Here is a 140,269-nt window from a genome sequence, read left to right as displayed (position 1 = left end):
CATGACCACACGACCTCTCCCATCACCGTCTCTCACCAGTCACCACAGCCCATAGTAGCTAGCAACACGCCACCTCATGACGTCGCAGTCCACCTCTACCCTTCTAGCCCTCTGAGCTAATTCATTGCCCTCCTTCAACCTGTCGCCAATGAGCCTCCCTACCCTTGTTCTACGTACCCAACTGTTGCCTCCATCAACCAATGGTCGACAGTGCTCTGCTGTCTCATGCCCCACACCCATCCACCATCAACTAGCTACTACCAGGCCCGCCTGTCACTGGGATCTTGGGTTGGAGGAAGAAGACGCCCCTAAGGTGGGTCTGTTTGGATGTCTATATATGTATTTAGCTCAATCTACATGTATTGAAGTGAATTGGAGTAATTCAATCTACATGTATTGAAGTGAATTGGAGTAAAAATTAAATCCACCTCAATTCCCTCAAACATATGTTGTTTGAGGTGCATACTTGTGCGTCTAAAGTTCTAAACTAGGCCTAAGTTTCTGAACCTTTTGCGAAGGTGGCGCGACAGATGGTGTTGGCATGGGGTCACACACGTGTCGTGGCCTACAGTTTGCGTTCAAATTATTCAAGTCTTTGCAATTATATTATTGCACATATAAGCTTAGAAATACAGATGTACTCCAAGCTGCAGAATAAGGTAAAATATACATAGAACGATTATAAGAATTAATGGGAAGGGAAATATTTTTGTAAGAAAACATAAAGAAAGGAAATGGTTTTATGATATACTATGCATGATCTCAAAGGATCAAATATAATTGAAGTGATTACTTGTGTCATATGTGTTGTCGTTGGTACTATCCAGATGTGCGTGCGCATCAATGATATACGCGTGTGTGGATTAGCTTGATTGGTTTGGTTTAACATGCATGGTCTGCGAGTAGAGACGAAACGGGAAGGGAGTTTTTTTGTAGTTGCGGTCGTGCACACCTGGAGACCTGTGATGGGCTGTGTGGTTCCGTCGTTCTCCGTGCATGGCTAAGCTTTGACGAATGTGACAGCGAATCTTTTGAATTTATATTTCAGAGGAATCGCTTGTATTGTATCCTTGACCATCTAATTTCTATTCTATGTACTATGGCTTCTATTCTATGTAGTATGCCCGTGTCTCTTAGCTATTAAACTAGGGTTATCTATGGAGTGTTTTGTACTTTGGGACATCAGATGTGGTTGTATTGTATAGGCTAGCTTGCTATGGAGGCGCGCGGCCATCCAATTTATTTTTTTCACAACTCCTGATTGAAATGTTAGTGCATTCAATTTTGTGTATATATATTATATATTTTTGAGAATATATATATATATATATATATACTATAAATGATCGTCAAATGAAACACGAAGCAAGTTAATACGAAAGTTGCAGTAAACTTTTTTTCGGCGAAGAATAGAAGGGAGTGAGATACATAGCTCCCATTTCAATGCTTGTTCTATGATATTATTGACACTAATTATAAATTTTGGTACACGTTGTGACTAAAAGTTTTTGACACGCATTTTATTCACTGGAAACATATATAGAAAGTCTCTTTTTTATCTAATTTGGTGAATCCGTGAAATATTTCTACGGTTCAGAGAAGTACATGAGCTCATGAGCTCATGGTTCTGGTAGTCTTGTTTTTCTCATGTTTTTTATCTTTATAATATGTCTTCACTTTATGCCACATTAATTTTATGAAATCATCTATAGTTACTGTTTAAATTTTAGCATCACCAAATATTTTCCACTTTTACATTTTCTCTAAGTTTGTCATGGAACAATTAAGTATCATCTCTCAATTCTTTGACCCTTAGATCTGAAATAGAGGACCCATATCGAATCTCCCTCTCTCTATCTTATATTCTTTCCCTTCTTCCTCCAACGGTACCATCCTAACCCCATCCTGTTGAGTCACTCGCCCCCGCCTTCCCGCCCACACTCTCCACCACAGCCCACAGCCCAATGCAAAAATTTATCTGGTGTCCCTCTTTGTCATCGTCTTATTCATCTACAGCCAAACTTCCCCACGCCACTACGTCTCGCTCGGCTCCATTGGTGCCTTGCTATGCCTCCACCACCGTCAGACTAACCTGGCTTTCTCGGGCTATCACCATGTACGACGTCCTTGCCGTTGCCTCACCTAGCTAGCCTCCTTGCCCAACTGCTCAGCCAGCAACAACCGCCACCACCGCTATAGGCAAGCGCGCGGCCTCCCTTAGCGATCTCTCTAGAGTCTATTCGCTTGTGTTCGTTGATTTATTGTGAGAGAAAAACATTGTTGAATTGCTGGCGGATTCAACAGATAACTTCAAGCGAACAGAGCTAAGGGAGAACCCTGGACCCTAACTCTACACACTTCTTGCTGGCATTTGGGAAGAAGGGCATCCTGGCATACTTAGGTTGGTCACAAAATTCGAGTGAGAGGAAGCTTTGAATAAATGGAGTTAAGTTTTAAAAGTACCTTTTCTCGCTATGCCCTGCCCTGGAAGTCAGAGATGTCTTCAACTACCAATTCTCCCCAGCAGAAGGCTACACAATTATTCCTATGTATTATAATGTATCATCCTCAAACATCAAAGTTGACACGTAAACAGTCCCTCTCTGATGATCGATATCGGTGGTGTTCACATATCCAGCTTTTGGCCCACTGGCCTATATATGCACGCCCTCCTTCACAGCTTATTTTGCTCACTGCTAGCTATAGGGACATGCAAAACCTTTGTACACCACTGTCTAGCAGTAGCCTGATCCAAGTGCAGTGTGTGCACGGTAAGTGATCTCGAGCCGCCAAAGGTAACAATGGCAGAACAGCACAAAAACCCAACAAACAGGGCAGCCTCCGATGGCCTCCCAGACGGTGTTGCGCCGCCGCGGAAGAAGACCAACGTCCGGTTCGCCTTCGCCTGCGCCATCTTGGCCTCCATGACCTCCATCCTCCTCGGCTACGGTACATATATATATATATATTCTTCATCTGATATAATTATAGATGCATGCTAGATACTTAGATGTTTCCTCTCGCCGTCAATAATTCAAAGTCATGTAGTAGTAAAATTGCTGGTGAAGTACGTGCATGATGATGGTTTAATTTAGCTAGTGACTGTCTTCATCATGTCATCTTATTATACGTGTGTGTGCATTCTAGACATCGGGGTGATGAGCGGCGCGGCGCTGTTCATCAAGGAGGACCTCAAGATCTCAGACGTGGAGGTGGAGGTCCTGCTCGGCATCCTCAACCTCTACTCGCTCTTGGGCTCCTTCGCGGCAGGGCGCACCTCCGACTGGATCGGACGCCGGCTCACCATCATCCTCGCCGCCGTCATCTTCTTCGTCGGGGCCTTCATGATGGGCTTCTCGGTGAACTACCCCATGCTCATGGCTGGCAGGTTCGTGGCGGGCATCGGCGTCGGCTACGCGCTCATGATCGCGCCCGTCTACACGGCCGAGGTCTCGCCGGCGTCGTCACGCGGGTTCCTCACCTCCTTCCCCGAGGTGTTCATCAACATCGGCATCCTGCTCGGCTACGTCTCCAACTACGCCTTCTCCCACCTTAGCCTCAAGGTCGGCTGGCGCCTCATGCTCGGCATCGGCGCCGCGCCTTCCGTCGTCCTCGCGCTCATGGTGCTCGGCATGCCGGAGTCCCCGCGGTGGCTCGTCATGAAGGGCCGTCTCGCCGACGCGAAAGTCGTGCTCGGCAAGACCTCCGACACGCCCGAGGAGGCCGCCATGCGCCTCGCGGACATCAAGGAGGCGGCCGGCATCCCCGCCGACCTCGACGGCGACGTCGTCGCCGTGCCCAAACGGACCGGCGGCGAGGAGCGCGTGTGGAAAGAGCTGATCCTGTCCCCGACGCCGGCCGTCCGGCGCGTGCTCTTGTCGGCGATCGGAATCCACTTCTTCCAGCAGTCGTCGGGCATCGACTCGGTGGTGCTCTACAGCCCGCGCGTGTTCCAGAGCGCCGGCATCGCCGACAAGAACAAGCTGCTGGGCACCACGTGCGCCGTCGGCGTGACCAAGACGGTCTTCATCCTGGTGGCCACGTTCACGCTGGACCGCTTCGGCCGTCGGCCACTCCTGCTGACGAGCACGGGGGGCATGGTCGTCAGCCTCGTCGGCCTCGGGTTCGGGCTCACCGTCATCGGCCACCACCCGGAGGGCACCACCATCCCCTGGGCCATCGGCGTCTGCATCGCCTCCATCCTCGGGGTGGTGGCCTTCTTCTCCATCGGGCTCGGCCCCATCACGTGGGTGTACAGCTCCGAGATCTTCCCGCTTCACCTGCGCGCGCTCGGCTGCGCGCTCGGCGTCGGCGTGAACCGCGTCACCAGCGGGGTCATCTCCATGACCTTCCTGTCGCTGTCCAAGGGCATCACCATCGGGGGCAGCTTCTTCCTCTACGCGGGCGTCGCCACGCTCGCCTGGGTCTTCTTCTTCACCTACCTCCCAGAGACGCGAGGCCGCACGCTCGAGCAGATGGGCGACCTCTTCGGCATCCCTAACATGGCCGGCGACAGCGACCAGCAGTCACCGGAGAAGGAGAAGACGACCTTGAGCAACGTCGAGATGTCATCGACGGCAACTAGTAGTGATATCAGAAATGAGTGATGATGAAATTACGGGGCATGCAGTCATGCACTGAGAAGGTTATGTGATCAACTCTGAAGGCGCGCGAGAGAATGCGGGGCGGTGGCATCACGCATGTAGTCAAAGACTTCCTTTTTTTTTTCTTGTGTGTTGCAAGAGGGATAACTTTCTGGTTTGGCCTTTTTGGCCTCTTGTCTGTACGGATAGGTAGGAAATTAGTGCACTTTGCAGGAGTACGTGTGTGTTGACGTGTACAGTGTATGGCTGCGGAGTCAAAGCACCAGAGTACAATATGCATGCATGATGTTGGTCTATTTGGCTCAGGAGGAATGATATTGTTTTTCAAAAGAAAAAATGTATTTCTTCTGTGCAGGTTATATATTTGGTTACCCACTGGCTACGTACTTGGGCTATTCTGCAGAAGCTGTATTTGTAGGATACAGTTATAGCGGTATCACAATAGTTGATGCAGGTGGCCAAGGATTTTTCTCCCAGGTACATAGGTGGCGGTCTAGTTTACGAATTGATAGTCACTAGATTGTACTAGGTTTCTTCTCTTTCTTTGGTTGTGTGCTTCATGTTAAGTAGAGGCCGGAAGTTGTCTTCTTTGGCTTTGTATCAACTCGATGTATTGCTTCTGAGGTTTTAATAAAAGCTTCCTTTATCAAAAAAAAGTCAACCAAACTTTGATTACAGAAATTTTGAGCTTGAATGCTTTGGAAACACCATTTGAGCACAAACTCACTTGATGGTTTGCAAATGTAGAAGAAGAAAGCTTAAAGCAGTTGATCAAAATTAAATGAGTATCCACCTTTCTTTGCTAGTATATAGCTCATTTAATTTCATGGTTCACAAAATAAGAAATTTATAGTAGTTGATGAAATGAGTATAGAGAGTTGTAGCTAGATGGTGACTACTTCTAGGTCCTCAGCCTCGCATGGAGTTCCTAAGCGACTGAGGTTAGACCTCCCTCTTATTGTGTGCGGCAAGTGTGGGCAAAAGACTGTGTTGGAGTACAGGGTGAAGAAGGGTCCCAACCAAGGGTGCATCTTCTACATGTGTCTGGATTGCAATGTGAGTTATTTTCTTGACACGTTTTTATGGTTTGCAGCCATTTTTCATGATGATTTTGATTAAAATTCTTGGTTTGGTGTTATAGTTTCAATGGGATGGCACTGGATCATGTAACGGTTGGTACTGAGAGGAAAAGTATGTTGAGCACATCCAAAAATCTCTTGCAGAGGTGGTTGATGAGAGTACACCTATGTATCATGAGGCAATGAACCAGCAGAAGAATGATCTGTCTATTTGTTGGAATTGGTCGCAAAATCTTTATGTTGAAGTGTGCATTGTAGGTTTAGTTTGTTTAGTGCTATTTGGGATTATCTATATTATATCAAGGCTTTAATAAATGAATATTCAAGACTAGTGAAACAGGTATGTGGTATAGGATATTAATTAATCATGTTGAGTGATGTTTATTTTTTGGATTTTTAGCATGTTGTGTAATATGGGTTATTAAAAGTTTCTGATCGTATACGTCATGTCATGCAGATGAACCGGCAATGGATGTACAACACTGAACATTACTTCCAAGAGCTCATTAAAGGTGCATGATTTCTTATGTGTCCAAGGCAAACACACTGAATGGTTTCATGTGCTGCCCATATGTACTATGTAAGGATGTGAAGGATTATGCTTCCTCAAGGACACTTTACGAACACCTATTTACGTTGAGTTTTATGTCAAACTATATTTGTTGGACTAAGCACGGAGAAAGTAGGATTATAATGGACATTGCATTGATATATTCAAGACCTATAAGTATGGCAGGAGTCTTATCATCCTTAAGTCTTAGTCATCACTGGGTACACTAATATATTTGTTAAACTACTAGATGTGTGTGAGAAGCGCGAGCAATTGCTTCTTCCTAGAGTTAAACTAGAGCATTATTTCGATGGCTATGACATGCATTATACATATTGAGTTCAATGAATTACACCAACTATTAAACCGGGAGGCTCTCGACCAATCTCTCTTCAGCTGCCGGTGTCTGTAAGTTATTCTCTTTACAATTAAAGTAACCTGCATGTAACTTGCATATGTAGTTATACTCACATTATATATATTCTTTTATACTATATATATGAAGATATGAGATACTAAAAGGGATTACTGATGTTGGTTTTATGGATCCGTATTGCATATTCAAGGACCCAGTTACTCCATATGCTCAATGGCGACCTCAAATGGCAAAGAATATGTTGAGGTTCTTAGATAACCAACATGATAGGACAATGATACTCTTGCCTTACAACTTCAAGTGAGTGTTAATGTCTTGTGCACATTTTATTTTGCTTACTCCATGTTGACTTTAATTAATGACTTATGCATGCGTATAACACATGTAGCTTTCACTGATTACCCAAAATTTGATTTTCAAATAATAGGATTTAATTTGATTTATTTAAGTATTACCGTGAGCATTTAATTTAGTGAATAAGTAATTTTTGGTGGAAAATAAAATTTATCATAAGTTTAGAAACTTGAATTTTGCATTTCATGCTGGAGCATATTTAATTCTGTGTTGTTGTCCTTTTTGTTTGAATTTATTTGATTCAAATTTCATTTGGAAAATGCTTTAGAAAGAGGAATAAAAAAAAGAAAAGGGGAAGGACCCCAGCCGAACCCCACTTTCCCCCCTCCTGCGCGTGGCCCGAAACCACCTCTCCCGGCCCAGCAGACCCCGCGGCCCGCTTCCCTTTTCCCCAGCTCAGCCTGCTCTCTCCCTCAAACGCGAACTGGCCCAGCTCTGGCCCAAGACCCCGCGCGCACTCCCTCTCAGACTCTGGTGGCTGGGCCCCGCCCCTTCTCCCACCGACAGCACGGCCCCACCCGACAGCCGACTTCTTCTCCCCCTTCCTTTCTTCTCCACCGTGACTGAACAGGAGACTTCACCGAGCCCGATTCCCCGGGATCTCCTTGTTATTTTCGTGCGCCAAGCTCCTATAAAGCCCCTACGACACCACCGCGACCCTCTTTGCTGTTTTTCTTGCGCACGGGAGCCCTAGCCGACGTTTCGGCCGGAGTCTGGATCTCGCCGAAGACCGTACTCCTTTCCCCGTCGCGACGCGAGCTTCTCACCGCCTCTCGGCCCGACCAAAGGCGCTAGGTGAGTTCGCGGGCTGCTCCTCCTTCTTCCCGTGCCCGCGGCTTGGCTTTTGGTGCACAGAATCACGAGAACGCGGTTCGCCGGCGAGCTTGGCAGCGGCAGCCATGGCGCGCCGCCGTAAAGGGCGCTGTTCTGGCCGGCCCGCCGCCTGCTGCCCCCTGGAAGAGTTTTGGACCGTCGGATTTGAGATCAAGGGCCGAGAATCAAAGATACCCTTTCAGGAAACATTTTGCTAAAGAGTCCCTAGAATTTTCCAGGAATCAACCCGCGGTCCATGGCGTAATTTCAGCTTTACGCTTTTTAGTTTGGAAAACGTATTTTCGTCGGTTTGAATCAAATTGCGCTTTCCAGAAATTACAGTTTTGCCATTGAACTTATTTTGCTCATAAAATATTCATTTTAACTCCGTTTTTGTCCATTCAAATTTCGTTAGATTCGTATTTACATTCTCTACATGTTAGAAATATTAGTTTACTGTTTTGAAACTTTTTATTTTCCTGGTACTATTTAATTAAATATTTCTCTATAGAAAATCTTAGAAAATTCATAACTTCTACGTTTTAATTCCGATTTTCGTGAACTTTACGTTTGTGTGATCGTAGCGCTGCGTAGAATATTTTCATAAACTTTTATCTTTGATTTCTCACTGTTGGTGTAATGTTCTAATTATAGCTTGTTTGCTTTGTGTATGATTGTCTACATTGGATTGCGTGTTGTTGATTGATGTTTGGGAATAGACGGTGAGCCGTACGTTGGTGATCAAGACCAAGCCTTTGAGGAACAGCAGGCTCAGGAGAGCTTTGATCAAGGCAAGTATAACTTGGGATCATCCTTGTTACCTATTCACTTATAACTACACATATATATATCATATGCATGCTATCACCTTGACGACCTTAGCAAAATCATAGATGATTGTTACTTGTATTCCTTGCTACCTACTTGATATGTATTTGGTGTAGATGTGCTAGTGCTTGATATAATCCATGATCTTGTAAGATGATTAATAGCTATACAATGAACATAAAAGGATGACAAATAACTGTATGAGATCTTGTCTGTAAGTGATCACCGGGACAACAGTGCAACCATGAGGGCTATAATGGTTCTGGCTTTAGCTCAGTATGAAGCCCTTTGTAGCTTGTTAGAGGTTACCCGAAAGGGCGGAGGGGCTGAACTGTTTTGGGTATAGTGTGGCCTCTGTCTGTATGTGTATAGGCTGCGAGTCATTGTGCCATCGGAAGGGGGGCTCTATATCTGCGCGCAAAGGAAACCTTGCAGCCCTAACATGTTAGACGAACTTTTGAAAGGCTTCATAGTGATCCCTGCCGACCTCCTGTTGGTGCAAAATCTGGTCTACAAACACAAAGGGCTAATACCCGATTCAAACGTTAAGGCGTGCCAGCCGATTTGACCTTACTATCGGCAAAGGTGGTAACTCGAATACTTTAGTCCTGACAACAGCGATGCGCCCGGATGTCACGGCTAAGAGGTACTCACGCGGAACTTGAGAACACGTCGAACTTAAGTCGACGAATTTCTAAGAACTCGTAATGAAAAGGAAAAGGTATGACGAAGTCGTCGAAAAAGTAGATGCTAGAATATGAGTAAAAACGTGTGTTTGATTGATTGATAGATATCTCATTACAAGGCCCTAGGGTCTATATTTATACCCTGCTCAAAGAGCTACAACCAGACACGACTAGAACTCGAATTCCAAACTACACAGAATCCGTATACAAAACAATTTAAACAACTAAGGAAAATATAAAACTACCCCCGTGACAGACTAGAACACCTTCACGAACCCGTCGGCAGCTTCCAGACTCTCCCTCCGTATCATCAGCGGACTCCCTTGTCGTGGTCATCGGCAGATTCCCTTGCCGCAGCCATCGGCACGGACGCATCATCATCTATGGACTTAATCACATCCAACCCCTTCTTCATCGGCAACCATCCTCATCGGCAAGTCATCCTGTATATTAAACACCGCTGGCTTACCTTGCTGGCCCGTACTTTACCAAACATGGACACGTGCCCAAAAACGGTGTCAACACATGCCCCCCAATTTCGGAGTATGAGATCATTAATGCTCCGAAATTCTCTGCAGTAATGATGCCCTTTTCCGCGATTAATACTCCTAATCTGGCAACCGACAGCCTTAATCCAAACAACTCTGATCCTATTCTTCCGCAGATCCCTCGAAATTTCAATCCCCCTTTCCAAACGGCTATACCCACATTTCTTTTCCTATCGGCAATATGACCGTTACCAGGCTCTGCCGATGGACCGACCAGGAGATCCCGCACAGTAAAATATCTCTGGATAACGACCGCTTCCTGTCAAATCACCTGCACAATCCCTTGATTACCGTGCGAACAGTTACCATATCTACCTGAGTTTCCTCGGGTCTTACGGATGCGGCAGAGAGATAAGTCAGATTTGCCCTTGCCCGTTTTATCCTATAAATAGTTCCTTCTCGGGTACTCCTTCCCCATCACATCATTCCATAACCCCAACTTCACTTTCCCGGCGGCGGCGTCAACCAAAAGCTCCAAGATCTCCAACGAAGCCCCTCCTTCACCAACTCCGAAGCTCTCAAGCACTTCCTTCGTGGTAAAATGGCCGTCAACTTCATCATCCCTGAGGTCAGTCCTTCGCACCATCTCTGATACTTTTTCTCGCACCCCTGTTCATTCGCGATCCATTTTACTGAACATTTTCTTTCCTCCCTTTTTTCTGTATCTTTCTTTTCCACCTCCAAAACCATCAGGAATCGGCTAACAAAATTGTCATCCCCACTGATCGACCACACCTCCAATGCCTTTGCCCACTAGGGGATCCAGATCCAACCAACCTTATAAACGCAGAAACCAACATGATCCCTTTTAGAGCAGAGAATTTTTCTTTGGATCTGTGGAAGGATACTTTTCGTTCCTGGCCTAGCCCTACTGTGGGGTGGACAGATTGGTTTTTGAGGGTCAGCAATCCAAATGAAGTCCTATGGGGTGAAAGAAATCTAGCCCAATGCATTAGGTTGTCCATTGCCGATATGCATAGGAACGAGTCACTGCTGATAGCTGCATCATACTTCTGGTCAGACACGCTCAACGCCTTTGTCTTTGGCCATGGCCCTGCTTCCCCCACTCTTGCCGATGTGGCTATGCTCACCGGATTAGATATTTCTTCTGCCGATAGCACCCACTTCTTTGATACCAAACCCAGTGCTAAGGTAGAAACCCGCTCCATCGGCGGCTGGTCAGGGTATATTCAAAAATACTGCAAAACAGGCCCTGTTGACATAAAGGAGCAGACCTGCTTTTTGAACATGTGGCTAGACAAATTCGTGTTCTGCGGTCGATCGGCAGGACCAACTTCCGTTCATCTAGCAGCAGCAGAAAACCTGGCCAATGGTGGCCGATTTCCTCTCGGCCGATACCTGCTTGGAGCGGCCTATCACCTCCTCCACCAAGTAACTAAGAAGCTCTTGCTTGGCCAGTCTATCGGCAACCTGGGAGGCCCCTGGTGGTTTATCAATATGTGGCTCAATCTGCATCTGCACAAACGCCTTGAATTTAACCTATTCACACAGCGTTTCCCATGGGACATAACTGAAAATTATGTGTTGGGTGAAGAGGAATCGGCAACACATGCTCCCTTAAACTTCGGCGAAGCTGTCATAGTTCTGCCTGGTTCAGGGGGTAATCCAGATCAGGTCAGCCGATTCTTCCAAACTCTGTATGAGGGCTTGGCCAGAGATGAGCGAGCATGGTTGGCCTATGATGACCCAGACAGTATGCTTCCCCTGGTTTTCAACCCATTTGATGAAGCTCTTGACCGGGATAATGAAGTGATGATGGCAATGGTGACTCCCAGAGCCATACCAGTAAATTTCTTTGGAAGTGGGAAAACCTCCCCCCAGACTTATGAATTTTACAACCCATCGGCACTAGCCCGTCAGTTAGCTTTCGGCCAGCTGCCGATCGCACTCTGCTACGCCGATGTGATAAAGCCCAGGGAAACCATCAACAGTCTCCTTGAATGGATCCGAATAGCCCAACTGCCATCAAGTGCCGATACAGACGTAGATTTGTCGGAGTGGGTTCCAGCCGCCTTCATAACTCAGGCATACAAGCAGTGGTGGGCAGAATGGAAGGAGCATCTGTTCTGCAAATCGGCCCTCACGTACCGCGACATGATTGACCCTGAGTACGAAGTTCCCAATGATACCATAAGTGTTTTCAAACCGATGTTTCAATTCTTTCAATTCTGTTTCTATCGGCAATTTACTTCTGTACTTTTCTGCAGGTTGATGATACTCCTCCATCGGTCAGCAAAAGTGGCAAGCCGATTGATCTATTTGCATCAGGCCCAATCTCTTCAATCAGCCACAACGCCCCTACCTTGGCTGCCATCGTGCATCGAGGTATACGCTTGAGGAAGGTCACCACCAGGAGGACCCAGACTCCACCATCGGTAGCTGCTTCCACTCTAGCACAAGCTTTTAAGGTAGTTGTTAAACCTCTTCGTTTGATCCTACCTTTACATCGGCTACAATTGTATTCACAAATCCCTCTCTGTTGTTACAGCAAACCAGTGCATCGGCAAAAACCAAGAGCCAAGGTGCCGATGCCCCCCAGTCCAGCCAGCAGAAGAGGAAGGGTGCCAAGAGTACCAGGGCAGAAACAAAGCGCCAGAAAGTGGCAACTCCTCCTCCTCCTCCTCCGGTATCTCCCATTCTGGTGGAATCTTCCGCTTCTTCTCCAGACACAGAGACTCAGCAAGCACCATCTTCCCCTCCAACGCAAGAAGCACCACAGGTAGAAGAAACTCAACTGGAAGAACCCCAACAAGAAGTACCTCAGCCAGAAGACACATCGGCTGATGTTCATGAACCAACCATCGATCCAGCAGGTTCCATTATAGCATCGGTGGTTTCCTCCGTTCAGACAAGTGTCGTCCTTCCTCAAGGTAACATATTTACAAAGTTAATACCGATGAACCCATCTTTTCATCTCATAATGACTTTTATTAATTTTCAGCTGACGTCATTCCATCGGCAAACCTGGCCGATCAATCTGCAGCGCCATCGGTGTCTCTGGCCGATCAGCCCGCGGCTCCATCGGCATCTTCCAGTCAAAGGCAAGAGATTGCCTTGAAGCAAGTAAGTTATCCAGCCCCTCATCAACATTTTTACCGGCATTCTGATCATGGAATGACTCACTTTATTTTCCTTTTCAAGAGCAGGACTCTCCTGACAGTCTATTCTCCTTCGCCATTGATATTTATGATGACGAAGGCGAGGAAGCGAGCTCCTCCCGGGCAGTTGGGATCGTATCAGCAGAGATCAGAGCCAAGCTGGAAGAATTATCGGCCCTCCTTCATCAGGATACGGCACAATTGGTTGATGACTCTGACCTAGCCAAGGTTCTGTTCAGGACTCTCAGAGGCCAAATTTCAGCCGATGTCGAAGAAATCCTCTTCCAAGCTGCACATCTGGAGAGTCGTCAGCTGCAGTACCAGAGAGCTTCTCGGCGCCTTGCCGACAGAGCTGCTCAGACTCAGCTTTCTGAAGAAATGATGAAAGAGAAACTCCTGACCGATGAGAAGCACAAGAGCATCGGCATCCTGAGATCTTCAGGAGATGCACTGAAGCAGAAGATTTCTAACCTATCGGCAAAAAGGGAAGCCCTGCTGGCAGAACTCAAACGAGTGGAAGACGCTTTATCTCAAGCCCAACAGGAAGAGAGCCAACTGCCAGAGACCATCAGGCTCCTCGAGCAAGAACGAAACATCCACGGTCGCAAGGCATTGCAGTTGAAGAAGAAGCTGAAGCCGATAGAAGGTTCTGCCGATGACGATATCAAAGAGATAGAAACAGCCAACCAAATCCGGCTGCGCGCGATATCGGCGATCCAGGCGCTGCTGAACATATGAAGCTCTCATCGGCGACACGTCTTTACTTCCCTGCACTTCCAGCTTTCTTGCCGTTTTAATCTAGCCGATAGGATTGTTATCGGCAACTTTTGAAACACTAAGTCCGACCCCAGATACACTTTAATCCAGCCGATAGGAGTGTTATCGGCACTTAAATCTTTATGCATCGACCCATATACTGGGGTGGTACTTCTTTAAATATTTGCCATTTAATGCTCTGGGAAATTCAACTCCTTCAAGGGTTTCTATAAGCATTACCAGGAGCTGATCGATTTATTCGATAAGGACCCTCCGAATTGGGAGACCATTTTCCAAACTTGGAACTTTTAGTCCCGATCGGTAAGATTAATTTCCATACCAAGTCTCCATCGGTAAATTCCTTGGCCTTCACCTTCTTATCGTACCATCTAGCAACCCTTCTCTTATTCTCTTCTATATTCATTAAAGCCCTTAGCCGATGTCCTGCTAGATCATCCAACTCGTCCGTCATCAAAGTAGTATAATCATCGGCAGCCAATTGATCTTGAAAAGATAGTCGCCTAGATCCAGTCTTAACTTCCCAAGGCAGTACTGCATCATGTCCATACACCAACTGATAAGGTGCAACCTTAATTGATCCATGACAAGCCATCCGATAGGACCACAAAGCTTCACTTAACAATGTGTGCCACCTTCTAGGATTCTCTTCAATTTTCTGTTTAATAAGTTTAATGATTCCTTTGTTAGACGCTTCGGCCTGCCCATTAGCCTGAGCATAGTAAGGAGAGAAATTCAACACTTTAATCCCCATACCGATTGCAAATTCATCAAACTCCCCTGATGTGAACATAGTGGCTTGATCGGTAGTAATCGTCTGAGGAATCCCGAATCGGTAAATAATGTGTTCCTTCACAAAATCAATCATATTGGCAGACATAATTTTCTTCAAAGGAATAGCTTCAACCCATTTAGTAAAATAATCAGTGGCAACCAGAATAAACTTATGCCCCTTGCTAGATGGTGGATAAATCTGACCGATTAGATCAATAGCCCATCCCCGAAACGGCCAAGGCTGGATAATAGGATTCATAGCCGACGCGGGTGCTCTTTGAATGTTACCAAACTTTTGACAACCTTGACATCCCTTGAAATACTTAAATCAATCCTCAAGTATGGTTGGCCAAAAATATTCATTCCTCCTAATCATCCACTTCATCTTGAAAGCCGACTGATGTGCTCCACATACTCCTTCATGGATTTCTCCCATCAAACTTTTAGCTTCATCATCACTCAAGCATCGAAGAAGAATTCCATCAATAGTTCGGTAGTACAATTCACCTTCAAGGAGCACATACTTGGTGGCTTGAAACCGAACTCGTCTCTCAACTTTCTTGGACGGATCTTCCAAGTAATCAATGATCTCTTTTCTCCAATCATCGGCATCAATTGCCGATATTGTATCAATCATAGGCTGATATCCCGAGGCATGCTGAGCCAACCGATTGGCCTCCTCATTATGCAATCGAGGAACATACTCTAATCGGAAATCCTTGAATTCTTTCAGTAATTGCATGCCCCGCTCGTAATAGGTTATGAGAACTTCACTTCGGCATTCATAGCTTCCAGCCAACTGATTTATAACCAGCATAGAATCCCCGAAGACTTCGACAGCATCAGCACGAACTTCCCTTAACAACTCTAGTCCTTTTATCAAAGCCTGGTATTCAGCCTGATTATTTGTTGACGTAGCAATAATCGGCAAGGAAAACTCATACTTCTTTCCTAGAGGGGAAACTAACACTATGCCGATTCCTGCCCCCCTGTCACATGTGGATCCATCAAAGAAGAGTGTCCAAGGCACAATTTCCAAAGCTTCCACTGTGCCGCAATGCTGAGTTACGAAATCGGCCATAATCTGCCCTTTAACTGCCTTAGCCGATTCATAACGCAAATCAAATTCCGACAGTGCCAAAATCCATTTACCGATCCTGCCACTCATATAACATGTACCGGATCACATCATCCTTGCAAATAACAGTGCATTCGGCCGATAACAAGTAGTGCCTTAACTTGATACAAGAGAAATATAAACACAAGCACAATTTCTCAATAGCCGAATACCTGGTCTCAGCATCAATCAACCTCCTGCTTAAGTAATAAATTACACACTCCTTCCCTTCAAACTCTTGAATTAAAGCCGAACCGATGACCATCCCATCGGTAGACAAATACAATCTGAAGGGCTTCCCTTGCTGAGGTGGAATCAAAACTAGAGGATTTATTAAATACTTTTTGATTTCATCCAGAGCCAACTGTTGTTCCTCCCCCCAAACAAACTCTTGATCGGCCTTTAACTTAAGAAGAGGGCTGAAAGCACGAATTTTACCAGACAAGTTAGAAATGAACCTTCTGATAAAATTCACCTTGCCGATCAAGGATTGGAGTTCGGTTTTGTTGGTAGGGGCTACTATCTTATTGATGGCATCAATAGATCTTCGACTGATTTCAATTCCCCTCTGGTGTACCATGAAACCAAGAAATTGCCCTGCTGATACACCAAATGCACACTTATTGGGATTCATCTTCAATCCATGCTTCCTTGTGCACTCCAATACCTTTCATAGATCGGCAAGATGCTTTGCGAAGTCCCTAGACTTGACCACCACATCATCAATATAAATCTCTACCAGTTTGCTGATGAACTCATGAAATATAAAATTCATGGCCCTTTGATATGTAGCACCAGCATTCTTTAGGCCAAAGGTCATGACTATCCATTCAAACAATCCGACATGACCAGGACATCTAAATGCGGTCTTTGGAATATCCTCTTCTGCCATGAATATCTGATTGTATCCTGCATTGCCATCCATAAAGCTAATGATTCGATGCCCAGCCGCGGCGTCAACTAGCAGATCGGCAACAGGCATTGGGTATCCATCCATCGGCGTAGCTTTATTGAGATTCCTGAAATCAATGCATACCCGAAGCTTCCCGTTCTTCTTGTAGACCGGAAAAACATTGGAAATCCATTCGGCATACCGACACTACCGAATAAACTTAGCTTCAATAAGTTTGGTGATTTCGGCCTTAATATCAGGGAGGATGTTAGGATTACATCGGCGAGCTGGCTGTTGATGTGGCCGAAATCCAGACTTGATGGGCAACCAATGTTCAACAATTGATCGGTCCAAACCAGGCATCTCAGTATAATCCCAAGCGAAGCAATCTTTATATTCCTTTAACAAATCAGTTAACTGTTGCTTACACTCAGAATCTAACTTAGCACTAATAAAAGTGGGTCTAGGCTTATCACCACTACCTATATCTACTTCTACTAGATCATCGGCCGATGTGAATCCCTGGCCTAATTTTCCATCATCTGCAAACCTATCCATTAAAAACCTTCATCAGAACCGACTGCTTGGATCGGTGGAATTTCGTAATCGGCAACCTTGAGAAAATCCTTCTCCCAAACTTCTCCTGAAATGCACCTAGTCCTCTCATAGGTGTCCGCCTCTGCCGACGCAATAACAAAAGAAGAATCTCCCGGGACAATATCAATTTTGTCACCTACCCACTGAACCAAACATTGGTGCATTGTGGACGGGATGCAACAATTAGCATGAATCCAATCTCTTCCCAATAGCAAGTTGTAAGCACCCTTTCCACTGATCACAAAGAAGGTTGTCGGCAAGGTTTTGCTGTCGATGGTCAACTCTACACATATTGCCCCCTTGACTGGAGACACGTTCCCTTCAAAGTCTTTAAGCATCATATCGGTCTTGGTCAAATCCTGATCCCCTCTTCCAAGCTTCTGATACACTGCATACGGCATGATGTTGATAGCAGCCCCACCATCAACTAGAGTCTTGGTCATCGGCTGCCCATCAACCCTTCCTTTGACAAACAGAGCCTTGAGATGTTGTCTTTCGTCATCGGCAGGTTTCTCGAAGATAGCTGTCATCGGATCCACAGCCAATTGAGCTATTTGATCGGATAATTCCAACTCATCATCACTGGATGGCGCAAGAAACTCCATCGGCAACATAAAGACCATGTTGACATCTGCCGATGGACCCTCCCTCTTGGGATCCAATTGCTGCTGACCTTCAGACTGACCAGAGTTTTCGCCCTTGCTTAGTCCTTCTTGCCTTTCGCGCTGCAATCTCCTTTTCTGTGTCTTGGTCAATCCCTCTGGACACCATGGAGGAAGCGGCTTCTGCCTTGCTGCTGGGCGTCGATTTTCCCTTGATTCCATCCGATGCGTATTAGCGTCCCTACAAAATATGAATTCGTCGGGAACTCGTGCATTAGCCATCTCCTTGAGCTCTTCCTGGTTCCTGGGAAAATATTAGACGCGATCACCAAGCCTGTCGTGCACACTGAGTCTGCCCCCCAACCGATCATGGACGGATGCTCTCCCTCTAATCGGCCCATTGAAGCGCCGATCATTATCACGATAGTTCCGACCGGACCTGTCGTACCGATCATAACCGTTGCACTCAGGGCAATCTCTGACAGTAGGAAGCTTGATGTTCTCTTCCCAGCAATGGATGAAGAACGGACAATTCCAGTGATCTCTATGCCGATTCCACTCCTGTCGGCGTCTTTCTTCTTCCCGACGATAATCTTCTCGCTGGCGCCGATACCGATCTTCTCGTTGCTGCCAAGTTTCCCGAGGCCTTCTGTGAGTTATTACAATCCCAGATCGGGGAGGCCTTCCTAAGCTGGTTCCTTCCTGGACCAAGCTTCTTCCTCTCGCATCGGCAGTAGTGACTTGATGCTGAGGATCCACCGATGCACTTCTTTCGGCTGCTTCTGAAGTTAAGACCTTGGCTTTTCCCTTAGCATCCAACATGTTCGTTGGGAAAGGATGTTGGTCAATCTTCATCGGCTTCTGGGTCTTGGAGCCGTCAAATTTGATCCTCCCAGATTCTATAGCCGATTGCAGTTGCTGTCTGAAAACCTTGCACTCATTGGTATCATGAGAAGTTGCATTATGCCACTTGCAATATTTCATCCTTCTTAACTCCTCAGTCGATGGGATCACATGATTAGGAGACAACTTGATCTGACCTTCCTGAAGTAGAAAGTCAAATATCCTATCGGCCTTAGCGGTGTTAAAAGCGAACTTCTCTGGTTCCTTCTACCCAAAAGGGCAAGACATCGGCTTCTTATTTTTCACCCACTCTGCCAAGCCGATGACTGGTTCCTCATCAGAATCTGAGCTTGTTGCTTCATCAACGAACGACACCTTTTTGTTCCATGCTCTCTTGGGTTCAAACGGCTTGATGTCTTGATCAGAGATTCTTTGCACCAGATGACTTAAGCTTTCAAACTCCTGAGATGCATATTTGTCCCTGATGTGTGGCAATAAACCCTGGAAAGCCAAATCGGCTAGCTGCCGATCGTCCAGAACCAGACTATAGCACTTGTTCTTGACTTCCCGTATCCTCTGTACAAAACCTTCAACCGATTCATCATTACGCTGTCTCAATTTGACCAAATCAGTGATCTTCTTCTCATGAACCCCAGAAAAGAAGTATTTGTGGAATTGTTTCTCCAGATCGGCCCAAGTAATCACTGAGTTGGGAGGTAGTGATATGAACCAGGTGAAGGCCGATCCAGACAACGATGATGAAAATAGACGAACCCTTAACTCGTCCCTGTTACCAGCTTCTCCGCATTGAATAATGAACCTATTGACGTGCTCCATGGTCGACGTGTCATCCTGTCTAGAAAACTTAGTAAAGTCTGGTACCTTGTACCGATGCAGAAGCGGGATCAAATCATATGCGGGAGGATACGGTGTCCGATAAGAGTAAGTGTTGACTTTGGGTTTTATCCCAAATTGATCCCTCATTACTTCAGCGATCTTATCGGCCCAGTACGCATCGGCATCTTGCCGATGGGGTGGTTGTGGATCCGGCACCTGCTGGTAAGCCTCCACGTGTCTGTTCGGTGCACGATCTGCACGGAACATTGGGTTGATCATCTGGCCTCCCACCTGTGGGCCACCAAGCTGTTGCCCGCCAATCTGTTGTCCGCCGACCTGTTGCCCGAAATTCATTGGCTGATTAGGGATCCCCTGATTCTGGAACCAGGGGTAGATCTGTCCTTGCTGGAACCCTATAGCCTGGTGACTCTGTTGGGGCGATTGCGGAAAGACTTGCTGCCCAAGCCATCCATTATTAGCGTTCATCGGCATAGGCCCTGCCGATGACTGGTAATTGGGCATCATCGTTGAATTGACATACCCTGATTGAGCCATAGACCTCTGTTGCATCAGCATCGAGTCTGCTGATGCGTTGGGTATCTGGAACATTGGAGCTTGAGAATTCCCAGTGTAAGGTCTTGTAGTAGTAGTTGTAGTAGTATACTGGGGACTCTGATTCATCGGCATATTGGGAGGTGCCGATGTCATAGGGGTCTTGCCTCTCATGTTAGTCGTCTGCGATGTACCCGGCGTTAACTCTGGAGGCATGCCATAACCCCACCAGTTGGGAGGAGGAGTTAACCCTGTCATTGCCGATGCTAACAGATCTGTGGCAAGTTTAATCTGCCCATCTGAAGTCTGTGGATTAGCTGTCATCGGCATAGATTGTCCATTGGTGACTCCCAACGTGCTTGGCGGGACAGGAATCTCCATACCCGCGGCGGCCGTAGCAGCCGATGGAGCTGTGACCACTGGTGACTTTGGCTGGTGATAAGTGGGGCCCACATAATCTGGTGGCAATTGTCCCTCCTTGAAAGTTCTTGCCACGGCATTGAAAACCGTATTAGACAGTACACCAGCTTGGTTGATCAAAGCACGGTTGATAGCGCTGTCAACCATCTCTTGAAGTTTGCCAGGATTGGACTCAAAAGTAACCTGCCGAGGTGCCGGCAGTGCATCCTTCTGAATCACCTCACCGCTCCTGTTCATGCTGAAGGACCTCAGGCATTGCTGCTTGTAATCCTCCATAGCTTTAGCAATAGCTTGCTTCTGCTCATCCTTGAGATTGGCTTCCGTCACGGGGATGACGTTCTCTTGATCAAACTCAGAAGTCGACATGTTGATCTTGATCTTGGATCTGTCCCACCAGGCATGCCAAAAGATGTGTTGGTGCAAAATCTGGTCTGCAAACACAAAGGGCTAATACCCGATTCAAACGTTAAGGCGTGCCAGCCGATTTGACCTTACTATCGGCAAAGGTGGTAACTCGAATACTTTAGTCCTGACAACAGCGATGCGCCCGGATGTCACGGCTAAGAGGTACTCACGCGGAACTTGAGAACACGCCGAACTTAAGTCGACGAATTCCTAAGAACTCGTAATGAAAAGGAAAAGGTATGACGAAGTCGTCGAAAAAGTAGATGCTAGAATATGAGTAAAAACGTGTGTTTGATTGATTGATAGATATCTCATTACAAGGCCCTAGGGTCTATATTTATACCCTGCTCAAAGAGCTACAACCAGACACGACTAGAACTCGAATTCCCAACTACACAGAATCCGTATACAAAACAATTTAAACAACTAAGGAAAACATAAAACTACCCCCTGGACAGACTAGAACACCTTCACGAACCCGTCGGCAGCTTCCAGACTCTCCCTCCGTATCATCGGCGGACTCCCTTTGTCGTGGTCATCGGCAGATTCCCTTGCCGCAGGCTCGCAGCCATCGGCACGGACGCATCATCATCTATGGACTTAATCACATCCAACCCCTTCTTCATCGGCAACCATCCTCATCGACAAGTCATCCTGTATATTAAACACTGCTGGCTTACCTTGTTGGCCCGTACTTTACCAAACATGGACACGTGCCCAAAAACGGTGTCAACACCTCCCTAGGAAGGGGGTTAAGAGATTAGCTACCTCGGGCGAAAGGGTAAATCATGACTCATGGGTAAAGATGTACAACCTCTGCAGAGTGTAAAACTGGTATACTAGCCGTGCTCACGGTTATGAGCGGCCTTGGGGGTTCTTGCTACGCCGACGATGAGCTTATTAAGTTGTTATGTTCATTTGATTATCGTTTATGCTAAGAATTAATTATGCTTACACTTGATCATGTGATTAATGGATTATTTATGCTACCTTGACATTTACCATCTAATTATGAATATGCTACCCACTATTAAAAGCTAAATGCAGTCAAACCAGTGTCAGCTATTTGAGCCTCATGAACCCCTGGTTATACTTGTTGAGTACGATATGTGCTCACTCTTGCAATTTCACAACACCCCAGGTTATGCTTATGATGATGATTGGAATGAGGACTACCGTTATGAGTACTAGGTTTGAAGTCAACCAGTCAACAGTGTCCCTGTGTGGAGCTTCCGTCGAGAGCGTTGTTTATCTCATATTATTATTGTATGAGACTATGTGATATTTTATATTCCGCTATGTAATAAACACTGCAATGGTACATTTAAGATTTGTCTACTTATGTGTGCGACTATTCCTGGGGCACATATGAGTCTTTTATGCATCCTATTTTGTTCTTAAAATATGGGTGTGACATATGCCCAGGTGTTGTATAAAAATCTTTGACTCATTAAGAAAACCCCAAGAAAATTACCAAGATATGATAGATATTCTCCAATGGTAATTTTGGCCTTGCAAATTGTATATTCTCTTATGCCATTTTATTGATATCATGGGAAATAACTCCATTGATTTATTTTCTTGGGCAGTGCTTATTAAATGTTCGCTAAGAAATACCTTGGCGATTGGATCGTGCCTCTAGATATTGTCACATACCCAGTAAGTACTAGGTCACCACATCTTTATTTAGTTCAATTCTTTATTACCATGCTTTATTGGTTGATAATGAATCATTTTCTCGTAAACTGGTATCTGCAGCGGGAACCGGGGAACAACTTATGTGGATACTACGTTTGCGAGTTCCTCATGCAATACTCAATGAAAACAAGTGAAGATATCCTCACAGTATGTAAAAATTATACACAATTTATTTATTACCATTGTGTTGATATTATATAATCATATATATTTATACTTTTTCTTTCATTCGAATTGAAGGTTGAATGGATGCAGCAAAAGGTCATGTGAAATGACCAGACCAAAGCAATTCAAGAGTCATTATCAAGATTTCTTACGGAACATCATAGATCCCAATGGCAAGCACTACTATGACAAAAGCATTATTACCTAGTAGCCATACTGAAGATTAGGATTGAATGAAATTCCAAGGACATGAATATAAACTTTTGTAACTTATGTACATTATCGATGCATGTACAAACTTTTAAAATATTTTTATATATAGTTTCATATATTTTAGTGTGTTATTTATGTATAATGCTCAAACAAAACCTTATACATATGGGCGTACATTAGCAGCATAGAATTTGTATACGAAAAGCTAGTTGAAACAAAAAGAACTGAATTGAAAAAACATAAAAGGAAACAAATACACCTTTAGTACCAAATAGAAACACCAACCTAGACTAAATGTGCTGGCCCCAGGGCAAGGTCTGAGGTACCATTTAGTCCCGGTCGGTGACAGAAACCTTTCAGTCCTGATTCCCAGAACCAGGACTAAAGGGGAGCCTTTAGTCTCGGATTCATAATCCCGGTTGAAAAACTAGGACTAAAGGTGTTTTCTAATTAGGACTAATAGCTAGTCCTGCACTACTTATCTTTTGTTCAAAACTTGACAACAATCATTATGGACAAGAAAACCAATAAACCATGTGTCTAGCAAGAGACTAATAATGTGAATATGTGTGTTGCATAACTCGTGTTAGTCACAACAACTTGTGTTCGTCAATCATCAAAAACTCAAGACGAAAATTGGGGGCTAGATGCATTGAGAGTTCTACAATATTGTTATGAAATTTGTCCCAATCCAAGTTGACATAAATATGTTTATTAATTGATATGCACAACCTCTATTTTTAGATGTTACAGTAGCTTCTAAAAATGCATTTCTAGAAGCAATGAACTTAAGCGACCGTATTTGAAAAAAAAAACGCATTTCTAAATGTGGTCACTTAAGATGGCCACCACTAGAAATACTTCTATTTGAATATCTTTTTTAAAGAGGGTCGTTGGCCATGGGGCCCTGGCTTAATGCGCTGGTAGACACCATCATCTTTTACCATATACTTCCTCCTTTGTCCCAAAATAAGTGCACATCTTGTGTATAGAAGAGTCAAACTTTTCTAAGTTTGACTAAATATATAAAAAATATTAATACTTATGATTTGTAATAAATATTATTAGATTGGCCATGGAATATACTTTTACACTAAACTTATTTAGAGATATAAATATAAATATTATTTTCTATATAATTATTAGTTAAATTTAAAAGTTTAACTCCTCGATAAGCGAGAGATACACGTATTTTGGGACAGAGAAAGTATTCATTAAAAATGGATGCATTAGCGAAAACCTGTTTTGTTGTATAGTTTCATTTCTTTGAAAACACTATGCAAATAAAAAGGTACTCGATCACTTTTCAGCACAGGACTATATTAGAGTTGACATGCATAAAAGTATGCTTTAAAGAGGGTGCATGGTCATATGCTTCCAACTTCCAAGAGGGTTCATGGTCTTATTAGGGATATGCCTTGGTCTACCTTAGGATACGTCCAAATAAATGTTCTATATCTTCTTATAGCTAAGAAATTTTTTATAATTATTAAAAAGGGTACAAATTAATTTAGTTGACCAAGTATTCTAAACAACTCATATATCTTTAGGGTGATATCTAATCTTCTCCTCATAGGATGATATCTAATCTTCTCGAGAGAGAAGATTATGAGTTGTTTAGAATATTTGGGCAACTAAATTAATACATGAATCATATAATATATACTAAAATAACTATTTATTTCATTGTTTAATATATGCAAAACTTGTGAATTTTAAAGAAGTAGAAAATATTTTATGAGTTTCTTATAACATATGATGAGTTGTGTAGAACCTCCATATTTCATTAGCTTTGCCACGCACACATTTATTGCATGCAGAAAAAGGAGGTCCATGTATACCACAATATTTAATTACTGTTGTATAGATGGACAGCCAAAATATTCATTTCACTAATTTAATATACTAGCTAGTTTGGTACAGCTAGTTCTCCCTCTATTAAAGAAGTAATACATATCGACAATATTTCCTATCTGTCAATACGTTACTATGCTCAACAAAAAGTTAAAAGTAGTAGGAAAAATCAAATTGACTAGCTAGTTTCGAGGTCTCACCCACGTTTTTCCTGGCTCTCTGTAATACATAATAAGTCCCCCATTTCCCCTTGCCTGGCTAGTGTGTTCTCCCTAGCCCTCTTCAGTCTCCAGCCTCGCTCACCCTCCCCTACCTCCGTCTTCCAAGATAGAAATCATCAGATTTTTCCCAGGTATGTGCATACACTTCTTGCCAAACTAGTATCACAATCTGAGTTTTGCATTGTTGGCTCTTTTCCTCTAGGAATTCTCAGAATTTTGTTGGAGCTGCAGCTGTGTGTGCATGCAAAACTATGGTTCTTCACTCTATTTTGATACTTTTTTGTTGGAATGAGTTCTTTTTTGGGTGGGGTGCGTGAGGAAGGAAGCAGGGATGGTTTGATTTGGTGGTTGTGCCTAGATCGCTGGGGATCAGATTTCTACGGCTATGGCCATTGTAAATTAATTTCCAGCATGTCTCAGATTGCAGATTAAGTTGCATGACATACGAGATACATGCTCGCAGCTTAAGGAATTCGATTGATGTCAGATTTCAAAACATTTTGCGTAAATCTGATGGCTTAGTACGTACTAGCATAAGTCAGATCGAGGGTCGATAGATCTTGTAGATGATTAAGAACTACTGTTGTTTCTTCTGATCCGCTGGCATTTCCTCCCGTGGCCTTTTCGTGTTTTTTTTTAACTAGCAGTCTAGCTCTCCTCCATGTGTGCGTGTGTGTCCTGGTGTGATGCTGAGTACTGTCCCTATATATAGGGTCTGCAGATATGCCGCCAGGAGAAGGTAGTACCCCTGGAAACGTTGTTGATGGGGATGTACCACCAAGGAGACCTCGCTGCCGCATACCCAGGCGTTCTATAGAGAAGACGAACCCGGGCAATTTAGAGTTTGTATGTGCAAACCTTGGGATATATAATAGGGTTTATATATGTTACATAGACATGCATATGGTCTTTTCTTGTATAGCTTATTTGTTTTTGTTTTATTGGGATGTTGCAGAATCGTCAAATAGCAGAATTAGAAGCCAAACAGCAGGAGGTACAACAACGACGACAGAACCAGATGTACGGTTATATTCTTTTCTACATTATTTACTAGTCCTTTTCATGATAAATTAAGTTGCATAACCTATAAAAATTGTTTTCAGCTACCAGCATTGTGCTCGCATGGTTTATATATATTACAGACTATGTTGTTTAGAGTTATCCACGTTCAGGAAACAAAAGAAAACATAATTTCTCTTATCTAACAGAAAATCTATTGTAGTTTGTCAACACAGCAAATCAGTTTAATGTTATTAATTAATTCAATGATGTGTAATGTGATTTCATTCAACCATAGATGGAGTAAATAGATTTTGTCATTATGTTCAATGAATAGAGTGTAATTGATTCCTTCTGTCAAAAGCATGCCAATTTTCTGGTCAAAATAAAATGATCTACCTTATGTTATTCTCTAGAATGCTTTTATAGTCGAGCTTAGAGCATTGACCACTAAGATATGCATATTTATCAAAATACTCAGTACACCGTGCTTGAATATAATATATATTTAAACTGACTTCTACTTAGCATGGCACATATGGTACATGCATTACAGAAAAAATAACACTTCCACAAAACATTGATATTGGTCACTATGAAACAAACTAACATAATTAAGTGATTTTAGGACAGAAAGGCAACAAGCTACATCTATCTATGGTACTGTTTGGGATAGAAAGGCAACATTTTATACAAACCTGAGCCCAATATATAAGTAATAATTTAGAAATGAGATGATTTTTAAATAATGGAAAAAAGGAAAAGAAATAAAGTTTGGTTCAATTAAATGGGAAAGTGATACAAAGTTCATTAATTCGAACTATACCTGGCTGTAGCAAGACCACACAAAATATTTCTATTACACTTTTCCGGAGATGGAATGATTCTCTCCTTGTATGAGCTCTCTCTCGTCTTAGATATTACAGCGATATATAGTTAAAAATTACTTAGGACAAATTTGGATGGACTATTATATTTAATTTACAACCAGAGGAAACACTAATTTGCGGAATTGTTGTAGGATGCCTCTTTGCAACAGCACATTTTTTGAGTGGTCATCTGATCATACCATATAGAGATATCTTCCAAATTATATTTATTAATATAATATGACAAAAGCCCCATGTCAGCTAGGTCCCCAGAAACATTCAATTAATCTGCACAAGTAGGAGCACCTGATGAACTTGTTTACTTTTTCTTTAAATTTTACATATATATGAACATAAAATACCCACATCATAGAACAGAATTTAGATTGAAGGGCCAATGGGTCTTACAAGTGCAAGGCCCCATATATGTCCCCCCCCCCCCCACCCCACACACACACCAGTTGCCACCGCTGCACACACCATCTAAGCAGAATGCACAAAAATTGGTTAGAGACATGTGAGCCAAGCTAGATTTGTAAGCTAACAAAAGCCATGACTGATATCTTTTCTAATATTCTAGGAAGGACACAAAAGGCTAGGGTGGTCATGGGAGAGGGGGTATACATTTGTGATAGTTGACCATCAGGGATAGCATATGAGGTAGCGCTATATACACATTTGTTGTAGAAAAATTTTAATGTACAATATTTTGATGAAAAACATGTATATAATGTCACTCTGACATAAGTATGGATATTTTATCTATGTTACTGATCAAATATTTTATTTTATACCAATTTTATTTGAACATGGAGTCAACCACCAATAAATCAAAATAGTGGTTTTGAAAGTTTTGAGGTTTGGATAGTGATAATGTGCAAGCTAGCTTTAATCTCTTGAAACCAAGATAAGACATTGGTTTGTTTGAACAGGTACAATGATGCTCTAATATCAGCATATATTAAAAAAGGCATGCTTCCTATTCGTTTAGATAAACAAATTCAAATTCAGCGCTTTAGTTGTTTTATTGTGTCATGTGCTTGCTATTATTTGGCTCTTCTCTCTTGTTTCAGTTCATTACTTGACGACTTTTCTTTACTACCTCTCCAGGTCTGCTATTTTGGGATCAGTTTGTCACAGAGCAGGTGTACCTTATTGGAACATTTTGTCAGGCCGTGTGGAGGATGGAGAAAGCCCAGTCCCATGGAAAGATGTCTTTGAGCTTCCTGGCCCGTCAGCGCCGCTGTTACTTGAAGCTGGCACTCAGCAGGGTGAAGGACTTCTAAAAGATTCAGCAAAGCCACCTGATGATACAACAGATTCAGCAAATTCAGCAAAGCCATCTGATCATGATGATACAGATTTCTTGGAAGGTACTAATTTTAACAAGATAAATTCAGATAAACAAAAAGCTACAAGAAATAAGAAGAACAGCAAGAAAAAAGGCAAGGGCAAAAGTAGAAAGCAGTCGCATGCTTCAGAAATAAAGGAGCCATCACCCACCAAACCTTCTACCACATGCGCTGATGCCGCTGGTGGTGAAGCCCTGGTGTCCTCGTCCAGCCATGTTGCCGTTGGCATACCACTGTCGGAGTACAACACATCCTCCAGCTCTCTGGTGACAGAACTACTTGTTACTCCTGCTGTCAACAGTACATCTAATTCTGCTAATGAGAAGGAACTATCTTCTAGCAGCAATGACCACTTCAAGAGTTTTGACAGCCGCACTACTTCATATTCCACAGCTGCTGCTAGTTCATCTGCCAATGACTATTATACTGGTGGTAATAATGCATGGAATAACACCATGGGTGATTATGCTGGCAGCTTGTCCAATGCGAGAAGTGAGCGGTCATTGTCTTCATCAGAATGCATAACTTCACGAGGTTTTATGAATAAGACGAGTGGTGAAGGAAATGATCATCGTCAAAGCCTCAGTTTAGCAATCGGTCCTAGTGGTAGCCAAGAAGGCTCGCCTTGCAGAGATTATGCTAGTAATGGTGACGACGATTTTCAGAAAGTAATCTCCAGGAAAGAAGCACAGAAAATCAAAAGGATGCAACGTTTGGAAAGTCCGACCATGGCTGCTTCAAGACCTACGCGTGCACTTGTCCCAACAGTTCCACGCCGTGAGGTTATTACAGTAGGACATTACATACAAGATGATTGCATCAATGACAGAAAACCAAACCACAAACTAAAGGGTAAAAACCAGAATGGGCCCAGTTTGAGCAACGTGTCAAAAACTGGTTACACCGATGGAGAGAATGTTCCTGGTAGCAGCAGAATGCCTCTTATAACAGCTGCTGGCGCCAGGCAGAGGGCACTGAGTTCAACTTTTCGTCATCATGTCACCTGCCTAGAGGATATCGAGGAAACTAGTTCTCCAGGATGTCTTTCCATAGAAGGAGAGCTGAAAGCTCCTGTTGGCGGTGACACCGAACGCACAGATTCTACAGCACCATCTTCTGTTAAAACTTCGTCACTAGGTAATCTGGCAAATTCTTCATGTGTTGATAGGGAAGAACAGGAAAAGGGTATGGCTTTAGTTGCAGCAGTTGGTGGTGACACCGAAGGCACAGATTCTACAGCAACATCTTCTGAAAATACTTCGTCACAGCTGGGTCATCTGGCTAATTCTTCATGTGTTGATAGGGAAGAACAGAAAAAAGATATGGCTCCAGTTGGTGGTGACACCAAAGACACAGATTATACAGCACCATCGCCTTCTGATAAAACTTCGTCACTGGCTGATCATCTGGCTAATTCTTCATGTGTTGATAGGGAAGAACAGAAGAAAGCAATAATGGCTCCGGTTAGTGGTGACAGTGACACCAAAGACACAGATTCCATAGCACCATCTTCTGATAAAACTTCGTCGTCACTGGGTCATCCGTCTAATAATTCTTTATGTGTTAAAAGGGAAGAACAGAAGAAAGAAGAGAATGGACAAGCATTTAGTACTCATGCATCATCTGAGTTGGATAAGATTATTAAGGCCGCTAACAATGCATATAAAATTCAAGTTGCATCTGGTGCGTACATGATCTATGGTGTCCATGCTGACATTGAAACCTTTTTACATTCGGCCACCCCAGTCATTGCACAGAAATCTTGCACAACAAATAACATCAGCTTTCAAGACCAGTGTTTGTGGAGCATTTGGAGATGGTACGAAAAACCCGAATGCTGTGGGATCGAGGTAGAGATGCAGGGAAGCATGAACTCTAGTTGGAACACTTCTACATATTTTGTACCTTCACTATCTGCGGTTCAGTTGTTTGGACAGTCAAGCAATAGGTTTAGCACACCAGGGGAACCTTGCTTGCTTTCACAAAATCATGGTGGACTCTTGTTTGAGTACTTCGAATCAGAAATGCCTTTTTTACGACCTCCACTTTTTACCAAGTATGTTATGCCTACTTATTCTTATTTACTTTGCATTTTCTCATACTTTTTTTATAATTTGTTCTACACATAGAGGCGGGTTCCAGGGCACTGTTTCTGAGTCTTTTCCATCCTACTTGAACTTGCTGCCATGCAATATAGGATTAAACAGCTTCTGAATGGTGTGAACCTGGCTGGTACTACAATATTTGGTGACCCTAAGCAACTTAAAAGCGTTAAGCTATCTGATCTTCATCCTGCTTCCTGGTATGTCGACCCTGATATTGGCTATATCTGATCTGCCTAGAGTTTTCCAATTTATAACAAGATTTTTTTTTCTGTTTAAGTGCGCTAACTATTTGTTCCGGTTTTAGGTTCTGCGTTTCCTGGTACCCTATTTGTCAGATACCTTCAGCTTCAAGAAGCCACCAAGCTGCATTCCTTACATACCACTCACTAGGCAAATTGGTTCCACAAACTTGCCCTACATATATGGCTGATGGGCTTCATCGTATAATTTGTCCAGTTGTCGGACTGCTTGGTTACAGAGATCAGGTAGTATATAGTTCAACTGGTACTTTTTAGTACTACTCTCTTCATTTCGTATTGTAAGTTGTTATGGCTTTTCTAGATACATAGTTTTTACTATTTATATAGATATAATGTATATCTAGGTGTGTGTAGCAAAACTATGCACACAGGGAAAAAATTAACCAGAATGACTTGCAAGTTGAAATGGAGGGAGCAGTAGATAGAAATATGTGTGATTTTATTTCTCTAAGAAAAGGAACTTTGTGTTCCTTACAAATATTAACTTTTGTAGAAGTTGTTTTGATTCTAGACTTATAGTGATCGGGTTATATTATCAAAAAAATCTTGTTTACAGGGAGAGAATTGGTATCAACTGGGAGAACAAACAAGGTACAAGCCAACACCAAATGGATCCTGGAAAACCCACCCTGCTGATGAACTCCTGAATAAGAAGATGAGGGCACTGAGGCACTGCGCATCAATCATGTCGAAGGCAGTGGTGCCCAGGGCATCTGGAGAAGCCATGGACGACGACTATCATCCAGATTACAAGTTCTTCTGGTCATGGTGGTCCCAGAAGTAAGCATGCGCATTCTGCATGTATGCGGCGTTTGAATGAACTCTGACGATCCATTCAGTATACCTGCAGTATCTCCATAATAATCTCCTCTTGCATGATAGACTTAAGTTTCGCATCAGGGCTGACGCGAAACTGCTTCAAACAAGTTGACGAGTTTTTTTATATTAAGATCGAACAAGTTGGATGTTTTATATCTTCCTATTCGCTTGAGCTTATCTGCGGCTAGGTTCAAAACCCTTGGTATATGTCACTGTTATTTACGAAAACCTGAGGTGCATTCGCTTTGATCTGTGTTTGCTTGTTTGGCACTTCCATGTTTCAACATGCAGTAAGTTTTAGTTTTGTCTAAAGTCAACGTTCTTGAACTTTAATTAGTTTTAGGAAGAAGCACCTGTGCCACAAAATATGTCTTGATATTGTACATATTAATATACTTTTTATAAACTTATTAGTCAAAGTTAGCATGGAGGACATATACAACATGTCCTCTCGGTCTATCTTCGTTTTCATTTTCATTTTTGCAAAAAGAAAAAAAAAACACCTTGGCTTGTCATGGAGACCGTCGTCTCGTCACCTCGCGAGACGAAGGCCGCCCATGTTCTGAGGACCAAGCGCCACAAGGAACAGGTCATATCACATATGGCTAGTCTTCTAGTCTCAACGGCGCATGCGGATCCTGCATGGGTGCTCATGGATGGCTTTCCTTCTTCAGCGGATAGGAAGGACAAGGGCATGTCACCACCGGCGGTTGCGGCGGCGGCGGCGGCGGCCCAAGCCAATGATCACGGAAGCGGCTCGTGGCAGCGGCCCGCGCGCTCCCTCGGTCATCGTAGCGGCGGCTTGGCGTTGGGTTCGGAAGCGGCGGCCACACCCTTGGTAATGGAATCGGATCGTTGATGGCAGCAGCCTGCCCCATTGTTCGCGGCATGGACGCCGTTACGGCAGCATACATCACCAAGAACCTAACCCTAGCATGGGACATGCTGGAGGACGTACGTGCCCGGCGGGGATGCAGACGACCTCTGGCTGATGCAGCCACATAGAGGAGGATCCCAGCACTGGCCGGGCCTGGTGGCGCCACGTTCTCCACAAAGAAAATCATAAGAATTACTCAAAAGCTTCTAGCCATAAACAAAGTTGGGGACAGTTCTGTTCGTTTAATTTGCACGTAGTATAACTCTTGCAAATTCCTATCTGAAAACTATTTTGCACCTTTGTAGTGACACTGGTTGTTGCTTAAAGATCAAATCATTGTGGACTGTCCAGATTGCCCAAGTCATGCAAATCATAACTTCCATGAAGAAGAGGGAACCGCTAGCTGATTTAAAACTTTATAGTTAAAAGTTTTTTCATTTTAGTTCATTTAGTAGCCCAAATACCCAATATAAGAGTACGAAATATTGATATAAAAAGATAGCATATTATATACACAAATGATTGTGTGATATAAAAAGATAGCGTATTATATATATACACAAATGATTGTGTGGTGTGGTAGAGGGCATTAGTGTTGAGTGAGAGGTTCTAAGTTTGATTCTTCAAAGTCGAGACGGGCATTTTAAGGCAACCGCCATGGTTAATATGTATTTACCATGGTGGTTGCCTTATGTTGCCCGCCATGGTAAATAGATTAACCAAGGCGGTTCTAAAAACCGCCTCGGTTAAGCCACGATTAACCGTGACCTTGGTAAATACAAAAGGCCCGCCTTTTGTAGTAGTGAATCTGAAGGTAAACTACATCCCAACAACCCCTGGTGGCAAACGGACATGACAAAAAGAGATTTTTTTTTCAAAGTTTTATTAATTTCAAGAAGTTACACCAAGGTGATACAACATCTTGAAATCCTATCGGCCTCTGCCTGAAAGGCACACAGCCTAAAAAAGGAAAACAAAAAAAAACATCGCTAGGGCACCTAGACTATCAAACCGTAGACTAGACCGTCATACATGTTGTGCCCGGGTAAAAAAAATCCTAGGTCACCTGCGCCAAAAAATGAGAAGCCACTACAACCCACCTCCTGGGAAGTAGGCTTCTACAGGATGGACCACGTACGGAACCAATGCGTAATTGAGTAAATGACCTACAAAAAGGAACATTGTTTGTTTTCGAATATAATTGCATTTCTATATAGCCACAAGGACCAGCACAAAGCTATCACTCCCATTAGAACCAACGGTTTTAGATCTTTTCGAAGCCCATCTAGCTAGCTCCTGAACATAGTGGACACATTTTGAGGTCTAGGGTGTAACACCTCTGTTGTTAAGCCAACTAAAACTAGCCATGTCATCATATGCATTGCAAAGTATCCATGTTTAGTCAACCTTGATGTGCATCAACTAAAACAAGTTTACATTCATAGATTGTTTGACCTTTTGTGTTGGTTTGTGACTTGAACCAAAAACCCTAATTTTGAATGCCATCGCAAATACTTGGTTTATGCCCTATGTAATTTGAGGTGTAAAGTTGTACTTTACACTAGTGTTAAGTGTAGGGGATAAATTCAAGTGCAACATTTAAAAATGAGCTCCAATTTGGATTTGAATTTGGGTTCCAAAACTTGTCCCAAGTTTTCCAATTCAAATTTGAATTCAAATTGGGAGATTTATTAAAATAAATTTTATAATTAAATTTAGTTCAATCAAATGTGGCATTGAGTGAATCATATGTGGTTTGACTCAATAGTACATTTGGATGATAGTTGTGATCACTAATTAATCACCAATTAAGTAGGAAGAGGGGTCAGCTAGGCGATGTGGTTGGGGCTAGAGCAGGATGGTGGTGCTGGCTTATGGGAACAGGAGCTGCGGTGGAGGTAGAGAAGGAGTGGTGGTGGCTGGAGGCACAAGGGAAAGGGGAAGGATGAAATCAGAGCGGGATGTGCAGGGTTCCACTTCTTGTATAGGAATTTTACTGTAATTAATACCCTTGATTTGAATACATGAAAGACTTGTTATATAGTGGACAGAAGTGGCAATTGGTCCAAAAAAGATGGCAGGGGAGGGAGAGGCTGGCGGGATTCGTTGGCGGGGAGGTAGAGGGACAATTTTATTGTTGGCGAGGAGCAAATTTTTTTGGCTGGTGGCCATTTTTGCACCAATCATTGGCGGGAGACCATTTGCATCTTTTCTAAGCAATATTAGGATGTAATTTATCATTAAAGTAGAGAGAAGTAAGTATTTAATAATGATATGATAGAATTGAGAAGTAAGTATTTAATAATGATATGATAGAATTATGGGTTCAAATAAGTGAGAAATTAACATTGCAAAGGACTTTTGTGATATGCTAAATTATGTGAGAACAATCTAACTATCAATTTTTTTTATTCAACAAATAACTATGACGCATGAGCATTTGTCATATTAATTTGTCATAACCATGATGCCAAAATAGGTAATGGCGATTTTGATTTGGACTTAGTGACAGGTAATTTATTTTGTCATTAACTAAGGTTAGCCCTTGAAAATCGTCATTATCTGAATAATTTAGTGACAGTGTCATCATATAATCGTCATAGAAGGTCACATCTCTTGTAGTGACTTTTCTAATTTTGCAGCGAAGCTCTTGGAGTGAGGCTCTCACTCACTTGAGTTCTATTTCAACATCTTGCCATTCTAGCTATTTTGTGATGTGTTTGGGACTAAACATTATGGCTGAAAGGTTCATGTTTAATTTATGCAGACTTGAGAACCAAATGGCTTGCGCACACTGTTATGGCTTTCAACACCCATTCGTTGCACCATGTTACTGTTGCACAGGAGGAATAGTAGCCTTAGTTAGATAGTTGTTTTTTTGAACTAAAACCGTGGGGCAGCAAACCCCCACCCCCCCACCCCCCCCCCCCACCCCCCCACCCCCCCTTGGCTTAAATGAGAGAGAGAGAGAGAGAGAGAGAGTCTTACATGAAGAAACTTACACACGGGCCTAACCAGCAGTTAGCCACGAGAGGAGGAACAAGCTAACTAGCAAAAGACAAACTAACTAACTAACGGAGAGACTAGCTGTACAGAAGACAAGAAGAAGAGGGGAAAAAACAACTCCAAAAGAACTAGTTACAGATCATCTAGCCACAACCGAATAGACTGATGGAGACTTTGCTTGATCCTGATGAGGTGTGCAACTAGTTCTTCCTTGAATGCAGACTTCCAGGAAGTAAGATTTGGAGCTCTTTCATTGACCCAGGCCCCAATCATGAAGATCTCCTTGAAGAAAGGATGCATGAAACCATACTTGGCAATATATATCTTCTCATGTATATTTACATTTTCTTCCCAGATGATCCCTAAGACAAACCACCTGCTAGTGGTTGTGGGACAGTCAAAGAATAGATGCTCAATGGTTTCTTCCATGCTATTCTGACAGAGAACACAGTTATACCCTTCTTCAAGAAATTTATTTCTTCTTCTAAGCATATTTCTGGTGTTCATTCAACAATAACCAGGCAAAGAATTTAATTTTTGGGGCACACTTGGTTTTCCAAATCCACAAGACTGATCTGTGAGGCTGCAATGAGGTGAACAGATACTGATAGTATTTGCTCGAGGAGTATTTCTGATGGCCCCAAATATAACTCCAACAGTCATTAACATCTTGTAGGATAGGCTACAGCTGAGATAACTGAGTCTGTAATTCTAGAAATTCATTATAAGCCTGTATGACATGGGAATTCTGAAACAGTCAAGGAGCTGTTCTGCACTTCTTAGCTTCCAGAGGGAGATACATGTGTCTTTTGCAAATCTTTATTAGGAATGCAGATGGCTACTCCTCTGAATTGGATATGTAATCTCAAAATATCTTTCCACTATTGAGCCTTTTTCTCTTGCAAGATGAGGAACCCCAGCACGATAATTTTTGTCCCATATAAGATAGACCCATTGAATATTTTCGTTTCTATAGTTATTGACTTTGTTACTGTTAGAAACATATTATTAACACTTTTCTAGGTAGAATAATAGTTCTATAATACTCTAGTTAAGTTGATTCTACATTAGTTACTATTTTTGTTTTAATTTGGCTGTATGAGCATATGTATTTTCTAAAAAAACATGAACATGTATAGAGTGTTCAGAAATTTAGTTCATGTTACTTTCTCTTTTTTTTGCGAGTATGTTACTTTCTATTTGATTCGGAAAATGAATGTTGATATTGTAGTACTATAGAAAAATTAGCATGTTGTGATGTATCGATATGATAGTAGCATGTTGTGAGATGAGCTTAATTTTCGTTGTGCATGTATTTTTGTAATTTTCATTGTGCCTGCATTTCTATGACTACGGTGCTGCTGTCAGCAAGTTGGAGTATGTTGCTGTTCGTAGTGTGATCTGAGCATGTTGCAGTGATCTGAAGAGCTAATCGAGCTCGTCTATGAGGCTTTAGTTAAGTGCTAGCTGCTAGCTATATGTATCATTTATATTGATGATTGTTCTAAAAAATATTATAATTATGTTTATCTTACGTATGCTTGGTATGACTTGTATTAAATAGCAATACAATGGTATATACTGGAATTGTATTTATGATTGAGCAAAGGCTACCTGCAAACATTAAACAACTTGTAGACAGTTAAATAGACAACCTAATGTACGAGCTGTCGGTGTGTCAAATTTCAAAACTTACAAAGCCTCTTGTATGTGGGTTGGCAGAACAAAATAAATGAGTAGGATTTAGTAGTGCATGCTGGAAGGCTTTCAACTAGAATTGACACGACAAACATGGGCTACTAAAGACAGTCCTAGCCTTAATAGGGTGTTTAGTTGGAGGAATGAGTTAGTTGATCATCTACTAACTTATTGCTTTTCTTGTTTGGTTTGTGGAATAGAATGGGATGATCCGTCTAATTCCTCGTAAATTAAGTCATTCTACCAAATTTGAGGACTAAGCTCATAATGCACCATGTCATCTAAAATGGAGTAATTTCTCAAATCAAATACTATATAAAGTAGGAAATCATTTCTATGGTTAAATGGTGTGCCAACTAAGTAAAAAAGTGATATGGCAACCCAATTGATAAAGAAAAAGGAAAAATTAGAGAAAATGGTTTCTCAATCGAGAAGAGAAACAAATCAGTCCAGTGTCTGTCTCAATTACACATCTCAATTATAGTAAAAATGGCTTTTTGTGGTTTACTCCGGCATGCTCAGGCCTCTACCATGATGTCGCACTTCTAAAAGCAACCACAATGTATATGTGTATGATGTAGATAGTCCATATATATGCAATTCACCAAATCAGTCCATAACTATTATTTCTTCCACAATGTTTAGCCAACAAGTAATCTATAAGAATCTTGGTCTATCAAGAAAGAACGGAGCACTTCACAACCACTGCCGCGACCGCCCTTCTCTAGGCCACCACTCGATCCCTTTCTCCTTCGTAGTTCTTGGTTAGGTCTATGGATCCTTGTTGATCTAGGTTGTGATTTCTGGTGTTGTCCAAGTGGTGGTGACAATGATACTTTGGAATAATATCTCTTTGGTCTCTCCATACCTCGACGATATCCAATCGATGAAGGGCTAGTGAGAGTTTAGTCTATCAGATCTATTGTTCTTCTTCTGATCTTGGCTTTTGGTGTGTTTACCAGAGAAAGCAATTAGTTGGCTTTCAATGTGGTAATCTTGAACTCTTATTTTGGTATGTTCTACTGCAAAGTCTGAGATCTTCAACACGTTGTTCTTATGGTGAAGGATTGTAAGCCTGCGTCCTTTGGAGGTTTCCTTCAGTCGATGGGTACTAGATCTCATCAGCGATGAGTGGCTTCTTCGGTCTTCAAAGCCTTTTTGGGAAGGGTGTAAGGTGTCCCTTTTCTTTGCTATCTTCACAGCGGTGATCTTCAAACTCTGACAAGTAACGGCGATCTTCACTGTCTATTATCGTCTTTGATGTACTCTTATTTTTTAGAGGTGATTTTATGTCTTATTGTCTATCTTTTATACCAGCCTTTGTTTTCCTTGAGATATATCATATATGACACTCGATTGAGTGTTTTATCAAAAAAACAAGTAATCTATAAGGTAGGTCTTAGCCGAGACAAAAAAAATCTCAATCTCTAAAATCATGTGCAAAATCAAAAAAAAAGAGAGTGAGGAGTAAGAAAAGGTGGCATTTGTTTCTCTATGGTAGTCCATAAGTCTATAGGTAATGGGTATCTTTTATTATGGATTACTCTATAGACTAGTCTGACCTCACAGTGTTTCATCTAGCTGATGGGTGTTATTTTAATCACTACGGATTGCTATCAATAAGAGCAATTCATAGAACTAAAATATTATCTACCATACACACAAACTTATAGATTACCCATAAGCAATAAAAATTTATTATTGTTTTCACTCCTCACTCCCTGCCTCTTTTTGGCCGGAATGGTGGAAGAGGATTTTTTTTATTTCTAGTCGAACCTTTCTTATAGACTACTTGTTGATTGAACACTGTGAGAAAATAATAGTGATTATAGACTAGTCATGTGGATCTCATGTATATAAACTACTTAGTTCATATACATTATGGTTGCCCTAAAGGGAGCCAAGCCGTGTGGATGCATGTCACCCATGGATAGCCCCATGGCGTATCCACTCTTATGGACAAATTATGCTACCACTCGTTCGACTGGCGGTTTATGAAAGAAGTTGGGAGAGATGGAATGGATAGGAAGAAAATATGACAAAGAGAAAAGGACATTAAAACTTAATGCGAGCCCATCTAAAGAAACTAGTGATCTGAGAATGTAGTTTCCTAATCAACTAGCTGACACCGAGAAAAGAAGCAGTGTTACATTCCACTTGTTTCCTTTGCGGAAGAAAGCAAACTAAGTGGCAAGACCATCTTCGAATTGAGAAAGAAATTACCATCTAGAAAAAGTTAATTGCTCATTTTCTCAGAAAATATTTTAGAAAGGTCCAAAAAGGTAAAAAAAAGTTTCAGAGAACTTTTTAACATAAAAATTTTTCTACCACTTTGTTTTAGAAACTTTTTAGATAAAATAAAAAAAACTTGGAAACATAAAAAATTGTTGAAAAGAACATGAAGAGAGAAGGGGCTCAAAGACTAATTTCATAGGGTAGATGCATTTTGCAGTATCTTTTGCAATGGATCACAAAGGGCTAGACGTCGGAGGGTGGGAGAGGGGATAGTGAATGAAAGGACGGGCGGTAGTGGTAAGCTACTCAAGGGTTGCCAGTTTGCCACTAATTTCACTCAGATCCAGATCTACACTACATAAGAGGGAGACCTCCCACAATTATCCCATCCGATCACTACCCCACGAAAATGTGACTATAGCTTGGCTTTTAAGGCAGGTGGTTTCAATAAAATATGAATTCAAGCTCCAAGTAACCACGAGCTTTTTGGTTGAGCCAAACTATGCTTCCTTTCATCCTTTGATCTGCAATCTATAATGTTTTGAAAAAAGATAGGTACACATACATAGAATTAACAGCGGCTGCCCATGAATTTAAGTGCTACCTATAGTTCCCTAGATAAAGCACTTTAGGGCAACAGGATACCAATAATTTTATTACATAGGCTAATTCTAGGTTACAAATTTGCGCTCAAAAATTCTGAATTACAAATTACTTGTGGCCTCAGCAAACATTGTAAAATTTGTCGCTTTACATGGACTCTTGAGCTCAACATACAAGGATAATACCTGAGTTGCCACAACAATGTCATCAATCAATTTACAGTAAAATACATACTGTGAGTTCAACACAGCATTATCTGTTTTCTACAGTGAATGGAAGCATTCTCATTATTTTGGTTCAACTGAGCGGCTTGTTTGATTCTATTCTATTGTCAAAAGGTTGTTTTTCTGATCAAATTTCATGACAACCTGCTTAGTATGTCTATAAATCACTCTGGCATTCGGAAAGAAGAGAGGCTTGTCCATCCTTAAAAACCTTAACATGGCAGAGCATTCCTCCAGCTTCATCTGCAAACGTTATTTTTCTTTGTTTCCTTGGTGCTTCAGGATGTGAAACATCATTCTTCTTTGCTAGGCTCTGCAATTGAAATTTTAATACAGACATGACAAAAATATCAGTTCAGGGTCATTTTCTTCACTACAAAAATTAGTACGATCTTCAAAATGGATAGATACAAACCAATATTTTACAAAAGCGACTGCAGTCTTTGTTCATTATCGACAGCCATTTCCTCGTAGTCCTCTCCACTTCTAATGCATCCTCAGAGGCTGCTCTGATCTGTCCATAGAAACATTGCACCACATTAATCAAATATAAACATCATTCGAGTTGCTTTGCTTTGCATACGTAAACATAAACTGGATGTTTTCTGAAATAAATTTAAAATTGAAAGAAAAAACATATAAGTGTTCAAATCCTGTGTTATGTACTTTGTTTTTCAGTGAAATAAAGATTTCAATCAGAGCATGTGGAATCCATGCTTAGACCCACATTTACTGGTCAGCTGGTATTTAACCTCAAACAGTTCCAACAGTACTAGAGGCAATTCATTGCAGTTGTCCTAATTGGTGGATATTACTTCTTAGTCTCCCAGTTGTCCTAATTGGTAGATATTACTTCCTAGTCTCCTAGAGGAAACACTTTCAACACTGCACTAACAGGTATGCTAATGGTACAAAAGAGTGCAAGTATGTAAACACGACCAGCAAAAACTTTTTCTGCCAACAATTGACTTGCATGAGAAACAGACAGATTAATCAAATATTTTAGTCATGGAAAACGACACTGGGCTCAAAGTCAACGTGTTTTTTCTATACAAGGATATTAGCATGTACTGATCTTAGCATCTACTCCCTCTGCTCTAGAATTATAGGACATTTTGGCTTTTCTAGATATATTGCTTTTACTATGCATTTAGACAGTGTATATCTGAGTGAGCAAAAGCTATGAATCTATAAAAGCCAAAACGTCTTATAGTTTGGAACAGATGGAGTAGTAATCAATTAAGCACTAACAAAAGAAGCATTGCCTGGTATTGTTAAACAATGCTAACTAAAAAGACAACACAGAAATGAAGACAACCAGGCTTCAAGGTTAAAGGAGTAATCAGATTGTAATCGGATTGTTCTTTTATCTATCTTTAATAAAATGACATGCAGCTCTCCTGCGTGTTTGAGAGAAAAAAAAACTAGGACATGGCTTTAAGGTTAGAGTCATATCATATAAGTAACAATCTTGAGAATAATTAACCTCTCTTATCGTGTTACTGGAATCACATTATTTTGAGTAGCAGTTTCAAAACATGGTGTAACTTCAACAAACAGAAGTGCTTATCTATTTATTGTGAGAGCAGCAACTTTACTAGAATTTAGAATGAGAAGTGCATATTCCATTTCATGTCTCACCTCGGCAATGTTAAAGTTAGGAAGTAAAGAATATGCTTCTGTTGACAAACTTTCGTCCACTATACTTTTCATGTGCTTCAAGCTCCTGATAAGCTTTGCAGCTATATTTTCCATATCATGCATCTGCCTTTGTGAAAACTCAACAGCTTTCTCAGTGTCTAAGACCACTGGTGAACTTCTCATGCAAGAACAAGTTATCTGTTGATGGGGTGGGGATCCTGTTGACTTCAGAACTCCTTTGCTTGTAGGAGAGACAGAAGTCCTGCCCTTAAGTCTCCTGTCTGTGCGGAACATTGATCTGTCTTGCATGTGTGCTGGCTGAGGCAATGATATTGGAGTTTTGCCACGATCTTCAATAATGATTTTGCTCTCTGCAACAAGAAAGAGTATGATTATAATGATCTTGTAAAAATATTAGAAACGGACAGCATATATTGCTTACTCGATCTTTGGACTCCATCACACAAATCAATACCAGTCAGAGCACTACAAAGCTTCTCCTGAGACATCGGTGACATAATCTGAAGAAAAAAAAAGGAAAACAAAAGATGTTAGTATGGATATCTTGCTAATGCATATGCAATGAAACATTGTTGAAGGGATGGTTCAGACCTTTCTCTTGGACAGTAATACTTTTGGAGCATGTTCTTCAATTGATTCTTCATCCACAAAAAATTCTGGCTTTTGGATTTGCACATCAGTTTCCAGAGAGATAGCAGAAGAATTTTGATCTCCAGCAGATAACTTTTTTGATTCTTCAGCATTAGAGATCTCTGGCATGACACTGCTAAGGTTGAACTTATCACTACACGACTGGTATAACTGATCTTGAGGCACTAATTCTTCTGATCCCTCATCATTATTAATAGATCTACAAATGTCATAGTCTACTGTAGAATTTAACTTATAAGGCCAGTCCACATTATTGGGAGGTGAAATTTTATCATCTGAAGCCTTTTTGTCTTCAGGACAGTTGTCAGTGAAGTCGATAAGTGAGCTCTGAATCACAGTTGTATCTGGGAGTCCAACAGAAGATTTATTTTTAGAGGCCATCCTTTGTGCATTATTATTCAAAACATCATATACTATACTTTCTAGCCTTCCATCCTGTGCAACAAAATTGGCAGGATGAGCCAAGTCAATAGTCTTGTCAAAGGTGAATGTACCAGTGGCATCTCCAATTTCCATATCTAGTAACATATGCTTTGGTCTTACACCACAGCAGACTATTGAATCCAATTGGCCCTCAGCCTGCATCCGCGCAACCCCCTCAAGTGAAGTGCAGTTCATTTCTGTGCTTCCACATAAATCAGATTGAGTATTTGTGCTAGAGTCATCGATAGGAGACAACTCTTCCAAAATCTTTACAGGTTCATTCCCATGAACAAATAAATTCCAGTCCTCATCATTATCTATAAGATCATGGCAGGACTGACTGAAAGAACAAGCCTTAAGTCCATTTGCAGTAGAAGACTTATCCATATCTGGATTAGTTATATTTTCAGATGTTTTCTGATGATTGCTCACTTCATCAATGAGATCCAATGAAGAAACAACCTCAGTTGCCTTTGCAGCTGTAATGTCATCAAAATTGTTTTCTTTGAAATTGCAGGTTTCTTCGCAGGAATGATCAGAAACATCAGCTAATTGAGCTGGTTGGGTCATGAAACAAGATTGAGGCACAGAGTCATCACCCTCCATCAGCTCAAAGGATGAATGCTCAGGATTCTTTATGGAACAAATAGAAGTTCCAAATTCAGAGTAATTTGTATCTTCAGTTTTTATTTCACAAAGTACATCAGGTTTTGCACAGCACGCTAGAGCTCCAGCTGTATTGTTCACTTCAGCACAACACATTTGCTCCCCAACTATTTCTTCAGTACAATCTGAAAGTGCAGTATAGAAAAAAAACATTTAGCCACATAATTGAAAAGGGGTATGTTTATTTCAAGAAAAAGTATCTGCAGAAACAAGAAAAAAAAACTCTACACATTCATCTAACACATCTAGACGATAATAGACAGTGATATAAGAACTGGACTTCATATGAACAGGCTAGTGACTCACCAATAACAACTTTAGACTGCTCCAGTTCTGCAACTCTCCTTCCAAGCTTCTCTAATACTGGGTCTTGCATTGTTGCTTTGAGCAGGGAGCTCTGTGCAGAACTAAGAATCTCATCACTCTGTGATGTTGTATCTTCCTCTTTCGCAGCAAATGGAGAAGATCTTAGTGCATCCATCTTTATATTTGCTTTAGCAGGAGATGTTTTTGGTCTCTTCTGTTTCAATGCAATAAGAGGCTTATCAAGATCAATGTCATCTTCTGTTTTAGCCTGATTCTTAATGCCACATCCTTCCAGTGTGATTTTTGAAGTCTTCCGATTCTTAGCTTTACACTGAGTTCTGAGATCCTTGAGAGATACATCATGACAATCTTGTTCACTATCCTTGTCACTGACAGAACCAACACTTAGTTCAGAATCAATGACTTCAGTTTTGATCCTCTTAAAGGTAGCAGGATCCCTGTCAGAATCTTCATCATAAATTGTGTGAATATTCTTGAACCTTGTAGATCTTCTAAGACAACCAAAATTAAGATTTGTGCAAGCAGAAGCAGGCATTGTGGCTTTTGAAAGCAACGGTACAGATTGGAAAATATTTCCTGTAGAAATGCAGAAAATCAAGTGTTATGATCAGGTGCATGCTCCATAGATGCATGAATATGGATGTTTTAAAAAGCGATAGGAGCAAACGGTCAGGCTCTGCCTAGCACCTAGGCAGTTGTATTTTTTGCAAGCAAGAGTAAGCCTTGTTAAACACAGAAGATATGCCATATATATTAAAAGAAAGACTTTGACATTATCACAGTTCAATGACCATTATTTATCTTCCTCCATCTCCATTTGTCCCATTTTCCTTCACATATAAGTCCTAACCCACTGTAAGTGAAAAATGCCTAGACTTAACAACTAAGTCTAGGCGAGGCAATGATGCTCTGCCTAGTGCCCAGCGCCTAGGTGCCGCCTAGCACTGCTTTTTGAAACAGAGATGAATATCACCTCTCAAAAATGTAAGCGCATATCCAATGAGAGCATCAAACTTTCCAGTAAAAAGAAAAGAAGGGAATCAACTTAATGTAATAAGCAAAAACGATGTTGACGAAGAATCATATGGTTTTTTTTTTTTTTTTTGCAATCACGCCCGTCCCCTAGGGCATGTATTTCATTAAGCAGAAAAGAGTCCAACCCTAAACACAGCAGCTTATGGTAATTTGCCCTTGAATTCTTCGAGATACAGAAAAACAAAGACGTGATCTTATCGAAACAGCATAGAAATAATGCATAAATGTGCATACGTGATCTTCAACTAATAAGCAATTGTATGTATGTGTTGAACAGGAATGATCCATAAACCACACTAGAAATAAGACACGAGACACTGCTATACATCAAGGACCAGACTTCCATTACCCAGCACAGAGATTAAAAAAAAGGAACAGAGAAATGGACAATCTTGCACGCATATTTCATTCTAAAGAATGCATTTTCACATTTGCTCGTCTCGTCAAGAAACCCCCAGTGGCATTCACCTCGAGAAACTGTGTGGCAATACTGAATCCCTGAAACGAACACTTTTGCCCGAGAGGAGCATTTCTTCGCCTAATCCCAGTGGCCAGTGCCACCAACCACACCCCTCAAATCAATCAATACCAACGGAAACAACAGAAACTGTCCTAGCCACGGCTCATTCGAGCAGATCGACTAACAGATCTGCAACTTTCGGTAGGGAAATGCCAAGATAAATAAAGATCTTTTTCCAACAAAAAAGATAAACATAGATCTACTACGGCCCGCAGACCAGAGAGGGCCGTCGCCGGCCGCAGCGGCGGGCGGGCGTGAAAAGCTGGAGATGCTGACCTTGTATGACGGATAAACGCGGCTGGCGAGCGGAGGGGGAGACGGCACCCGCAAGCCGGCTTCTTGGCAACGCCGGAATGGGGAAGGAGCTCTGGCGTCCGTGAGGAGTGGAGGAGAGAAGGAAGCGGAGGGGAGGGAGACTAGGAACCTCGGCTTACTGTGGATAGTATAATTGCTGGGATGCGGGGACGGAGCGCGCGAAGTAGCTGGGCAAATTTCGCGCCCTTGTGCGAGCGGGCGGGAAACTGCAGCCGCCAGCCCCGCTTCTTGGAGCTTTGTGTTTTGGGAAGACGAGGTGGCGGGGAGACGGGCAACAGGGAGTGGCGCCGTGGGCCGTGGGCCGTGGCGGCGGCAGTGTGAAAGCAACCCTAAACAGCCATTTGGAGCTAATTTCCAATAGTACCCCTAACTAGATAAGGTCGACCTGAATGCATAGAGGGGTAATTTTGAAAAAACTCAAAACCTCACCGGTCCGCATAAAACTGCCCGGTCCACCGGTTTGACGAAAAACCTGTTGGTTCAACCGGTTTATAGCGGTTCGATTGCATAGACGGTCTTCTAAGTGAATTAAACCGTTGTAGGCTCTGGTTCGGTCTTTTAGCGATCGAACCGGTGGTCTGATCCAATCCGAATAACTAGGTGTCAAACTGTGAATCGACCGCTCTTCAGTTAGCGCAGCTCCAACGGTCTTATAAAAAAAGCAAGCAACTCATATAATCTTTTATTTAGTTAATAAAAAAGAAAGAAAAATAAAGTAGTTCTTCATAAAGAGCTAAACTCACACAGTCTCTTATGATTGACATAGGCTTTTTGCTTGATGTATTGCTCATGCTAGTTGCATTTGGTGTTTCTGCATGTAAAAGGTTTCTTAGAATGTTTAGCAATGAGTACTTTCTCCAAGGAATTTTGAGTACCATGTTCCAGAAAAATTCTAGTTTTTTTTGTAATTTAATTATTTTCTCTTAGCCAAATATATTTTTTGAAGCATCCAACAATATTTTTTAAGAACCAAATACTTTATTTGGATTTGTCATATCATAATCTGTTTTAGAGATTATCCCCATAAAATATCTTAGACCTTATTTTTTTTCTTGGTTTAAATATTAATTTAGAATTTACCAGGAATTGTTTCTAAACTAGGAATAAACTTCAAAAACAATAAAAAATCATAACCCCGTGATGGAAAAAATTATAACCCAAATCGAGTGGCTAACTATGGGTGTGCATCCAACGATTATTAAAGGGCCACTAAATAAAGCACTATTGGTTGATCCGTCGGGCTTCAACAAGGAGCACCGGGTCATAAGGTGCCTCTTTGTACACTATTCCTTAAATGGTTACATCAAAATATTCCTTTACCTTACTAGATGATATACGTCAAGCTCCGCTAAGACCACGAGGGCATAAGGTGCCTCTATGTACACTATCCCTCGAACGGTCACACCAAAATATTCAACCACTTAGGTACCTAGTGGATTATAGAAGTAAGCATATCCAACTTTGAATTAGCCATTGCGCTATGTCACGGGGTCACCAAGCCATTTGCAGGAGCAAAGCCAACCATAGCGCCTCCTCCTACTCTTGCTTACAAATCCCAATACCTATGGGGGCGCTCTGGCGATGTTTCTAGTGGAGGAGGTGCATCACACCGTTGTGGATGGACTCCAAGCTTGACTCCTAGCGGGACTCGGTGGAGGTTGCTCCCAATGCTTGGAAAAGGATTTGGGAGGTAGACAGACTCCCAACTACCAACTAAGTTGCAAAGGCAGTGTTGGAGCCTTGCAGGTATCGTAATGGATAGACTCGGTGAGACAAGGTAGGTATGAAATTGCAAGCAAGAGCAGGAGGTGGAGGCATCATGGAGAGAGGAGGGTGAACCATGAAAAGATAAAGTGATAGAGGGAGAGAGAGAGGGGAGGAGACAAAGGAGAGAGAGGAAAAGATGGGTGGATGAGAGAGATCAAGTCAAGAGATAAGTCTTCCACAATGTCACAAACAATGCCTAAAAATCATTGAGTTCCACCTGTGAATTATGGCGCCACACTTGATAGCTCACAGCGGTGGATAACACGAAACATCACTTGGGCTAGCGAATTTTTTAACTACATAGTTGTACGGTGCATCTCTTTCTAGGGTATGTTGAAAATTGAGCTTAAGGTGCACTCCAAAACATCAACTATGGTTAGAAATACCTCTATTGGTACAAATGGGCCAAACCACGAATCACGGTTACAAACCGATTTTAGAAACTATGGTTAGTTGTCTCTCAAATGGCATTTTCTAGAGGATGTTTTTTGATCCAACCGTTAATAGAAAAAGTAAAGCGCCTCAAAATCCTTTACGTTGTGGTGTGTTAGGGCACTCACAATGTAGACTCTATCATAGAGTCTAAAGTTATTTATTACCTCGAACAATGTGGATTTGGAGTCTAAGGGCACTCACAATGCAGACTCTATCATATAGTCTAAAGTTATTTATTACCTCGAACAATGTGGACTTAGAGTCTAAATAAGACTTGGAGTCTTATTTTTTTCTACCTTAGGGCACTCACAATGCAAGACTCTATCATAGAGTCCAAGACAATTAATTACATATTATTTATGATATTTTGCTGATGTGGCAGCATATTTATTGAAGAAAGAGGTAGAAAAAATAAGACTCCAAGTCTTATTTAGACTCTAAGTCCACATTGTTTGAGGTAATAAATAACTTTCGACTATATGATAGAGTCTGCATTGTGAGTGCCCTAAATAAGACTTGGAGTCTTATTTTTTCTACCTCTTTCTTCAATAAATATGCTGCCACATCAGCAAAATATCATAATTAATCTGTAATTAAGTGTCTTGGACTCTGTGATAGAGTCTTGCATTATGAATGCCCTTATATGTACTTCCTTTCCTCTGGTCTAGTTTAGTTTATAAGATAATTCAAGTACATCAAGACTTAAACTTTATAGAGAATTTTATTATGGCTGGAGAAACGAGGATTGTTGCCGGGGAGAAATCAGGTGGCTAGAAAACAGAGGTACTAAGGGGAAAAGTATCAGAAGGTGCCAGGTGCATAGTAAATTGGTGAGACCATATTTTTAGATTTTTTTTTTGTGTAACAAGGATAGAATAATAAATTCCTATTAAAAGCATGTCAGATAACTGATGACTCTCTCATCTATCCAAGTCACCGGAGACACTGAAGCTGAAGGACAAGGTCGGGGACCATGTTAAACAATATAAGTTCATAATTATAACAATAATACAAAAATGTTATAATCATAAACAATATAATATAAAAATAAATGATCAAAGTGTATTTTTAGAGACCATGTTATGTCAAACTATGCATTATAAAGTAGACCGGTGGGAGTATTTTGCATCCTCTCCACCCTTTGCATTATAAATACTCCCTCTCCTTGAAAGCTTCAACTTATAGAGTCGTCATATGTCAAACTTTTAAACTTTGACCGAATTTCTAAAAAACATATTAAGATTTATAGTACCAAATTAATAACATTAAATTTATCATAGAATATACTTTCATAAGATACTTAGGCCTTGTTTAGTTCCCAAAAAATTTTGTAAAATTTTTCAGATTCCCCATCACATCGAATCTTTAGACGCATGCATGAAGTATTAAATGTAGACAAAAATAAAAACTAATTGCACAGTTTGATCGGAATTGATAAGACGAATCTTTTGAGCCTAGTTAGTCCATGATTGGACAATTTTTGTCAAATACAAACGAAGGTGCTACAGTGTCGATTTCTTAAATTTTTTTGGAACTAAACAAGACCTTATTTTATGTCATAGATATTGATGCTCTTTTCTATATAGTTAGTTAAATTTAAAAAGTTTGGCTGACACGAATTCTAAGAAAAGCTTTCAAGGACATCTAAGAGTTAAAGCAGGGACATAGAGAGAGTACATGTACTCACTTTCCCCGGTCTGCAAGTTTTTACTCCGATTTTGCATTCTCTTTACCATCTGCACACCGTATCTATTAATAGTTTTAATCACTTTTCCTGTACCTTCGTATTAGGAGAGAAAAAACGGCCCCGTACAAAGATCACCACTCTCCGGGCCAAGCCGTGAGGCGTGAGAAAAACAAGTTAGGAGACTAACTAGAAGGAGAGAAAAAAAATACTCTGAGCCTAGACAAAAAAAAAGGACAAGCGAGGGTAATCTAACCAAGCTCGTCACCGTGACAAAAAAAATCATATATAATTTAACTCCCTCTGATGGCATCAGTTCTTTTTAAGTGGTATAAAATGGAGGTCGCAAGAAGTGACAACTGCATTACCCATGCTTTTCTTTATCTCCACCAGATAGCAAATATCAAAACAAAAAAAAACTTCACAGCAAGGAAATCAGAAAGAATTCTACCACTTGAGAGCATGTGCTAGTGAATGTAGACAAGAATAAAGAGGGTTGGATCACCCTGTTGACGAACTGCATTCCCCTGTGGTTTGGTGCATATGCACTACAAACACTTTATGAGTTTATGTAGAAAAAATATGCATGAAAGATTGCTTGCGTTAGAAAACCAAAATGATGGGCAATAGCCCAACGTATACGACATCAGTCATGTACAAAGGCAAATAACCATCTCGTGTTGTCATCATTTGGTGCAAATCCAATACGAGCACACCCATGAGTACACACGAACGGACGAACAATACCACCACTTGGATAAACATCTGCTTTCTAGGGAACAATATAAAAATGGCCCAGTTTGCAAACTACCACAGCCGAAATATCACCTCATAGGCAGCACCCATAAATTGAAATATTTTTTGGAGTTTGTTTTTCCTAGAAGTTTAGGGTGGAGTTTGCCCCCAGCTCACTGTATTTCAAACTCAAATAGTCAAATGTAAGAATAATCTCTACACATTCTCTATACAGATGTTCAAGCACAGCTGGATCCAACGCCCAAGTATGCAAAACACCTTACCAATACCTTTTTATCCTTCTCTGAAGACTGTTGTAGAACAGATTGATGAAAAAAAAATTGATCCTTGTGCTTCATTTGCTAAATATGATAATACAAGGTACCTCAATTGTCAGCTCTTCTTCAATCGGGTAGAATTTGACTGTTTGGCATCCCAAGAAGTGCCTTTCGTGGGGGAACGTAGGGAGAGCGAAGATGTTGAGAAATGTCTTTGGCATAGAGAGATTGAAGAGAAGCAACTGAAGGAACCTGTCAGCATTTTTCTCTCACTATCTTCAGCTTGACAACCTGGGTCATGACGGGCTGCACTGATCTTCAGGGGCACTGGTAGAATGCAGTTGCAAACAGCACCTACACATAAAAGGTTGTGAATCTCAGTGACTGCCATTGACAAAAGCTGTTACAGAAGTTAGAAAAAGATACCCATTATATGAGCTCAAACGTAGTTGATCCAAGCACACTGAATCGTGCAGTTTCCTTTGAACAGCCAAGCTGTCTCACTTTGGATAAATTGCTAAGTTTTCTAGGTAATTACACATAAAATCAATTCTATTGAACGTCGTTGCAGATTTTCCACATACTTTCACATAAAACCACTTCCAGAGAACGTTTTTGCAGAAAACACATGATCCACTCAAAGTGGCCATAATAGACGTAGTCCATACAGCAGCCAAATCAGTTAATGTGCTAGTAGGTGTATTTATTGTATTGAACATTCCCAAAACAACTTTGCCTAACATTACAACCATCAGATATGTCCCATTAGTGGATGTAAAATATCAGTACCTTCACACAGGTGCCATAAGGTCAGGCGTGCAAAAAAAAAGGGAACTAAGATAAATATCTGGGGGAATTATAGTGAGTTGGACCACGTGACACATGAGAAGCACTGGTGTTTACTAAGGCCTTGTTTAGTTACCAAAAAATTTTGCAAAATTTTTCAGATTCCCCGTCACATCGAATCTTTAGACGCATGCATGGAGTATTAAATACAGACGAAAATAAAAACTAATTAGACAGTTTGGTCGGAATTGATGAGACGAATCTTTTAAGCCTAGTTAGTCCATGAATGGACAATATTGGTCAAATACAAATGAAAGTGCTACAGTGTCGATTTCCCAAAACTTTTTGGAACTAAACAATTGAAAAACGAAATTCTACCTTTGAACCTTTAACTCTGACAGCAAACAGATAGTTATAGTAATAATTGAGGAAAGAATAGATACATATACGAACTTTGCAGCAACTCTTAGATAGCAATATAAACGGCTGAGAAAGCACATGTGTCAAGAATTCATACCCATTCTAGCAAGTCGATTAACCCATTTTGGAATCAAATTTCCTGTCAACCTTTTGCAGATATCCTCACAGAAATGGTTGCAGTTTTTACTTATCAAATGGTAGGTATCCCCATTGTAATTTACTGACTGAATCTCCATGAACTCTCTGATTTGGAGAGGATCCAGGCAGGTAGTTCCCATGCATATTGATCTCCTAAATTTGAAACCAGGACACTGCCGAGGTTCCACCTCAAAAACTCCACTAATCGAATAGTCATGTGCTCCAAATGCATACTCCACACCATGAACTGTAAAGAAACAAGGTAGAGAATACCATAAGCCACAACCTACAGTCTTATGCCCAACAGCTAATTAAACAATAAGTACAAATCATATCAAGAAGAAGAATAACAAAAACAATGGGTTTCGATAACCTTGAAGCATTTCATTGAGAAAACAAAACGAAATGGAATCAGCTTTCTGATTTCAGAGGCGCAATACAATCAGTCAAAATGAGTCCTCGATGCCAAGGGTTGTTAATGTAGCAAACAAATAATTTCTCCTATGTTTTCAATCTCTCAATCCCTCTACATCTCACAATCAGTCAAAATGAGTCCTCGATGCCAAGGGTTGTTAATGTAGCAAACAAATAATTTCTCCTATGTTTTCAATCTCTCAATCCCTCTACATCTCTAATTCCACTGTATGTCTGTCGCTCCATTTTAATATCCTATTCTCCTTCAAACCACACAATCTGAACAAATATAGCACATCATCTAATCAATGCAAACCAACACTCACAACAAAAGATGAATGCTGAAAGTTCACGGCTTCAAACACGATTTAACCTTTGCTACTTTTGGTTCCTCCAATATGAAGTCATGATGTATATCTAAAGTTGTACACTGTACAAGCCAGAAATAGCTGGCCAAAAGATGGTCATTCTAATATGAAATAATCAGCATTCATCACAAGTAACTGCTAATAAAGTAACTTAGGCTTGTGCGAGGAAAGATTACTTTTCTAGCATGTTATGGGATCGCATTTGTTAAATATCACTTATTCTCCTTTATCAGAATACTTGAATAGTTGAATAACCCATACAATTATCTGTAGTGAAGAACTTGGGTTAGACAAGGGCAAGAACACAATTTTCCCAACAAAAAAAATATTATGGAGCTAATATTCCCTGATAAGGAAATTACAAATTTATATTTCAGGCCACATGAAATCCTGTAAGATGCATTTTTGTGATAAAAGAACTAAAATTGATTCTAGGAATCTTTACTTTCAATGAAATGTTTTGTACAATCTCCGACAGACGATTCGCTGAAATTCTAAGGCTAGATGGCAGTGGCACAAGAAAACTAGAGGTCATGGCTTGGGCTTTACCTCTCTCCCATCGCGTTTCTGGACAGCGACTTTCCCTGTATGCTGATGATGTCGCTTTATTTATCAAGCTGGTTGAAGAGGAGTTGCAGGTTTCTAAGGAAATTCTTAACATCTTCGGTTCTGCATCTGGTTTGCAGACTAACCTCCACAAGAGCAGTATCATCCCTATCCGCTGCGAGGAGGCTTCAGTGGCAGCAATCATGGATAATCTCCCATGTAATATTTCTGAATTTCCATGAACTTATTTGGGGCTGCCTCTATCTCACGAGAAACTGAGGAAATCTGATTTCATGCCGTGGATTGAAAAAAATGCGGATATGCTACCAGGTTGGAAAGCAGCGTTAATGAATAGGGCTGGACGTGCCACTCTGGTCCGTTTTGTCCTATCAGCTATGCCGATTTATTTGCTGATCGCTATCAACGTCCCAAGTGGTTCATTAAGGCAATTGACAAAATCAGGAAAGGATTTCTTTGGAAAGGGAAAGAGCAAGCAAATGGGGGATGCTGTTTAGTTGCCTGGGAGAAGGTCATGCGGCCCTTGGACCTTGGTGGTCTGGGTATCCCCAATCTAGAGATTAGGACTTGGGCTTTGCAGACAAGATGGCAGTCGCACAAGAAAACTCGAGCTGATCGCCCATGGACAGACCTCGAACTCCCCTCTCACCCTAATTCTCTTGCCCTGTTTGCTATTGCTATCAACACAGAAATGGGAAATGGGCGAAATACTCCTTTTTGGTCGGATAGATGGCTTCACGGTTGCACCATTGTGAGCCTTGCACCTTTGGTAGTTGATTGTGTGCCTCCCCAAATTCGTAAAAAGCGAACAGTGGCTGAAGCCCTTGAAGATGATAGGTGGGTTTCTGATATTCAGGGGGGACTCTCTGGGGTTGGAATCTGTGAATTTCTTCAACTCTGGGATTGTATCAGGGAGTTTGATTTGAATGACCAAGAGGATCGTCACATATGGAAGCTAGATGCAAGTGGCAGTTATTCCTCCAAATCAGCCTACAGAGCATATTTATTCGGTTGTGTAACTTTTGAACCTTGGAGACGGCTGTGGAAATCTTGGGCCCCAAACAAGTGCAAAATTTTTCTGTGGTTGGCAATCCGTAATAGGTGTTGGACTGACAGCAGATAGATTGGCTAAAAGGGGGCTGCCCCATCCAGATAAGTGTCCCCTTTGCGATCAAGAAGAAGAGACGATACGACACCTTCTAACTTCATGTGTTGTAGCAAGGCAAGTTTGGTTCAACCTGTTTGCTCCATTGAACCTTTCTGGGTCGGTTCCGCGTCAGCATGAATCTAGCTTCGCTGAATGGTGGCGCAGGACTATTAAAAAAGTGAAGAAAGAGGACAGAAAGGGGGTTAATTCCCTTGTCATTTTGGGGGCTTGGATGATCTGCAAACATAGGAATGCTTGTGTTTTTTAGGGTGCCTCTCCTTCAGTTAACTCAATCTTGAGTTTGCTTAAGGATGAACAGAGTCTTTGGTGTTTAGCAGGAGCTAAGAAACTGCAAGGTCTAGACCTTGGAAGGGTCGCCTAATTCCTTAGGCGTGGTCAAGTCTTGGTGTGTTCTGTTTTCTTTAAGGCCTTTTTTTTAGTTTGGTTCCCTGACTCTCATATCTGGTCCCCGTATGCGAGGAAGGATTTGTATGGGGACCCTCCTTTTTTTCTCTCTAATGCAATGAAACACAGTTCTCCTGAGTTTTCAAAAAGATTAGATAGAAGAAATGAATGACGAAAAGGAATATAAAATAGCACTAAAATTATTTCACCGAATAACCCGTTGCAAGATTCTTTTTCCATTTTATAGGTTGGCTTCCATCATAAGTTTTGCCAGCAACAATCACACTATTTGATGGTTTAAAAGCAGTGGCTTGGTTAATTGACAAGACCAAAGATTGTATTCCAATGTTGATCGTCCCTAAAACATGGAATCAGTGTATTCAAACAAGGGAAGGCCTATGCACAAAAGATTTTTACAAAGCTGAACACAACATAAAATTTTATAGCAAATTAGTGCCAAGTGCTATGCAGATGTAAATAGACAAACTAAATATCATCATTCTTGAAGTATAATACGAGCTGAATCTTTTACAGGAAGAAAAATAATGCTGACCTTGTGAAAACATAAAAAATAATCAAGGAAACTTGTAGGACATCATACCTTCAATGCCAGAATGAAATACCCCTAGACCAGCCCAGTAAACATAGCCGTTTACTGGTGTCAAATCATACACATTCAGATAAACCAGCGTATTCCCTGGTGGTGGGCTGGCAGATTGGACTTTTGAAAACAAACAAAATTTACCAGAAGATTTCTGGCCTGATTGAAAGCGCATGCTGAGATTCCTTTCCTTCTTTGAGCCTGGTATCATGACTAATACATGCAAGGAAAAAATGGAAGTAGGATAAAAAAATCCATTATGCACCAGATAATATTCAAACAGAAGGGGGGAAAGCTAACACACCTGACATTCTATGCTAGTACAACTGTAGGAAAGGGTGACCATAGTGATTTGAAAAGTAGGATTGGACCAAGTCTTTTTGATCAATTATACACTTCCTAAATAAACTACTGCCACAAAACAAACAGACAAAAGGAGGAAAAGTAAGGCTAGCATCAGGTCAACAAGTAACATAAAAAACCACAGGCTAGATAATTCAGTATTCAGAAATGAGGCATGAAGGTCTTCCTAAGAAATTGTTGCAGGAAATGCCAAAGGCATTTTCAAGATACCATACAGATATAGCACAACAGAGTCATCTCATAGATAGTTTGGTCAAGACTTTAATATCACTGTCTTTAATATTTTCTTATCATACCATTCCCCCAGTGTAGAAAATATGCAGACTAATTCAGTTTGAAAACATGTTTTGGGTTTTCACTGGAACTTTTCCATTAAATGGCCACATATAAATTACTTACTGGTACCAGTAGGGTTAAGCTATGCCAAAAACTAGAAGACAAATGCTCTCTTGTCTCACGGGTATTGACCTAAAACAAAAAATGAATAAGGTCAGAGGGAGCACCTGTATTTTACTTTTTAGGATACATAGCTATCCATGGTTTGTCTTGTAGTAATTTATTTGTAGAAGTATCTGCTACAGGCAAAGCCAACCAATAACGAAAGGGACTAAAACTCCACAAAAAGCAAGGGCTTGTTTGGTTGAGAGTTGAGACCCTGATGAAAATTTGCCCGGGTTGGAGGGAGCCTGGAACCTGCCTCTAACCAGTGCCTGGCTAATAAAACATGGGTGTCTAGGCATAATCATGATGCTTTCAAACGTGTTACTCGCCACTAGGGTGGTATTTCATTTTATTTATTTTTCTGTTCATTTGGATGGCTTGTAAAAAGGTCGTGTAACTATAAATAATTTGGTTTGCCCTTACCTTCATTAATTTATATTGGATAGCTTGCGCAACATATTCAGTGCTACATGTTTTTAGGAAATCCTTTCTCTATCATATTTAATTAAATAATATGGGAGTTTCATTTAAACTTTTATATTGTTAATAGCTTAATTCGCTGAAAAAAATATATAAACCACTTAGTCGGATAGCCCATATTATGATAGTGCTATTAATAAGTCATGCAATTAAACAAGTACTTACGATGTGCCAATTTCATTATTAGTGTTCTCATACACAGGCTTCCAACCAAACAGAAATTCTTCACACTTGCCTGACCATGCACAAAACATCAACTTGTCAGGCTACTCCTAGGAAGCTCTTTTTGCCAGGCAGAATGCCTAGGCCTCCAACCAAGCAGACTCAAACTCAGCCTCACTGAAGACCTGGGAGAATAGGCCATAATAACCATATGCACCTCTATGTGCTTCAAGGATCCATATCCAGAAGGCTCTAAAACCCTGCATCCTAAAGGTGTGGAGGGTTTGCCACATGATGTATCCAAAATTCATATTTGGGGACCCTCATAAAGCATCACAAAGAACCCTGAAAACTTGCGAATGAGAACTCACTTTTCAGAAGACCCTCAAGACATGTGCTTCGAGAGGTCTGGGCTGGACCCTAAGGAATTACATCATTGGCCCAAGGGCATGATTGTCATTATGCAACCCATGATCGTGGCCTACAAATACCTAATGAACGAAGGAACTCATAAATTCACTGAAGCTCATAAGCTGACATATTTGGCTCTCTAAGTCAGTCATGCGAAAGATTCTACTTGTGCTAGTTTACATAAAAAAAAGTCATAGCACTCTATAAGCCTAGTTATATTTTGTTCTCCTGGTAGAACATTTGTAATATAAGGTACACAGTTGTTAACAACTGAGATGAATTCTAATTCAGACAAAAAAAAAAGCCCTCAGTTGTTTTTATGTAATACATACAAAACAAGGAAAGCGACGCTGCTGTGCACACCTCATATATGTAAAGCTGAAAGCGATGCATTACAGTACAGAGACACAGCACAGGTGGGTATAAATGCATGACACATATCAAGAACAAGAAACAGTAAACATACTTTTCTAGGATTCCATCAGGAAAACAAAAACATTTTAACTCAACAACTACAGGCAGCTTATCTCAGCTAAGTCAAACATTGTGAACCTAGTAGTACTTTCAAGAGTTGGTAAACAGAATAAGGCCAAAATGAAATGTCAGATTTGTACTCTATTTAAAGTTGGTGGTATGTCAACACACAGCAGATAATCATAGACACTAAGTACTAACTTGCTCTAGGATCCGTAAAGAATTCCATACGCCGCCGAAACAACTTATAGACTAATAAAGTAATAAAAATTCGCGCCATGACACCCTCAGAACTTATTAGCAGCATTTTCTAATAAAAATTCGCACTATGACATCCAAGAAACCAAGAAATCGGCACCCGGCAAGCGGAAGGCGCGTCTCCCGTAAGATCTGCCACAGGAGGTGCGAATCTCCGCCATGGATCGGAAGGAAAGTGCCGCACCGCATTTCCCAAAAAAGTGCTATGCAATTGGGCAGGAAAAGGGCTAGGAGGAGTACAGAAACAGGAGGGGCAGCAGTTACCAAATCAGGGAACCCACAGGCGGCGGCAACGCAGAGCACGGCAGGGGAGGACGAGGTGTGGGCGGGGGAAGGCTCCGAGCGACGACCGGAGGAAGTGCAAGGAAGTTGGCGTGGCGTCTCCCTCCTCGGGCTTCTCTCGTTTGATGTTTTTCTCTTTTGGATTTGGAATTTTTCTTGCACCTGCTTTGTGTTCGTAAAGAGGGTTTTTTTTTTTTGAAAATGTAAAGAGGCACATTCAATTAGAAGACGACGCGGTTTGGAATGATTTTGTCTTGAAAACCTCACTGAGAGCGGAGGAAAAGGCATTATTAATTATTAACAGTATTATTAGGTGAGGTGTGACGTGTGAATAGCACATGCACTCAACTGAGTGTTGACTTTTCTTTAAAATTTCTTATTACTCCCTTGAAATTGAAAAGCTTTTTTTTATTAGAACCTTGCTTTGACCAACAATTATTCTGTTACTCCTATATTGCAGCACAAATTATATCTGTATTTAAAAATACATATTTATGATCATATTTTTTCTACATCTGACATGTTAGTGGAGTAATTGTTGGTCAAAACATTATTATCTATCAAAATGAAGTAAGCCATGTGAGTAAAATCGTACCACAATTTGTGATATTGCTGTTAGCCACCGCTGAATGCCATGCACTTGTTGCATGATCGAGTTTTGTGATGAACTGAAGTCATTTGGTCGGCTACAATTCCAAAATGTGTCGAAGTCAATAAGATAGCCATTTGAATTCTCGTTTGTAGACATTCTTTGGTTCGTAATTGACTTAAATAAATTATATAAATCTATAGAGAAGACGAAGTGACCACGCATAGGTCATACAAGAAGGACTTATGTTTTTTTAACCAAACTTCCTCTATTTCAGATTCTAGTTATTTTAATTTTTCATCATAAATAAAACTTCTCTAAGTTGAGTTAAATTTCTAAAAACAAATGCACCAACATATTTAGGCATTGTTTACTTCCACCCAAAAATCCAAAAATTTTCAAGATTCTCCGTCACATCGAATCTTCAAACGCATGCATTTAGTATTAAATATAGACGAAAATAAAAACTAATTGTACAGTTTAGTCGAAATTGACGAGACGAATCTTTTGAGCCTAGTTAGTCCATGATTAGACAATAATTATCACAAACAAACGAAATTGCTACAGTGTCGCGAAATTTTTTCCTTCGAAAACTAAACAAGGCCTTAGTCCACTAAATTACACATGGAACAAACTTTGATAGTGCATTTATTGCAACAAGAAAATATAATACAACGATAACACATTTATTAACGTATTTTTTATACTGTTGCTAAAAAACATACATACTGCAGTCGTGATCTCTGGAACTGGAACATCTATATTGCATGAGTCTTCATGAAGGATGATAATAAAAATATAACTCTAAGTTTGATGCAAAATTGAAATAATCAAATTCATATTATAAGAATCTATGCGAAACTGAAACAATCAAGTTCATATTGTAAGAACCTAGTTATTGTCTACAGTATGCCAAAGATAAGTTTACACTTCTTTTGGAATTCAATTTTTTCTACAATTTTCTTTGTATGCCACTAGCTCGAACACAAAGTCATTTCATATCCTTCGGCCACCCTATGCAAAGTCAAATATAAAATCAAGTACAATCAGTAGCCTTGTACCTTCTGGGCATCAGTGATGACATAGATCTTTTGAGTTTATTATGAAATATTATGATTTCAGAATCACCGGAGGGAAGTCTTTTTTTTCTTCAGTTGTATCCACCCGATCAGTTAATTGGGCTTATTTATCATGCATCGTATCAATGCTAATGTGCTAGTCACCCGATAGAATTCCACAACTAACTTGTATATGCAGGTCTTTTCCATCCATTCAGAATCATTCAAAGGTTCACTTGGAACCTGACATCATAAATGGTGCACGTCGTGTGTCTTTGTTCTAGTAACATGTTAAACCTCTTGGTCTCTTAGCCACGCTACTAATTTGCAACTAGGGGCAGAGCCAGGAAGTTGGTTCTCTGAATGTTAGGGGGGGCAACGGTGTTGAATTTAAAAAATAGTTGAAAAATTATATTATTCATAAGGAGGCATGTGCCCCTACCCACCCCCTTTGTCTTTGCCTGTTTGCAACCCTAAAATTATATAATATTACCATCTAGAAAAAACTATTACCTAACATAGCTCTATTATTCTTGAGTCTCATCTCATCATAGTATCCATGAGGATGAAGCACTAAGAGTCTTGATGGAACTGGAAACTTTGCTTCAATTCTCAACACTTTCATCCCCATGGATATTTGGTGAGACTTAAGAATAACATTTACGTAAGGTAATAAAGTTTCACTCACAAACTAAGTCCTTGTTTAGTTCCAAATTTTTTTGGAAAATGAGCACTATAGCACTTTCGTTTGTATGTGATAAATATTGTTCAATCATAGACTAATTAGGCTCAAAAGATTTGTCTTTCAAATTACAGATAAACTGTGTAATTAGTTTTTGTTTTCGTTTATATTTAATGCTTCATGTATATGTTCAAAGATTCGATGTGACAGAGAATCTTGAAAAATTTTGGATTTTAGTGAGGAACTAAACAAGGCCTAACATAGATGGTAATCTCTCACAACTAAAAAAAGCGAACGTGGACATCTCATCGTGTGACATTCGTCTTTGGTCTGCCGGCCGCGAGCCCATGTGATCCCACTCGGTGCCGGCAGGTGGGCCTCCTCCATGGTCCGTGCAATCCCGATCCGTGCCGGTAGGTGGGACCAAATACGTTGATCGCGGCTTTTCTATGGCATGCCATCTGTGGCTCCAGCGGTCTCGCTCTCTAGCACCGCCCTTGCGGGACCTCGCCCTCTCCCTTGCGAGCACCGCCGCCTCCTGCTCATGCCTCCTTGTCCTCGCGCCGCCGACGCACCAATTCACGGAGTTGCTCCGTCGCCCCAACGTTGCCAGATGCCGGCCACCACCTCCATGATCACCTGCCGCCACTACAACACGCCGCCAACTACACGATCTTCGCCGTGCTAACGCTACGGCCGCATGCCATCCTGGGAGGAAGCGGCGGCCACAGGGGAGCCACATGCCGGGGAGTGTGTGGCTACCACGGTGATCTTGATGCTTGGGAGAGGACGATGCTGGACATATGCCGCTGACCACAATGAGCTAGGCGGCCACTTACCTTAGAAGACCTTTGATTCAGGTATTGTCGATCTTCTGCGTTGCCTCACAGGGCCTGTCGATCTCCAACAAGCATGCCATTGACTAACTCGATCTTTCCCTTTGATTCAAGTACCTAGATAGCTTGTTTTCAAATCTTATTACTGGTGGTCGCCACCATTGATTGCAAAAACTCTGAGGTCAATCACGGTCCTTCTTTCCTGAGGGCACTAGTTATCTATGTTCATGCACATTGAAGTAGTGGATGATGTCAGTCCGATATACTGCAGTGCAAGGAAACAAAGTTCAGGTGATGTTTAGTATTTTAAGTTTTTGTTTTGCCAAGTCAAACCGACAGATCATGACGCTATTCATTTCAGGTTTTCAGTTCATCGAGTCAAATGGATGGACAGATCGTGAAGCAGCTACCATACGGTTTTTCAAGTTTTTGAATGTTCAGGTGACGTTTAGTTTTGCTATTGTTTAAAGCTTAGGAAATTTTACACATTGAGGTGGTCGAAAATGGGACCAAATACGGAGTGTCAGTCTATGTGCCCGTCAATCTCGTATGTGGCTGTCGCACATCATAAGTTGAGGTGGTCGAAAATGAAATGTGGTCATTGCTCATCCCGTGCTAAGGTGGTAGTACAGTCGTGTTGTGTAAAAGGAGGGTTCACGTGTGTTGGAGGGCCGACAGGATTTGTCGGAGACACATGAAAGAGTTTGGACGAAAGATAACTCATACAAAATCTTTATAAAGACCTATGAAAATATTCTAAACATCCCGATTGCAGTAGTTTTTTAGATAACACTATAAAAGTATAAAACACGCTCGTACATATGTTATTGTATTATTGTGTTTTTACGTTACAATGCACGACCATTTAAGGGTCTTTTGGATTAAATATCACTTTAGTGTCGATTTTTTTAAAGTATTGTTATCTTATCATACAATACGTATTGTAAAAAAATTAGTTGTCTTGTAGCAACGTACGAATATACTACCTAATATTATATAATTTTAAGGTTGCAAATTAGCTGCGGTCGTGAGTAGCTCAAAGACCAAAAGGTTCAACATGTTACTAGAACATGGACACGACTAGACCATTTATGATGTCGGGTGCCAAGTGAACCTTTGAATGATTCTGAATAGATGGAAAAAAGGCGCATATATAGAAGTTAGTCATGGAGTTCTATTGGGTGACCAGAGCTTTAGCATTCATACGACACATGTCCAATTCTAAGAGTAACTCAAATAAATATGGTATCTATGTTGTCTAGGCTATTTTTACATTTTTAAAATAAGAATTAAAGTCCAATAGGTGTGCTATCTGGTTTGCTAAAATAGTAAGTTTGCTATTTCTAAACTTTCGCTTGTCATATATAGCATGTCGTCCTCACTAGCTATCCTATACAAAGGCTGTTGTGGAACTCTATGTTTTGAGTGAGTTTTTTATTTTACACAATGACTAAATCTTGTAGTTTAGAATATAATTTTATCTAGTCTCTTAGAGATGCTCTAAGAGGGTGTTTAGTTTCCATTTTTTTCCAAAATTTTTTAGATTTTGGTCTATTATTTTGCAAAATGGAACTAAACACCATGCAGAATTTTTGGCAAAGGTAGTTATTATCCATTTTGGATTTTGGTCTCAAGGGGTAAAAAAATCCCAAAATGAGCCTCAAGAGGCTTCATGAGGACAATAAATTTTGCATTTTGAATGAAACTAAACATTACCCTAAAAATTTTGGTACTTTATATTTCATCACTCTAAAGTAGTTGGCATTTTACATTTTAGATTCTACGAGGAACTAAACGCCCTGGTACTAGTTTCGTTGTTGCACTTGCATGCAAGATTGGCTCACACGGCATGCAATTTTTTTGCATATAATGGAAGGGGCAGAGGGGGGGGGGGGATCACAACGCACGTGGTAGAAAAGGAAGGAAGATTGAATTCAATCTCCGTAATTGCGAAGCACAGTGATCATGGGCGATCTTCTGCTCATGAAAATAATTTCCTTTTTTACAATATTTGATGATTGATTGATTGCTTGATCTAATTATCAGTTGACTCTGTAAGATTATTTGATTCATCGCGAAGGGCGGCTTCCTATTCGGCCGAGGAGGAACGTGAGATTATTGTTTTCACGAGCGTTGATATGCCGGATGGACGCCTGTTTTTCATCCCTTCCTATTCAGCCGGGGAAGTCTAGGTCTTGTTTACTTCCACCCAAAAACTCAAAAATTTTCAAGATTCTCTGTCACATCGAATCTTTAGACGCATGCATGGAGTATTAAATATAGACGAAAATAAAAACTAATTACATAGTTTCAATTAGATAATAATTACCATAAACAAACGAAAGTACTATATTGTCGCGAAATTTTTTCCTTCATGAACTAAACAAGACCTAGCCTGGTGGCCTATCATGAGACGTGACGTAATATGGTTGGCCTGGGACATTTTGGTCCTCCTTCGAAATTACTGATATGGTCAAACAAGTTAACTACATGGGCTACTGATATGGTCAAACAGATTAACTAACAGATGTATGGAATGGTCAAACAGGTTAACTAACAGATGTATGGAATGGTCAAACAGGTCAACTAACAGATGTATGGAAAAAATGGACGCTAGTGCCATTTAGGAAATCAAACTTCATCATACTTTGGCTAACATAATCAGGCGAGGCCAGTGACGGAACCAGCGAATTGAGAAAGGGGGGGCCACCAGTGCGGCCAGGCAAAGAGCAAGGACCGGCAAAGTGTGTGTGTATATATATATATATATATATATCGCAATAAAAACTATAATTATATATATATATATAATCATAGTTTTTATTGTGACAACACATAAAAATAAATCTTTTCTAAAAGAGGATAAAAGATCCATACTTTTGTTTCATTTAAACCTCACTTTGCACGTCTTCATAGTTGAGAAGTCAAAAGAGGCTGAGCTAGGCCGTCATCGCTGACGGGGGGTTCTAAAATTTTTTGCGGCATAGGGGGGCCATGGCCCCTCCCTGGTTCCGTCTCTGGGCGAGGCTTGTTACCGTACTTGCGTCTAAAAACCTTGCCTGTTAACTTGCGGCGTGGCAATGATACCTAATCAGGCCACGCTTGTTACTGTACTTGCGTCTAAAAACCTTGCCTGTCAACTTGCAGCGTGGCAATGATACCAACAGGCCTGACTGTTTGCTGCAACAACCCAGCTCTTGAGCTTATCTGCCACAGATGTATGGAATGGTCAAACAGGTCAACTAAGAGCATCTCCAAGGGCTTTGCAAACAAACTTTGCATTGCCCTATTTGCAAAAAAGAGTAGAAAATACCCCTCCAATGGTTTTGCAAATAAGGTTTGCAATTTGGTTAACTTTGCAAATAGAGGTTGAGGCTTTGTATATATGCAAACCTTCTCACCACTTTGCATCTACAATTTCGGCCTTCCACGTCGGACTCCGTCCCCCCGGCCACGTCTGGACGACGTACGCGGCCACGGCGCGGGAACGGAGGTGGACCTTCATTCACGGGGACCTTCCCTCGGAGGAGGACGGAGGTGGATGGAGCCGAACTGACGCGAACGACGACGGCGACGAACGACGAACGCGGCCTGGGCTGGGCGGCGACTGGCGCGAAGGCCTGGGATGGGCGGCAACTGGTGGCGACTTGGCCTGGGCGGCGACTAGCACGCACGACGTACGTCAAAATGGCGCGAAGGGAAAAAAAAACACGCGGGCGCGATCGGTGAAAAAAAATTCAGAGGTGGGGTCCACACTTTGGGTTTGCCAAGTCTAAATGCAAAATCCCTTGGAGTTGGACTATTTTTAGACTTTGCAAATGAGTTTGGAACTTTGCAAACAACACCAAATGCAAAATTCATTTGCAAAGTCCCTTGGAGATGCTCTAACAGATGTATGGAAAAAAAAATGGACGCTAGTGCCATTTAGGGAATCAAACTTCATCATATTTTGGCTAACATAATCAGGCGAGGCTTGTTACCGTACTTAAAACCTTGCCTGTTAACTTGCGGCGTGGCAATGATACCTAATCAGGCCACGCTTGTTACTGTACTTGCGTCTAAAAACCTTGCCTGTCAACTTGCAGCGTGGCAATGATACCGACAGGCCTGACTCTTGACTCTTTGCTGCAACAACCCAGCTCGAGCTTATCTGCCACCATGCAGTGTTTTTCTCTCACAACAAACAAATATTACTTTCAGTCACGGCTTTTCAGATAAGCAACAGACAACTCTGAAGTTTCAGAATCCACAACATATTTCACGGCCCAAAGAACAAGCCAACAGTTTTTACCTACCTCCCTGAAGCCCTGCAAGGGCTGAGAAACGTGGTCACAAATTCTTAACATATTACAAGACCTGGATGCAGTCAACTGATCTTGGTGAAGGCGAATTTTATTTCATGAACAAGTACAGAAGAAGGATGCACCTGTGGTGTAATACATCTGGAAATCCTTAACTGTTGCTGAACAAATTCGAAAAGGGAGCACCTATACTTTTGAGTTTCGGTTATCTCAACTTACAGCATCATTGTTCTATCTCGATAAACAGGCTCGCCTGCGGATGCAAGCCTGCTTCCTCCAGTGTCAGGGAGTGCTTCTCTGGACCATATGTGACACGTGGGAAATTCGAAACTAGGCTGTACTTCTCTGCTTTCAAGCAATCTAAAGAATCAACATAGTCATAGAGGGAAGTGACGGTTGTAGAACTGTGGAATCTCCGCTCTTTGCGCTCTCCAGTTGGGAATCTTATGAGAACCTGCAACACAGAACGTCTACCAGTTAGTTTCACAAGAATTTGCATGCGTGAATACACTACTAATAGTGTAACATGCTAACTACTCCCTCCATGCCAAATTATAAGACGTTTTGGCATTTCTAGATCCATAACTTTTGCCATAGAACTTAGATATACACTATGTACATACTATACTATAAGCAATGTATCTAGAAAAAAAGCCAAAACGTCAATATTATTTGGAACAGAGGGAGTACTGTTCTAGAGAATGCAGAGTGCATATGCAGACATCAAATACAGGCACTATGTAGCCAAAACTAACAATTAACTCTGAGATAGTAACAAGGTATTAATTGCAATTGTTGTATAACATATCGTATATGGAACAGAAATTTGCATGTACAACAGTGATATTTGATGCACTCAAATAGATATACTTCAAGTTCGAGATCAGAACGACATGAAGCATGTTATTCCTATCTTGCAGTAAGAACAGGAAAAAGGTAGTTTAAAAGACACGAGCACTGAGGCTTAGACATACCCGAGTAACACCTGGTCCTTTCTCAGGTTCAGCTCCAAGAGCCATGGCCTTCTCTTGCCTCCTCCTTGCAAGAGCGGCTTCCTTTTCAGCTGCTTCTTGGGCTGCCCTTGCTAAAGCTTCCTCATCTTCCTTGCGCTTTCTCTCAGCCTCTGCAGCCTCTCTTTCACGTCTTTCCAGTTCCTCTATCCTTTCACGTTCCCTGGCCTGGTAATTTCCAATAAAAAAATGCAATTAGGTAGTGTTGTCACCACCATTGTAGCACAAAATCAGGATGCATGTTTCTAAACTCTGTTGATGTATTATGCGATAATATAACATGCACAAAACATAATACTTGAAGATACAATTTCCTTAATCTCTACCAATAACAAAACGAAACAGGAATCGTTCACAGCACTCCATCGCCCCGCGCGTCTCCTGTTTTGCCCGACTCCCCTTCTGCCCCGCAGGCCCACAGCCCCACATCGGTACTATGTCCCTCGATCAGTCCACACCGACGTTGACTCCCAATCACCTTGGCGTTGCGCACCCTGCTAACCACATGCCGCTCTGCAGCCCACAATCCTGCCCCGCCACGTGCTCACCGCGGCAGCTCCCCGCTCGGTCGCTCCTAGCTGCCCGCTCCCAGGTCCCAGCGCGTGGCCGGTCGGCAGGCAGCCAACAGTGGCGGTTTGCGGGAGAGTGGAGACGGGCGGTCCTGGTCGGCAGCAGGCAGTAGCAGCCGTGGCGCAGCGCTAGGCCGGCTGCGCCTCCTGCTCCTCCTCGCCACCTCCACAGTGTTCAAGGCAACGCCGCTGCCGCCGCCACCACCAAGCGCCTCCAACGCCAACGCGGACGTGGGGGATGGCACCCGCCTCTCCTCATTCACCACCACCACCACCCCCACCTCCTCCTCCTCCTCCTCTTGTGACGACGGCGGCGGCGGCTCTCGCCCTACTCGACAGCAGCAACCAGGGCCGGATCTGCCGTGGGATGAAGAGAAGGACGGGGCGTCTGGAGGTAGAAGACGAACATCCGTTCATTCCTGCTTTTCTAGGCCAGCTATTTGGATTTTGGGATGCATTTAACTAGACGTAGAAGACAAATATCCACGCACAGGTCGGCTATAGAGGCCGCGAGAAGGAGGCAGCCCAGAGGGCGCAAACGGCCAGCGACCAAGCCAGGCAACCAGCCGGCAGCCCCCAGCCACAGGCCGCAGCCAACTGCAGCAGGCACGCCATCGGAACCCGGCAGCAGAGCTGCACTCTGCAGAGCAAACACCATACTGGCAGGAGCGTAGCAGGTAAGCAGTTTTTCTTTTAATTTCAGTAATTCGTTCTTCGGATTTTGTTTTGGTCAGCCATCTTCCTTAACAAAGCTATTGTGTTTACGTAAACATTGCCTACATTCAAAATTTTGGATTCCAAGCTTTGGATTTTTTAAGCTTCAGCTTATCATTACAACCATAAACTTTTTCATATCAGAGTTTCAAAGCCTCTAATTGTAAACTGTAATGGTGTGCGATGTGCCACTGTAATGGTGTCGCTTATCCCATAAGAGTGAAAACAAAATTAGTCAGTGACACATTAATAATCTACTGTTTTGAAGTGATGACCGGATTTCATTGTGTTTTGTATTTTGTATGTCTAAACCAATTCATAATATTACTTCGATACTGCAGGACCTTACTTGACCAGTCTGGAAAAGTATTAGGCCTAGATCCTAATTCCTGAAAGGATAGCACATAATTGGGCAGCCATTTGGCGGAGCAGAGTATACAATGAAAGGTCAATGCTATGCAGCATGAACTGAGTACACAAGCTGGGTATTGCTTGGGGTGCGGGACTCTTCAGTAGAGAGGAACCGTCTACATGTTTCAATGATGTTGTTATTAGGGCATCATTCTTTGTTTTGTGATGCTAGAGATGGTTCATTGGATAGTTGATTCTAAGGTCAGACTACACTAATGGTTCAGACGATAGCACTATGCATGATTTAAGTAGCAATTACAAAATGCTTTTCACTGACACCACCACAAGACTAATAGTTACAAAATTAGTCATTCCTTGATCAAGCTGACAGTATGTTTGATCAATTTTTGGGTTACTTCATTATTGCTAAAACTTTTAGATTCCTCTACTTCGCATGGTCTGAGGTTTCTTGCTTTGAATGTTGGTTGTCCATTGCTACAAGCTTTGTGGCTCTGTCATCATCTTTTGAACATGAGATGGTACAGATACAAGGTACCAAAGCATAAATGATGGATGTTATAGTTCCTGATGGTCCCATGCAGGCTGCTAGCTAGCCTATAGAAACGGTGGAATGGTTTTAAAATATTTTACCATATATCCTCTTAAGTATACTATAAATAGTTTAAAAATGTGCAGATATGAGTTACATTGCATTTGTACATGAAGTCAAATATGGCTTGAATATATGAATGGTGAAAGGTAAGTTGGTAATTAAGATAACCATTTGCACGATGAGCACAATACTATGCTCGTACTCATATGCATTTCTAAATTATTATTACCCACATTTGTCTTGTGCACAGGATGACCAAATACTATGAAAGAACTTCATGATTTGACCTATTGGTGTATGATGAGATTTCATGGTGATCTATGATTCTACATCCATACGAGAATATCCTAGCTGTACCATTAAAAAAAAACTATGAATGAATAAAGAGAGTTGTGGAGAACTTTGTCTATCATGCATTTTGTTTTGACATTGTTACTAAAGTTGATACTTATCTATTTGAATATGGCTTAAAATAGTATGTTAAAGCTGAGTCAAAATTATTTGATCTTGACCAACTTCGTTTCTGTTTTTTTAGAAAATTTTGAAGCTTCCGTAGCAACGCACGGGCATATGCTAGTAACTATAAAAAATTGAAATGCCATCAGTCACAAAGAGCTGTCCACATAACCACCCTCCAGCCCACATCATGAACATCATTTTATTTGTGTACATAAAACATGTGTACTTTTTTACTATTAAGATCAGTGATGCACACTGCCCGATACCTGGTCAGCTTCAAGTGCAGCTCTGTAAGCAGCATCTTGTTCCTCACGCAAACGTTGGTTGTTTAGTCTCTCTTCAGCTTCAATCCTGGCAGCAACGAGTGATGTAGTGCATTCTTCAACAACACGTTGAAGAATTGTTATCATCTCTTCAGGTGATTTGGGCCCTTCAACCTTCGGCACATGAATATATAACTTATTAGCAATACTGATAAATATATTTTTTTTACAGTTTTACAAGCCAAACATACGATATACCACAATGTTGATCAACTCTATATGGTAAAAGAAGCGCATTCAACAGCTTTATAGGCCAAACATATACCATACAGCCATATATATCTCTAAATAAACAATAGCAATACCAAAAGCATAGAAGGCATTGGATCGATAAATGACTAATGAGTAGTGGTCACTAGATGCTTTATTTCACTATTCACTCACCCATAACATATGATCAATCTTTTGGATAAAATGATGTGAGCCCCAGTGACAATGGAGGAAAGGGATACACATAAGAATATCAAACAAGGTTTGCTATATAAACAGATATATAAGTCATGCTAACAAAAATCATACCAATGCAAACAAGCTGTAGCATCATCCATCAGAAATTCAGAATGAGGTAAAGTTGCATCAACAGAATTTGGGTGCCTATATTACAGGATTGTTGACGGTGCGAACAATGACACTAATCACTTACTCTGACGGTTGGACCAAGCAGATAACATGAACCAGATTTTTTATACACATATAAATTCAGCCTTCTAGAGAAAATATAGCCAATAATTATAACCAGACGCACAATCAAATACTAGTAAGAAGACAATTGCATCAGTTTGGACAAATTCTTCTAACAAAAAAAATCACCACATCAGCTTTCAGATCATGACTCTTGAGCAGTCAGCCGAAATTCATTAGATTATAACAACAAATTCCAATATAATTAGAGAACAACCATCTGATTGCATCTAGTGATCTTACAATATGCTGGGATTGTGTAATAGATCCAAGGTTTCAGGATTTGGATTTGGTAGGTGCAACTCCCACAAATTTACTCTCAAGGATCCTATCAATGGTTTCAAGCGACTGGGAATTGAACATGAAAACAACACCTACTAAAATTCTCACTGAAACCTCATGCTAACCGGTTAAGCAATAGAAGTGCAAACTATATTCATCCGATCTCAGACTCTGAAGTTTGGTTTCAGTTACCATTACATAGTATGAACAAATCCAAAAGTGACAAGCAGATAAAAATCTTGTGAATGCCATATTTCATGATATGCATGCATGCCTAACTAAAGGGACATTATAAAGTATTCTCTTACAGAAGGGCAGCATGAAAGTTATTACAGCTGCCATCTCAGATAGGAAATTTACATTTTAACTCAAGAAGAAAATAAACTGCAGAAACTCCCAATACCTAATTTAGCGAGGTAAACATAAACAATTACAAAAGAATCTAATGTTTGCACTATCTTGCTGGAGCGAATAGCACTCTCCTTTCTTATTACAACCAGCACCAACTCCATAAGGATAAAAATAGGCTAACTTCAGCAATTAATTAAAGGTTCTAAAGTCTAAACTAGCAAACAACTTTAAGATATTAATACTAAGCATTGCTGATCTAAGTCTACAGGATCTATTGGTTTCACATAAACACCTTCACTGCAATTAATGTGGTAACGAAAATTACCCAAAATCACAATTCTACCAAATGCAACAGCTAAAATCCAACCTAGATGAATGTTCAAACTTATTTCACAGACCTAACAACAGTCATTACAACATCATACCTGCTGCAATAGCATGATTCTCTGGTTGGTAGAAGCCATGACCACAGCACAAAACGGGAACCTGGACGCATTCAGGCTGTTGCTCATCTTGAACCCTTCAGTCCTTCTGATGCTACCACCCCACGCAACGAAGTTCTCATCTATAAAGGCCGCGACGGGCTCAGCACAGAGGCAGCCACCGCAGAAGGCAGGGGTATCCGGGTGATCAGGGGAGTGGAGGTACACGAACAGAAGCTTGAACTCCCGCTGCGCTCGCTGCAGCGCATCAGCGAACCCCTCTGCCACGAAGCTCGGGCCGCGGCCAGCGCCGAACTCGCGCGCGAACTCAGCGACGAAGTCGGCCGCCTCGGCAGCTGACGGCGGCAACTCCAGCAGGCGGTCGCCGCTGCCGGCCTGCCCCGCGAGGCCGAGGAGGGAGAGGGAGCGGGACAGCACGCCCCCGGCGACCCAGGCGCCTAGGCGGAAGGTGCCGGCAACGAGGCCCACCCCGCCCGAGACCACGTAGAAGGGGAGCGTCACCAGCCTCCACGCGATCCCCGGCTGCTGCTGCTGGGGCGGCAGCGGCAGCTGCATCGGCGGCGGGGGCGGGGGCGCGACGAACTCCGCATCAGCCGACAGCGGGGCGGAAGGGGCCGGGTCCCCGCGTGAGGAGGTGGAAGCCGAGGCGGAGGGCGAGGGGTTGGCGGTGATGGAGGACACCGCGAGCTGCAGGTCCCAGTTGTGCGCGGCTAGGATCTCCGTGCAGAGGTCCGCGTCGGAGATGCCGGTGACGGCCTGGAAGTAGCTGACCTTGTCGTCGACGGTCTCGGCCATGGCCCGCCGGCGACGAGGGCTAGGGTTTGCGGATTTGGGACGGCGGTAGTGGTGGCGTGGTGGTTAGGAACTAGGAAGGGGCCAGAAGCCGAGAGAGCGAGCGAGAGAGAGAGAGAGAGATGCGGTTGCGTTGCGACTTGCTAGCCGGGAGGGGCGACGGTTCAGTGCTGACGTCTTCTATTCTCCCTCTCGCCGTCTCGCCGTCTCGTGGCGTGGGGATGGGAGGCCATTACGAAAGATCGACCAAACCATGAAGCCACTAAAAAATTATTTCGCACAGTTATACCCAACTTCATCTTCGACTATACTCGTGTGCCATTCCGTCCATTTTGAAGTCCAACGGCAGTTAAGTGGCCTGGCAATAGACTTGAATGCCCCTGGGCTACTTGGTCTCGACAACAAAATTTTTTTGTCCCCAGTGCCACTGACTACCAATTTTGGATACCGCTATGAACGAGCCAATCAAAATACCGTGTGCCACTAACGGCCTATTTTGGATACTACCATGGTAAATGCAGGATATGGTGTATGGTTAAAATACCGTGTGTCAAATTTTCGTGTATATTTAATGCTCCATAAATATGTCTAAAGATTCGATTTGATGGAAAATTTGAAAAATTTTGTAATTTTTTTTGAACTAAATAAGACCTTAATCTGGGTGCCCTAAAAGTTAGGTGAGCCTCTGCGGTTTCCAAATTTTTTTTGGAAAATTGACACTGTAGTATTTTTGCTTGTATTTGACAAATATTGTCCAATCATAGGCTAACTAGGCTCAAAAGATTCGTCTTGTCAATTCCGACCAAACTGTGTAATTATTTTTTTATTTTCGTCTATATTTAATATTCTATGTATATGTCTAAAAATTTGATGTGACGAAGAATCTGAAAAATTTTGCAAAATTTGTTGGGAACTAAACAAAGCCCTGATCTCTGGCACTGAAATTGGCAAGACATCCCGTCCGATGCATGGGAAAGCAGCGGCACGCCGGCACCTGCTGTCTAATCATGAATTTTTTTGTTTGTTTTTTTCGTATTGCTACGCCAAACCAGCAAAACAAAAGGTCACAGATCTGATGTTACCTAAACTAAAAAAGTTTTAGCCGTTAAACTGTATGATTAGTTTTTATTTTCATCTATATTTAATGTTTCATGCATGTGCCGCAAGATTCGATGTGACAGAGAATCTTGATTTTTTTTTTGTTTTCAGGGTGAACTAAACAAGACCATAAAATAAAAAAATGAATAATGCACGAAAAAAAGAAAGAGAAAAAATAAAAAATAAAAATAAAAATCATTAGCATAATGAAAAATCACACAAAACAAAAAAAGAATAAAATTAAAAAATCAAGATTAGAAATAAAATGTTAAAACGGAAAGAAAAGAAAAGAAAAAAATAAATAAAAGAAACATAAAATGGAAATTAATATAATAATAATAATCACTTAAAACAAAAAAGAAATGTAAATAAAAATAAAAATATAAACGAAGAGGAAAATAAAGAAATGAGAACAATAACAAAAATGGAAAACAAAAGAAAGCCGATCCCGCGACATGAAACACGAAAAGAAAAAAAATAGATACAAAACAGAAAAGAAAAGAAAAGTTAAATAAAGAAAGGATAAGAAAAAAAAAAGAAAAGTAACGTACTCACCTGAATGTCGTCGACTCCCTCGCCTCGGAGGAACAGCGCCTGCGGAAAGCAGCACGAGCACGGCCTTCGCGTGGGGGTTATGGACTCAGGGGTAAGAAGGACATTTTTCTACATGGGACCCACGTGTCTGATCTTTTGAACGTCACAAAACAAACGGAACTGAGACGGAATGGCACACGGGTATAGTCGAAGATGAAGTTGGTCACAGCGGTGCGAAACAACTTTTTAGTGGCCTGCTGGTTTGGTCAATCTTTCGTAATGGCATACAGGTAAAAAGCTCTGGGGATGGAGGCCAAGGGGATTTGAAGAGTTTTACTAGCATTAAGGCGCATTAAGGCCCTGTTTGGCACGCTCTACTTCGCTAGTGAAGCTATTTTTTTAGAGCTTTAGCTCCATAAACAGCTCTATCGGTGGAGCTGGAGCCATTTTAGTAAACCGTTTGGCAAAACAACTCTTTCCTTAAAATGTGCTCTCACAGAACGCCATGTAGGATAAGGTAAAGCCAGGAGAAACCATTATTTTTGGCTCCTTCACTCCGTAAAGCTAGCACGTTTTTAGAGGCTTCATCGGTGGAGTCATTCTATTTTACCTCGTTTGGCACAAAACGGCTCCTGAAGCCACTGGAGAAGCCGTGCCAAACGGGACCTAAATATGTTGATGTGATATCATATTAATAAAATAAAAAATAATAAGAGTTTTATAATAGTAGAGAGAGTTTTATTTTTATAAATTTTTTCTATACTATTTCTAAAATCAGATGGATTAGAAATGGAACATAAAACTCCTAATTGAGATTGGTCTAAGGCTAGAGCCAGCTGCTAACTGTAAGGTTTCTTTATGGTTTGTTTAGCCCACTTATGTAGTGGTTAGCTCATCACTATTAATACATGACTCACTTATCTCTCTCATAAAATTTTTTAGTCTTATGTGTGAGCCGGCTGTAAACTTACGGCCCACTTCTACTTTCTCCTTCACCTCAGCATTTAACCAGCTTACGACCTACTATAATACTTATTCTAAAAGCAAAGATAATATTTTAATATAACATCATAAATATATAGCTAGTTATATAGCCAATTTACTATATTATACCATATCATATTTAGGCTTTGTTTAGTGAACAGTTTTTAGATAATGTAGCACTTTCATTTTTATTTAGTAATTATTGTCAAACCATCGACTAACTAGGCTTAAAAGATTCGTTTCGCAAATTACAAGCAAACTGTATAATTAGTTATCTTTTTATCTATATTTAATATTATGCCGCAAGATTCAATGTGGGGGAGAATCTTGAAAAGTTTTTGAATTTTAGGTGAACTTTGTTTAGTTGTGGAAAGATTTTGGATTTTGACACTGTAGCACTTCGTTTTTATTTGACAAACATTATCCAATCATGGAGTAATTAGGCTTAAAAGATTTGTATCGCGATTCACAGGCAAAATGTGCAACTAGTTTTTTATCTATATTTAATTCTCTATGCATGTGCCGCAAGATTCGATGTGACGGAGAATTATGAAATAAGTAGAGTATGGGTAAAACTAACAATAAAATTCTTCTTATAGACAAATAAGAAATTATTATTGTATAGCTTGGCTTTTATAACTTGGCTAATAGCTAAACACTTGGTTTTATTATTGGTCTTACTCTAAGCGCCGACTCTTGTCTCTTTTTTTCTCTCTGCTAAATCACACTACTTTTTTTTTATGTGGACTCTATTAGTCGGCTGAGTTGTTATATTTGTGCTCTAGAAGCAGAGCCGCCACGCCAGGCGTCAGCCAATGAGCTTGTTTGCTTGAGTTTATACACTGAATCTTACAATAAATCAGTAAATAGTAATTTTAATTATGACTTTTTAGATAAACAAAAAAAACGGCGTGCCGTACAGTCTACTGCCACAGTTTTACTGCACTCCACTACTACGCGTCAGTTCCTACGAGTTTTATTTTACGAAAAGAATGTGAGGCAAGAAAAATCATTGTCAAGAAAACAAAACGATTTGCTCAAAAAACACACTGTTTTGGACCAAATCTTCGCAAGTACTCGTACTACAATGTTTTGTTGCCTCTTGTTTCACGACTTCTATCACATGTCCTGCCGAGCGGGAATGCAACGCCGTCTGAAGTCATCAGCCTCAACAGACACCGCAAGTGTCACGAGTCGTCGCTGCGTTTCTGCTGCCTGCCGTGGGTCCTCTGGAATCTGGATCGTTCTTTAGTGCTGCCTGCGACGTGCGTTCCTCCGGCCGGTGTTGCGCAGCGTGAGTAGGTAGGCTGTGCGGACTGCAAATGTAGTACGCCAAACAAAACTTTAGTTCCTAAAATTTTTTAAAATTCTCGATCACATCGAATCTTTAGTCGCATACATAAAGCATTAAATATAAACGAAAATAAAAACTACAGAGTAATTGCATTGTTTACCTGTAATTTGTGAGATGAATCTTTGAAACCTAGTTACTCTGTGATTGGACAATATTTGTTAAATAAAAACGAAAGTACTATAAAACCAAAAAATTTTTGAACTAAACAAAGCCTCACGCAAGAATATGGTGCTGCCGGTGCGAGCCAGGATACAATGCGCAGGAACCAATCACGCCGTGCTCGGACGATCATGAACTTGTCTCATAAGACCTTGTTTGGATGTTGTCGTATTCACCTCAATCCACATGTGTTGAGGTGGATTAGGGTGAAATTTAGTTCAAGTTACACTCCAACCCAGCCCAACACATGTGGATTGATGTGAATCCGACTACATCCAAACAAGCCCTAAAGCTGAAAACTAGCCCCGCAAATAGAGCACGGCCCAATATGCTCACGGGATGGACAAGGCACAGACACACTCACGGGAAGTACTTGCAGAATCTTGCAATCATAAGAATTTCGGGACAGCATCCATCTCCAACACAGGGATTAAGATCAGCCCGCATTCTTAACAAGCATCATGACCAAGTAAAGCAAGATCACTTCAGACAGGATTTCAAGCTCGTATACAATTTTCAACAAAATTAGCGTGTGTATACAAAAACAACTCGCTGCATTACAAGGTGAATATCCTCTAGTTGGATTCAGCCTGAGAGTTACAGAAGGTTACAGACTACAGAGCTTCGCAATCCAGTGTTACATCCATATGCCTACAGCTCCTCAATAAGAACCGTGGACTGTCGTTTGCTCTTTCTATCCGCCTTCCAATTCCCGGTGTCCAACTCCTCCAGAGATGCTTTCTGCACCTGGACGACGCGAGCTAAAGATGGCCACGCCTCATTTGGCTGCTCATGGACCCAGCAAGTCATGAAGAATAGCTTCCTAGCTGCACTACGAAGCTTCGAAGAGCTCTGTGCCCTCTCCGTCTTGCCCACTTTCTCCGCCTTGAGCATGCTCTTACCAACTTCAATGAGTCGATGGAAGTCGCATAGTGCACAAATAAGCGCATTCTGTCCCAAGGAGAGAATGGTGATGATATCATCCACGAGTCCAATCGCAAACCTGAAACCACCAGTATGCCTGTAAGCTGGTGAGCATGTCTCCTCGATGCAGGCCGTGAGTGCTTCAGGTACAGTCTCAGGTTTAGCATCCTGGCCCATGACTTTCGACATTGACAGGGCGACAGTGGAAGCACCCAAAGGATCCGAGTGCCAATCACCGTTGTAGAGCCGAAGTGTGAAGCAGTAACTGTACAGAATGTCAACCAAGTGGACAGCAAGCAAAGGAGATGGCTCTGTCCTTGTTAACTGTTTCAGTGACGGGAGAGGAGATTCTGGCCCTTCAGGGATTTCGTTGATGCTAGCCTCTTGGACAGTCTTTGGATCTGGATATAGTACAGCAGTGTCTTCTGCGTTTACTTGTCTGATAAGCTGACTTCCATCTGGGCCAAGGGAAATCGATCTGGCTGACGGTTTTTTCCACCAAGGTGTCCACGGTTCAATCATCTTACTGAGCTCACCTGAGGCCAGAGCTTGACGAAATCGTTTGATTTCACAATCAGAGAGGTCTTCAAGCCTTATCTCTTCCCCTGTACGGTAGAAAGAACAGGTCAACATGTGCCCGATGAGATACCAATAAAAAACTCGATATGCATGCCAATATTTATTGGTTCTAATGAACTTGCAGTCTAATATGATAAGGATATAAATATCACCCAACGTGTGCATGGACGAACGAGTAAAATGAAAAAATATAGATGCTTTGCTCATCTAAAAACATAAATCATGAAAACAATTGAACAAAAAGAAACATCAGAACAAAATAATTGGAGTTGACACCGATCACCAGCATTTGACAACCTAATTAATTGCTAGGAGGTCAGGCCACAGAAAGGAAATCTCAGAACAAAATAGTTGGAATGCCACCTATCACCAGTATTTGACAGCCTAATTAATTGCTAGGAGGTCAGGTCACAGAAAAAAGGTTAACCAAAAGGGAGTAATGAACATAATTCTCACACGAAGAGTTAATCAGGAAATTCAACTGTGAGAGCTCTTCCCAGACAAGTGCAATGAAACTCCACTTAAGGAATTGTGATTGCTAAGAGCTAGATAACAAGATTGTTTAAAAAGCACCGAAAGTTTCATAAACACTACAAATAACCTATTATTATAGTACTAGGAAAAGCTAATGTGCTGTCACATTTAGAATGGCATGAAAGTAAACATAACGTACCAGACATAACTTTTTGAATAAGTTCTTCTGATAACATTGGTTCTGCAGGACAAAAAGGTTAACATGTCAAAAATAAAATCTTCAGTACTTCACTATAGCAATATGTACGACCAACAATCTAGAAGATGACATATGATATGATTTATCCATATTACAGTTACAGAAAGGAAATAAATTCAGAACAGACAAGCCACCATATGCTAATAACTACAAACAAGAAAACTTAATGTACCAAACAGCCAAACTGTGATTGTAGCATACTGCAGACTGCACATCAATGTATCTGTAGTTTTGTCCTCATTAACAGTGATCCTAATAAAGAAAATGTGCAATTATGGGCACCTGTAGTGTTATTATTAAAGGAATAACACAAAACATACCATCTTCACCATCTGACTCCATCTCTTCTTCCAAGTGGAGCCGCTTGAGAATATCTAGCATCTTTTTCTTTGATTCATCCTCAGGTTGCATCTGCTTAAGCTCATCCATAACATTCTCACGCATGAAGGATTCAGTGCATTGAACACTATGCCCCTATGAAACAAGAATTGAGAAAACTATTTGAAGAAATATCAAGAAAAGAAAGCACTGCAGTGCAAAATCATCTGCAAACACCAATATTCATTTGCATCTGTGTGCATAGAAAAGAAGGCACAAAAACTTGATAGCTTCAAAGAACATAAAAGCATGTCTCAATCTCTTGGTTTTGAATAAGGCATTATAACACCACACAATCAGTTTGCATAAGCCAGAAGCTTGTTCCGTGCGTGAATAAACAAGTAGTTTCTTTCAAAAACTGATTGAAAGTCAACAGACATACTGGTCCATTCAGACCTGGATAGATACAAAAAATCACATTACCTAGATTCTAGATTAAACGAATTTTTACAATTTATTGACACTTGAGATGTTAGCTGATCCAAATTATGCTGGCTAAGTCACGAAAGAACCCAGGTATAAATAGAGGACAGATTCACTAAAGTGGGGAACATGGAAACTATGACATATAAACTTCTTTTGACCTTTTTGGATTGCTCATTTAATCTAAATGCATATTGTTTAAACCCAGCACAGCAAACAAAAAGAACTTCCATGTAGATCACCAAATATATAGGACAAAGTGAAAAATTGGCTGTGGTTTGTATGATTCAGAAGGAAGTTGTGATTTATATTATGGATAGTTACACATTTTGAGCAGGAATCAGAGGATTTCTTGCCCAAAAGCTTCGAAAGTCGGTGCAGCAATTCGACAAACACCTTGTGGGCATCGGCAGAAGGCAGCCCGGGCATCGGTTAAATCCACGAACGGTATTCTACAAGTACTAAGACAGGACAACGCGCACACGAAGCGAGAGGAGGGCGCACCTTGTAGCACGAGAGCGAGCAGTACCGGGCGTTGCAGCGGGGGCAAGTGTACTGCGCGAACTGCTTCTGACACCTGCAAGCCAGCGACACACAGAAAGACGCGTTAGCACGAGCAAGTAGGCACCAAGTTCCGCCAGGGCCCGATGCTTTGCGCCAGCAGGAAAGGAGAATCTGTATGGGGGGGGAGCCAAGCCTTACACGCGGCAGATGACCCTGGTCTCGGCGAAGGAGGAGCGCGACGAGGAGGCGGGGGTGGACGAGGACCCGGCGGCCTCGGGGTCGGACACCACGACGTCCCTCTCCATCGCCGGCACACGCGGTTGCTGCTCGTCGTGCGCTTCCCGTTCTCTCTCTCTCTCGGCGCCGGCGGTGTTGGCTTTTGGTGCTCCCTCCGGCGTGCGGCGGGCGCGGAGAGGCCCTTCTCGATGGTCGGCGAAGGTTGCTGCACTTCGTCGGGCCCATTGGTGGTGATGGCCCAAGCATAGGGTTTACATTCGGGGTTGGAACTTGGACGCGGGATGGGCTGAAAACCCAATCGAAAGCAGGCGGTAAATTCTGAAGCGGTCCAGTGGGCTACTGTTGTTGCTGGGCGAGCATTCGAATGAGGTGCAGTGCACACCGACAGTCCTTGGTGGGTACACATTCCGGTACAAGTACAACGGCGCGTAAATACGCCTCTCGCGGCCTCTTCGTCCTCGCCCACGCTGCTCTCTACGCAAGCTGGTTCAACAGTGTTTCTAGGACAACTCTAATAATGGTTTGTAAGGTAGTTTCGAGCATATTATTATTTTGTATTTTCATAAAAGAGAAAGAAAAATCATCTCTTGATCTAGAGCTAATCTCATGTATATATTTAAAGATCATATGAGGATGTCACTATTTATTTATTTACGTCAAGCAAATGAAAAAAGGTCCCAAACTCTACGGTCGGGAAAGTTGTCTTGTGGCACTATTTATGTTATGAAACTATGAGTTATGGATAGAAGTTAATATTATTGAGAAAGTTGTCTTAGAGCTAATAACTAGCTCATATTATCTTTAGTGTTTGCCTGCTTGGCGAGTCTTGCTTGGAGCAAGACAAGCATCTCTCTCCAACCTTGGAACTAAAACTTTGGTAGAATTTGGATGGTTTAGCATGAATGAAGACCTTGTTTAGTTCGTGATTTTTTTTGATTTTGATTACTATAGCACTTTTATTTGTATCTGATAATTATTGTCCAATCAAGACAAACTAGACTTAAAAGATTTTTTTTAAAAAAAAATTACAGTATAATTAGTAATTTTTTAATCTATATTTAATGCTTCGTACATGTGTCACAAGATTCAATATGACCGAAAAATTCTGAAAATTTTAGGAACCAAACAAGGTCGAACTCTATATTTGAACCAGTCTTTTCGAACTAAGTTAAGTTTATGGGAAATGGTCAGTAACATCTACGGAGTATGTCTTTAGGTATGTTTACTATAGAATTGTGTTTTATAATTAGATTGGATCAGACCAAAAACTGATTAATTTACTCTTGGAAAATTTACTCTTGGAAATGCACTGACGATGGAGGGAGAATGCATGCATCCATTTGATGACACTTTCGCAATCCATGCCGTCCGCGTGCTTGGAGCGTGTCTGGGAGTTTGCACAGCCCACTGCCCACACGGGCGGGCGCGCGGTGGCACAGACAGACGCACAGTGCGCGGTGCGGAGATGGGTGTGGCCCACAGATCCCCGGGCGATTAGACGGGCCACCCGACCCCACCGGCAGTCCGCAGGAGAAGCAAAGCGGTGCGCGTGCGTCGTCCACGACGACCCGCGACACTGACACGGGATCTCCCACTCGTGAACTCGCCCGCACCGCACCGCACCGCACCGCAGACGCCGCGCGCGAGAATTTAACGAGAGAGAGACTGGCGCCGCGCCTCGCGGTCGCGGAGGCGGAGCCTGGACTGGAGCCAGCCAGACGGTGACGCGGCGAGGCGAGACACGGGGGTGGGGGGGATGCCAGGAGCGGTGGAGCCGGCAGAGGCGGACGCGGCGGCGGCAGCAGCAGCAGCAGCTGCCGCTGCGAGTCGTCGGCGGCCGACGGCGGCCGAGCGCCGGCGCATGTACCGCGACCTGGCGCTGTCGCTGCGGTGCGGGCTCCGCGACGCGGCCGCGGGGTTCTCGTTCCTGCGCCTGCGCGGCCTCCGCGCGCTCCTCCGCGCCCTCCGCTCCGCCGCCGACGCCGACGCGGGCCTCTTCCGCGACTCCCAGTCCATCCGAGATCTCCAAGGTCGTCCCACGTCACGTTCACGTCTCGCCGTCGTAGCGGCCCTTACTCACTCGTGCCGACGGAACTGGGTTTTTTTGCAGTGATCCCGGTGCTGTTCGAGCACAGCCTGCGCAAGGCGGCGGCGACCGGGGCCGGGGCCGGGGACGCGGTGCTGACGGTGGCGCAGGTGCTGGGCATGGCACCCGCCGCGGCCAGGCTCAGGAACCCCGCCACGGACTCCGAGGTCGTGCTCGCGCTCAGGGTGCTCGAAGGCTGCTGCCTCCTCTGCCCGGCCTGCGCCGCCGCCGCGCACCGCTACAATGCCGTCAAGGTACGTCACGTACGGCCTCGCGATCGTCGGTGCACCTCTGCATTTGTTGTTTTGCTTTCCACCTTGTTCGTTCTTCTGGTCTGTCCTGCCTTTACTACTGTTAGATGGCTAGTTCTTTTCAGTTGTCACCACACACACACTAGTACAGTGAATTGGAACCTGCACAGACACAGACGCAGTACATGAGGGCACTAGAACTTCGCTAGGATTTAGGAAGTTGGGGGTGTCTGGACAGTGGGACAAATTGTCCAACACATCAGGACACCATGTCCTGCTCCTGGGCTCCTAGCAAAGTACTTCACCCAGAAGACGTTCAGTTCAAGTTTAGTGAATTATTATGATTCCTTGCACGAGAGGCGAAATCTATACTGTACCAAAGTAGTTCGAGACATTGGGTGGGGATTAAATTAGTTCAAGCGCCAGTACAAACAGGAGGCAGTCGCTATGCTATAATAACTGGTTTTGGATTCATTGAACACCAAAGTAGTAACGCGTTGTTTCCAACGTTGTTTCTGTCTGAATATACTCAGGTAGTTCTGAATATACTGATGACACGGGGCATCCTTGAGCAAAGAGCATGTCTGGACACCCTTTTAGCGTTGCTGGTGGATTGCTCAGAAAATCTGACGGTAATTAAGATCTGCTCGTCGAACATGGAACCCTTTTGATCTTCTTTCTACAGTTTGTCTGCTCATCTCTCTTGTGCCTGTGTTTCCTCTGATCACCTCCTGTTGGCATCTTTGGTAGGATTTCAAAGAACAAGATGGGCTAAATAAGATTGCTGCTATTGTAAAAGACGCAAACAGGGACGACAATGTAAGGTCTGTTGGTACTCCATAACACGTTCCACTATGACTAACAGCTTTATCACAATAAAATAATATCTCTCTTTTTTTTTCAGGTTAAAATGTTCAGAGTTTCTGCTTCTTTACTCTGGAAATGCAAAAGAAAACTGCGGCGCAGCTTCCTCCGAGTCTAATATGCAAGAAGACTTGGAAAGACTTTTCGGAGAAAAATGTGCATCATTTATCTGCTCAATGAACCTATTCAGCTCAACTTTAGATTCACAAATGAGGCAATCTGAGCTGAGCTTTCTTGCAGAGCATGTGTTGGATTACATGTAGTAGCCATACTAAAGATGACCATAATTGTGTCATTCCCTTCACAGATATGCAGTTGTCAGTGGTCGAAAATAGAGTTCGGTGCTCCAAAATGTATGTTTCCTATTAATTTGGGTAACTGATGACGGTGTTAATATATCAGCTCAACGACTCCGAAGGTTTCACCTGCGTTAAAAGCGAGCAATGATCGCCTAAAGGAAATATGCATCAAGCTAACAATAAGTTTATACTGCATGTTTGCAGCAGAGCTATCTATCATTTTATTAAGAAGAGAGTACTGAATGAAGAATGTCATGCACACAATGACACAACACACGAGACCCAAACATTCTAAAAATCTAGCAGGAACCCGCGCGTTGCCACGGACGCAACAGAGCAAGCTAAAAAAAAAAGAACCAAGTGGTTAAGAAGTGGGGTCATACTTATCAATCGACTGACAACATGATTCAAACAGCATGCTAACGTTCGAAGGATATAGTAAAATATAGAACGCAAGACTGACCATTGCACATATATAGTGAAATGGTCCTTATATATAAGTGGGCAATGGACGTGTTATTTTTTAATCTGAAAACCACTGCAAGCAGAGTAATCTTTGAATGTATCATAAATAATTTTAGGCTCCGATGAGTCAATAATTTCATTCGATAGAAGATATATCAGTTTTAGATTTACAAGCTGCAGTGGCTAACATTCTTCATTGAGTCTTTGATTTACAATCTGTAGTGGCAAAGTAATTTGTTGTTTACAGAAAATAGTAAACTATCAACTTCTTTAAGGAATGGCCTGATATTATGAAGCTTTTCTATAAAAGAGGAATTGAAAAGTAGGCTGACATGCTTACAACATACATGCAAATAAATGTAAATGAATTGAATGGTACACCCGAAAAACGCATGTATTTCCAGTTTGTCATTTCGCAGGCAGGCAGGCAAAGATGGGAATAAGCAACAATCTTAATGCCATCACTCAAAATTCATTCCCCAATCTCTGTCTGACTGGAAATTCTATGAAAGACAAATATGAGTTTTTTTTTAGAAATAGGTCACAAAAAATGAGGAACATAAGAAAGGATAATAGTTAAGCATAGCATGTTTCTAACACAAAAACACAAAACAAATAAAGTCGAAGAGTAGACATGCAGTAGAAGAGGGCAGATGCACAGCATTACTTCCACCCTTGGTGCCAAGCCTAACAGGTCAGGTGACGCCTGGTAGGCGAATTATGCTCATATAGGATCTATATTTTCAAAAAAATTATCACCTCGATGTATTGCACCTGTAAATTAGCAAAATGTTCCTCTATAAAAAAAAGATCTATATTTATATAAGAAAAAGATGGCATGAGTTAGTGCTGCAGCATAATTTCTATGCCATTAAATTACAGACGTTTGATGAAATGTGCAGGCAGAGACATTGGCACTTGTTAGAATAGGCTTTACAGGCTGCATAAATCACAAGTGGCATTGCAATTGTTTGGAAAATAAGGCCAAGGTGTGAGTTGACTAAAAACAATGACCAACAACCAATGGGAACTAAAAGTGACCAAAGAAAATACAAATAATACATTGTCCACAGACTATTTGGGGCATCTCCCATATGGTCAAGACTCAAGTTTCAACTTTGGAAGTGCATTAGGATGTCAACACATAGGAATGACTGGTATATCATAAAAAATAAGAACAGATAAAGCATATACTTATCCTTATGACTGCTGGGTTATATGTGATCACTAATCAAGGTGCATCCGATTAGCATGACAAATAAGGGAAAATTACTATGGGTTTACCTTTGAAACAGGTGAGAAAGGAATGCTGATTGGAAGGGAAGAATGCAATAATCCTACTGTTAATGTGGCATACAAATTGATCCCATGTTATAGTACAAATAATGTTGAAGCGCGGAGTATTCTGGAGTTACCAAAAATGGGACACATAATTTTTTACTAATCGACTTGAAGACTTCTCTCTTCTTCTTCTTTTTTTCCTCGAGACCTCAAGGGTTGTTTGCTGCTAGGGAAAATGTCGAGCTGGGGAACTGAATTTCCAGACGTAAGTGTAGAGAATTAGGAAAACACCTTGCACCAGATTAGGTGGGGGGGGGGGGGGGGGGGGGGGTATATATGATTCTCTGAACCACAGGCAATAAATAACAGAGAAGAACAAAAGGAATCCCAACACTGCAGGTTCTGTGACTACGGCGTCACTAACTGTTTTTTAATGGCCTAAAACAGTAAAGAATGTGGTTCAATTTAAAATATGGTTTTCTTAATTTTTGTAATGAATGTATATGTAGCTCCATCAGTTTTGCCTATAGATATAAGTGAATAAATAGTGTTCAGAACAACAATTCAAAAACTGGTAACTGCATACATGATAAGCAAGAAAAAAGAATTTTCATCTTTTCTTCAACATGGCACCTGTTATTACTAATCAGTATTATCTATGAGCTGGACCTAAAAAAGAAAGAATGACAATAAGGAAGTCGTGGAGCACCAAACCTGCAACAGTGAAGCAATTTTCCCATAGACTAAGTATTGTGGAAACCGATGATTTCAAAAACCTGAGCACCATATACATAATGGTGAATGGTGATCACTCCATGAATTGCCTAAATGTGACCGCACGTACAAAATCTAAATGAGACTGTACTTTGGTGGCATAAGTAGCAGGTCCTTGAGGCTGGAACTGGACCATTGTGGACTTTCCATTTTGTTGAGTTCGTCCTGTGGACACTTTCGTATAAACAGACGAATAAATTAAACTTAGTCATAACCTAAGCCATGGTTCCAACATCACAGTGAAATAAATCCAAGTAAATAAGCATATCAATATGACGAAGCCTACAAAGAAAATTAGTGTAAGCTAGAGCATGGGTCCAACATCACAGCGAAACAAATCCAAGCAAATAAGCATATCAATATGACGAAACGTAGACAGAAAATCAGTGTGAAATATAGATTCAAGAACTGTACCTTCTCTTACTGCAGTCCGTAACCAACTGAATGGATAGCAATAGTACTGGGACATAAGACCTGTAACTTCTCTTATTCATATTTCAGTCCGTAATCACAAGCTGGGGTATGCGTGCACGGCATGGGAGCAGTATATGTTTGGTAATTACAGGTTTAATAATAAATAATCTACGAAGACCAACATCAATGAAGCAACAATCACAATTCACAAGCTGAGGTATGCAGGCATACAAGGGCATGTTTAACATAAACGATAGGAAAATTAGCATGGCAATTTCTGACTAATATCAAAAGTTCAAAATAAGAAGAAAGTGCAAACGTCATTCATCATCAATTTTGCCATTATAGGTTTCACATAAAAGGTATCTGATGAACAATAGCACCACTCATGCTTTATTCAGATCCAATGCCTCAGGGAGCAATAATAGCATCTGCAATCTCCAACAGGTTGTGTTTGTGTCAGTCCTATTACGTTTTATTTCAATAGTGGTATAAATAGAGCTACTAGTGTACAAAGGTAGGAAACAAATGGTGGACGATCAGCATCTGCAAGAAGTGTCATCAAGGAGAGCCAAAGCCACCACCACCGGGCGTGAAAATCTGAAGAATGTCACCAGCACTAACTGATACAGTGTTCTTTCCTCCAAGGTAAATCTTTCTACCATCTTTTCTGACTAAATAGTTTGCACCACGAGCTCCATCTCGTCCTCCTTTTAGTCCCCTGGGAGCATGCACCCGTCTCTCAGATAGAATGCTCACAACAATAGGCCGCCGGAATTCAATCTCCCTCACAAGGCCATCACCACCTCTGTGTAAACCAGAACCTCCACTGTTCTCTCTGATGCTAAATGTGTGCAAAAGAACAGGGTACCGCTGCTCAAAGATCTCAGGGTCAGTCATCCTTGTGTTTGTCATGTGACATTGAACGCCACTAGTGCCGTCCCAGGTTGGCCCAGCTCCACATCCACCCCCAATGGTCTCGTAGTAACCAAAGGTGTCGTCCCCAAAGGTCAAATTGTTCATGCAGCCCTGAGAGCAGGCACAAGCTTGAAATGCCATTAGGATAACATCAGTCACTCTCTGAGACGTTAGCACATTGCCACCAACAACAGCAGCCTTGTCACTTGGTGAGAGGAAAGAGCCTTTAGGAATGAGGATCTTCACAGGTGCTAGGCAGCCCTGATTTAGCGGTATATCGACATCCACCAAGCACCGTAGGCAGTATATGACAGCAGCTGTTGTAACTGCTTCAGGAGCATTCCAGTTGCCATAGACCTCAGGACTGGTACCCTCAAAGTCAATTGTAGCTTCACCTTTAATAGCATCAAGGGTGAGTTTCAAGTGAAGGACAGAGCCATCATCCATATAATCTTCATCCTCAACAACACATGATCCATTCTCCTTTGCAACTCTAGACGCAACTGTTTTGAGCATCTCTCTGACAGCTACCTCAGCATTCTTTTGAACATGGTTCATATATGATTGAACAGTGACCAAGCCATACTGATTTATAAGTTCTTTGATAAGTGATATACCTCTCTGGTTTGCTGCAACCTGAGCATGGAGATCGGAAAGATTATCTTGGATCCGACGTGTTCCTGGGATCTTATAGCCAGCAAGTTCATCAGAGCAAGGTGACTGCAGCAGCTGGACTATTCCTTCCTCTTGGAAAACACCCCTTTCGACAAGTTTAAATGCTCTGATGGCAGCACCTTCCTCCCAGATACATTTTGAGAAAGGAGGCATGCTTCCTGGCGTGATGCCACCAATCTCAGCATGATGACCTCGACTAGCAACAAAAAAAACAAGCTTTCCATGATCAAAAACTGGCGTGACAACTGTTATGTCTGGAAGATGGCTCCCCCCAGAACATGGATGGTTTGTTACAAGAACATCACCCTCATGGAGGTTATCACCCCAAAAATTAAGCTGCCAACACACAGTACTAGACATGGCTCCTAAATGCACAGGGACATGAGGTGCATTTGCAACAAGGCCACCATCTGGACCAAAGAGAGCACAAGAGAAGTCTAGCCTTTCCTTTATGTTAGTGGAAATTGAAGTTCTTTGAAGTGTCCGACCCATCTGTTCAGCGATACCCATGAATCGGTGATTGAAAATAGAAAGTTGGACCACATCTGCAACTTTCTCTGATATTGATACAATGCTTGGAGCTGCATTAATCTCTATTTTTATGTTACCATACTTTGTAATGATGGCCTTACAGTCTTTTTCTATGATCACAGTACTATTCCCATTCATAATAACTGCAGGACCCTCCAAGACATGGCCATAACCTAAATTCTCAAGCTTGTAAAGTGGAGTATCTTGCCACCCACTTGAAAAATAAATCCTGCATGAACTTTCTTTCACAGGTTTGGTTGATATCTGCGTCAATTCACGAGGCTGGAGGATGTTTGTACTAGCGACACCCTGAACTCTCACATCACATATGAGTATTTTCCTGTTTTGCAATTTGAAGCCATACTCTTGCTGAAATAATTTTTCAAACTCATCGGCATAGTCATTTCCAGATCCTTGCTCTGCTTGTTTAACCATGATGGCCGTATCAGTTCCCTCATACCTCAAATTCAAGTATGAATCTGTCCTGATGCTCTCCTCTCCAAAACCCTGCTCCATCAGCTTTTCTTTCACCTGTTTTACTAAAAGGGCTTCTCTTCTAGATGCTTCTGCAGATGACTCGGTATTATAAACAGCAGAATATGGTTCTTGCAAGTCTTCAATGACATCAGCAAGACCCATCCCATATGCACTCAATATTCCACAATATCGGTGAACAAGTACCTCAGACATACCCAAGGACCTTGCCATAGCGCATGCATGTTGTGGGCCAGCACCACCAAAGCATGCGAGGGCATGGTTCTTTGTATCATGCCCCTTCATTTCGGTCAGCTGGCGTATAGGCCGGCACATTGTCTCATTTGCGACATTGACAAACCCAAGTGCAATCTCCTCAATTGCCATGTCCTTTGCTGATGGGTCCTGACTCTTTCGGTGAGAGTTGATCTCAACTGCAAGTTTTTCAAAGGCCTTTCTTGTAGCCTCATAATCAAGGGGCATATCTTCATTTGGACCAAATATTGATGGGAAGTACTCAGGAATAACAGTTCCTAGGATCAAATTGGCATCGGTAATTGCTAGCTCACCACCTTTTCGGTAACAAACTGGACCAGGGTGTGCCCCAACAGATTCTGGCCCAACCTTGAAAGCCCCAAATTGAAACTTAAGCTTTGATCCACCACCAGCAGCCACAGTGTTTATGTCAAGCTGGGGAGCCTGAATAATTGACCCAGCAATCTGTGTCTCCAGAACTTGTTCATAGCTTCCATCATAGCGGCTCACATCCGTGGATGTACCCCCCATGTCAAACCCAATCAGTGGCTTTGATGTCTCAAGTCCAAACAAGGTCTGCGAGTAGCCAACCACACCACCTGCAGGTCCTGACAATACCGCTTTATGGCCAGAGAATCTCCTCTCCGGTGCAAGTCCTCCATCTGATTGCATAAATAGCACATTCACTTGTTCAGAACCCCCTTCAAATCTCGACATGAATCCCGATAGGTACTCTTTGATGACTGGTGTGAGATAGGCGTCCACACTTGCCGTCAGGCCCCGAGGCACTGCACGGACCATTGGTGTCAGTGATGAAGACAACGATACATGCTTGAATCCCATCCCCAGAGCTAACTTCTCAACCAGGAGTTCATGATGAGGATAAGTATACGAATGCATCAACACCACTGCCAAGCATCTTATCCCCTTGTCAAGCAGACCTTTCAACAGAGGCTTCAATGCTTCAACATCAACAGGCTTTGCCACCCTCACCAGTTCCCCAGAGATTCCTTCAACAGATGACCCATCCCTGTCGCTGTCACCATCCCGAACGAGCTCAACTCGTTCGTCGATCTCAACCACCTCCTCATAAAGATTCGACGGCTTTGAGACCTTGAGGTCGAATATGTTCGGGCGAGCCTGGTTGCCAATCTGGAGCAAATCCCTAAACCCCCTCGTCACACAAAGCGCAATCCTTTCGCCCTTCCTCTCCAGGAGGGCGTTGGTGGCGACCGTGGTGCCCATCCTGATCCACTCGATCTTGCCGGTGGGGATCTTGGCCGACCGGGGGATCCTCTCTCCGGAGAACTCCTCCAGGATCCTCCGGATCCCTTCGATGGGCGCGTCGTCGTAGTTTGACGGGTCGACGGAGAGGAGCTTCATGACATAGCCTTCTCTTCTCCCAGGTACCTCGGCATAGATGTCAGTGAAGGTGCCGCCCCTGTCAATGCAGAACCTGAACTTCTCCGCCGTGCTGCTGCTGCCCATTGTCCGCCTCTCCCAAGGTCAACACACACTCAGCAGGCGAAAAATTGGAGTTCTCTGAAAAGATCACAAAAGCAGGGTTGGTACTGGTACACCTGAGATTAATCTAGAAGTGATGGCTTACAGCCATGGCCCTGAGCTGCGTCGCGAATTCCTTTATTAATCTAATCTACCGCAAAGACTAAAGAACAGAGGATTAGCGGGGATAAACACTGCAGAGTGCAGACTAGTCGGTCTCTACTCTCTAACAGGGGGATGAGTGAGCAGGAGGAGAACTTGCCTCGGTGCAAGAACAGCGGCGGCGACGGCGGGAGATCGCTGGAGATGGTTCGACCCACCACGGAACCACCGTTGCTGGCCGCAATGAAAGAGCCACACGATGAGTCGATGGTGGCAGACGAGGAGAACCCAACATGGGTTTGGATTGTGTATTTTGTTGGCTGGTGGGCCCATGTCAACGTAAGCATGTTTTCTCCGGAATTATCGGCCTTGATCGCTAGACGCTAGTGCTCTGAATGCTGCAGCAACTACACGCTACCTTTTTTTTTTTGATTGAAAGCTCATAGTATATATTAAAACGTACACTAAAACCAGATTACAGATATTAAGGTTAAGAAACCTCATGTACATGGACACAAGCACCTAGCAACTAGACATAAATCCTTAACCACTTATAAGGAAAGCATCCAGAGACTAGAATATGGCAATGCAAATTTAGGCCTTGTTTAGTTTTTTTTTTCAAAATGGATACTGTAGCACTTTCGTTTATATTTGACAAATATTGTTCAATCATGGACTAATTAGGCTCAAAAGATTTGTCTCACAAATTACATACAAATTGTGCAATTAGTTATTATTTTTATCTATATTTAATGCTCCATACATGCACCATAAGATTCGATGCGACGAAGAATATGAATTTTTTTGCAAATTTTTTTAGGAACTAAACAAGGCCTTAAGTAGGATCTCTAAGATAAAAAAAACACCCAAAACAAGTAATAAATGTAACATTGTGAGCCTTTCAACGATTAGAAGAATATAGTTTTGATTTTAATATTAGGGTAGAGGGGTAGATAGATATATTATCACCTTCCCCTCTACATTTTACCATTTGTCATATCAAGTACTCCATCCACTTAAAAATAAAGTCGTTTTTTTACAGTGATACGGCCTCCAAAGCATGACTTTGACTTTTTATTTTAATAAAAAATATTTATCAAAAAGTAAAAATATGTATGTATTTATGAAAGTATTTTTCAAGGCATATCTATTGATAGTTTTCATATTTCAAACTCAACAACTTAAAAGTTATTCATGATTTATATTCTTAATGTTTAATCCAAAACGACTTTATTTTTTAGTAAGGAGGAAGTAGCAAAAAACATGGAAAACTATAAATTTAATTTCATCAAACTACAAATATAGACATTATTTGAATAACGATACCTTGCACCAAACTATGACCCATGAAGAAACTATACAACTTTGGGAACCAATAAACGCAAAACATCAACTTAATTGTAGGCGGGTCTAAGATGGTCCTAGAAGAGTAACTCTATTCATGAAATTTGACTATTGCGAAGGTTAAAAGAACGCAGTCGGCATTATGGGCAAATATTAAAATCGTACTACATACTTTGAGTATTATGATGCACCTGGTATTACTCATTACAATGCTGGTCGAACTCTTCATTAGTGGTAGTGCCATGAAGTAGCTTGCCCAAGCTCTCAAGTCAGAATTCTGGCACATCCTTTCTAGTCCATACTGTCATGCCCATAGATGGAAAAGAGATTTTTTTTCAACAATATACATCTGCTAGAGACGCTGAGATCAATTCTGGCACAACATTCACTTAAGTCGCATCGAGGTTTTCACCTACCGAGTCCAACGCTGAACAGTTTCAGAGCCCCATAACAATATTATGGCTTTAACCAAGCTCGAGGATTCTACCGTTTAGAATGGCCAGAGGTCGCCCCAAAGTGACCTACGGGCCTGAAAATGCAAAGTTGGGTTCTTGCTTCGGGTGAGAACTACACGCTCAAATGCGCCTTCGGATGCGTCACGTTTGGTGGAACGGCATACATCCATTTGTACTTGCCTCCCTCTTCGAATGGGGCTGTATATAATGCGGCCCCAACCTCCTCCAAGGTCAGCACGAATCGTTTGGTCCTCCTCCTCTGCTTCTTCACTGTCATGGAACAGACTTAATTCGTGTTCATCTGAAGCATATGGTACCAGACTGTCCCCACCATCGACAGGAACCTCTTCATCTTCCTCGCTTGGAAATTGATCGTCTGAGAAAAAGCAGGAACCGGAAACACGATTTTCAGAAACCACAAATACAAAGGACTCGATGAATGATCATGAATAAATATTACCATAGTCGATGATAAGTTCTTCTGGCTTTCTCTTGGCATGGCGTTCTTTAAGTGTCTCAAAGTTCAAGCCATCAAGTGGCCAAGCTTCCCTATTATACAGAAGGGAATCTTACTTAAAAGCGAACATAAGCATGCAAGACCACACGGAAACTTAAACAAAATGCACTAATACAAATGAATGTTTAGATCAAGAAATAATCTGGAAAATATGAACTTCAAGCTCTTACTCTGGCCGTTTGCCTCTTCTTAAAGCAACATAGCAAAATTTTTCATCCTCAAATCCACGTAAAGGCACACCTTTTGACCTCTGCAGCAAATATGAAGAAAAGGGAGATAAAGAAAACCAATGGCTACATAGTTCAATAGTCTTGTTAATATGTCAAAATATTTTCTGATGCCTACACTAAATTCAAAAAGGTATTCTGATGCTGTACCAAAAAAAAGTAAAGCACACATTTTAATACACCCTCTGGATCCTGCATCAGACACTACCACGACTCATACTGCTCAAAGCTGTGTGATCTTTGCTGGAGCATAAAAGCATATGCATGAACGTCTATATTATATGAAAAGCAAGCTCAGAGCAACAGCACAACATCTTTTATCTGTGGTGCATGGGCCGTGATATTCTTTAACTCCTTTAGTGACTTGAATGTAAGACATTTAAATTGTTTCTCATACAAGGCATAGCAAATAACCAAGAAAAAGATGAAGAAAAAACCTTGTAGGCACGTTGAGATGATGTCCTCTCCAATCTCTGGACAAAGTGGCAGTATTTGTCTGAATTCTCCAAAGGACATCGACCATCATGAGGACACTGAGATGGAGATTGGAATTAGTAAAAACTCAACCCTGGGAGAAAGACGATCCCAGGTATTGTAACAGAAACTCTCTCTGCATGAGCAAGAAAACACCCCAAACACCCTGCCTACACAGAGCATCTGTCCAGGAGTACCTAGGACCCACCTGCAGGCCACTTATATCTCTGGAACAGGAGGGGGCGAAGGGTGTTTTTCTCAATCTAGCCCCAGAAATTCGCTCTCACAGGGAGGCAAAACCAGACCACTACTAAGGCACTACAACCACTAGGCTACAGGCCCTTCGTGAAAATGAAATTAATAGTATTGGAGAATAAATAAAGTATTTCTGATTCCAACTTACAGGGGCAACCACAAAAGACCCATTTTTCAATGAGGCTTCTTGTGCAACAATGCTCTTCATGCTACTTGGAGGGCGGCTTGAGGATTTTTCAATTTTGCGACACTTCTGGGGAACACAAAATTTATGTAAATAAACTGTTACATAACCAGGGAACACATGAAAGATTTGTGTAGACACACTGAGTGAGTGGTGCATACTCTTTTTTCCATCCAAAGGATATAAGAGCGCATTTGGCTTATGATCTTTGCTCCTTGAGGTGTTCCAGGCTCTAACAAAACCTAAACATGCACATTATTTTCTTCAGATACAAGTAACTGAAAAATTATCACTCACACATGCGCAACTATATTGAAAGAGGTGGAGGTTTGATTATACCAAAACATCGCTTGTCAGGTCCCAAAGCTGGCGCACTATTGTGATTCGGTCACTCAAAGAAGGAATCTCGCCAAGTGCATAAGACTGTAGGTTGAAGGAAGACAGTATATTCAAAAAAGGTTGAAACATTAAGATCTCCAACCAAAAACAAACTGAATAAAAATGACTTGTTAATCTGAAGTAGTTCCACAAAGCAGTAAATATAACTTACTGATACTACAAGATCGTGGCCTCGCTCATGTTTTTCTATTTTGCGGTTCAACTCTTGGATGCTGTCATAGCTGTGAATAAGTGGCAACCCCTTCAAATCTAGAACCATTTGCCACATAAACAGTAATAATTAGCATTCATTCCAGAATTCACAAATTAAAAAAATATGAATAGAGCAACTAACACTTAAGTGTATGACACTGAAGTAGCACCATGCTCATGTAAGACAAAAAATAATAATGAACTTTTCAAGATAAAAGTGCAAGACTCAGATTTACATTGTGGAGTTTATATAACTTTATGGCGCACGGTCAGTGGCTGTGATATGATTTGCATTATTTACAATCAGCCTAAAATTCCTACATGCTTGCAAGCTGCAACACATATACCACTTCGTGCCACCTGAGCTTCAGACAATCAATTGGACAATTGAATACGAATCCCAACAAGTAAGCAAAAGCAAGAGCTAAGCTTACTGTCAAGAAGACTCTGCCCTGCTCTTTGCATTTCCTTGGAAGGCTCGACCAGGTTAACCCTCTCTATAGATTTTGGCCACACTGCCCTCATTGCCCTGCATTCTCATAGACATATTAAACATGTGTAAAAAAACCCAGCCATAGCAGATGTAAATCAGGACATCCTTACCAAAGGGCTGAGCTTGGCCCGGCACCAAAATCCAACACCTTGGCAGGCGCAAAATCTGGCAACCTCCGTCTAACCTGCAAAGCCCATGAACCGGTCCATGAACGAGCTACATTAAATAAACTCAGCTCATTAAGGACAACGACAGCATCGAGGTTTGTGATGGTACCAACCTCGCGCAGTACGCGGTGGCACGCGGCGTAGATGGCTGGCATGCGTGACGCGACGTAGGCAACTGTCTCGTCCTCGCGGTACCGGAGGCCGATATCGCCGTAGGCCGACCGCACCTTCCAGCGCGCCGCCCGCTGCTCGGCGCCCGACGGCGCGTTGGGGTCGTCGAGGAGCGCGCCGCGGGTGGCGGCCGCGGCGAGCTCGGCGCCGGTGCCCTTGGCGCGGTCGAAGGACGCCGAGAGCAGCAGCACCTTGCGGTTCATGTGCGCCTTGTCCTGGTCTGCATGAGCGGAAGGGGGGTTAGCTAGCAGGGGAGGCAATCAGTCGAGCAGGTGGCGCGCGGGGCGCGTCTATCGGTTACCGCGGAGGTAGCGCTTGATGGCGCGGCGGAGGGAGAGGGGGACGAGGTGGATCCCCTGGGACTGCTTCGCCGCCGTGCGGAGCGTCTCCGGCGTCAGCAGCCGTGGCGCCGTCTCCGGCAGGAGCGCGGCCGCCATGTTTCGTCTCGGCTCTCGCGGCGGCGCTAGGACCGTGGTTCCGTGAGTGACACAGGGTTCAGGAGGGGACGCAGTCACACAGGCAGACAGCTGCCAACGGCGGTATAGAGGTGGCTCGGATCCAGGAGGCGAACCGTCCGATCGCACATGGGCGGCGCAAGATCAAGGTGAGCATGAGAGGTGGCATTCTTACATAAGAACCCCTTTTTTTACCTGTTTTGCAAGCTATAAAACTGAGGCCTCAATGCTCTTTTTTTTCCGCGAAAGAAGAATTATATTAGATAATAGTTGGATACATGAATACGTTACGAGCACTATGAATTACACAAATATCTAGAAAAAATCATCTAAATTACACCCAAAGTTTGAGTAGCTCCGAATCTCAAAAATAAATATACGACTCTTTGTAGTATGAATGACCAGACAAACACTTGGGAACGAACGACAGTCAACATTCAAGTAGGCGGAGTTGAGAAACTTCTTTCTGCTGCCTTTCTTCTTTTTATTTCTACAATCGAAGATTGAGAAAGAATGATCTGACACTTATTCTCCCTAGTTTTTCATCGTGGCTAGATCTAAGCACAATAAAACAAAGAATAGACCGGAGAAAATTATTCCATGACGACGACACTATCTCCGTCTTAATGTCGTCGTCCGAAAATAAAAGTATCCATGTTGTCAAATCAGTGAGTATGTCGACATTGTAGTTGTTACCCACATCTTCAAAAGAGCCGCCATAGAGAAAACGGTTCCAACCTACCATCTCACTGTCGCCGAAGAAGAGAAGGAGGAAATAAATCACCAAAACCAATAAACTTGGAATGGAGAGACCCTAACTCTAAAGATCCGATCTAGTAGAAAGACTTATTAAAACGATGGATCTATGCTCCCCTCCGGCCTCTAGTGATTATTATCGAAGAGGGAGAGAGGGAGGACCAACAATGATAGAGGTAGGAGCGGTGGCGGCGGAGACGCTAAGACGTGAACTCTAGCGGCTTTTCCACCGTGGTGGTTGTGTCCCTCTAGAGAAGTAGAGCTAGTTTCCCTTTTGGATGACGAGGCCTCAGCCCCTCAGGACCTTAGCAAAGCAAACAAGTGTGTTGTGTCGACCATCTCAACTCTCATGATAATGCTTGTTACTAAGATCTCTTTTTCAAACTTTGCCCTTTGATAGCTACATAAAGCTTTTGCTTGGTTGTAACGGAGTGTTTGGTTGGGCTTGTTAAAGTTTAATAGAAATTGTAGCATTTTTGTTTTATTTGGCAATTAGTGTCCAATTATGGACTAATTAGGCTCAAAAGATTCGTCTCGCAAATTATTCTCTAGCCATATTTTTAATTTCATAAATAGTCTAAATTTAGTACTTCATACATGTGTTTAAATATTCGATGTGACAGATGATAAACTTTATTGTCGTAACCAAACAGGCTCTAAGGCCATTAGTAATTTTTAATAAGACAATACGTTAGTTTGCCTGCTCTAGTCTCATGGGTGTGAAGTATTGAAAAACAGAGGGAGGTGTAAGGATTTGTTTGGAACATAGAAATTTGACATAGATCATGTAGGAATTTCGTAGATATATGTTTATTTTCATAATAAAAACATAGAACAAGAAAAAAAATCATGTGTTCCAAACATACAAAAGCCTGTCTGAGCTGCAAATTGGTATGGTCGAAAACTGATATGCCTAGTAGTGGCGGAGCCTGACATAAAAAGCAAATGGGGCCGATTTATACCAATGAAGCGTGATTGAGTCAGCGATAACAAGAGTACCAAGATCTCGTAGATATTGACATGTTAGAGCTGAACAATGAGTATTATTAGCTAGATTAATGGGATCATTCACACTGTGCGGATTGTTCACTGTGCACTAGGATTTTAAGTGATCTGCAACTCCTTTGGACACTGTTCATCATGGTGAAATATTTGAATATGATCTTTATTATGAGCCCCAGATTTAGAAATATTGGACGCCCTGAGGACACGAAGTTATGACCTATACAAAGCGCGGTATGGCGGCAATATTTGAATTTTTAAAAACATTTAGACTGACAGTCTCTATAAGTATACGCCTGTGAAAAAAATATGTACAAACGGCTTGTCTATACAAACTATCAGTGTAAATGACCTTCAACCAGCACATTTGTTATCAAACCGACTGTGTAAAAATATTTCAGAAGCGGATCATATAATAGATGCGATAGTGTAAATAGTTTACACAGACGGCGGTGCTACAAATGCTGCCGATAGTGTAAATTGTTAACACAGACGATTCTTGAGAAACCGTTTGTATAATTTTTGTTTTGTACTGTCGAACGCTACTGGCAGTACTGTCTGCCGCTTGTACAAACCCCTCTAGAACCACCACTAAAAAGCCATGTTGTACCAGTGGATCTAACAAATAGCTAGCTCCACAATGGCATGCTTACATTTGAAACGACGTTTCTGGGCTATATTCGCTTGTTTGGCTATGGTAGCTCGTTAAACTGATATTCAGTCATGGCCTATTCTTTATGTTCCTCAAGTCTTTAAGACCGACTTGAGGCCTAGACGTATAAACCATTCTATTCTTCTTCATTGTTTTGCAGTAGCCAGTCATCAAACAATAACCAATGATATATGGAGTAGTGGCTAGAACCACAAGTAAAATGGTCGAAGGGGGGGGCATCCAGTTTGGACACCACTACCCTCGGTCGGTGATGCCTAGAACCACAGGTAAAATGGTCGAAGATAATGGTCCGTGCTGGTTTAATTTTCTTACAAAACATTGGGAGCTGCCGATTTTTTTTTTAAAAAAAGGAATACTCAAAACTTATATATATTTATATCATTAAAACATAATACAAGGATTTAGGAAACAAGAACTTGATTGCAGCGGCACAACTACAAGAAGAGAGTCAAGGCATTGACATAAAGGAAAAAAAGGTTGCCATTCCTTACAACGGCGACGGCAACATACACCTACATAATTGTTAGTCTCAAGTAAAATTGTATTCACATATGCAAGAAAAAAAATAGGATCACTACTCATTAATACTCGTACATATCTAATCACTTCTGGTCATGTCACTCTCTTTCGAGCTAAAAGAGAATGCAAGTACCACTCTTTCTCCATCTCAGACCTCTCAAACGTTTTTCTCTCTATGATACAGCCTTCAACATTCACTTTTATTCTGCGTCATAGAGCGACACTTGTATTTCTACAAGCTACTATAAACGTCTGTAGACATTATTTTGCATGTGACATGGAACAGAAACTGGATGCATAGGTGAATGTTGAGACAACACACCAACGTGGTGCGTAATGGCTGACTCGGACTAGGCACAAGGATCCAAGGAATTGAGCTTCACTGAACCAATCTAGTGGCCACATGCATGCCAACGTTGAATCCCGTTCAGCAACAATTGCGGAAACTGCTGGTGATCAACCCGAACACCTGCAACCAACATCATTGCCACCGCTATGCAAGCCATCCTGTATGTGTTCGTTCAAAGGTGCCGCCTGATTCGTTTGCCTATTAGAAGTAGCTAGCCACGCGTTTGCTGCCAACTGACCTAGTTTTCCCTCCATCACTACGCTACCAAGACACCACATCAGCGCAAACACACAAGGTGATCTAAAGCGATGCGCTGATTTTTGTGTCCAAGAGAGCAAAATGGGTAATTTTTTTCTTGAAGAACGTGCCCAATCACATGTTTCGTTAAGGAGGACAGAATGGGCACTTCAGTTTAAGGGCCTGTTTGGTACAGCTCACAACAGCTTCATGAGCTGTTGTGAGCTGTTTTTTTTTTTGCCAAACACTTATTTCCAAAACAGCTTCATGGGTGAAGCTGTTTTTCTCCTCCTCTCACAAAGATATAAGTTGGATGAAGCTGAAAAAAGTAGCTTATTGCAGCTTCTCCCTCATTTCTCTCTCTCAACTATGTATGAAGTAGTTGGTGAAGCTATTTTGCCAAACACTTTTTCAAAACAGCTCAGCTTCATCTAGAAAGTCACTCATGAAGCTATTTTCTAAAAAAAAAAACTTTACTAGTGAAGTTGAGCTGTGTCAAACAAGCCCTAAATATAATAAGAGTCGGGACCGGTACAGCAGTACATATTGTAGATTTACCCAGCAGATACAAGAAGAATCTCCTAGCCTAGTCGCAACTAAAACCAAACAATAGAACACAAACACACGAACTGCAGAATGCAATGTAAAACTTGCATGTCTGCGCTCTGCAGTGTGCACACGCCACGCGCATGCCACACCACTCGCGTAGCCATCTATAGACGTTGTAATGAACCAGATTGCTCTTCGACGAGACAAAGTTCACCCTGTCGTGAGCACTTTGCCTGAGCAGGCTATTTCCTTGTCCTCTGGCCACCCGAATTCTTCCAAGAATGACAATACCACACCATTGGACCAGCCAAAACCAGTCTGCCAAAACATGTCCATGAGCTCAAGTAAGAACAGATGTTATATCTCTCGTTTTATACTGGTTAACAAAGTAATCCGCAGCTTCTGTAATTACTACTAGAAGATAGCAAGGCAGAAAAATGTACGAGGTTGTTAGTCGTTGCTGATCATAGGATCAATCTTGACAACTGACGAAAGGGCTTTTCACACCATACCTGGGGCTTGTATTCACCACCGCCTCCAGATTCTCCACAAGCGGTAACATTGTACTTCTCATGCATCGCACCCGTCGATTTGTAAGCGGCATAGTTTGTTCTCACCCACCTTGTAGCAATGTCCTCAGCTAATTTTTTAGCCTCTGATAATCCAGAATGCGACAGCCCCTCAGCTATAAGATGCTGCAGCGGGGCCCATCCATTTGGGAAATCCCTGTTCAATTGTTTGCTCAACTGTTAAAGAAATTAGAAGAAATAAATATTTCCGGTACAAGTTTCACCTGATGGAGTTTTATCATCCACAGTTTCCAGCGGGAACTAACCATTGTTGGCCTGTGTTTATCAGAGAAGTTGCTATTCCTGCGGCATGAAGTAATCCAGATGCCTTGAGGCTTGCCATGACTCTCTTTGATTTTGCCTCATCAGCAAAGCGTACCAATCCTGGTTAATTGAAGGTAGTGGGAGTAAGTGACAGTATGAAGTGTAAAACATATTTTCAAAAAACAAAAAAAAAACGCAAGAATTTGAGACGTAATAATTGTTCTTTCAATACAAAGACAGACAAAAAAAGGTTTCAGTTTATGTAGTTGTCTGTATTTCTGTAATGTTGCAGTCTTGTAGTAAAACGTTACTTCCTTCACATAAAAAAAAAACCTTCTGCGTTCATTCAAAGAAGGAATATAATAACAAAGAGTATGCTTTCATTCAGAAAATGTGAGCGAATGGTTATTCCTTCTTCTTGGAAACATGGAAGGAGCATGCTATTTGCTAATACCATCAAGACTTGTCAAAAAGCTGTTGCCGATGGTTACTTTCCAGTCCTTTGTTATAACAGGTTAGTTCACAGGATATTCTAGTCAGCATATAAAAAAACATGTAGCTGGGATAGGCTTAGAAATTGTCATAATTAAGCATAGCATACTCAGGCATTAGAAACAAGCACATTAAAGTCAAGGACACACCAGAATGGTATGCATTTAGCCACAGCGGAATGAAGTTAGAAGCAAATATGTTGCGGTTCTGTGAGTTGGTCTTCCATTCGTGAACTCCCTGGAATAATAATGCATATCAGTTACACCACCAGGAGGTGCTAAGTTGCTAATAAAAACTGGATAAGATCATAAAGATCCGTTTGAGAGCACCTGACAGTCTGCGTCAGCAGGAAGCCAATAGTCAAGCCACTGTTCCATCTCAGAGTTCCACAAAATAGAGTCAATTGCAATATGACGTGCTTTTGAAGCCCTTAAAAATTTTTCTGAAGTTGCACTGTCTCCTACAAGTTTAGCCAAGGCACCAATATCCAGCTCCATCTGTGTCGTGCATCAATAAAGCTAGGCTTTATCACATTTGCAAGCATTGTTGACTGGATTTAGATACATCTTTTTCTCCAAACTAGCTTCCAAGATGTGCTTAATATTATGCACCCAAGTCATGCTAAACCTACATATCATGCCACATTGAATTTCAAGTATCATGACAAGCTTACCTTAAATATGAATATGTTCAAGTCCACAGGAATGATGTAAGTGGTTGCCAATGTTGTCATGTCAGTAGAATTCCTACATAAAACAGTAAAACCACTCAGAAACAAATTGTGGTACACGGTGCACACATAAATTTGTATCAGTGGTCAGTGGAGTTTGGTGTGTTCTATTGCAGTACTTGTTTTAACCAGTGTAGCGAAAGCAGCAAAACTGTTAGCTCGTTAGTTCCTTGTTAAGGATAGCAAACATCCAAACCTCATCCATCGAGAGCTAAAATCCCATCCTGATTCTGCTGTTGAAGCAATTTCACGGTACAGTTTTTCCTTGGCGGCCATAGAATTAACCTTCGAAGCCAGTTCCTCATCCTTAAAGAAGAAAACTATATTAGTTGGTCCGTTAATGGTAAACTTTCACTGGCACTGGCACTAGCAAATTCATTAAAAATATAGGCAAGGCTAAGACTTTACAATTGTCGCACTTTCAGGCCTAGGTTTGTTCCACCTAGCCTGATACCGAGACAAATTATGGACCTGACCATGATTGTCCGCTATAGCCACATTATGAATATCTGCATATAGAAACAATGTAATGTTACCTTGCCTTCAATCATGCAAAAACATACCAAATAAATTTGAACTGTTGTTGTCACCATGGGGTACCTGACATCCAGAAGCTATGCTCTTTAAGCAGAGAGGGGAATACTGTCCTAACAAACTCCACGTCACGAGTTGCCCTGTATACTTCTAAAACCATGGAGCTTAAAAGTGGTGGTTGGCTACAGAGAGAAAGCATCTATCAGGATGATGATGACCTCTTGGCAATATGTTGCATATACATGTAGTAGGAGCTGAGTGGGACTCCAACTAGTCTTCAATCAGCCCTCTAATGTTCTCGTGAAGCTAAGCATATAACTACAGACAGACATTATACATAAACCTTCCTTTAAATGTTTTGGGCTGTAGATGCAAACTAAAGATCAATCTGGTGCAGACAGAATTATCACCTTCGGTTAATGTAGTAGGATCTTGCACCATTCGGAACAAAACCATATTTTTCCAACATGTATACAAGGTTAAGCACAATAGCCTTTGCCGTGTCATACATTTTGCTCACTAGCAATCCCCTGCATTGAGCCATAACAAGAACAACGGTTAGTTTGTTCCCAATGTCTATTTGGATCCGTACGAGTACAGTAGGTACAAAAAATATATATACAACCGCCATATAAGAGATCAGTAGGAACTAGAACAGATAAAAGCAAGGACTCTGTCAATAATCTCATCTCAGAAAACTAATTCCAATGACAACGCCACAGCACGGCGGCCAGCACCCATAGAAAAAGTCAGGCGTCTATAGTCTTTTACTCATACGTACATGGTGATGACAAAAGGCGCACGACGGACACTACGACGAACAGAACGGACAAGGCATTGACAAAGCGCACGACGAACGCAGCAACACACAAATGAAAATCGAGAGATTGCCTTACATGTGGGACCGCATCAGCAATAACTACGAGAGGAGAACACGTACCCCATGTCTGGACCTGGATTCATTAATTTTGCATCTCCCAAATCCCAATGAAAAAAACCACGGATTATAGTGATCTAGAGCTGTACTACGGTACGTACATACTATAGTAGTACTGTATTGTTTGATTGTAGCACGCGACAAGGAAAGCGTAGCAGTAATGGAGCAAAGCGGCGACGGCCAAACCAAGCGTAGCAGCAATGGAGCAAAGCGGCGGCGGTCAAACCAAGCGAGCGGAGACGGATTAGGAGAGGTACCTGACGACCCAGTAGGAGTCCCAGTAGTATACCTCTCGGAACCTGGAGCCCGGCACGACGACCCCGCCGGGCAGCGGCAGTAGCGTGTGCCGGTCCGGCCGCGCCGCGACGTCGGGCGCCACCCGCCGCGCCAGTTGCTTCCACAGCGCGTGCACCTCCAGCGCCCACGCCCGCGCCTCGGGGCTGTGGACGCGGGGCAGGAACCCGCGCGGCTCGGCGTCGAAGTCCGGTGGGTCGGCGTCCACGAGGTCCGTCCCGGGGTCCCCGAAGTGGCGGGACAGGAAGTCATCTAGCTCCGCTCGCGACGGCGCCGGGTGGCGCGGCAGCGCCGCGAGGGCGGCGTCCGCGGCGCGCTCGTCGGTGGCCAGCGGCAGGTCGACGTAGAACTTGGGGTCGAAGTCGTGAGGCCCCAGCACGCGCAGCGCCTCCGACTGCACCCGCTGCAGGAGCCCGAGCAGCGCGCTGGCGCCCTCGTCGGAGCCGCCGGCGGCGGCGGTTGGCGCCATCTCGGTCGTCGCGCGGAGACAGGGAAGCAGGCAGGGGAGGACGAGGAGCAGGAGGAGGACGTGGTGGGGTTGCAGTTGCAGCAGGAACCCAGGCCCAGCCATCCGCCGAGGTTTTTTTTTAAGGAAGCTGCTTCGTGGGGTCGCCGTAGGCGTTGGTGGGGCTACTGGCTACCGACGTGGGGTGGCTGGAGGTAGGCCGGGCCCGGAGACGGTTACGGCGGCGAGGACGACGAGCGTCTCCCGCGATTGGCTAGAGCTTGGAGTGGGGGGAAAGGACGAAAGGTGGTGGGTGGGGACCGGTCCGATTCGATTCGGCAAGTGGCTTTTGAACCGAAGTGAACCGTCGGCTCGGCTCCGCATGGCAGTGCGCCCGTGTGCGGTGTGCCGTGCCGTCCGCGGTGTCACAGTCACAGACTCGCAGCGCCGGCCCCGGCCGACCGGCTGGGTTCGACGTGTCTTGTGTCTTGTAGCGTAGTACTCGCGTGTGAAACTCCTTTCGGCTTTGTGGGGGATATGCCCTTATACGATAATACGAATGGAAATTAATCGGATTCGTATATAACTAGATTAGGATATCGTCTATAAAATAATTTTAATTCAAATTTAAACACCGATATATCTCTTCTCTACATCTATATCTCTATCTACTTGGTTGGTTTGTGAAAGTTTAAAAGGTACTATAGTATTTTTATTTTATTTGACAATTAATGTTTGGACTAATTAGACTCAAAAGATTCGTCTCGAAAATTATTCTTTAGCCATGTTTTTAGTTTCATAAATAGTCTATATTTAGTACTTCATACATATGTCCAAATATTTGATGTGACATATAGTAAACTTAACCGTCCATAACCAAACATGTCCTAAAAAGTGGCCAATATTTTTGTCCACTATGCTAATCACCGTGCAGCGATCATTGGCTTTGGTTTGCGAAATTTTTTAGGTTCGGCTACTATAGCACTTTCATTTATATTTGATAATTATTGTCCAACATGAACTAAGTAGGTTCAAAAGATTCGTCTCGTAAATTAGAGGTAAACTGTATAATTAGCTATTTTTAACTATATTTAATGCTCCATGCATGCGTCTGAAGATTCGATGTGATTGGAAATTTTGAAAGTTTTTATAACTAAGGCGATTAAAGTTTAACTCCAGTCACATCAAATATTTGGACACATGCATGAAGCATTAAATATAGACTATTTACGAAACTAAAAGCACGGCTAGAGAGTAATTTATGAGAAGAATATTTTAAGCCTGGTTACAATAGCGGAGCCTCATGGAGGCGAACCTGGGCTCCTGCCCCCCTTGCTTCCATGTTTTGGCACTGCATATACGAATGTTCTCATCATTTTCACCATAAAAGGCTGCTACATAAGGAAAAATGAGAAGTCTAGGTTTTAGAAAACAAATAAAAAAGGATAAAAGTGACTATATCATATTGTTGCTAGCTGCTATAACTGTTATTGGATTTTTTTTGCCCCTCCTTGTTTTCTCTCCACGCTCCGCTACTGCCTAGTTAGTTTATAATTAGATACTAATTACCTAATAAAATAAAAATGCTATAGCATCTGTTAAACTTTAACACCCTCACTAAACAAGGCTTTTGTCCACACAACTAATCACTACGTGCCCTGATCCTCCCAAGACCATCATGTTACGAATATAGTGTTATGAACATACTCCCTCTATTCATTTATATTCATCGATTTAGCATTCGACGTAAATGACCAAGGAGCAGAGCAAAAGCACTCATTTTACATTTTATTATCTCGAACCGAGCGCACATGAGGAATCACATGCAAGAAATAACCAATGAGCAGCAAAGAGGCAATAAATGTCGACAAGTGGTAGCCAATGAGCAGCAAAGAGACAATAAATATATACAAGTCCCAAGCTAATATGAAAAGATTTTTGAGTAAAAAGTTTTTGATTAGACGAAGGAAATAAATGAATGAAGAGAGTAACATTTAAAGTATTATATTTTTTAATAGTACTAACACATGTTCAAACTTAAAATTATCACTATATTACTCTATTCCCGTTGCAACGTACAAGCACAATCCTAATAAATATTTTGAAATACGAACACAAAATACATGTCTTGGATTTAGATTTCTATTTGGACATTTACCCAATTAGACTCAAAGTGCATATTATTAAAATCAATATACATAAGTAGAATTTACAACTAAGTTTATTGATAACCATTGTGAAAATAATATCACAGTACACTTCTAATAGTCTCCAATATCGAAGTGACCTAAATCATAATGAATAATATTTAATGACATAATAGATGAAGAAAATTCAAATAAGAATGGTAGATAACAAATAGCATTTTATTTTATATAAATGTTTTTATAATTACAAAATTATTGAACAACTATGGATTAGAATATGCATGTATGTAACATAGATAATGATAGCTCATAAAAGATAATATAGTTATCAATAAATATCAAATAATGAAGTATATCAATTAATCAATTGTTGTTTATATAATATTTATCATGACATTTAAATTATATAAAAGATTACAAGAATGAATATATTAAGTTTAAACTAAATTACAAAAATATTGCAATAATTTAATATTTATGAATCATTGATAATACTAAATTAATATTTAAAGTTATTTATAGATATACGATTAAATAGCCTCAGTGCATTACCAATGTTACTAAAATTTAATAATTAGACAATAATAATTGAGATAAAAATTTTAAATAGATTCACTATACCTTGTTTGTGGATACAGATAAAGATCAATCATTTTATATTTTTATCATACGGATCTGAAATAGGATAGAGAAAAATACAAAAAATGAATTTAGATATTCATTTAGTGTCCGCATTAGGAAAGGATATGAATAAAGATATTCATATTATAAGTTTTAGCGGATACGAAAGTCAGATAATTGAAATATCTATTTCCACTTTCCATCCCTACATGTCTCGAGTGAGTAATAAAATTTTTAAGTATAACTGAATTTATAAAGATATATTAAATTTATTAAACTAAATCTACACTTAATATTAAAGAAGAAAAATAAAAGATACTGTGAAAATAAAACAAATCATGGAATAAGAGCTAGATAAACTTGAGACTATGGAACACCACGGTGTTATCATGGGAAGCCTGGGGATAGAAATTTTGAGGCTTTGTTTAGATGCGAAAAGATTTTGGATTTCGCTACTGTAGCACTTTTGTTTGTTTATGATAAATATTGTCTAATCATAAACTAACTAAGATCAAAAGATTCGTCTCGTGATTTATAGGTAAACTGTGTAATTAGTTTTTATTTTTATCTATATTTAATGTTTCATGCATGTGACGAAAGATTTGATGTGACGAGGAATCTTGAAATTTTTTTGGTTTTTGAAGTGAACTAAACAAGGCGACTAGTTAACAACACAGTGTTACCGTGGGAAGAATCCGCGGCAAGGAAACACCGCCGAGGAATAAAATACGAGGACATCACAAAAAAGACATAAAAACAAGATATTTTAGAGTATATCTACTGATCTAAAAAGCTTTGATTAAAAATAATTTGTTAATTTATTATAAGATAAAAATATTGCTGGTTTACAGAAAAATACATCTTATAAAACAAACGAACAGACTCAGAACACCATTATATTATGAAAAGAAAGGCAAAGAGCGGGACACGAAAATGAGGTTGAACCAGAAAGATGTGGTTTTAATATCAGTTATAGATTGTTAATACATCATAAAATAATAATAACACATATCAAAATTAAATAAAAATAAAAATAAAACATATTATAGAACAAATGTATACTACGTGAATATTCTAAAATACATATATATTATGGACAAATATATACTACTACATTCAATTATACATGATGGTGTCAAAGTACATCATAAAATATTACATACATACTCCACGTGCTTGCAGGTTTTCTAACCACTGCTACTACACTAGCACTTTAATTCATTTTTATGTGCTTAGCATCCTCACATTTTCTGTTCGTGCGGCACCTTGATGTGCTCACCCACCCTCTGACCTTTCAGATGTATTTTTTCTGTAAATTAAAAGTTTGTTAAACACTTTTGATAAGAACACCCTTAAATATCTCATACTCTAGAGCACGGGAACATGGTGCTCATGCCGTCTCATCAACTCGGTCTTGGTCGTCCACCGACCACCCTGCAGACCACTATATACTTCTTCTATCAGAGCAAGTTTAATAATCCAGCCCACTTGCTAGCTGTAAGGTTTTTTGCAACCTTCTTCCAGCCCACCCATACAATAGTTAGCTATTTACTATTAATACATGACCCACTTGTCTCTCTCACAAAGTTTCTTGGTTTCTGTGCCTAGGCTGGCTGTAAGCTTACAGCCCGTTTCTCCTCTCTCTCCTCCCTTCTCTCCTCCACCTCAGCATTTAGCCAGCTTACAGCCTACTATAATACTTGCTCTCATATTCCCCAGCATGATTTATGCTACATGCATTATTATACACTAGTATAGTGCCCGTGCTAACGCCACGGCTTAATTTCATGGCTCATACCATTTAGACTCTATTACTAATACTAAAACTCTATCAAGAAATCAACGAACATCAGCGGGATGGAAAATAGAATGTTAGAAACTATCCTTGTATCTTGTTACATCCATGCTCATTGCAAGACCAAAATAGGCTTCACATGTGAGTTCAACTACACCAGCAACCCGCATAGCTGAGCTACAACTTCTTGCCTACAGTACAACAGAGTACAAATTTTTAAAAATATCAGGTTTTAGATAGTATATAACCAGTGACAGCTTCGACTTTGAATAATCCTAAGAGAGAAAATTAAAAGACTTGCCATTTTGGCATCTAAGTAGTCGTCAATTCTTCTTGGAGCAAAATTGATTGGGGTCATTCTTATTGGGCACACCAATGTCAGGCTCTTTAGTCCAGTCATTATTGAATCAAGGAGCATAGCACCAAAAATGACATTGTAGATTTCTGTAATATTCAAAACTGAAAAATAAATGTTACAAAATAACAGCAGAAGGAAGGCCTAGCATAAGTTATAATCTGACATACAAAATGCCACCTATATGTTGTCATGATTTGAAAACTAAAACTACCATCCAAGTTCCATCTCAAAGTCCACTGAAGCAAAGGCCTTACAGTTCTGCAAAAAGGAAAAAAAGTTGTCTTCAATAAATGAGTTCAGATATAGTATACTGGATAGCGATCTATTGTAGGTGATTGCTCAATCGCATTCGTTGCTCAGAAAATAAGATAGGCCAAGGATCTAGTTAAGAAGCACATTTCACATCCGAATTCTGATGGTGAAAACGATTATTGATGTTAACTTTGCTTTCTTTAGACATGTTCACAGTCAAGTTGCCTGAACTCATCGTAGAGATGCAGACTTACATTGAAAACTCTTCAGCCTAGAAGGTCTAGCTTTTCATTACAATCTATAAGACACCAATAGGCAATCATATCAATTCCAGCCTGTTCCTTCAAAAACATAGTGCACAAATTCAGGTTTGACAAGCTCAAAATCAAACCCAATAAAGAAACAATAAATACAGCCATCATGCTAAAAGAAAATGGCTTAAAAACAATTATATTATTAACTATGGCAAATTAGTGTCCTGAGACTCCGAGTAGCTACTGGATCTCATCCCATGTCAGAACCCCGCAATAGGAAAATTAGAAGAATAAATCAGTAAAACACCCTAAAAAAACTACAAAACCACCACAAAAAACTTTCTACTCAATCTCATATATATCTACATTATATCCAGGAATGTCACATTGCACTTTAATATATGCTCTAGAAAAGCAACAGAACTATCCATACACAATTGATAGCAGGGTGGACTTTTCTATGCTCTAGAAAAGCACCTGCTGGCTTGTTCCACCTAGCATGCTCACTCCGCCCTGCCGGTACCTAGCTACTCGTCAGGCCATCGGGATAGGGGTGTTCCTTTTGTTTGGCCTAGGTTGAGAACTAATATGGAGGCCTAATCTATCTTCTCATACTTCATCTAGTACTAAGAAGGTAATACTCAATCCATTAAAATAAGTTCTATAGAATATCTCAAAGTTCATAAAATAAACAAATGTAAGAATATAATACTTATTTTGGCACTTACATCATTTTATATGCTCATCAGGGTTCATCGAAGCAACCATATTGCTCTTTAAAAAAATCTAGTAATAGCTCCTCTCCGTGATTCTATCAATGCATCCAGACCTGACGGTGCTGTTGCCGCCCGGGCGCTCAGGCTGCTGGCACGATGATGCTCCATGCTCCAGACCGTCCTCTTCCGTGGTGTGTTTTGGGTGTTGCGTCATCTCGTTGGAAACCGGCCTGTCATCTCCGCAAATGGGGCCTTCGCTGCATGACTACAAGTGCTAGGAGACGGCAGATGAATTTCACGGAGGACGAATCCAAATAATCGATCTAGAACTAAGACCTTTGACTCGAGCTGCAGCCATGATGCCATAAATCCGTATTGTCCCCACCATCGGAGGCCACCGGCGAGGAGGGAGGTGAACGTGGGGAAGTCGTGTGGCAGCCCGCCGCCTGGGGTAGGTCGTGTCGCTCGTGCGGGGAACCCCAACGGCGAGCGTGCTTTGGGAAACTGCGGCACAATCCATCCCTCGTTGGTGCACAGTGGCCATGGATAGCTCGCCGCTAGCCACGGACTTGGACAACTCACCGCTCCTGGCAGTGGCCGCGACTGCCGCCTCGACCGTCGCCGCTGCCGCATCTACCACCGTTCCCTTTTCCTGTGTAAATCGGTTATATTTTTTTTTGTCGCGAAGGCAGGGCGGCGTGGATTCGATCCCTTGTCCCAGAGGGAGTGCGGAGGGCTCGTGCGGGGGAAAGCGTGGGCACGTTGAAGCCTGGGTGCGTTGAAGCATACAAGTAACATTGGCCATCGGATTTAGTCGAAGCCTGCTAAGAAGGATTAGGAGCCATAGATCTTAATTTCTTAATAATGTTAAAATTCTGGGTGCAAATTTCTGGGTACACTGTAGTTGGACTCTCTCAGCGGAGGACATATTATTTGGTGTACCTAAAATAGTTTGAATTGATCCATTATAGTATAGATCAGAATTAAGAAACTCACGTTGTTTTCTCTTAATCTCTTTCCTCTTTTCGTCGGTCATCTCAGCTCTACAATTATGTTATTGCTGCATGTTTCTTTCCTCCCTCTTCTGTGAGGCCTCATCTAAAGTAGTTGTTTGGACTAATAATGTCGAGAATCAAAGGGACATCCCAAAAGTGTTGTATATATATCTATTGAAATCATACCTGCGATGTTGGTGATGTCACTTAGCGTATCATATGTATCTCCCAGCATAGACATTGCGAAGTTCAGCCAGCTAGTCTCTAGAGCCGAGCCGCAAGAATGGGCAAGCATTTCCTCACTGTAAAATTTGTTTCATAAATTTAACCACTCTCCAATCTAATAACATAAACATAGCCTATTCATTTAATTTAATTGTTAAATAATAATAGTACAGTTAGATTGTTCAGTAATTCATTCAGATGTAGAAAAGGATGCATACAACACAGGTGCTTCTGAATTTAAAATTGAAGTTTGATTCCTTGTAAAAGGTTGTAAAATTTTATTTTGATCCTGAGAGCACCCTTTTTTAGCACTGTTTGTGTATGGTTAATATATATGGGCGAATAATAACATGCTTGTCTGGCAGTTGGCAGCAATTTAGTTAGTAGAAAAATAGTAAATCTTACTTGTGCAAATTATGAAAGAAATAAGGATGCATGGCAAAACTTTTATTTTGGCTGAATGGAGCTAGCATCAAACAAATCAACGCTTATAGTAGTGCCACTCAGAAAACAGATCCTGCAAAATTAATCCAACTTTGACGATAATGGAAATAATTAAAAGAATGATAAATGATCCGAAGCAATAATGCAGAAAAATAGATAGTATCCTGGCCTACCCTGAGAAGAGCACGCGGTAGATCCACATCAAGAAGCATTCGAAGGGGTTACGTCCGGCTCACAACGCCGCGCTGCTAGCCTGCCTACGGCATCCACCTGACCCGCCGCTGGCGCCTTTTGTTGCCGAGACCCATGCCCACGCTGGGGTGGCCGCAGCTGCCGTGCCCGCACCTCTCGCCTACTTCGATGTGGCCAGAGCCGCCACGCCCGCACCCCCGCTCGCGCGTAGGGTCGCCGGGGCCGCTTGGAACGCCATCCGCGCCAGGAACGCCGCGCCCGCACCGTGCCCGTGGCTGCCCGTCGTCGACGCGCTCGGTGTTACAGGGATCTCGTGCTTGCGTCGCGGCGGTGGCGGAGGTTACGGCGTGGTGGAGGAGGTTGAGGCGTGGAGGAGGGCAGGAGGCAACAGGTCACGGAGGAGACGTGGCTGCCCGTCGTCGACGCGCTCGGTGTTACGGGGATCTCGTGCTTGCGTCGCGGCGGTGGCGGAGGTTGCGGCGTGGTGGAGGAGGTTGAGGCGTGGAGGAGGTTGACGTCGTGTCCTCCCTAGCACGCCTATTCGTCTTTTTTTTATTCCGTGATCCTCGAACCCCGACCAGGCTGCTCTGCGAGGTCGAAAGCACGGAGCAAGGGGCTTGCATCAAACTTTCATCCACAACCATTGGATTGGGTTTGGGTGGTTTTGTAGCCTTTGATTTCAATAGAGACAATTTTTTGTGTGTATTTTTCTGGGTACACAATGCTTGTGGCTCTCAGCGGGGGACGTTTTCTTTGGTGGATCTAGAATGATTTTGATTGGTCCATTATAGTAGAGATAATGTGGGCACTAACCTCGCGGAAGTTTGATTCATTAATCCTGTTCAATCAAAAGATTCCACCAGCAGAAAAAGTTCTTTGTCATAGTTTTCAAAATTATTCCTTGTTTTCTACTTTTAACATCCATCTACATAATGAGTAGATTACATCCATCTATTCATTATTTCGCTTATGCCTTGGAGATCTGCTTTTAACAGCTCATCATCAAATAAGGAACATAATGTTTATACTCCCTCTATCACAAAATAGAAGATAGGATTTGATTTGGTACAATTTTTAAGATCACACTTTCATCATTAATTCCTCTTATATATATAATTTATGACAATGGCAAAAGTATTATTAGAAAATTTTCTAAACATAAATCCAATGATTCCACTATTATGTTGTAAATTTTTTATTTTACGAAACTAATTATTGGTAAAAAGTAACAAAGTTTGATTTTTTGAAATGTGTGCATGCTTTATATTTTGAGACAAAGAGAGTATTTTACAAGTGCCAACCTCTCCATCCAGGTTTACCTATGGAATTATCCTTGAAATCCATCCTCCATGGATTCTTTACTTTGGCATATAAAATATTTATTAGCATAAACATAAACATCTATCTATCTACACTCCTATTGAGGGGCTCTCATATTTCGTCTTAGATTTTCGCCTCTCTAACATGCAAGATAACACTACTTCAAATATTTCTCACCCTTTTTAGCTAACACATCTCTATAGCAAAATAGTTTTGTACATACAAGATTATAGCCAAATTATTTTAGTATTCATATATAGTATTGGTTTTTGTGTAATTATTAACCTTCCGCGAATATTGGTTTTCTCCATATTGGTCTTCACAATATTAGCTTGATCATTGGCCTTCGCTATGTATGGCACATGGGTACTCACAACTTATCAATTTCGCCAACTATTGAATTTTATTGGAAAAAGTCTACTACCCCCCTGAAGTATTGACCTGTGTCTAACTAGACCCCAACTACAAAACCAGGTAACCTACACTCTAAAATTTGGAAAACCATGCAACGAACCCCCGGGGCGGTTTCGCCGACGTGGCGTCTAGCGTGTCACCGGTATTGACACAGTGGCGCAGACGAGGGGTGGTGGAGGTGGCTGGCATATGGGTCCCACATGTCAGGCAACCCCCCTCAAATACTCTGTCGCCTCCCCTATTTCTCTCCCTCTCCGGCTGGCGCCCGCGACTGTTCCTCTTCCCCCCTACAGCGCGGCTCTCTTGTGCGACACGGGCGAGGCGGAGATGATCTGCGGCGGGTAGTAGTGTTCGACTTCGAGCTTCTCCTCCAGGTGCGTGTACTGTCCTCCTTGGCTCAATTAGTAGGAGCGATGATTTCATGGATGGTTACCGGGATTGGAGGAACTCAGGTTTTCTGGGTAAAGAGTTCAAAGCCCTTGAATGGGGTAGTGGGTCTGCATTTGTTTGGTTTAGTGGCATTAGAGTTGAGTTCATGAAGAATGAATGGTAAAGGCGTGTGCTTTTCTCACGCGATGTCACTGGGTTGATGTTTTTCATGGTATTTAGGGGTTAGGGTTTTTGTTAAAGGTTGTTGTTTCACTAGAATGATGGAGTTTGTGATGCTCTTTTTGTCGTTGTCACGCCTCAGGATGGCGAACCTGGACATGATATGCATAAGGTTTCATTATTAGGGTTGGTTTGAGACAGTAGGGAAAATGTGTATTATTTGGGTGGAGATATAGCTTAATCTTGGATTGATGTGGACAAGCTATCATATTTTGAGATCAAGGGATATCTGGAAGATCATTATAGGACTAACCATGTCATTAGGTTGTATTGGTTGAAGCCACACATGGATATGATGTCATGTCTGGTGTTGTTGGTTGATGATGCCTCTTGTTAGGTCATGCTAGAGACTCACACTGCAACTGGTACGTATCCAGAAGGTTTAGTAGTGGACATGTATACTGAGAATGTGGAGATTGAGTTGGTTGTAGATGACTAAGAGATATGGGCAGCAAATGATGATGATGATCTTGATGTTGAGGCAGTTGAAGTGTTGCTGCCAGAGGATGAAGGTGATGGGGCAATGCAGGTGATGAAGCATCTACACACAGTGCAGGCAGTGCAGACAGTGCAGAGGATGCAAATGCAGGGGCTAGCATGTCTTGGATGGATGATAAGGATTATAGATCATTCTGTGCTTTCTATAAGTCTCCTTCCAAGCCAACAGTTGGTGTTGCTGATGATGTTGAACATGAATTTGAGGCAGGTAAAGGGAAGAATGTGTTGGCTTCATCTGATGGAAGCTCTGAATTTGAGGTAGGTAAAGGGAAGAATGTGTTGGAATGGATCTGATGGCTTTGAGGTCCAAGAAAAGGAAGACAAGAAGTATGTAGTCAACTTGGATCAGGGCACTTGCACTTGCAGATACTAGCAGCTGTGAGGGCTCCCATGTTGTCATGCTATCAGTTGCATTTACAAGGCATCAAGAAAATTGGATGACTTCATTGCGCCATGCTACTCTGTTGAAGCTTACAAGAGGATTTATGCTCATATTCTGCAGCCAATAGAAGGACCTAGAAACTGGCCAATATCAGACATGCCAAGACCTGAGCCACCACATTATGTGAAGATGCCAGGTAGTCCCAAGACAGAAAGAAGGGAAGGAGAACAAGCTAAAGGAAAAAAGTTGAGTAGAGTAGGGATCAAAATGAAGTGCAGATTATGTGGAAAAGATGATCATAATGCCAGGAGGTGTCCTAAAACCCCGGAAGCTAGTAAAAAGATAAATGCTCATATAAAAAGGGCCAAAACAGAAAATTAAAAGAGAAGCATAGAGGTAACAGGATGCTGATCCAAGTGCTAAGAGGAACAAATCTACCTCATCCAAGGTAATATTATAGTTGTGCATGACATTGGATGACACTATTACATTGCCTAAGACATATGTGTTTACACAGGGACCAAGGCCACCAACTTCTGTCCACTTGGGACCAAGCCAGCCACCAAGAAGCCAAGAAAGACCAAGCCAAGCTGCAAGCTCAAGCCAAGATGGTCCTGAGAGCCAAACTGCAAGGAGGAGCCAAGCTGCCCCAAGCCAAGTTGCAACATCAAGCCATGCACGAGCAAGCCATGCTACACCAGGAGGATCTTCACAAGGTGCCAACCAAGTTTCATCCAGCCAAGCAAGACCAAGTATAGGTAGACAGGGAGGAAGTCGGTCAGGAAGAGGGAGAATGCAGCACCTGCTGTTTGGGGATAACTTCTAGGATGTGGTGGCTACACACAAAAAACACTCTTTTGGGCACTAGAATGCTTTTTTAATACCTGCTGGAATGATGCTTCTGTTTGTGATACAATCACACTGTTGGGATGATGCTTTTGTGTGTAATATAGATGCTGGGATGATGCTTTTATGTGTAATATATCTACTGGGATGATGCTTTTATGTGTAATATGCCTGCTGCAAGGAAATTGTTTGTCCAAAATGAATTCTTGTGTGTTCAGACCATAACATGTTCAGATTACATTCACAGAAACCAGAAAACCATCAGCGAAGCAGGGGAGGCGATGGAGTATTTGAGGGGATAGCCTGCCTGACATGTGGGACCCACCAGATAGCCACATCCACCCCTAGCATGGCATCGCATGCGCCACTGTGTCAATACGCTGGACACCACGTCGGCGAAACCACCCTCCCAAACCGTCTCAGGGAGTTCCTTGCCTGGTTTGTCAAATTTTAGAGTGTTCAATACCCGATTTTGTAGTTGGGAGCCTAGGTTAGACACATGTCAATACTTCAAGAGGGGTAAGTAGACTTTTTCCAATTTCATTAGCTATCAATCTTTGCAAATCATTATTTCTCTACAATAGGATAAGCACAGGTACCACGTTTAGTAAATTCTCAGGGGTTCTTTAATTTCAAGGCTGTTATTTAAATTACCATGCTCCAAAGTCCAAAGAAAATTTGTCAAAAAAAAAGTCCAAAGAAACAACCTGTATTTCGCAAGTAATGTGAAAACTAACAATTCCTTATCTTTGGAATTTTTAAGTTTGTTTATCATTTCACAATTCTTTTTATGCGAATGCATTCATCACGTGCATCATTTCATTAATCCATAATATCCATTCATCGCAGCAACATATAGATACTACATAGACAATTATAAAACAAGGACAGGTTCCAAATCATATTAGAGGGAACCTATCTAGTCTAGTTAGACAAACATCACGGAGGTCCTATATACCTCCAAAAACAAAGAAAGAGAAAAAACATTGCAAGCTCGGGTGTGATCGGCAGCCTACTTCTACATCATGCCTCAGATCAGCGACCCCCGAGCCGCATTTTGGTTGCTCGCTAGTGAAATCAGGTTCTGTTAGCACGGCCCCTGAGAACTTCCAGATCCATGTCATCAGGGTCGGTGGCTTGGATCTCAAAGTGCACCCCATCAAGCTCATGACGGAATTGGTTCCTTGACACTGCATATATGGTCTTGGCACGGATGCGAGAATCTGAAGGAGACCTGCACAGAAAGGAGACACCGTTAACACGCGCGTGCTATAATAATGTAACTGTGAAATGATGATTCCATCATATATCCACTTAGTACCCAGTCATACTGAAACAAAAAATCAGTTTGACAACATGAGAAATATGACTGCTATACAATACAACTAATCTCTCGTTGGCACTTGTCACGAATTCATAGCATACCTTTACTTACTGATGAAAACAACAAACATGAATTGCTTTCCAATCCGGTACCTATTCAACTGTCCAAGCAGAAAGTGCCGTTTTGCAACGAGTCTGCTCTCAGCACAAATGTGCACTGGAAATGAGGTTGAAACATGTTATAACTACATTCTAACCACATTGGACAGATCATGATGACATGATCTCACAAATTCAGAACAAATGTAACAGCTGCTGTCAGCCAGGGCCAAGATCTAAGCTCCTGTTAACCAAACCTTGTGTTTAGCCATAGGACTATCCGTTCGCTTGTCAAGTCTTTTTTTTCTTTCATGATAAATCAAAGACCAGTACTTTTAGCCAAGCTCTTAAAAAAACGGAGACATCCTTCTCAAGTCTCGACGGAACCACTCACGACTGCTGCGTAGCAGTAATGCATGAACAGAGCATATGGCCATTGGATATATCAATTCAGAACATTGCCATTCAGCAAATCAGATGCGCAGACAAGAAAAGAAGAGGTGGGAAAGAAAGCACAGACCAGGAGATGAAGAAAATCTTGCTTTTCCGGCAGTTGTCGTCGCTGACGAAATCCAGGTCGTAGACGGCGTACCGGCAGTCATCGGCCGGCAACGACGCCGTGAAGTCGTCGTAGCTCTCCCCGGGCGCGCCGGTCTTCTCGACGACGATCTCCTCCCTCCTGTCGTCGATCTTGAAGATCACGTACCGGTGGACCTTCCTCCGCTTCAGCTCCATGAACGCGCTCTTGCTCCGCTCCGGCACGTCGATCCACGCCGGGGAACCGCCTCCCTGAACAAAAGCAACCAAGAAGAACCATGCCCCCGTGAGCCCAACATGAACAGACAACATATCCCCTTCCCCCGCTAGCTTGCCCAGGTCGGGAGCACTGAAAGTAATAAGGAAGCAAACGACCATTGCCGCGAACCCAAGAACCTCCATGGCCGGCCGAACGGATGCTCTGATATGTATCCTACCTGAAGCGCGAGCAAGGAAAGCAGGGGCGGGGCGGCGGGTGGTGTTAATAGTAGAGGAGATGAGGCATGGGGACTCACCCATGGCAACGCGGCGGCCGCCGTAACCATGTCCATGTGGCCGTCACGATCCCGGTCTTCCGGCGCGGTGGCGCTGATCCGAGGGCGGCGGAGGAGGGGGGGATCACACGGCCCAAGGAGATGATGGGGTCCGATTATTTTATTAGCTTTTCTCGCAGAGCTTGGAATCGATGAAGGGCATTGATGGGATCATGGGATCCGTGCGCGGCGGCCCGCCGCGTCCACTCAAATCTCGCTTTCATCTCCGTCAGCGCGTACACTCACGCGCGAGACGCGACCGTCCATCTCCCATCCTCCCAAATGCCGATCCGGAATGGGCCTCAAAAGCCCACTGTTTTGTGACAAGTCCGGCCCAACCAATCCTGCGCCAGACGGCCCATCACTGAGCCCATGCTTGTTGGACTCGCGGACGCTTCGGGCCGTCACGCTCCCGCGCCGTCGTCGTCGTGAACAGCACAGCCGCGGCCCCGCGTCGCCTCCCTCTGCGCGCCGCCACGCACCAGCCCAGCCATGGCGTTCGCCGCAAGGAGGAGCATCGCCACCCGGCTCTCTCACCACCTCACCCGCCGCGTCCATCCCTGCGTCCCGCACGCGCTTACCTCCCACTCCCACGACGAGCAAGCGAGCCCCTCGCCGCCGCTCCCACCACTTCACGCCCCGCTCCAGCAACGTTCTCGAGCGGCCCAAACCCTAGGCTTCCTCCCTTTCTCGCTCCACCTCGCGGGATCAACCCGCCGCAGCTTCTCGTCCTCGTCCTCAGCCCCCGCCCCCAACCTCGAGGACGCACCAGCCGCCGAGGTCGATGCCGCGGGCGTCCTTGCAGATGCAGCGGAGGCGGCGGCGTCAGTGCCGGCGCCGTTCCCGGGAGAGGTAGCCGCCGCGGCTGCCGACTCGTTCCCCCCGGTTGCCGCACTTCAGCACATTATCGACGCCATCCATACCTTTACCGGGCTCAACTGGTGAGCTTTGAGGGTTTAGCTGTAAGGTTCGTGATCTGCTCACTTGGGTCGTCTGCTTGATGAGCTACCTCTTGGCCTCTTCTACGGTGTGTGGTCAGGTGGGCGTGCATCGCACTGACAACGCTTATTATCCGGAGCGCCACGATCCCGTTGCTTGTGAACCAGTTGAAGGCCACGACGAAGCTAAGAGTAAAGTGCCCCTAATGCGATTCTGCTAAGCTCGTTGTTGCATGTTTGCTGAATTTAGTGTTATGTGTGGCTCAAAACCTTCTCGTGAATTCATTTTGGAGGATGGCTCTAATGTTAGAAACATGAAGTTCTGTTATTTACAAACGAAAATGCTTTGCAAACACCCATGGGCACAGCTGTTGTTCTTGTGCTATGCAAATGGTTAGTGTTACCCTCATCAATTCTGAACAAGGGAGTTGCAGTGTGCAAGCTGTTGGTCCACCTTGCGGCATCAAGACTTCTATGTGCTTCTTTCTCAGTTATTCTAATATATAAAATCTTAAGCATAGTGGTAGAGCATTTGTGCTCAAACTGACTCTGCAACTAAAGTTTGGCTGTGTTTTCATCAAATAACAGAACCTGCTATGCTGCATGTGAGTTGTGTCATTCAGGAAAGAGCAACCTCTGTATTGCCTACAGACCAACACATAAGATAAGCAGCTGAGCATGTAGCTGGACAGTTGCTTGTGCTCAACGGTATTGGTTCAAAGACTAGACCCAAGCACCATGCTCTTTTAGAATGCTCATGGGTTCTTAGATGTTTGGATTTTTGATAGTTCATATACTTATCACTACACGTGGAAGAAAAAGAAGTACTTACTCATTACTGCTGTGTATTGCTCCTTGGTTCTCATGTATGTGATTCCGCACTTGCTGCCACTCAAAAATCCTAGCTTTGACGAGTTGTATGTATTCTGGTTAGCTATATAAAAGTAAGGCCGTGTTTATTGAAAAAAAATGTATGGTGACAGTATTTTCTGTAGTTATTTTTTTGTAGCATTAATATTGAACAAATAAAAAAAAACTATATCCTGGTGGCGTTTGATTCATGATAAAAAATAATGTGAATTGATTGGAACTCTATTTAAATAATGGAACTCTATTTAAAAAATAAATGGTGAAGTCAGAATTCAAATACCTTGTTTTTAAAAATGGTGCCCTGGTTCCAATTCCAGGATTCTAGCAGCAAGCTTGACTTATTTGCATAGATGGTATTCCAGAAATCATTTGTACAATTTTACATTTGATCACTGTATTTGTCTCCTTACTTTTCTTATGTTATATGCGCAATGAGCTTCATACTTCCTTCATAATGTTCCAACTTCCAGATGATTCTTTGCTTCTTTCAAACTTACATTTTTGCAGGCAATAAATCCAGAGATGGAAGCCATTAAAGACCAGATGAATGTGAGACATTGTTCTTAGCTTATCCATAGTATACTATATATACCAACTAACTATTGTCAGTCAAGCGCATCTTGTGGCTATGCTTTAACCTTTCAAGTTTATATCCTGTAGAGTATGGATCCAAAATCAGCGCAGGAGGGACAAGCTAAAATGAAAGCGCTGTTCAAAAAGTATGTGATCTTTAGTAGGCTATTAGTTTTATTATTTTAGTGGCAATGTTATTTTCTTGTTAATATACTCTCTTCATAAACTCAATATCTGTTAAATAACCTTTTTCTTGCTAATGCATTCTGTTCGTTATTTTTCTTTCCTTTTGCGAATGACTAGGTTTTAAATGTGGGAGAGCTCACTTCCTAGTCTATTACTCATATTATGCACTTTTCATTGAATTGCATGAAACAATCAAACATTGAAGCTTGCAATATACCATTTTCCTTCATTGTTGTGTGTCATGCATTTGAAATATTGCTCTTTGCTTCAGTTTCTCCAACTTATTTTGTTTTTTCTGCCTCCCCTTTAGACATGGTGTTAGTCCTTTTACTCCAATGAAAGGACTCCTGATCCAAGGGCCAATGTTCATGAGCTTTTACTTTGCCGTGAGTTTTTTTTTATCCACTCAATTCTTTCTTGCACCTTGCTTTCTTTAGTGGTATTTTAATGCACTACCAATTGTAGATATCAAACATGGTTGAGAAAGTACCTTCATTCAAAGGAGGTGGAGCATTGTGGTTTACTGACCTGACGACTCCAGATTCTCTTTACGTGTTGCCTGTGTTAACAGGACTGACCTTCTTGGTCACAGTGGAGGTGTGCACTTTGTCTATCTTGAATTCTTGATTCAGTTTTATGGTTGCCCTTTTGGCATTGTGCATTTAATTTGCTCTACCTCTATTTCATTCTTGGATGCTTATTTCTTTACTGGAATAAAAGTATCTCCACCTATAAAATGGAAATCCACACAAGCAGTCATTGATGGTCATATATTCAATTATTCATGTCATGTATGTTTTTTTTAATCTAGACCAGAATTCACCACCATCTGTCCCCATAAGCATGTATGCATTCGCTTATTAAACTCACCCGGGTAACTACACTGTGCTTGTCCATGGATCTAGTAAACTATTCTGCTCCTGTACAAATTTTCTTATACTTTCGACCTAGTTTTTCTACCTGAATCATCTGCTCTTTTCTATTTCTGTTTATTGATTCTGCAGTCAAACCGAATAAAAAATTATGCTATTGCAGCTTAATTTGCAAGAAGGAATGGAGGGAAATCCTATGGCCGGTAAAATGAAGACATTTTCTAGAGGAATGGCAGTTTTGACAGTCCCATTTACAATGAATTTTGCTAAGGTATGATGATATTGCTACTTGCTGATATTTTCTTGGTATTTTTACATTAATTTAATCTTATTTGAGATGACTCAATGAATCGCATTACCGGTAATGTGTTGACAACCAATATTGGAAGACTTAAGGTAGGAATATGTTGCCACTAAAAATCTCAAGTGACAGATACTTGGGTAGACATGCTCCATCCAAAATGTTATGCAGTTCTAGCATTCAAATTTTGTTCCACAAAGAATGCAATCCTAGGTAGGTAGGGGCTATCTTTAAAGCCATGCATGCAACATTTTTGGTGGACTTTATTTCCTTTGGAATTCGCATGCAACATTAGTTACCTAGGCTAACAAGCCTTCCAATGCATGGGAATGAGTAGAGATTAGGAGCATGCATTATTTCACTGTCAACTAATCTGTCTGAGAATTTCTAAGATTGTATTCCTCTTGGGACAGAGAGATATTTTTAGCAAGATTCCCTGTGAAGTTTGTTAGGCCTATGGTTTCAAAGGTTTAAATTCTTTGAATGTTAACAGGTTTACTATATGTATTGTGGCTTAGAAGACAATGTGTTGATAAATTAAATGACTATAGGACAAGTTGTCTCGTGCAAGGTAATATTACATAGCATATTTTCTAAAATGTAGATAAGGGACACCGTATTTGCGTAATATAATATGAAAATACTCCCATTTTTGACATTTACATGTAGAAATTTTTTTTACCGAATACTAATGTGTAATGTTGAGCATAAATTACCATAAAAATTATCTTAGCCTGACACATATTCCAATTTTATTTGCGAATCCATCATGTGATGTTACTACTAACTAAACTACCACCACAATATCAGCTACAATCTTTAGATACTGGCCGGAACCACCGCCTATGCAGCATGGATATGGATACAGATATGTGTGTCGGTATCTGGCTGATACAGATACGCCATTTTTTGTTTTAAAAAACTAATACGTGGCATAGTGGATACATTTTACTATTTCTTTTTTCTAAAAATTATGTCATAGATGTGTGAATACATGAAAGATCTTAGCTTTATTGAGACAGAAACAGAGATCAGCCATCAGCTCTAGGCACTGGAGAGCCTTTCTGCGTACTGATCTGAAAGGGACACATCAACAAGGAGCAGCAGCAGTTGTTTGCCGCTGAGAGCCACCGCAGCCACGTCAGGAGGGGAAGAAAGATCAGGAGGGAGAAAAAGTAAGAAGAGTCATCACTGGCAACACTAGGGAAGACTTACCACTGGCTGGTGCTGTAGGCAGCAGGCACATGCGTGAGTGTGTGGGAACGTCTGCCACCACCTTCATGCCTCCACCACAGGGTCCTCTGCCCTTTGAGGAGGGAGGGAGGGGGGGGGGGGGGTCTATGTGACATCCGGCCCATTTTGGAATTTGGCCCATAGTGGTCCATGTGCATGTTAATGAGATGTCGTGGAGGGTTTAGTCCCACCTTGGTGGTTAGGGTGGGTTAGACCAACATATAAGGCTTCTAGAGTCCATCCCACCATCCTTGGGTTAAACCTTTTATGCGAACGAGCACGAAAGCATAAGTGGGACGATGGTAGGTGTAGTTCACTCAACGTGCAGAGTGCATCTAAGCCGTTTACATTGGGTGAGCAAGAGAAGAAAATTGAAGGGCTGGAGAAGGGGAGGAACTCGCCATGGCTCGCTAGCGACTCGTCACCAGCAGGTGATGGTGGTGCTCTCTGGACCAATGACTCGTCACCAGCAGGTGATGGTGGTGCTCTCTGGACTCTGGTTGCTGCTGCAGCGTCGTGACATGTTGCGGCAGACATATTGGGTTAGGTAGAGCGGGTGGCTCATAACCGATGCTACCCTTCTGGTGCGTCGGGCATATCAGCGTGATGTATCGGGGAAGCCCAGAACTATGGACCAATATCCAGAATTACTCATATTTGTTTTTCACGGATACTTCGCTCATACGTATCTGCCTTGGATCCATGGATCCATATCCGATACAGGATACAAGGTACATGGACCGCTGCTATAGTTCCTGCTTGTTATGAACCCTAGTTCATTAGGTGTAAACACCACTAGGAAGATAGCTGAGACTTGGGTTCTTCATTGTCTCCTTCCCTTGATACATCACTCACCTTTATATAGAGAGGATTCCTTGATCGCTAAGGATGGTCCAATCAAACCCTAACAAATCATATCTAATCGAATCCCTGATTGATCCTAGATCTCTGTTATAATGAGGAAGGGCTGACACCCCATAACACTCCCCCATTGAACTGTAGTTACATCTCGGCTTATTTTATTTACTTCTAAGGTGAGAAATCAGAATTGATGCATGTGTGCAGTACGCATATCCTGGATCCCATGGAAATTCAGCAAACCTGGTTGCCTCTATCTAGCACAATGTCCATGTACGCACAATGCTACTAGCAAAGAGCAGGGGTGTGGGGTGATATGCTGGTGCAGATGTGATGTTACAGGTCTGGTGATGTGACACAAGAGCCAGTGAATCAACTTGGCCAGCAATCAAGGCCTACAGAATGTCAAAGAAGAGGTTGTTGTGATGGAGTTGTGCGCGAGGATGCATGGTGTTGTGGTCGTAGACGGATCCTGTGGCACCTGTCTTGTGTATGCACAGGGAACGGGGTGCCGGTAACACATCCAGCTCACCAAGCCTGGAGTTGCTTGCCACGACACACCATCCAATTTTGGTGAGTGTCATCGGACCTGTTGAGGACATAAGTGTCTTTGTTTCCACAATGGAAGATTGTGGCATAGGCCAAGGCAATACCATATACCACTAGTTTGTTGCCCGTACTTGACGCCTCGCCAGGCATCCACACTGCCGCCTGTAGGTGCCTAGCATTCATGCCCCTCCTCTCCTTTGACTTCCCAATCAAGTCTTGTATTTTTGCACAGCCAGCCAACATGCTGACACATACATCCGTAATTGATAGGTTGGTGGCAGCAGAAGCCCACGAGATTGGATTGAAACCAATGCAATCTGATACCAGATTTTATGAACTGTAGTTCATCAAGGGTAAACTGTTGTGTGGCTGCTGGGGATCAAGGGAGATGGATTGGGATCGAAGGAGCGGCGGCGGCTGATGGCGTGAACAGTACCCACGCTACCGTGCCCGCGGGTACTGTTCACAGGATGGTGGCTGTGAGAACAAGAGAGGAGGCTAGGGTTTTGGGCGCTAGGAACGCCGGCCGCGGGGCTCTGCCCACGGCCGGCAAGAGAGAAGGGATTTCCTTCTAATCTCTTGCTTGATTAGATTGATATATCTCCTCTATATAGAGAGGTTTACTTGACTTACAAGCAAGACTTACTTGACCCCTAAGCAAGCGACTAATTAACCCTAATGGGCTAAGGCCCAATAGGTCCTTGACTCTTCTAACACTACACCCCACCTGGACATGCAGCTCGTCCTCGAGCTGCAACTTAACGACGACACTAAGAATGACTCCGCAAGACACAAACATAACACCTAAAAACAAGCTTTTTACATCTCGGCTTGTTTTATTATTCTCAACTAGAAATAATTTTAACCCCTGCACATAAGGCGGACACCATCCACCTGGATCCCATGGAGACCATCTGGATGAAATACGTGCTTGTGTGTGGCCTCCAGGAAGTGGTCGCAACAGGGACCAGCGAAGGCGCCCTCGCGGTGGTCGGTGGCGGAATCTGGCGGCGCTAGGCAGTGCGCTCCCACCGATGACACCATGCCTTCTCCTTGCTGGACGGCTGCTGGTCTGCACCGCACATAGAAGAGCATAGGGCTTCCAACTGCCGACGCCGAAGACTTTGAGTACACCACCCGCGGGAAAAACAGCATGCACGCTGCCCGTGGGCGGAACCACATTCTGAAAATCCCCGACGCAGCGGATGAGATCGCAGTCCTCCACATGGTGGAGCTGCAAATAGGTGCAGGGCTGAATCAGCGGCAGATCGCGCATCTTCTGCACCCGCCGACGTGCAAGGAGGCCACGCACAGCAGCTTGCAGCTGCACTGCCGCCGACACCTGGCAGCGAAGCATCTTCCCTGTCAGCTCCGTCGCCATCAGCTGCTCGGTCGGCTGCAGCATCTCGCCCTCATCTCGGACCTGCTGGAAGCTGGCACCCCTATAGAAGATCCCATCGGTGAATGGATGCTGGATGGTTGATACACCGGGGAGGACAACAGCGCTGGTGGAGGGTGCTGGAGCAACCGTTGTCGTGGCCGCCGGGGTGCTTGCCATCGTGTGCACCAGCATCCATGGCTGCTGGATGGGAACCGGGGCAGATGGATGCACGCCCAGCGGTAAGGATGGTGCCTGAAGCGAGGGAAGATGACCCGCGCTTGACATCGGCAGCTGTGGGAACTGCTCGGCTGTAGGCAGATCCCGACCGTCCAGGGCCGACACACGCGTGGCCAGATCGCCCATCTGGAAGCTCATGAGGGCCATCTGGTTCTGGAGGCCCTGGATGGCGCTTGTGAAGGCCGTAAGCGCGTCGGAAGGGATGGCCAGCATTGGGGCTGGCGGTGTGGAGGACGCAGCCGGCGGCGGCGTGGTGGCAGTGATCAGGGCGCCGGCGGAGGTTGTCACGACCGCGCTGGCGCCGGGCGGGGCTCTTGTGGAGGGCGGAACGCCAGGGGCTGTGGTCCCGGAAGAAGCCATGATCTCTGATACCAGATGTTGTGTGGCTGCTGGGGATCAAGGGAGATGGATTGGGATCGAAGGAGCGGCGGTGGCTGATGGCGTGAACAGTACCCGCGCTACAGTGCCCGCGGGTACTGTTCACAGGATGGTGGCTGTGAGAACAAGAGAGGAGGCTAGGGTTTTGGGCGCTAGGAACGCCGGCCGCGGGGCTCTGCCCACGGCCGGCAAGAGAGAAGGGATTTCCTTCTATTGATATATCTCCTCTCTTTATATAGAGAGGTTTACTTGACTTACAAGCAAGACTTACTTGACCCCTAAGCAAGCGACTAATTAACCCTAATGGGCTAAGGCCCAATAGGTCCTTGACTCTTCTAACATAAACACTGCCAGGAAGATAGCCGTGTGGAATTGGCTTCATGGGAGACTAGACTATTTTGGAGACTAGGGATTAATTCTTCTCCGCTGCCTCCTTCCCTTATACATCACCTCGCTTTATATAGAGAATCCCTTGATTGCTAACAGTCTCTTTGGCACGGCTCCGGCTTGTTGCGGCTCTTGCTGCGGAGTCATACCAAATGGCCATCTAAAAAGCGGTTCCTTGAAAGGAGCCTGGAGCCGTGAAAATGTGGCTTCTCCTGCCCCCTCCTCAGTCCTCACAAACTTGACACAAATTGTTACAAAATTGTCACTGGAGCTGTTTTTGCCAAACAGTTTCAGCTCCACTAGAGAAGCTGCTCCACACGAGGAGCCGGAGCTGAAGCCCTTTTAGGGGATTCCTACCAAATTGGCCCTAAGGAGGGCCCAATCTGATCCTATGTGAATTTTGAAGAATGCTCCTATTCAACCCCATATAATCAAAATTAAGGTGTACCCGAAAAAAACTTCCTTCAACAGTTTCCTTATTCAACCTCCTAAATTTAATGGCACCCTAAATGACTCTTTTTTTTTTGACAAGTACCCTCAATGACTCTTTGTCCCTCAATTCATGGTTGCATGCTTAGCACCTTTTTTTTTTCTGCACCCCTTTCCCTGCCATTCTATGACAAAATAGATCTAATTTAGGTGGAGTCCTGGAAGTGCTCTAACAAATCGTATTTATTCATATATCCCTACTTTATCCTACATATCTAGCTAATGAGGAAGGGCTGGCTGGCTGACACATAATATGGCTAATACTGGAATAGCCCCACCTGCCATTGCTATACTCTAAAACCCTATTATGGATCACTACGTTGTATTGGTAGAGCCAAAGTCCTGCTACCCTTATAGTGGACCCTGTAATATTAAGCTTTGTGTTAGAAGATAACTTTATTGTAGCTCCAAGGTACTATGAAAACAGCATGGATGGTCCCTAATTGATCCTATATCTCTAGCTAATGAGGAAGGGCTGGCTGGCTGTTGACACATAAAATGGCTAATGCTGCAATAGCCCCACCTGCCTTTGCTATACTCTGAAACCCTATTATGGATCACTACATTGTATTGGTAACGCCTAAGCCCTGTTACCCTTATAGTGGGCCCTGTAATATTGTTGGTGTTTAGCTCTGTGTTAGAAGATAACTTTGTTGTAGCTCCGAGATACTAAGAAAACAGGATGGAAGGTCATATTAGTCACAACTTACAAGCACTTTATAATTATTATTTTTTCTTAGGGTTTGATTGGATTCTGAATTTTGATGTGTACACGAAATTTACAAAGATGCATGTTATTAGTCTGCATAGGGCACTAAACTAGTCTTGAAGCCTAGAGGTCAAAGCAGTAACATTGTTTATTCCAACTAGTCTTCATATTTTGGTGTAATATATGTGATGCACTCGTTTCCTCAGTAGCCCTAATTATTTTTTCTTTTTTCCAGGCAATTTTCTGTTACTGGATCACATCAAACATATTCACCCTGTTATATGGTATTGGTGAGTATGATCCCAGACTTTGGCTCAGTCTGTAGGATCTCGTGTTCTCTTTCATGGTCTAATAGTTGATAATTTGTGTCCCATCATTTCTTTTCGTCAGTTATCCGGCGGCCAGCTGTGAGGAAGTGGTTTAATCTTCCTGCTTTGGAAGCTCAGCCTTCGCTCACGGCAAAGCCAATCTTCAATATGTTTGGTGGATCTAAGGCAATACCAGCCGCAGAGTCACCGGTAGCAATCGCAGGAGCCCAGCAATCTGGTCTGGGCCAACCTGATGCTGCTGCTCTTGGCTATAAGGTAAAAAATCTTGAAAAGAAAGTGAAATCCAGGGGTAAATCTCGGAAACAGAGGTAAATTTTGGGCATCTATGCCCCAAATGAGCAAGCTGTACTTTGACCATTGGAATGATGGATATTTGATTTGTCCTGATATGGTCCCAAAAGTCAGGTTTCGCATTAGGAAGCTATCTTTATAGTTTTCGGCTGCTGTTGATTTCATTTTTTGGGGTGAAATAAGCAACATAAATTTTGACTTAGTTTCATAGTTGATTATACACAAATGTATTCCAGATACTTGTATGATAGTTAAAACATTGGGCATTGGGGTTCATCTCCCAAGGATTGGTATGAAAGATATGTTGAAGTTCAGGGACAGTCAGCCCCCAACAACTTTTGAGGCGCCATTTGACATTTTGTAGCAATTGGCTAGGAGGTTAAAATGATATTTCATTGTATTCACATGCTTCCAGCAGCAGATGCAAAATGCAGTATGGTTTTAGATACTTTGATCATCAGAGTACCTGCGTCTTGTGCTTGCATGTGTGCACATGATTCTGCATATAATGGCCGAGTCAGGATGTAAAAGTGAGCTGTGCAGAATTTGTGGCCTGAATAAATGTTGAGTTTGTATGTACTAAACTACCCTAAAATATCATTTACTTGAATTCTTGAGCGATGGCTGCGATGTGTATAATAAACTAGTGTGTTAAAAATACGTTGGTTCCACCTACTCTGCATTATTTCGTGAAGCAGTTAAAGCGAGACTGTTGCAAGTCTTGCCGGCCTGTTTGGCGGCACTCTGGCAGTACGGCTCCGTTGGCAGCTTCAGCAGCCGAGCCGGAGGAGCTGCACCAGACGACGACGCGAGGAGTGTGTTTGCGCGTTTGGATACGGAGACAGCCACGATTTACAGCTAGACGTGCCAAAACACTGGGCGGCGGTCGTGCAGCAACCAGCAACGTTGCCCGCAAAGCCTAGCTGCACCAAACGAAACGACGACGCGAGGAATTTTGCGCGTGGAGACAGCTTCGATTTACAGCTAGCTAGCCGTGCCAAACACTGGGCAGCGGCCGTGACGCAACGGTGCCCGCAAAGCCACTGCTGAGCAGGTGAGTCATGAGTGGTGATCGAGATGACAGAAGAGTCCCCCTTCTGAGTTCATGGAGTGCGTCACCATTAATCTCCACTACACTCATCGGGGACTCTAGGGCCTATTTGCTTGTCTTGAGTGAGCTGGACGGATAAGTAGATCCTAGGTAAGGGCAGATCGGTGCAACTTCTTTTGTTTGGTGAACTTGTATTTGTTAGACCTAGCCTGTGTAGATGTGTTAGCCTGTTCGCCTGGCTAAAAAAGACATAACTAAAAGTATTGTTCGCTGATTTATTATAATAAAAAATACTGTTGAATAGTAATGAAAAAATACTGTTGAATAACTGACAAAAAATTCGACAGATAAATTCAAAAATTGTTTGTTTATCTGTTTTATGTTGTAGGGCCCACACGTTAGTCACCTCTACCCACCACATGTGCAGGTGCGGGTTTGGGCTTATCAGCCGAATCTGCCAGTCATTCAGCTGTGTTTCTCACAATAAATCAGCAACAGTACTTTCGGCTTATCAACCGAATCTGCCAGCCATTCAGCAGTATTTTTTTCTCACAATAAATCAGCAATAGTACTTTCTGCCATAACTTATCAACCAAACGAACAAGGCGGGCCTGAGCAAGCTGCGTCCGGGAGAAACAAACCTTAGGCCTAGTTCGCGAAATTTTTTGAGTTTGGTTATTGGAGTACTCTCGTTTGTATTTGGTAATTATTGTTTAACTATAGATTAACTAGGTTCAAAAGATCCGTCTCACAAATTACAGTGCAATTAGATTTTTATCTATTTTAAATGTTTCACGCATGCATCCAAAGATTCGATATGATGAGGAATTTTTTTTAAAAAAAATAAACTAAATAAGGCCTCAGTTTTGTTTTCCCGTGGTCTGGCTCCATGGTGCTTCGGATTTCGTGTGGTATACTAACTCTCACGCGGTCTAGACAATGCTTGAGTTTTATTTGCCGAATATATTAGTCATTTAGTATTATTTTTCTTTCAACGAATAATACTTTTAAGTCATGATTTATCAGTCAAGTAAACATGCTGTTATAAATCCAATTGCACTGCCTGAGCCTGGCTGTCTTTGGCCGCATCACCCTAGGGGTGACAGAGGATGCGACCAGAATTCAGGGGATCACAGCGAGCCATCACTAATTCGTTCGTGTTTTGGATCTTCCTCAAGCTTTGATGCGATTGAAGGCGAAATCAGGATTCATGGGGAATTCGTGCGCGAGAGGAATCTAAAGCATTGCAAAATTCTTGATTTAGCATTTTTATTTTTATTTTTTCCAAAGAAAAGCATTTTCTTTTCTTTTTTTTACAAAAACATAATTCTATTTTGCGTCACTACGAGGAGTCTGCAGCAACATAGAAAGGCCTAGCTCAACTTTTCGTATAGCACCTGCGAGACAAATGTTAGATGAGATCACCAGCGGGATAAATGAAATACAAGCTTTAAAATTATAGAATTTGGTGTTTGAGCCCCGTTGCATAGTTTAATTATAATCTCAACTTTGTGATTTTATCTTCACGGTTTTCATTTAAAGCTTCCATTTGCGCCGATTCTGTAACCGTATTAGGTCACTTTGTTTTGCAGGCGTGTGGCTCTTATGCTTGTTTAGTATTTGTATTACACTGTGTGTACCTTAGAGGGGTTTTATACTCTGATTTGGGATTTTTTGAGAAATTTAAAACTTCTATTCTAAAGGTTTCCGCATTTTATAATTTTTCAGATTCATCTATTCAACCTCCAACCTCCCTCCCTAGCTACATGCTAGCTAGTCCTTTTAAATTACGTACATGAGGAAATCTAGACTCCAATGATAACTCAAGAACGTTTAAAAAACACACAAAGTGCGAGAGGTTTTTTAGAGCACTGTGGATCAATGAGCTGTGGACAAAAAAAGAGAACCATAAGCCAATTTTAGCCCAAGGTGCATTATTCAAATGGTAACATGGACTAGTGAGAGGAGTGCCCTGTAGGTCTCTTCCTCTGAGGATTAGGCTATCTAGGAGCCCTTAGTATTCATTGTTGTGGAATAGGATTCTATGACCCATTATTGAGGACACGCTTTGTTTGAGAGATATTGAGGACACAGTTAGGTTGTGGCTTTTTATGTGTGACCGAAAGTGAAACAAGAAGTATATATAGAACGCCAAAATGCTAAATGTAGTGGTGCCTGATGTAATTGTGCCCGCGACAAGTGGCACCATCTGCATGCAATATCCCATTGTACTTATGGAGTAATTTTTATATAATTGAAAAATAATTCCATCTTTAAACTTTTTTAAGAAGAAACATCAGTCTGCACAAAAAAAAGTAAATACATCTAATGTTTAAGCTTATTACAAGCTTATATATATACTGAAGTCTAAAGGTACACAAATGACCATCTTATATGCAAAAAAAAACTATGTATATCGTACTTATTCAAGCAACTTGCATGTCTCAAGAATTGGATGTTTACAAAAAAGAACTAGCTATACTACGTACCGTGACCCTGCTTTGACCTTTGTCGTGGCACCAGCAGATTCGGCACAACTGCCAGAATCTGCCGAGCCCGTAGCAGTTGGTCAATGTTTGGTGTGGCCAAGCCATAAGTGTGTTAACCGTTGCTACCAGTTTTTAGCAACTTTATTTGCTGAGAAATGGGACTAGCCTTAGTTCTCCAAAAATTTTACAAAATTTTTCAGATTCTCCGTCACATCGAATCTTTAGACGTATGCATGAAGTATTAAATATAGATAAAAATAAAAACTAATTACATAGTTTGGTCGGAATTGACAAGACGAATCTTTTGAGCCTAGTTGGTCTATAATTGGACAATATTTGTCAAATGCAAACGAAAGTATTACTATTCATATTTTGCAAAAAAATTTGAAACTAAACAAGGCCCTAGAATAGAAAAGAGATAACCAAATATATGATATCTTTTATTATTTATTCGCTCCATTATTTTATAAGACACAATTTGATATGACATGGTCCTGTAAATTACAACTTCACTACTTATATATTTATAATATTATTCAATAGTATAATTAAATCTATTATATTAAAACAATTAAAAATAGTGAAATTGTCAGTGACATTTTTTAGTTTTGAATCTAGATGTACTTGTGGGTCTTATAAACAATAAAAAATAGAACGAAAAAAGTAGTCTATGATTTCGAGAGACCAGGAAATATACAGGTATCTCGGAACGCCGGCCCGCGAAGGCCCCCTCGTGACTCGTTCAAGAAAAGCGCAATAGAGTAATACTACTGTGGAAGTAAAATTAACGGGGAAAGGGAACCGTACACATTATTACATCCAAATCAGCAGTCATGGGTCAGGTCAGCCTTGCTTGTTCCCTCAGCCTGCACTTGTGCTCTGAGCTAATAAAAAAAAAACCGTCCGGTGTGCAGTGCAGGTGCATCCGTGCTCGTGCAGCAGCTGGCCAGCCAGCACGAAGCTCGGCGTCGCCCCTGGCCCCATCATCCGACGGCCACCGACGCGTTCGCCGCCTCGCCTCGCCGGCGCGCCACCATACTCCCCTAAAACCGCGTCGTCCCCGGCGAATAAAATAATAAAAAAAGAAAAGGCCAAACAAAAGCCGAGTCGTCCGGAACCGGAAGCCATCCAGGCGACCACGTCCACATGCCACACTACACTACACGTCTACGCGAGCGCCCCCGATAAATAACACCGGCGCGCGGGGCGCTTGCTGCCCACCTACCACTCCTCCCGGCCTCGTCCTTCGACCCACCCCGCCGGCCGCCTGCAGTGCCATTGCCAAGCTTCCTACGCAGCAGCATCCCCGGCCGCCCCAATCCGTCGGACCAACAACAATGGAGCGGCTGCTGTGGGCGTCGACGCAAGCGCTCGGCTGCGGCGGCGGCAAGCGTGGGAAGGGCGACGACGACGACGGGCTGCTGGTGGACCCGATGGGCACGGTGGGGCAGCTGGGCGAGTGGCTGTGCCGGGCCGCGCTGCAGCCGCCGCCGCCGCCGCGGGTGTGCGGCTCCCCCGGTGGCCCGCCCGTGACGGCGCGCCGGGTGCGCCTCCGCGACGGCCGCCACCTCGCCTACGAGGAGTCCGGCGTGCCCAGGGAGGCCGCGCGCTACAGGATCGTCTTCTCCCACGGCTTCTCCGGCTCGCGCCTCGACAGCCTCCGCGCCTCACAGGTTAGCTTAGCAGCCATAGCATCATTTGTTTCAGGGAAACAAGGCGACTCCGTCACCTTGATGAACGTTTCAAAGAAACATTTGTTTATTTGTTTCTTTTTTATATTTTATTGTATTTACAAAAAAAAATGTAGAATGTGTCTCTTTACTAATAAAGCTATACAAATGCTCTATATGTGATTGGAGACCACGTCGCCCAGCACACTACCACGAACTGGAATTCCTAGTAGCTGTCATCCGAACGCGGAGAAAATTAAGTAAACAGCTGTCCCAGCTGTCCGTTGATCCATTGCACTATATGTCAGCATACTTCTGCCATCATAACGTCACCAAAAACAAGAACAATAAAAAGTCAGAACTACGAACAATTCAAATTCAACAAAAAAAAAAGAACTACAAACAATACATATTCACATCTACCGTTTGATTCATTTTTACCGTGCATCGTGCTGAACAAAACAAACGCTTTCTTGTAACCAAAAAAAAAAATGCAGGAAGTGGCGGAGGAGCTGGGCGTGTACATGGTGGCGTTCGACCGGGCCGGGTACGGCGAGAGCGACCCGAACCCTGCCCGGTCCGTGCGGAGCGCGGCGCTGGACATGGAGGAGCTGGCGGACGCGCTGGGCCTCGGCGACAAGTTCTACGCCGTGGGGGTCTCCCTGGGCTGCCACGCCGTGTGGGGCGCGCTCCGGCACATCCCGCACCGGCTGGCGGGCGCCGCCATGCTGGCGCCCGTGGTCAACTACTGGTGGCCGGGGCTCCCCGCGGAGGCCTCGGCGGCGGCGTACGCGCGGCAGGCGCGGGGGGACCAGTGGGCGCTGCGCGTGTCGCACCACGCGCCGGGGCTGCTCCACTGGTGGATGCGTCAGGGGTGGCTGCCCACCTCCACCGTCGTCGACAACACCACGCACCTCCCCAACAGGCGCGACGCCGAGACCCGCGCCGCGCTCGCCGCCGACGGCACGCTGCGGAGGAAGCGGGACGCCGCCACGCAGCAGGGCATCCACGAGTCCTACTACAGGGACATGACGGTGATGTTCGGCAGGTGGGAGTTCGACCCCATGGCGCTGCCGGAGCCGACGTGCCCCGTCCACCTGTGGCAGGGCGACGAGGACGGCCTCGTCCCGGTCGTCCTGCAGCGCCACGTCGCTGGCAGCCTCCCGTGGGTGAACTACCACGAGCTCCCCGGCACCGGACACTTCCTGTCCGCCGTCCCCGGACTCGGGGACACCGTTCTCCGGACACTCTTCGGTTAGTCAGCCGCCGCAAAGCCGTGGTAGCATCGACGAATGAAGTACAGAAACGAGGCCTTGCTTGCTAGCTTTAGAACGATGCAAAGTACAGTAATACAGTATTACTGTATTTGATCATGTGACTCATGATAAATGGGACATTTAGATTTTATTCTTTATTTCTTTTGTAAAATTTGCTGCAATTAAGCACCTGAAAAATGAAAATTCTTCAACAGAGTAATAGTATACCGTTCTTTTTCATTGTTTTTTAGAATATATATATAAGCCTATTTTACAACCTTAGAAAAAATCACTTTGTCAGCTGCTTAATGACGGCGTCAATAAAATTTCAACTCAATTTAATCCACGAAACTATATTTTATTTGTTCCAATCTACCGCCTAGTGAGATTTTTCATTTCATTCCCCTTGTCAAAATTGAGTATTAAAGTCGAGACTTTTTTTTTTTGAGAAAATCAAATGCACGAGATTTTTTTTGTGAGAAAATCAAATTTATGAGATGACATACGACATCATAAATGTTGGGCTGTCTAAAATATTGTGACAAAGCCTATGGGCTTAGAGCCCAATATGCATATCAGCATGTGCATGATGTCAGAGCTAAAGTAAATCTGCCGGAAGATAAATAGAAATTCCCTAGAGTTAAGGAGGCGATGGTGTCTACCTGAAGCTTGAACCCGAGGGAACTGGGCCTCCAAGTTGAGGGGCCCATATGGAGGCGAGCAACTGCACTCAAGATTGACGACAAATTATGTGCTGGATCAGTGAACAAAGAAATCTATCAAAGGCTTGTTGGAACTTGGAAGGCTCATTTACTTACTATCATACAAGACTTAACATTTCTTATACGACAAGTGTTATAAGCCGCTATACATGCACGCTGCTAGAATTGAGCATTTAGATGTTATTTATTAGATATTATATGAATAATATGATATTTGAAGGGTACCCTTGGGAATGGACATGTTCATGTGCCATGGCCATCTAAATGTAGAAGGTTACTGAGATATTAATTGGGCAAACTATCTTGATGATAGGAGATGGACATTTTGTGTTTTTTGTCGAACAAAATTTGGTATCATGGAGAGAATAGGCATTAGAGTTCCAGAAATTTTCCCAAAACCTAGAAAAACACATGTTCAAAAACTACAATATGGAGTTTCATTATTACTTTTATAGGTTAGAGTATCTAATTATAAATCACAATTGAGGTACAGTTGCTTGAAGATAGTTATAAAAAATTGTTACAAGTACCTTTATGACCCAAACAATACCTGAACTTCAAATTTCGAATTGAACATCTATGCGAAGAACGAAAAGAAGACAAATCTTATTAGATAGTTTGAGTCAATTGAAATAGTTTGAGATAGTAAATTGAGCATAAAATCTGTTTGAGATGTCAAGCAAACAAAGTAAATTGTAGGTGGTAGAATAGTTTTTTTTAAAAAAAATGCAATAATTCTCATTTTCAACATTCTTGTGACTGTGATTTTCCATGAGTTAGAGCATCTTCAAGAGTCTTTCTAAAATTTACTCTCTAAATCATTATTTAGAGAGTCATCTGAGTAAAAGTCACTATCTATATCTTTGTACCCACCAACAATTTTTCTATATATTGTCCGCACTCCCTCTTTGTCTTTGACTAGCGAGAAATCTGGAATAGAGGATTGTCTATATTTAGAATACAATTAAAGAGGTTGTTGAAGGGTACATTTTTCATCAAAAACCTCTATTCCTATAAATTAGAAAGAATATAAAGAGTACCTTGGAGTTGTTGTTAGGCCCATTTAGGCCTTGTTTAGTTCCGAAAAATTTTTGGTTTTGGGTCCAATTATAGACTAACTAGACTCAAAAAGATTAATCTCGTGATTTACATGTAAATTGTACAGTTAGTTTTTGTTTTCGTCTATATTTAGTCCTTAATGCATGTGCCGCAAGATTCGATGTGACGGAGAATCTTAAAAAGTTTTTTAATTTTTTGGGTGAAACTAAACAGTACATCTTCAACTCCTAGATTCACCTAATATCTGTGTATGATAAAATCAAGATTCTTGCGACTGCTTTTTGTGTAGAATAAAAAGAAAACAGTACATTAAGATAACTCAGGTGTACACACAGTTCTAGCTCCATATATTTCTTGGAGCATTGACCTATGTCAAACAGGACCCTGCTCGTTGAAGATTGGATGAATTAACTTGTTCTGGTAGGCCATCGTTCTCAAATGAACACCAAAACATTCATATTTCATTTTGTTATAATAATAATGCCACGTGAATCAACCGATACCGTACCGGTACTAGTGGGCGCCCTTTGGAAAAGATCAAATGAGTGGACGCTTCAGAAAAGAAGTAGCTTCAGTTCATACGGAGGAAGACTTAGCATGGAACTGACATCAATTTCAGAGGACGATTTAGTATTAGGCCCTGTTTAGATCGCTGATAAAAATTTTCTGGGTGTCACATCGAATGTGTCGGAAGGATGTCGGGAGGGGTTTTTAGAAACTAATAAAAAAACAAATTACATAGCTCCTCAGGAAACTGCAAGACAAATCTATTAAGCATAATTAATCTATCATTAGCACATGTGGGTTACTGTAGCACTTAAGGCTAATCATGGAGTAACTAGGCTTAAAAGATTCGTCTCGTGATTTTCAACCAAACTGTGTAATTAGTTTATTTTTTTATGTATGTTTAATGTTTCATACATGTGTCTAAAGATTCGATGGGATGGATGAAAAAATTTTGGGTGGGAAACTAAACAGAGCCTTACTCTTCTTTCCATTGACGAAATCATTGGTAGTACGTTGTAGTTGTACAACAACCGAGTGAAGACTGAATACTATCGAAATAATAAGAGACGTCAAGGATTGGTACAGGGAATTCTCAAATCATAACTCCTTCGTTGATAATAAACTAATGCTTTCAGTCCAACTTCCAAAATTTATTAGGACGAAGAAAAAGAAGATAACAACAGGCTAGTGCACCAGATGTGTTTTGAATGAAACGTGTGCACTAGACTACAAATGTCTTCGTTAATCTTGTTCAGCTTTTGGTACCTCAGCAGTTTCTTGTGGGAACTGGTGGGTACAGTACAGAGATTGTAAAATGCTCTGAACTGCCTGACTGCTGTAACTGTCTAGCCCTATGGAATATATGACGAGCTGGGGCATGCTTTGTCCCTAGAACTCTGAAATCATGTCTTGATATCAACACCCTGTTCTTGAGAGAAACTCTGCGCCGTTGACGTTACTGAGTCTGTATTCTTTGGACGAGAACTAGACGCCCAGGGAATGCAAAGACCTGTCGACGGTAAATCAGAAGAACAAATCAGCATGAAACAAAGAGCAAGCTAGCCCAAGTCTAAGGAGTGAGTGATGGATTCCAGGACGCAAAGGATTCAGGTACTGGCCATACTTTTACCACATTCACACAGAACAATCTGCATTTTGACAATGATGCCGTACGTTTCACAACTTCTGAAACACGTCTTTACCTACCAAGATCACTACCGACCCAATGCAAAAAAAAAAAAGGCTTAGCCACCCTCTCTCTCATTGGTCCAGTCCACGGGGTCTTTCCAAAAGGTCAGTATTTGGAGTTGGTGAGGACTGAGACGACTGAGGGTATGAGATGCCAAAGGGGTGAAGATTGCTGTCCATTCATACTTCAACACCATGCACCAACCCCCAACAACAAATTCCAAGGACTGCTTCTGAAGAAGAAAAGAGAGGTGTGACAGATATCCATAGGGAGCCAAAAAGATTCGTCGTGCTCTCTCTCTCTCTCTACAAAAGCATCAGTAGATGCAACTTTGGGCGAAGCATCATCACCTACGTCATGCCTATGTAAAAATAGTTCTTTTTTTCTTTGTTTTCATATATATTTTCATCCAGTCTTCAAACCCAGCAAGTACTGAATAATTCTGTAGTCAAACTGGCACGGATAGCAT

The 140,269-nt window shown here is 42.3% G+C and overlaps 13 protein-coding genes and 1 long non-coding RNA gene across 25 annotated transcripts; 6 read left to right on the top strand and 8 right to left on the bottom strand.

Annotated features, from left to right (window-relative positions):
- Nucleotides 2,708–4,900, top strand: LOC8063191 (putative polyol transporter 1). The gene is made up of 2 exons (XM_002467593.2): nucleotides 2,708–2,949; nucleotides 3,148–4,900. The coding sequence occupies exons 1-2, from the start codon at nucleotides 2,802–2,804 to the stop codon at nucleotides 4,605–4,607; spliced, it is 1,608 nt and encodes a 535-aa protein (XP_002467638.1). The 5' UTR covers nucleotides 2,708–2,801; the 3' UTR covers nucleotides 4,608–4,900.
- LOC8066223 lies at nucleotides 39,679–45,836 on the bottom strand. The gene is made up of 7 exons (XM_002465010.2): nucleotides 45,529–45,836; nucleotides 43,677–44,273; nucleotides 42,222–43,495; nucleotides 42,052–42,130; nucleotides 41,610–41,980; nucleotides 40,384–40,482; nucleotides 39,679–40,281 (listed from the first exon to the last, which is right to left on the bottom strand). Exons 2-7 carry the CDS (start codon nucleotides 44,230–44,232, stop codon nucleotides 40,126–40,128), a joined length of 2,535 nt encoding a protein of 844 aa, XP_002465055.1. The 5' UTR covers nucleotides 44,233–44,273; nucleotides 45,529–45,836; the 3' UTR covers nucleotides 39,679–40,125.
- On the bottom strand, nucleotides 50,057–58,386 carry LOC8066222 (deSI-like protein At4g17486). 7 transcript variants are annotated; one of them, XM_021451147.1, is made up of 6 exons: nucleotides 58,163–58,386; nucleotides 56,759–56,828; nucleotides 55,614–55,720; nucleotides 55,310–55,522; nucleotides 51,770–52,057; nucleotides 50,057–50,820 (listed from the first exon to the last, which is right to left on the bottom strand). In XM_021451147.1, exons 3-6 carry the CDS (start codon nucleotides 55,618–55,620, stop codon nucleotides 50,582–50,584), a joined length of 747 nt encoding a protein of 248 aa, XP_021306822.1. In that variant the 5' UTR covers nucleotides 55,621–55,720; nucleotides 56,759–56,828; nucleotides 58,163–58,386; the 3' UTR covers nucleotides 50,057–50,581. The 7 variants fall into 7 exon arrangements, with proteins under 7 accessions (XP_021306822.1, XP_021306821.1, XP_021306824.1 ...); XM_021451146.1 differs by lacking the exon at nucleotides 56,759–56,828 and adding an exon at nucleotides 56,072–56,140; XM_021451149.1 differs by lacking the exon at nucleotides 56,759–56,828 and adding an exon at nucleotides 56,072–56,140 and having other exon boundaries at nucleotides 55,614–55,717.
- On the top strand, nucleotides 61,037–62,081 carry LOC110433595. The gene is made up of 3 exons (XR_002451078.1): nucleotides 61,037–61,369; nucleotides 61,460–61,636; nucleotides 61,707–62,081. It is a non-coding gene; the product is annotated as an uncharacterized LOC110433595 (long non-coding RNA).
- On the bottom strand, nucleotides 65,528–72,403 carry LOC8064442 (plant UBX domain-containing protein 10). Its single transcript, XM_002465008.2, has 4 exons — nucleotides 71,425–72,403; nucleotides 69,629–69,799; nucleotides 66,621–66,824; nucleotides 65,528–66,100 (listed from the first exon to the last, which is right to left on the bottom strand). The coding sequence occupies exons 1-4, from the start codon at nucleotides 72,235–72,237 to the stop codon at nucleotides 65,870–65,872; spliced, it is 1,419 nt and encodes a 472-aa protein (XP_002465053.1). The 5' UTR covers nucleotides 72,238–72,403; the 3' UTR covers nucleotides 65,528–65,869.
- On the top strand, nucleotides 66,831–69,169 carry LOC110431659 (leiomodin-2-like). Of its 2 annotated transcripts, none has more exons than XM_021450915.1 (3): nucleotides 66,831–67,619; nucleotides 67,719–67,902; nucleotides 69,154–69,169. In XM_021450915.1, the coding sequence occupies exons 1-3, from the start codon at nucleotides 67,464–67,466 to the stop codon at nucleotides 69,156–69,158; spliced, it is 345 nt and encodes a 114-aa protein (XP_021306590.1). In that variant the 5' UTR covers nucleotides 66,831–67,463; the 3' UTR covers nucleotides 69,159–69,169. The 2 variants fall into 2 exon arrangements, with proteins under 2 accessions (XP_021306590.1, XP_021306589.1); XM_021450914.1 differs by lacking the exon at nucleotides 69,154–69,169 and adding an exon at nucleotides 68,281–68,416.
- LOC8063190 (zinc finger HIT domain-containing protein 2) lies at nucleotides 76,779–80,377 on the bottom strand. The gene is made up of 5 exons (XM_002465007.2): nucleotides 80,103–80,377; nucleotides 79,905–79,977; nucleotides 78,920–79,073; nucleotides 78,540–78,581; nucleotides 76,779–77,892 (listed from the first exon to the last, which is right to left on the bottom strand). Exons 1-5 carry the CDS (start codon nucleotides 80,207–80,209, stop codon nucleotides 77,015–77,017), a joined length of 1,254 nt encoding a protein of 417 aa, XP_002465052.1. The 5' UTR covers nucleotides 80,210–80,377; the 3' UTR covers nucleotides 76,779–77,014.
- Nucleotides 81,713–83,778, top strand: LOC8062901. Of its 2 annotated transcripts, none has more exons than XM_021458312.1 (5): nucleotides 81,713–82,171; nucleotides 82,252–82,481; nucleotides 83,012–83,110; nucleotides 83,229–83,297; nucleotides 83,383–83,600. In XM_021458312.1, the coding sequence occupies exons 1-5, from the start codon at nucleotides 81,898–81,900 to the stop codon at nucleotides 83,458–83,460; spliced, it is 750 nt and encodes a 249-aa protein (XP_021313987.1). In that variant the 5' UTR covers nucleotides 81,713–81,897; the 3' UTR covers nucleotides 83,461–83,600. The 2 variants fall into 2 exon arrangements, with proteins under 2 accessions (XP_021313987.1, XP_021313986.1); XM_021458311.1 differs by having other exon boundaries at nucleotides 81,738–82,171; nucleotides 83,229–83,302; nucleotides 83,383–83,778.
- On the bottom strand, nucleotides 86,877–91,345 carry LOC8062900 (5-oxoprolinase). The gene is made up of 2 exons (XM_002465006.2): nucleotides 91,194–91,345; nucleotides 86,877–90,970 (listed from the first exon to the last, which is right to left on the bottom strand). Exon 2 carries the CDS (start codon nucleotides 90,914–90,916, stop codon nucleotides 87,137–87,139), a length of 3,780 nt encoding a protein of 1,259 aa, XP_002465051.1. The 5' UTR covers nucleotides 90,917–90,970; nucleotides 91,194–91,345; the 3' UTR covers nucleotides 86,877–87,136.
- On the bottom strand, nucleotides 92,498–96,437 carry LOC8062899 (probable S-adenosyl-L-methionine-dependent RNA methyltransferase RSM22, mitochondrial). The gene is made up of 12 exons (XM_002465005.2): nucleotides 96,213–96,437; nucleotides 95,854–96,131; nucleotides 95,684–95,757; nucleotides 95,515–95,609; nucleotides 95,040–95,137; nucleotides 94,829–94,912; nucleotides 94,651–94,731; nucleotides 94,454–94,558; nucleotides 94,014–94,109; nucleotides 93,520–93,599; nucleotides 93,293–93,381; nucleotides 92,498–93,208 (listed from the first exon to the last, which is right to left on the bottom strand). The coding sequence occupies exons 1-12, from the start codon at nucleotides 96,346–96,348 to the stop codon at nucleotides 92,868–92,870; spliced, it is 1,557 nt and encodes a 518-aa protein (XP_002465050.1). The 5' UTR covers nucleotides 96,349–96,437; the 3' UTR covers nucleotides 92,498–92,867.
- Nucleotides 100,375–105,107, bottom strand: LOC8062898 (probable trehalase). Of its 3 annotated transcripts, none has more exons than XM_021455552.1 (11): nucleotides 104,235–105,107; nucleotides 103,451–103,570; nucleotides 103,107–103,222; nucleotides 102,915–103,015; nucleotides 102,703–102,812; nucleotides 102,450–102,522; nucleotides 102,106–102,273; nucleotides 101,926–102,013; nucleotides 101,287–101,404; nucleotides 100,964–101,177; nucleotides 100,375–100,769 (listed from the first exon to the last, which is right to left on the bottom strand). In XM_021455552.1, exons 1-11 carry the CDS (start codon nucleotides 104,840–104,842, stop codon nucleotides 100,662–100,664), a joined length of 1,824 nt encoding a protein of 607 aa, XP_021311227.1. In that variant the 5' UTR covers nucleotides 104,843–105,107; the 3' UTR covers nucleotides 100,375–100,661. The 3 variants fall into 3 exon arrangements, with proteins under 3 accessions (XP_021311227.1, XP_021311234.1, XP_021311233.1); XM_021455559.1 differs by having other exon boundaries at nucleotides 104,267–105,107; XM_021455558.1 differs by lacking the exon at nucleotides 100,375–100,769 and having other exon boundaries at nucleotides 101,056–101,197.
- On the bottom strand, nucleotides 117,586–119,471 carry LOC8063189 (actin-depolymerizing factor 10). Of its 2 annotated transcripts, none has more exons than XM_002465003.2 (3): nucleotides 119,259–119,471; nucleotides 118,727–118,995; nucleotides 117,586–118,018 (listed from the first exon to the last, which is right to left on the bottom strand). In XM_002465003.2, the coding sequence occupies exons 1-3, from the start codon at nucleotides 119,292–119,294 to the stop codon at nucleotides 117,862–117,864; spliced, it is 462 nt and encodes a 153-aa protein (XP_002465048.1). In that variant the 5' UTR covers nucleotides 119,295–119,471; the 3' UTR covers nucleotides 117,586–117,861. The 2 variants fall into 2 exon arrangements, with proteins under 2 accessions (XP_002465048.1, XP_021304133.1); XM_021448458.1 differs by lacking the exon at nucleotides 119,259–119,471 and adding an exon at nucleotides 119,119–119,248.
- LOC8063188 (mitochondrial inner membrane protein OXA1) lies at nucleotides 119,695–130,478 on the top strand. Its single transcript, XM_002467590.2, has 9 exons — nucleotides 119,695–120,217; nucleotides 120,316–120,406; nucleotides 121,592–121,633; nucleotides 121,745–121,803; nucleotides 122,154–122,229; nucleotides 122,309–122,440; nucleotides 122,879–122,986; nucleotides 129,473–129,527; nucleotides 129,628–130,478. The coding sequence occupies exons 1-9, from the start codon at nucleotides 119,769–119,771 to the stop codon at nucleotides 129,876–129,878; spliced, it is 1,263 nt and encodes a 420-aa protein (XP_002467635.1). The 5' UTR covers nucleotides 119,695–119,768; the 3' UTR covers nucleotides 129,879–130,478.
- On the top strand, nucleotides 134,572–136,563 carry LOC8063187. The gene is made up of 2 exons (XM_002467589.2): nucleotides 134,572–135,070; nucleotides 135,565–136,563. Exons 1-2 carry the CDS (start codon nucleotides 134,735–134,737, stop codon nucleotides 136,324–136,326), a joined length of 1,098 nt encoding a protein of 365 aa, XP_002467634.1. The 5' UTR covers nucleotides 134,572–134,734; the 3' UTR covers nucleotides 136,327–136,563.

The sequence above is a fragment of the Sorghum bicolor genome, chromosome 1 (genome assembly GCF_000003195.3).
Source record: "Sorghum bicolor cultivar BTx623 chromosome 1, Sorghum_bicolor_NCBIv3, whole genome shotgun sequence".
NCBI lineage: Eukaryota > Viridiplantae > Streptophyta > Magnoliopsida > Poales > Poaceae > Sorghum > Sorghum bicolor.
Note: the sequence above shows the minus strand (reverse complement) of the source record. Positions and strands in the feature narration are given on the sequence as shown.

What these genes read in the sequence shown, in the direction of transcription:
- LOC8063191 (XM_002467593.2), top strand. Translation starts at nt 2,802, where the DNA reads ATGGCAGAACAGCACAAAAACCCAACAAACAGGGCAGCCTCCGATGGC. An exon ending in CTCCATCCTCCTCGGCTACG is followed by an intron (nt 2,950 to 3,147) that starts GTACATATATAT and finishes TGTGCATTCTAG; the next exon opens with ACATCGGGGTGATGAGCGGC.
- LOC8066223 (XM_002465010.2), bottom strand. Translation starts at nt 44,232, where the DNA reads ATGCCTGCTTCTGCTTGCACAAATCTTAATTTTGGTTGTCTTAGAAGA. An exon ending in TGATGGAGTCCAAAGATCGA is followed by an intron (nt 41,981 to 42,051) that starts GTAAGCAATATA and finishes TTCTTGTTGCAG; the next exon opens with AGAGCAAAATCATTATTGAA. An exon ending in CTAACTTTAACATTGCCGAG is followed by an intron (nt 40,483 to 41,609) that starts GTGAGACATGAA and finishes TTCTATGGACAG; the next exon opens with ATCAGAGCAGCCTCTGAGGA.
- LOC8066222 (XM_021451147.1), bottom strand. An exon ending in ATTTCATTCTGGCATTGAAG is followed by an intron (nt 52,058 to 55,309) that starts GTATGATGTCCT and finishes GTTTCTTTACAG; the next exon opens with TTCATGGTGTGGAGTATGCA. An exon ending in TAATCGACTTGCTAGAATGG is followed by an intron (nt 50,821 to 51,769) that starts GTATGAATTCTT and finishes TTTTATGTGTAG; the next exon opens with GTGCTGTTTGCAACTGCATT.
- LOC110431659 (XM_021450914.1), top strand. Translation starts at nt 67,464, where the DNA reads ATGGCACCCGCCTCTCCTCATTCACCACCACCACCACCCCCACCTCCT. An exon ending in GAAGGACGGGGCGTCTGGAG is followed by an intron (nt 67,620 to 67,718) that starts GTAGAAGACGAA and finishes ATCCACGCACAG; the next exon opens with GTCGGCTATAGAGGCCGCGA. An exon ending in TACTGGCAGGAGCGTAGCAG is followed by an intron (nt 67,903 to 68,280) that starts GTAAGCAGTTTT and finishes TCGATACTGCAG; the next exon opens with GACCTTACTTGACCAGTCTG.
- LOC8064442 (XM_002465008.2), bottom strand. Translation starts at nt 72,237, where the DNA reads ATGGCCGAGACCGTCGACGACAAGGTCAGCTACTTCCAGGCCGTCACC. An exon ending in GAATCATGCTATTGCAGCAG is followed by an intron (nt 69,800 to 71,424) that starts GTATGATGTTGT and finishes CATGTGCCGAAG; the next exon opens with GTTGAAGGGCCCAAATCACC. An exon ending in CTGCACTTGAAGCTGACCAG is followed by an intron (nt 66,825 to 69,628) that starts GTATCGGGCAGT and finishes GGAAATTACCAG; the next exon opens with GCCAGGGAACGTGAAAGGAT.
- LOC8063190 (XM_002465007.2), bottom strand. Translation starts at nt 80,209, where the DNA reads ATGGAGAGGGACGTCGTGGTGTCCGACCCCGAGGCCGCCGGGTCCTCG. An exon ending in ACCAGGGTCATCTGCCGCGT is followed by an intron (nt 79,978 to 80,102) that starts GTAAGGCTTGGC and finishes GCTGGCTTGCAG; the next exon opens with GTGTCAGAAGCAGTTCGCGC. An exon ending in TATTCAAAAAGTTATGTCTG is followed by an intron (nt 77,893 to 78,539) that starts GTACGTTATGTT and finishes TCTACCGTACAG; the next exon opens with GGGAAGAGATAAGGCTTGAA.
- LOC8062901 (XM_021458311.1), top strand. Translation starts at nt 81,898, where the DNA reads ATGCCAGGAGCGGTGGAGCCGGCAGAGGCGGACGCGGCGGCGGCAGCA. An exon ending in ACCGCTACAATGCCGTCAAG is followed by an intron (nt 82,482 to 83,011) that starts GTACGTCACGTA and finishes GAATATACTCAG; the next exon opens with GTAGTTCTGAATATACTGAT. An exon ending in AACAGGGACGACAATGTAAG is followed by an intron (nt 83,303 to 83,382) that starts GTCTGTTGGTAC and finishes TTTTTTTTTCAG; the next exon opens with GTTAAAATGTTCAGAGTTTC.
- LOC8062900 (XM_002465006.2), bottom strand. Translation starts at nt 90,916, where the DNA reads ATGGGCAGCAGCAGCACGGCGGAGAAGTTCAGGTTCTGCATTGACAGG.
- LOC8062899 (XM_002465005.2), bottom strand. Translation starts at nt 96,348, where the DNA reads ATGGCGGCCGCGCTCCTGCCGGAGACGGCGCCACGGCTGCTGACGCCG. An exon ending in GGTCTTTTGTGGTTGCCCCT is followed by an intron (nt 94,110 to 94,453) that starts GTAAGTTGGAAT and finishes TCTCCATCTCAG; the next exon opens with TGTCCTCATGATGGTCGATG. An exon ending in AGAAGAGGCAAACGGCCAGA is followed by an intron (nt 93,382 to 93,519) that starts GTAAGAGCTTGA and finishes TCTGTATAATAG; the next exon opens with GGAAGCTTGGCCACTTGATG.
- LOC8062898 (XM_021455552.1), bottom strand. Translation starts at nt 104,842, where the DNA reads ATGGCTGGGCCTGGGTTCCTGCTGCAACTGCAACCCCACCACGTCCTC. An exon ending in CTGCTGACGCAGACTGTCAG is followed by an intron (nt 102,014 to 102,105) that starts GTGCTCTCAAAC and finishes TTATTATTCCAG; the next exon opens with GGAGTTCACGAATGGAAGAC. An exon ending in GTGGTGAATACAAGCCCCAG is followed by an intron (nt 100,770 to 100,963) that starts GTATGGTGTGAA and finishes ATGTTTTGGCAG; the next exon opens with ACTGGTTTTGGCTGGTCCAA.
- LOC8063189 (XM_002465003.2), bottom strand. Translation starts at nt 119,294, where the DNA reads ATGGACATGGTTACGGCGGCCGCCGCGTTGCCATGG. An exon ending in CGGCCGCCGCGTTGCCATGG is followed by an intron (nt 118,996 to 119,258) that starts GTGAGTCCCCAT and finishes GCTTTTGTTCAG; the next exon opens with GGAGGCGGTTCCCCGGCGTG. An exon ending in AAGATTTTCTTCATCTCCTG is followed by an intron (nt 118,019 to 118,726) that starts GTCTGTGCTTTC and finishes CTTTCTGTGCAG; the next exon opens with GTCTCCTTCAGATTCTCGCA.
- LOC8063188 (XM_002467590.2), top strand. Translation starts at nt 119,769, where the DNA reads ATGGCGTTCGCCGCAAGGAGGAGCATCGCCACCCGGCTCTCTCACCAC. An exon ending in TCATGAGCTTTTACTTTGCC is followed by an intron (nt 122,230 to 122,308) that starts GTGAGTTTTTTT and finishes TACCAATTGTAG; the next exon opens with ATATCAAACATGGTTGAGAA. An exon ending in CACCCTGTTATATGGTATTG is followed by an intron (nt 129,528 to 129,627) that starts GTGAGTATGATC and finishes TCTTTTCGTCAG; the next exon opens with TTATCCGGCGGCCAGCTGTG.
- LOC8063187 (XM_002467589.2), top strand. Translation starts at nt 134,735, where the DNA reads ATGGAGCGGCTGCTGTGGGCGTCGACGCAAGCGCTCGGCTGCGGCGGC. An exon ending in ACAGCCTCCGCGCCTCACAG is followed by an intron (nt 135,071 to 135,564) that starts GTTAGCTTAGCA and finishes AAAAAAATGCAG; the next exon opens with GAAGTGGCGGAGGAGCTGGG.